Source organism: Grus americana, chromosome 1 (genome assembly GCF_028858705.1).
Source record: "Grus americana isolate bGruAme1 chromosome 1, bGruAme1.mat, whole genome shotgun sequence".
Lineage (NCBI taxonomy): Eukaryota > Metazoa > Chordata > Aves > Gruiformes > Gruidae > Grus > Grus americana.
In genome coordinates this window covers 187,180,023-187,302,305 of record NC_072852.1, presented here as the reverse complement: position 1 = coordinate 187,302,305, position 122,283 = coordinate 187,180,023, and the positions used below count along the sequence as shown (strand labels likewise).

Below are 122,283 nucleotides of genomic sequence, written 5' to 3'. Positions count from 1 at the left end.
ACTCACAACATGTGCAGCTAAATATTGATTTAAAACAATGCAGACTGAATATCTGTTTGCAAATTGGCTATGAGATTTAAAACACTCTCCTTTAAAAATAACCCCATTTTTTTTTTCTTCCATACACATAGAGGGTGATGATGGTCCCTTTTTTTCTGCCAAGGGTGTTTCACAGATGGTGATAGTCACAAGAAAAAAAACCAGGCTTCTCTAAGAACTTCTCCCTTGGTTGGCTCCTTGGGAGAGTCAGAGGCAGGTGCTGGCCGTCTCCTGATGCTCAGTCCCACCTGCAATCAGGCATGTTTCCTCCATACCCAATAACAGCAGTGAAATCCCACTGCAGCAGGTGGCATGTTGAAGGAGGGGGCTCTACTGTGAGTGTGACACATGAGAAGCATGGGAAATTGTCTTTTCCTGTTTTCACTTCTGCCCGTGTGTGGCTGTGTCCGGGCTGCTCCTGAATGCCTTTTTGAGAAACATCTGGTGGGATGGGTCAGTTTGTATCTGCAGAGATTGAGGTTGGTTTTTTTTCCTATGGAAAACCAAGGAAAGGGGGAAGGGAGCCAAGAACAGTTCTTCAGTGTTTCAAAAGGCATCTTGCTGTAGCTAGCTTTGGATAGGGAAAAGCTCTGATGCTAATCTCTCCCACCTGCTGTTCTCCTGGGAATTATTCTAACCAATGCATGAAGTAAAACGAATTGCAATTTTCCTGAGATGAATGCTATGGAGGTAATGCCTTCTGAGTTGCAGATGCACCTCGCCTCCTTACCTGGGCTTTCATAGCAGGTCACCACTCAGAGAGGAGCTAGGGCCTCTTCAACAGGCTGCCCATGATCACACAAACTGAGGTCCAAAGAAGTCGTCTCAGTCCTTGTAAAAGTACGCTGGGGCATACCTTCACAGCTCTCCCACCTCTGAATTCGGGGGGCCAGAGGGGCATGCTGGTTTGCAGCGCTTCACTGGAACACACAGGCTTCAGAGTGGCTTGCTTTTTCCCTGCGATGTTAAATATTCAGGACCAGCAACTGCTGCCCTTTCCCTAAATGATAGCAATAAATAAATCATTGGCATTTTTGTGGACTGAAAGTGGCTTCTCCAGCTCCTCCGGCAAATATTCTGCTGCTGAATTAAAACAAAGTAAAAGCAATAAAATACCAATAAAAACAGTTCTTCTAGCTTAAACTTCCTGAGCTCTTTGTATGCTGTGGTAGAAACCTAATGTAATGCTGCTTTTGTTGCCTGATCACAACCAGTTCTAGGGGAAGGGATATTCCTCGGGTGTTCACTTCTTCCAGACTATTTACCTCTTGCTAGCTGGCACTTTGTGTTCTTGAAATATCTACTGAAATGAAGAATGCATTTTTGGCATTTGTGGCCATGGACCTCGCCAAAGGACCAATGTATTTCTGGCAGGATGCATGTGACAGCAGCAGTTCTCTGTGATGGACATCTCCATCCCTTGCCAGAATCCTGGTTTTCTGGTTTTGATGGGGCACAAGGCACAGTGGAAATGTGACCTCCCTGACACAGACCTCCTCACATCCCGTGTGTCCTTCCCCCAGAGCCTTCTCATGATCACACCAAAAGTTCAGCATTTCCATTTCCTTCCCAGTCGTCCCCCTCATCTGGTGGTCAACCTTCTCAACCCTCTCTCAAGCTCTCAACCTGGGCTTCCCCCTCCAGCTTGCAGAGCCCATGGTGCTTCTTGCCTCCTCCCGCTTTTGCCTCTCCGGTGCCTTTACTTAAATTCTTCTCGCTGCTCTTTGCAGTCAACCAAGAAACCTCCGTGCTCAGCTCTCTCCACAGCTGCAAAGCCCCAGCTCTGGCAGGAATTTCAGAAATCCAGATAGGTTGAAGTACTGATGAAAATCTGCCCAGTAAGACTCCCATTACAGAAAAGGAGGACACATTTTGGGGAGAAAGGAGACATGGATGCCTAAATCCAGCCTTCGTAAGCATCTCAACATAAAACTCAAATGTTTAAGGCTATATTTAAGAACTTTCTTCCATGGAAGACATTCTGTCATAATTCAAAGCCTATAAGCAACCCTTCACTCCCATAAAGCAAAGGTGAAGTAAATATTCTGCATGGTGGGACATAAATCCTAAAATGCTGGCAAGTAGGATCAACCATGAAATTCAGCTTACACGCACTCTTTCAGTGCCCACAATATGGCACTTTTTATAGTGCTCCACTCATGGTTGAAAGGCAGCTGTAGCTTGGCTTCCCAAATCTGGGCTGAAATTGGGACTTCTAGAATACATTTCATACTCTAATATTTTTCATCTTTATAATTTATTACACCCAGTAACTCCAAATTCCTTCAAAAATGTGAATAACACAGTCTTACATCTCTTTGAAGTAAGGAAGTACCCTTCACCAGGTGCAGGAGAAAATGAGGTCTTGCACAATTGTTATGCAGGCGTTGCAAAATTCTGTTTTCCTACCTACCTGAGAGAAGTATTCCCTTTTTATTTTGTTTTATTTTTTTACATAGACAAAATAGTTTGGTTTGGTTTTTTTTTAGAGTTTTTACGTATCTGTGTGGATGGATCTTCTTGTGCCTAGATTAGGTAATTGCGGCAATAATTTCATCAGGCTGAGCCAGATGGATTGCTACCAGACCCACTAGAAAACCTACTTTGGTTCTTCTGCACTATCCGTCAGACACAGTGTGAATGTTAATGTCAGATCTGCAGTAAAACAGCATTAGTGCTTTCAGCTCAATCCCATTATGAATTAAGCTCACATCATATATCCATGACTCCTTATAAATCAGCTGAAGCATCCCAAGTCTCATCATCTTGAAGATGACAAAGGATCTTGCTGTGCAAGTGCCAGCCAGAGGGATTGCTGAGAAGTAGGGCAGTAGTCCTCTTCCCACTGGACTCCGATATCACATCCTCTGTTTCATACCATCCTCTATGAATACTGGCCAGTACGTTACTGAAGAAAGGAGGGATGGTAAATTCTGGACAATGAAAGGGTTATAACAAAATGAATGGTTTGCAATAAATTACTGGATACTGCTGAATGGCTCTCTCTTTTGGGCATCAGAGGAATGTAACTTGATTGACAGTATTGTAGTATAGGTGATTTATCTGCTTTTCTAGCCCATAACACACTTGAAAAGGAGTTTGACCTGGGAAGAGTCCACCAGAACAGACTCAGAGATGCACTTCTGCTCCAGCTGGATCAGGAACACCCTCTCACGTGGAGGAGCTGCAGCTTCTGAACTCTTCAGACACAAGCATAAGTTTTTAATCCTTTTTTTTTTTTTTTTTAAATCCACTTAACTCTGCATGCTCACACCGGCTGGGCAAAGAGCAGAAAACAAAGATCGTACTCAGCCACACATATCATCACTAGAACTGTTCACACAAAAAGATGGTTTATCTTCTGCAGAGATGACCCTGCAGAGAACGAGTGGATTTCAGAGCAGGGTAGCACAAGGCAGAGCCTGCAGGCTCCAGAGGTGTACATATATAACTGAGGGAAGAGCTCAACCTCCAGACAAAAATATTACTCAATGGAAACCACTCAGAGTGAGGTCACAGCGGGAGCTGCCAGGAAAATGATCAAACCTCTGGAGAGTAGCAAACCAGCAGGGACCTGAGGCTCTGTGGAGAGACGTGTCTCCTCACATTAGTACCTTCCACCTGGCAAAAGAGTCTCTCCTCTGCTGGGAGTCCTATCTTGAGAGCAGTGTGGATGAGAGGATTGGCCCTTGGCACTGTGGCTCTGCATGCAGATGGCCCCAGTGCTGCGTAGTGAGTGCAGACACCCAACCCCTCTCCTGCCCCACAGCTCCTCTGGTTTCAGTGAGTACCCAGCTACCTGCAGCTGCTAGTGGTTCCTCCAAGCCCTGGCACCTGACAGTTTTCCTGTCTTTCACTTGTATGACTCTCACCAAGGTTGGAGAGTATTTGCTGAAAACAGCCCAAAAAATCTTTGGCAGACCATCAGATTAAACCTATACCTCACATCCTTGGTTAGGACTATGATCACTCATTCTTTCTCTCTCCACAAAGACAATAGACTAATGCATAGCTTTTTTGTACCCCTTTGGCCTCTGCCCCTCCACAACATGGGTGTAAAGGTTTAGCAGGTAGTGATCATCTTCAAGAGAAGGATGAGGACTAATATTCATTGTAAAGATGGCTGTCCTCACAGTGCTTTCACAAAGGGATGCCAGGCTCCAAAAAAGAGCCTAACAAACCTTAGTGGGAGGCAAATGGGAAACACCAATTGCAAAGCCTGCTGTCCTTCAACTAGAATGAGCTTTATATCTTCCAGGTACTGAAAATCCTCCTGAGACATTGCCTATCTGAATACATCACTTAATCTTGTAGAAAGCCCCAGGACTGAGGGGTTCTTGCTGTTAGAAATTGCATCAAGTAACCTTATTGAAGATAAATGGCTTTGAACTTTCATGGCAACAGTGATGAACTGCCTCAACATCCATGCAGTGCAGGCTGAAAAATGAGAGCTTTTAGACAAAGAAATAAACATTCAAATGCAAACGTGAGATTCATGGCAGAGTTTTCAGGTGATCCTAAAAGCGCTTTCCTTATTGCCACAGACTGGATGTCTGCATAGCAAGAGTTACTTCACTGCCAGTCAGGTCCTATTGGCTTGAGTACAACAGAAACTCAAGATCATAGAATGGTTTGGGCTGGAAGGGACCTCAAAGATCATCCAGTTCCAACCCCCCTGCCATAGGCAGGGACACCCTCCACTACACCAGGTTGCCCAAAGCCTCATCCAACCTGGCCTTGAACACTTCCAGGGAGGGGGCATCCACAACCTCTCTGGGCAGCCTGTTCCAGTGCCTCACCACCCTCACAGTGAAGAATTTCTTTCTAACATCTGATCTAAATCAACCCTCCTTCAGCTTAAACCCATTACCCCTTGTCCTGTCACTACACTCCCTCATAAACAGTCCCTCACCAGTTTTCCTGTAGGCCCCTTCAGGTACTGGAAGGCCGCAATTAGATCTCCCCAGAGCCTTCTCTTCTCCAGGCTGAACAATCCCAGCTCTCTCAGCCTGTCCTCACAGGAGAGGTGCTCCAGCCCTCTGATCAGCTTCGTGGCCCTCCTCTGGACTCGCTCCAACAGCTCCATGTCTCTCCTGTACTGTGGCCCCCAGAGCTGGATGCAGTACTCCAGGTGGGGTCTCACAAGAGCAGAGTAGAGGGAGAGAATCACCTCCCTCGACCTGCTGGTCACACCTCTTTTGATGCAGCCCAGGACACAGTTGGCTTTCTGGGCTGCAAGCGCACACTGCCGGCTCATGTTGAGCTTCTCATCAATCAATACCCCCAAGTCCTTCTCCTCAGGGCTGATGTTCTTCCTTTCTCTGCTAAGGGAAACCACTTTAAAAAGTAAAGCAAACACTATCATGTATGAAATAAGTCTGGAAAGGATCTTTCTTTTCAGACCAGACTGCCTGGCCAGCAGACAGGGGAAAGCACTACATCTCCTGCCTCTTCAGAGTGAGTGCAGAGTTGCAAGCATGACCTATGTAGACACTTTCTTCATGTTACAATCCCTATGTCAACTATTGAAGATAACAGCTGTCAGGCAGCTTGCTTGAAGCCTTTGATGACTTTAAGACTATTCTCTAAAACCTACTAATATTGACTTTTAGGCCAAGGTGGTTTTAGGGCACAAGACAGCGAGACTCCACTGAGGCTCTGCTATGCTCACCGGTGTGTGTGCATGGGAGGAATGAAAGCAATCCCAATGTCTTTGCCTCTGCCTTTCACAGCAGGAGCACTAGATAGACCTGCAGGGAGCAGTCTGAGTCTCTCCTAACAAACTGTGGCAATGGCTGGACCACAGAACTGGATGCCACCAGTTCTAGAGATGTTCAGTCCAACAGCAGCCAAAATCAATGGGAGTCCCTCCCTTAGATTTGAGAATTAAAACAGGATCTTGCACAGAAACATCAGGCCCTTTCATATCTCCATCAGATGGCTCCTATTTCAGCATACGAGTTCCTCTCTGGCTTCTGACAATGACAGTAGGCTATAAAAAATGGCTAGGTGTTACCGCACCTTCCACAGTAGGGTCCTGATCCACAGAAAGGTCTCTGGGAACTACAGTAATATGAATGAATAATAGTATAATATACTAACATAAAATAATAATGCAGTGAGGCCTTTTAGGGCTGATAACATCTTTTAAAGTAGCAGCTGATACTGAAAGGAATCATTACTCAAAATGGGCTTCAGGTGATGCTTGTGTTTTTGCCTTATTGAGATGTGGAAGATATCCAGAAGAGTGACAGTCTCAGGGCTACCCTGATTACACAAAGAAATGCTGAACTGAAAAAAAAAAAAAATAGCTAGGAGAGTCCTGAGTGAAGCAGAAATATATTGCTGTTGCCTCTGGGCAGCAGTTTCTTGTGACTTGTGTCCTCGGATAAGGATTTCCAGTTAGGCAGAGAGGGTTGAACTTTGGCACATCACAGCCCCTGCTCTGTCACTTCCAGAGCTTTTGGAAAGAAATACTTAACCAAGACTGTGAAAAAAAAGAGTATAAATATCCACTGAATGGTGTGACCAGTGTGAGATCTGCCAAGGAGATTTATCCAGCCTCCTCCGGGTAAGGTCCACACTGTTCCTCCGCTGGATTGGCAGAAGACAGGGACAGCCCCAGGTCTGAGGAGGACTGGCTGCATTCCTGACAGCCTCTAAATTGTTGTTGCTGTTGTACAGCGATTGTGTGCGATAATCTCCACCGGTTTTCAATGCAGGAGTTAAACCTGGGCCCTCCAGCAGTTTACATCTGTACCGACGGATGTTGACAGCCAGGCTGTGGGTTATGGCAAACTCACCCAGCCCTATAGCCTGTTATTCAGGACTGGCATATGTTGACTGGTGGTTATGTATACACTGAGAAGTCACGTTGAAAAAAACCTTTCTGCATGAGATGTGTCAGTGTATTGAGGGTGAGCACTTTATCATACTGTCTGTGCTGGATCGCATCTCCCCCATGCCTCCTGATTGCTCTTCTTCTCTCAGCTGGAAACCTGGGTGAACCAGAGCTGAGACACCAGCCATGCAGGTTTCCAGGCCACTGAGGCCAGCACAGAAGCACCACAGGGGTGTCCATCCTGGAGAGCCCATCACTGTACAATGAGAGAAACTCCAAACGGCAAAGACCCAAATGCTGAGAAGTCTTTGAATATAAGCCTTAACTGGAGAGATCCTCCCATCCAGAGAGAAACAGGATTTCTTTCTGCAAAATGCACTAGTCTTCATTTAAGTGCAACCTAAGTGAAAGCGCTACCATGACTCATAAAATTTCCCATTCAGACTCGATGGCTATCATCAGGTCAAATGGGCAACACTTTGAGCTCTCAGTTCCTCAGTGACTGACCTGACTGCTTTTCTGCTTAGGTACAGTGTAGTTCTTCTCCAGACTTGATGATGCTCCTCAGGTGCAGGCTTGCTGCAGAAACCCCATCTGCACCATTCAGCCACTAGATCAGAATAATCCTTTCCAGCCCTAGATCTGTAAAGCAGTTACGTTCATACTGCATTGCTGTGAGGTCCATGATCTAACTGCAGATGAGCCAGCACAAGCGTCAGAAGCCATCCTGCCATAATAGTCCCACCACGTTACCAGGTTAAGTCACTTGCTCAGCCCATGTTGGGTCAGCTGCGCATCCTGGAGCTAAATTAACCCTGCAGATTGCAGCCATCTAGAAGGCTGATATACTGTCTAACATGACAAACCCCATTTTCCTCTCCTGATTGCCTCGAGCAGACACAACAGCCAGTTCTAGAGACAGGTCTGAACCATCACAGCTAAGTTAGGAGCTACACTGCAGGTGAAAGTTGACAGTGGGACAAAATGGCACCAAAATCTAATTCAGATACAAGGAGTGGTGGAGTTCAGCAGCAGCAGAAAACAAGAAGAAATGGGGATGCTGATAAGGAGGATTACAGCAAAGTGCCCAAATGCAAATGTAACAGGAAAAAGACACTCCTAGGCTACAGGTCAAGAGGTTTTTCTGGAGAAACCTTTAGTTTTGGTGGTAATGTCCCAACAGAAAGCTGAAACAGCTTGGCTTTCAAACTAGTTGGGCTGGGCAGCAGCCAAGAACAGCATTTATTCATTACATGTAAACTGAGCAAATTGCCCAGGGAAGGGAGTCAATAAACATGGAGCCTCACGGCACCACTTTCACAGAGTGACCTTTCAAAGTATAATTGCATGTTAAAAGACTCGATGGCAGTCGTCTCTGATCAGAGAAGCACTAACTGAACTGTCTTGGGGACTTATTTGTTGTCAAGCTGGAGTGTGTTGGAAAAGGGCTGTGTAGTTAGAGGCTGCTTTTGGCAGCTCCCACACAAGGCTGTGATTAAAAGAGGTCCTCCTGACTCCTCAGTCACACAAATGTTTGGTCTCAGGTCCTCTAGGGAAAGGCAGAAATAACAGTGGTGATGCTGGGAAGAATTTTCACTGAAATTCCTATAACTTACTGCTCTCTTCTCATCCAGTGGTGACGACTGCATTCAGATTGCTTAATCTGGGGGAGATTTTGATTGTGGTCATGGTGACACATGATCCTGAGAATGGTCCTCAGTCCCTCAGACCACAGCCTTCAGGCTGCAGCTCCAGCTCAAACACTGTCATGGGGTATGGGGTCACCAACCCCAAGGCAGCAGAGCTGGCTGTCCCCTCATCAAGCCACTCCAGAGCAATCTCCTTCCCTGGCAAGCAGCCTTGCCTCCAGCCCAAACACCCTACAAAACTATCCTGATTCCTCCACAGGTAGTAATCCCATCCCTTTGCAGTGCTTAAAAGTCCTCACTTTAATTCTTTTAAAGAGAAAACTGCCTAGCTGAAAAAATGAACCCAAACCACCTCTATGTTATGTCAACATAATTGCACAAGACTTCATATTCCCAAAGGGTTAGGGGATCCTGGCTATCTCTTCAGCCTTGTGTTAGATGCCACATGTCATAACACAGTGTCATTTCCCAGGATAGACACATTTAACCCTAAGGCAAACTAGCATGAGCATTGCAAAGCACGCAGCAGGCAGAAAATCAGCAAGAAACTGTGAGACAGGCTTCCTGTTTCAGTTAGTGAGAAAGAAGCATCAAGGAGTGCAGTAAAGAGTGCTTGGAGCTGGGCTGGCAAGGTGGGCATCCCTGAAGCTCAGCAGAGGACTATGGAGAAGAAGAGGGGTTTCTGGAACGTGACTACTCCATGATTTAATTACAGCTCAGGTCCCTTAATTCAAATGCTTAGCTTAACCTCCAAAATGCTGAGGTGTGTCCATCAGTGAGCATCAATGACAATACCTTCAAAAGCCCATTTTTTCCTTTTAAAATTCAAGCAGTATCACCCTGCTAATGCCTCTAGAAAATTAATCCTCTGAGAAACTGGAACTATTCCTTTTTTGGATGAGCAGTACATGGCTGTGCCACTTGAGCCCCTTATGAAGGCAAAGCTCCTAAAGCAGCTGCTTCATTTAAGGACCAATGCATAGCAATTTTTTCCTAGGACTTCAGTCAGGAGATCTGTGCATATACTTAAGCATTTCAATGGACAGGGAAGGACTAAGCACAGACTCAAAGATAAGCCTGGATAACCTGTCTGAATCCAGGAGAGGGATGCCAGGTTGGAACTTAAGAAAGTGGCATAGGAATAGGTAAGAAATTACTGTACAAATCCTAGGCAGTGCTTTCTTCCATACATTTTTTCATATATACTTGTATTTGTTAGCATTCATATTCCACTGTCCCCCCCAGTATTTAACATCAACTTATATATTACATTGTATGAAGTGCTCTGCTTTAACATGCAATGATGCCTCAGAGAGAATTTCTTAATCTGAGCCAATGTATATAATTTTCTAGAAATCCTTATGATGATGTATTACATGAAAGAGCAGCAATAAACCCTTCTATTGATATCTGTAAAACATTTCACAATGTCTGCCATGAGAAACGCCATTAAATCCTATTTGGCATTCTCATCTTGTATCACCTGCTTGTGTTGAAGGGCTACTTTTATGAAGAGGGTAGTGCATCATGAGAGGGTAGAAATGAAATATTAGGAAGAAAAGAACAATTACTAAAGTGCACTGCCTGCAAAAGCTTGTCTTACAATTCATTATTGCCTACCTTTAATCTTCTCCAGTCACAACCAGTTCAAAAAGAAAAGTGTCACTATCACCAAAGGCAAAACACAGGTCCCAGTACTCCCAGTTTGGGCTGTCCCCAGTTACTCTTGTGAGCTGGATTCAGCAACACCTGCATTTGGTGGTGGGACCTTGAAAATCCACGAGGGAATCAGCGCTTTCGGTCCTGTCTCTACCTCAGAGCCTGTGGGGAAACAAAGAAAGGGGTTCTTGGTGTTTTCTAATCCTTCTGTCATTTGACTAAATGGAAACAACATGAGGCTGCTCTTTGTTGCTTGCGGGCTTTGGGGGTTGTTTTTTATTTGGTTGATTTTTTTCTTCAGGACAATTAACAGGGAATAGATTTTAGCACTACCCCATAAATTGTCAAGGACCTTCACAGATTAATCCTTTAATTTCAGGTTGGTTATTTGCACAATCAGAATTGGGCAGGATGTCTAACCCTATTGCCTGTCAATTCCTTTTAACATCAATCTTTTTCTTTGCTTTCTTATTGCCAAAACCTGTTTCAGGTGCTCATGAAGCTTGATAGAAATTGCCTTGAAAAGAGCTGAGTGATCAAAACTGACCAGATGTACAACATGAATATTCATGGTTTATTGGAGCAACCTCCACCCTCTTCTCAGAGCAGGGTACCTCCAGCTGACCTGTTGTCTCTCATACAAATTACTGCCTCATTACCACTCATACGTCTGGAACCTAGCTGCAAGAGACATCGAGCTTGTGTTAAATAATTCAGCAAAACAGTGAAAGAAAACTGTATCTGATCGAGTGGAGGCACCTGAAATTCCCTGCCATATGTGCAAATAAAAGTGGACTTGAAGGGACTATAAGAACCAACTTCTCCCCTTAGGCATGAAGCATGGATGTTGTCCCCCCTGATTTTAGGCATCTGGAAGATAAGTGCCTGGGTCTGCTCAGGTCACCCGTAGTTTCCCTTGTAGAGGGTGGAGGTAGGGCACTTTGAGGATGTAAACCATTGCAGCTGCTTAGGCACCTACTTTGGGAGGAAAGGAATAAAGTCATTACATTGATCACATCAACTGCTGCTCTTTGTTAGGGACTCAAATCCCCAGGAAAACCAGAGTGAAACCTACTGCAGGATAGAAGTGAAGGGTGCCCTGTGCTTGCACTCCAGCCATATGCTAAAATTCCCTGGGGAGTTCATTCATTTACCAGCTGGCAATTACAAAAGGTTAAAAGGTTACCAAAGAAGCATCCTGGGCTGTGGGTTAACATCGGTCTCCAGCAGCAAATGGATAATTTAATTTCCATTGTCCTCTCTTTCTCTGGCCTGCCAACACAATCCTAGACTCTGTTTCAACAAGGTCTAAAGAGGAGGACTCCACCTCTTTCAGGATTAACAAGTTTCTTCATAGCAGACAAAAAAAAAAGAGCTGGTGACAGACGAGAGAGATCTGGCAGGTGATTTTCCTCCACTTCCCCATGAATGGTGGTTGCAGAGCAGTCGCTAGTTTGCAGAGAAGGCAGTTGTGCCTTCAAACCCGAGGCAGGAAGGGTCAGAGTGCTTTTTGTGGACCAAAGTGATGTTTAGGAGGAAGGGAGTGTGGTACTTCCTTTAATACAGCTAAATTTCATGTGCAGCAAGAACAGGGGCTAAAAATAGCCTGGGATGCTAATGAGGGCCTGGTGCACACCGTCTATATGATGATATGATGATTCTTTTTGAAAATGCAATAATTTAAGGTGCTGTTTCATTTTGTTTCTTTCTGCTGCTGCAAAGTATTCAGAAACACCAGGCTGTTTGGGTCTTCAATTTTTTCTCCTTAATCTTAGGAAAATGAAATGTTAATGGAGAAAGGGGAAAACGACTAGAAGTAAGAGCTGCTTTATTTTTCCTGAGGCTGCTTGCATGTGATCAGCAAACAAAGTGGGTCAGAGAGGGCTTTCATAACATTTCAGGTGGATTTCCACACAGCCCAAGATGGGGGATCAGGATATTTCTTACACAAAAGTACTTTGATTTTCCCCAATTTGTAGGGGCTGGGTGCTGAAGCATCCACACTTTTTTTTATTCCAGCCCAAGGCTTAGACAAGTGGCTTGTGCAAGAGATGGACTAAGAGCTCCAGCTGGACCTTTCCGCATGCCTGGGACACTTCTGCAGCCTTGCAGACCTTTCCCAGGCTCTACACTGTCCCCCGGGAGCGCATGCATGATGTCGCCCGTCCTCTGCTGCAGGCACTGCTGGGAGCTCCCTGTCCTTGGCTTGGTCACCTCTCCTCCTGAAACCCAGCTGGTAGCTCCAGGTTAGCCCAGGACACTTGCTTTCGTGGGACATCCGATTCCCCATCTGCCCAATACAGCTGACGTGGACTTCTCACCACCCTGGGAGAGAGATGGGGTAGAGGGAAGGGCTTGCTCCTATCTGTGAGCAGCAGAACCAAAATCTAGGCTTGAATACAGCTGCTGGTGGTGAGGCTGAGCTGCCCCAGCTCTGGCGCGCCCAGGCAAAATTGCCCAGTGGTTCAGGGATGATGAGGACATTGCATGGTGCAGGGCTGCGTAAACCACATCTCTAAATGAAACTAGGCTGAAAATCAGAGCGGGAAGCTCAAATTGTTTATGAAACACATCTTTTTTTTTCCTGTCAGAGACAGCCAACTGCCTGCCTGTTAACAGCCTACATCGGTGGACCATAAAGCATGCAGCAGATCAGGAGCTGCTTTCTGGCACACGCACGCTTGTCTCCTATAAATACTACTCCAGGAGGGAACAAAACAGGTATTGTCTCTTAATGCTCCCATTAAACAGAACCACACAGATGGTAATTAATGCATCATGACATGACTAAATTGTAAGAAGAAATTGCTGCAACAAGAAGTCACCACAAGAACAGCAGGATTCAGATTAGCGCTCATTTCGAGATCGACTCCTCCTTCTTTGCTCGAAGAGCTAGGGACCAGATATTCCACATTATGAAAGATTTATTTGTCTGCTTTCTTGAGTTTCGGGTCATAATGGAGCTTTGTTATCTTTAATAGAGTCATGTACTCCTTCCCTAGTGCTTTGTCAAATAGTATACTTACAAGGCAATAAAAGGAAAAAAGAAAACACAAAGAAAAGAACCACCCCCTGTTTGATAAGTCCCGGGTAGGTGAATGTATGTGCGCAGTTGTGTGCGCGTGTGTATAGAAGACGGGTTGTTTATTGCACCGTTCAGAACAGAATGAAATAATTTATGTACCATCTACATGCAAATGTATCTTTCATTTAGGTAATAAACTGCACCCTTGTATAATTTCCCCAAACAATGGAGCCGCGAGGACACTGCTACTAATCTTCAAAAATCAACTGTGCCTTTTCAAAAGGGATTTTGTCTTTCTATGAATTGATCAAACTTGACAAGTAATTTCAACCTAATGTTCACGGCTATCCTCCTCTCTCCTCACCATCTGTAGGTGAGAAATCCTATTTTCTGGAAGTGACAGGGTAATGCAGGAGGCTGCAGACATCTGTAAAAAGAAGAAGTAGTTTTCCCAGAGCTACAGGCAAAACGAGGGTGGATTCAGGAAGGATCTGAGTAGGGTTTATTTTTGCACAAATGATAAATTCTTCATGCCTGCAACCGTCCACATGGAGTCACGTTTTTTAAGCTGCTAAGTTTAATGAGGGCAACTAAGAGATTAAAACATCTCCGTGTTTAAAATACTATGTTAAAAATACTCCAGTGGAATAGCCCTGCTCTTGTTAACAAATATAATAAAGACTCTCAGAATAAATTCATTCTGCAAACTTATTGCATCAATGAAAACTGCGTTATAGCCAAAGAGACTGAATGTAAACTCAATTTCCTTCCAGATTTATTTATAAAAACATCAGCTTTGACTGAAAGCTGATCAGTCCTACATCAAGCAGTACCGGAGAAATTGGAAAAAGGTCACTTATCACCCTGCCAGGATCACTGACATGACTAAGATTAATCCAAAACAATTTGCAGAGCTACAAGAGTGTCTTGTACAAATTTTGCTTTTTCTCCCAGGAAGTACAATGCCACCTTCTTAGGGCACTTTTCAGCCATATCAGGACACTTCAGGGAATACAGAGAAGCTCCCATGCAGCAGTGGACGGAGATTCTGGTATCCCTGGGCTGAGAGTATCCAACCCCAAACATAAGCACATATGTGTGCAATCCATATAAATACACCAACACTGAGGGAGAATTTTTTTTTTTTTTTTTACTTAGAAAACCTTTTATGCATGTGCTTTCCCCCTTTCTGGATCACTGCTGCTCCTGAGAAATCATTCAGGGCTATTTTCCCTAGCAAGTAGGAGGTCCTTATGTGGGACACCAGGTGCCCTCACACCCACCCCAAGGCAAAAGGGTGTTTTTTCCCCCTAGATAACAGGACCCAGGAGTGTCCTCAGCTGCTGGATCCTGCTGCACATCTGCATGCGTCCTGCCTCCAAGAGCCCCAAGCCAGGCTCTTTCCCACACACACACACACACACGCTGCTTCCTTCTGGGGCTGCCGATTGTCATCTTTGGGACAGACCTGCTAAACATAAGCTGAAGTACTCATTTCACCTGCCTGTGCAAGGCACGAGGGACGGCTGAAGGGTGGCAAGTCACTTTGGTGTCACGAGAATTTTTGAAGTTCTGAAGTCTGCTTTAATTTTCCTATTAGAAGAAATCCCATAGCTTCTGATGGTTTTCACAGAAGGGGATTATGTCAAAACAGATTGAAAAGGTCCTCAGGAAGATTGAAAAGGTCAGGGTTTTCAGGCCTTTCTGTATTTCTCCCCCTTTGTTTCCTTCCCTCAAGGATATAACCAGACAGTCCACCTCAAACTTCACTAAAGCATAATGTGAAAACATGGTCAAAATCAATATATGACTACAAAATATCTTCTTTGGGGGGGGGGGAAGGAAAAAAAGAAGCTAGAAAAAAAAACCCGTTTTTAATTACAAAAACATAAGAGACATAAAAGACTTCTCTCTGCAACTCTCCTAAGCACATTTTCTTCCCAGACACCCCAGCTGAAATAAAAATTAAGTTTCTTTCTGTTGTCAGGTAAGTGGGCACTGTGTTAGCTCCTCAACCAAGAAGATTATCTTCATTCCAAGGTCTGGTCATTGCTGGTTAATGCAGATCATGGGGTTTTCTGATTGCACAAGCAAGAGCTGATCCCCTAGATTTGCCCTGTGAGAGCATCCACAACTCGCAATGGAAGCCTGGACATGCAAGGACAGAGACAAGATTTTTTTTGGTCACAGAACTCACCAGAATGGGATTTCTGGGCCAGAAAAATGCCAGGTTTGTTTGTTTCTACTTCAAGAAGTGGAATGGGATTTCATTTCCATTCCATGTAAATAAATAGTGGTTTGCCAAAATATATCAGCCTCTACTAACAAAATTACTCTTGTAGGAAAAAAAAATTAAACAAATCCTCTATAATAATTAATCAATTTCTGGAATCATCCAGTCCTGAAGAATGATGGTTTTTTCCCCTTTTAAACCTTGGGGCTTTCTGAGGTGGTGAGCTTAAACCCGTGCTGAGGTCCGAGAGGCAGACTCCACTGATGAGAGCTCTTCTCTCCTCCCCTCCCCTCCCCTCCCCTCCCCTCCCCTCCCCTCCCCTCCCCTCCCCTCTCTCCTCTCCTCTCCTCTCCTCTCCTCTCCTCTCCTCTCCTCTCCTCTCTCCTCTCTCCTCTCCTCTCTCCTCTCTCCTCTCTCCTCTCTCCTCTCTCCTCTCTCCTCTCTCCTCTCTCCTCTCTCCTCTCTTTTCAGCTGTTGCTCTGGGCCATCTATCAAGCATCACTTGGGTCAGGCAGGACTGGACCTGCTGCTCCCACCACCAGTATAAAAAATTTCATTAAGTTCTCCAGATCCTTTGGGTCATTGAGGGGAGCAGGCTGAGAACCCGATGCCAATGAAACCTTCATTTTGCTCTGAAAAGAGAGGCAGCAGCCTAAGTTACTGCCAATTTCCATAAAGCCGTAAAAGTCCAGCAGTATCAGTAAGATAGGATTCAGTCTGTGGCTCCTCATTATTCAGAGGGAAGGGAGGATATGGAGACACCAGAGTAATCTGGAGCAGACAATGAAAGTTGTCAAGGCTCCTCTGATTAAAATTGCAAATCCTACAACCCTAACCCTAATCCTCCCCTGTGGAAAGGGGAGATTAGCCTGGGTCCCGAAAAAAAGATAACTCCATCTTTTCCTTAAGTTACGTGTTAAAATTCAATCTCCTCCCTGGAGACAGCATGCATGGATATTGCTTTTTCTCTCCCCCTAATTAGAAAAAGTATGAGAAAGTAAACACTGCTGATTGCACAGTAACTGGCACAGCGGAGCGGGCTGCCTCTGTGCTCACTGATTGCTTTATTAGCACGCTCAGCTCACCTACACGGCTGGGGAGGCTGAGCGAAGGGGGCCTTTTCCAGCCCTTGGGGGTTATACGGTGTTTTGCAAGATGCTGAAGCAATCCATCAACTTCTCCCCCCATTTACACCGGTGTGAACCTGCAGCACGCGGGCGCGCTGCCGGGGAGAGCGCTGGCATGCCGGGGCACCGCGGCCCATCTGCCTCCTCCGTTCTCGTGTGGTCCTCTGGTCATTAGGAGCAATTTTTTTTAATGGGATTATTTTCTGCATGATCTGTGCACACCAGGGGTGATCCAATTCTCTCTGAGGCTGCTGATCCAGCCAAATCTTCATGTCCCTAAAAGCTGCCTTTATTGTCAGCAGGACGGGCCGTGAAGGCTGCTTTCTCGGTAGCACGCCCGAGGGGTGCATTTATGCGTTTTGAACTAAGAGGCCCACACCTTGGAGCCAGGGCCTGTGATAGCTGACGTCCTCCAGGGATGAGGACAGAGGCAGTCCGATAACACAGGCAGCAGCCAGTGGGAGAAGCGTTCAGAAGATGCTCGATGCGGTACATGGTGAAACACTGTCCCCTCTGGCATCCTCCCGACGTCCTGCACTCCAGCAAGCCCCCAGTGCATTTCTTCCTGGCTGACACCCCAGCGAGAGCAGAGGCAGGTGTGCAAGGCTTCCTTGCACAACCAACAGGGAAGGACCAAAGAGAGCAGAGGGGCTTTTTCCAGCTCCCACCAGTGCCAACAGTTCCTTGTCCCAGAGAGGGACGTCCTTGACCAATTTCCCTCCCTCAACTTTTCAAGCCACTGTGCTCACCAGTGCCTCCATATCGGGCTGCTGGTTTTCAGCAGGAAAAAAACCATTTTGGAGGATGGATGGATGAAGTGCAGCTGCCACAGGGCAGGGGGACCCATTACAGAAACCCATGCCACCAAAGGGCTCAGCAAGCCCTACTGAGGGGCAACAGGACGAGCCTCTGCCTGTGAAACAACCCTTCTCAGACCCCAGAGAAGATGATAAAGCAGCAACCTGCATTAATGTGACACTTTTCTTTTGTCAGCCGGGCTCTGACTGTGCTCGGATGGAGACAGTAATAACTCGGTGTCGTTTTGTTTCCAAACCAAACACAGATGAGACCTTTGAGATCAACTGGAAACCCTGCTGATTTCTTTAAAACACATCCATGGGAGGAATGCAAAGTATTAATTGTAATATTTATTTAGCATGGCATAACTATGTTTTGAGAGGGGAGGGTGGTGTTCATTAGCAGCATAAATGTACCAACTTGTGTTTTCAAGCTATTAATATGGTGGCTACTGTTAATGGAAATATAATAGAATGAGATGCTTTTAAAAGTATGGGTTTTAGCACAGTCAGGAAAAAATACATTAATGAAATTTTAATGAGAAAATCAGCTTGCAGTAATTTTGCAAGTAATGATTATTTCCTTGATTTGACTAGCCTGAATAGCTTTGTCTTTGCTGGGATGTGCTTGCAAGGTGTGCGCGTGAGGACTGTGAACAATACATTACAGGCCACAGCTATGACTGTCCTGGAAAAGAAACATGGTTTTACTGTCTGCCTGGATGAGAGGTTAAAGCCTGACCACCTCCTTTCTGCTGAAGAGCAGGAAAGGCTCTCGGACATGCTTTGGCCACTGGCTGCTAGTCACTCATCATCTCACTTCTCAGCCCTCTCGATCTATCCTTGGAGTCACCTACCCTCCTCCTTCAGAGCTGGAGCTGAGGCTCTTGACTTAGTGCACCTTGTCCTCCAGAAGCACGTGCACCTAATTAGGCACTCAGTATAAAGCCACTAATACACTGGATTTTATTGCTGCGCATGCATATATACTCATGCACACCTTTTAGAGGTTTCCTCTTTGCTAGGAAGTGACCGATGCGCTCACCTACCTCTGTGACATGCTGACATGGGGGAACCACCACAAGTTTCCAGCAGCGAAGCTGATCTGGAGGGGTAGGATGGTGCTAATTGTGCTAGAAGGGCCAGGATTTGTCTCACCTAGTTTGGGGTGCCAACAGAGCAGTCATCTCCTCCTGAATGCCCCACTCTCAGCTCCCTTTACTGTCTGTGGGCAGAAATGGGTGCATTTAGCACTGACCCATCCGACTACTTTTGGACCTCTGTGCTAGGAGAGATCTTGCACCTTGAAGGTGCCTATTTGCCTTCTCTAGGGATAATTTTGACCATATCTGAGCTTGAGATCTCCACTGCGAATTTGCCATTTGAATCCAGACAGACATGGTCGTTCCTCCCAAGATCCTCCTAAAGTGAAGCCAGTGTATATACCTACACCCATCATCTTCTCTGATGGTATCAGAAATGCCATGGGGCCCAAGGAGAGAGCAGGAGAGATGCTGTTTCAGGGACAGATCAGGATGATTTCTGTACTGCAGTTCCAACTCAGGTAGCTTGAGCCTGCCTTATCACGTCCTGGTGGTAGAGAGGACACTTTGGCAGGAAATCTTCTCCCTTGTCAGACAGAGACAGCATCACTGCGATTGTCTGCTTGGATCGCATCTTCCTAACCCTACATGTTTGAGAAGCTGTATCGGAGTAATATAGTTAAATCTGTATGCATCTTAAAGGACACAGCCCCAAAAGAGGCATTTCTTGTTGTTCCTGGAGTCTGAGGTCTAGAATAATCTCTCACCGTCTCCCAGTCCTGCAGCTGTTATAAAGAGATCATTTCTGCCGCACTCTGTTAGGCAAATAGTCTCTGGTCCTCCATGAAGGGCTGGATCATGGCGGTAAGCCAGTGGAGAAATCCTCTGAGACAAAGACTTTCTCCTGGCTTAAAGCTCCTGGTGCCAGCCACTGCTGGTGCAAAATTAATAAATTTTGGGGCCAGGAAGGAACTAGTTGTCTAGTTTGAGCTCCTTGGCAGTATTAAGGGCCATTTGATTTCACTCAGTATTCTCGCACTGAGCTCAAAACCCCTTGCTGACCTATGGCCTGAATTTTAGGAGGACATCCAATTGCTTTCCTTGGTTGCCAGTGAGAAAACAATATGTGAGGGTATCCAAGAAGAGTGTTGCTTCTGGTGCCCTCTTTTTTAGTACAGGTCATGCTTTGCAGCAAAAGTAAACTTAAGCCCTGTCAGACTGAAATGATTTGTTAATTTTGTGTTCAGTGCTCTGTCCCCACTGTTACTGCTCGTTCAGAGGAATGATGTGTGGGACCCCAGCATGGGCTGTATGCTTTGGCAGGCCAAAGTCCAGGAAATATGCTATTACATGAGATGATGATGATGATGATGATGATGATTATTTCATTCAGGATTTTAAAAGGTTAAAGTGAAAACTGGAAGCCAAACCTTCATGACTGAACTGCAGTGACTGTAATACAGAGAGGTAGCTCTGACCACTTTGAAACTATAATACCCCTGAAATCAAGTGGACACCTCTAACGTTTGGCAGTCACTGGAGCAACTCTCCATTGTTTTCTTTTCCCTGGTAGATTTATTCTGTCACTTACTCTGTTGTTGTTGTTGTTGTTGTTTTATTTCCAGCATACTATGAAATTTAAAATTAAAGTTCTACTCTGAGGGGAAAGGAGTGCAGGAGATGTTATAATTTATCTGAGCTGCTAAAGCAGAAGGGAAAAACTCAGCAAAGGTATTGTTTGTCACCTGCCCTTTAAACTAGAGTATATTGCTCTGAAGGGTGTACCATATTGCAAGGAACCTTTAGTGCCATTTGCAGTATTGCTTCAAGCTTGGTTGCTCGCAACTTAATTTCTCCAACGGTTTCTACCTAAAAGCAAATTACGCATTAGGAAATAACACTGCAAACATGGATCACGCAGCCACACTTTTCAGCGTCAGCAGCAGCATCAGTCCCAGAAGCATACGGAAATTGTGGGGCTGTGCAGAGCTCCCGCCTGCCAGTGCACACAGAGCCAAAAGAGATGAAGCAATGTGTGTCGCTGACTCACGACCGTTTTCTTGCTACCTCTCCTGCGAGTTTTATTTTAGTGAGATATAATCCCACAGGGTTTCATTTTAGTCATTGTCACAGACAACACAAAAATAGATTAGTGGCTTTTTTTTTTTTTACTTTTTTCTTTCATTTCACCAGCTGCATTTTCTGTGGACTGAACTTGTTTGCTTTAGGTCATAATTCAGCAGAAGACTTAAGCATGCATTTAATACTGAATGGGTTATTAGTCAAACAATTTGTAAACATTTTCAGGATGGAAAAATGTGTCTGTGCTAAAGCTATCTCTTCCTATAGCGAAGGGAAACAAACGGTAGTGTGGAACCTCTTCGATTTTTTGCTGTCGTTAGCTTTCCTTTATGCAGAAAGCTGGACTTTACAGCAGCAAATCTTGTAGCACGAGGTATCAGAGACCTCTCACCCAGATTCATATATAGTAAAAAACGTAGATGTTTACATCTAAGCCAATTACTGTGTCTTCCTTTATAGACAAGGAAATAAGCACTTGTGGGGGTGCTGTGACAGGTCCCCCATGTGGGCGGTGGTGAGAGGAGACCCCCTGCTCCCACACTGGAGACCTTCACAGTGGCCGTGATGGGTCCCCACAGCCTTCCTCAAGGGTAAGCCTACTTTTTCCTTTAAACTTGAAAACCCCACATTTTCAGCTTTGAGCTCATTGATTTCTTTCTTCAGTGAAAACATGAAGCCAGTTTCTGGTAATGGTGGCATTTCTTCCTTCGTAATCCATTTCAAAGAGACAGGTAGTGCTACCAAGCTGTTCAGTTCATGGGATTTATTCGTGTTTTCAGCACACTCTGAAGCTTCAAAATGCCATGTGAGTATTATTGGGACTGTGTTTCCAAGAATGTCCATCACCAGCCTTATTGCTGCATAATTGAGCATATTGCTATCCTTGGTAAATATCCACAAAGCTTGTTTTGTGAGAGGGCATTATTTGTTCATTTCTGGACACCGTTAAAGGATCTGGAAAATAATTATAATTAATTATTAATTGATATTAATGATATTATTATTATTTGGTTATATAGTATTATGATATTATTGTATGATTATAAATCATATTATTAATGAATTCCAAATATATATGTATGTGTGAATGTGTGTGTGTGTGTGTGCACCTATGCATGTGTATATATGGCTTATATGTATTTTTATAGGCTAACTTGGAATTGTATTGGAAACAGGTGATCCAGAAAAGGAATTAACCAGGCATGAACTGTGTCTCCTCACCTTCATTTTACCTTTGGTATGTATATTTGCACAAGCTCCTTTTTTTCCACTGTCGCTGCCTGTGTTAGTGACGCCTCAGCCTGTTGCAACACAGATGTGGGATGACGAAGTCGCGATACTGAGGAAGCAAGAGGGTTCTCATCTCCCCAGGTGACCAGGACATCTCCAACCATAGTGTTTCCTGGGGTATTTACTGGGTGCACATGCTGGTTAGCTCAGCAGCAGGAGAGCCGGAGGCCAGGCAGAAAGCAAGCCGTAGCTGTAGATGAATAAGTGCTGCAGATGCAGCAGTGGTGTTGCAGCCCAAGTCCCAGGACTCATTTCTCCAAGGTTGGGCGCAGCAGGAGGTTAAGTCATTTTCTGCAGACCAAGAAGCAGTTGCCAAGGAGCCTGGCCCACTTACAGGGCATGTCAAGGCCTAAGGTAAGATGGGCAGGTCTTCAGACTGTTTTGCATGTGTTTAAATCCCTTTCCTGGAGACTCTGTGCCTGGGGATATCTTTTATTAAACCACTGTAAAAAAAATTACCAGGCAGCTGCCTTTTGGTCTCTGTCTTCACCCCATCTCTCCCAGAGCAAGGGGGTGATTTCTGCCCTTCTGTCATAGCCACCAGGCTGGGAGCAAGTCCTGGGGGTGGCCCACAGCTCCCTCCCTGTCCCTCTCCCTTCCTTTGCCTCCTTTATTTAAAACTGTGTGTTTGCAAAGAAGCAGAGCAGCACAGAGCTGTTACTGGGTGCTGTTATGGTGGGAGGCTCGGGGGTCTCAGAGGAGGGAGTGGGTGAGGTAAAGGATTGAGGACTGATGGTTGACACCCCAGGAGGGTCCAAGCCCTGGGAAAGGGGCTTGTCATCAGGTCCTTCACCTAAATCCCCCCTCCCTCACACACCCTGCAAACTGCTTCTTGCAGGGCCAGAACTAATATGCCTTTTGCCTGCAGGAGGAAAGACTCCTTGCAATCCGTACAGGATCTCAGTACACCAACTTTTCTAAAGCGACATCTCCCATTTAATGGGCAACTCAGCCTTCCCTGTGTACTTGCATCTCTCCCCTTTACTCCAGCAAATAACTGGAGGTGGCATCAGTTTTATCTGAGCTTGCTTTTCAATCCCAGGTGGAAAGAATCCATGCAAATTGCAAGGCTGACCTTCTGAAAATAAAGCCCTGAATTACTCCTCTCTTGTTTTTAACTTCCGATTTACCATACAGTGGGAAGATAAATTAGATAGGTTAATTAGGAAGCCCTGGAATTTGGTTCATCATTGTGCTATGCAATCATGGACGCATCTCGCCTTTAGGACCCTGAATATGCTGACATGCAGTCTTTTCTGCATGCCAGCTTCACAGCATCTCCATCACAATAAAGGAGAGGGAGGGGGAAATGGTTGGAGTAGCCAAGCAAATCAGGAAAAACAACCAGCTAAATTGAGTGCTTTCTAATCTAATGCATTTAAGTCATATTCAATAAAGCTTGCCAACAATCCCTGGCCTCTCTGCTGCAAAGATCACAGAGGCATCTGATTAGAATAACGTGTGTCTTCTAAAAATCTTCTTTTAGAAAGATTTTCATTCTGGATAGACAATACATAATGAATCGGAAATGTCCCTTTGTGAGTGGGGGGTGAAGGGGGCATTCACCAAGCCCACCCAGCCCCGGGAGTCCTACCGCTCTCTGCCTGCCACAAGATAGAAAATCTATCGGCTATGGAAAGGTTTTTCTTCCCTGCCAAAAGTAAATAAGTGGAACAGAAATAGCTCTGATCAGTTCTGCATTCAAGTCATTTCCTGAAATCAGTTTTGGGCTTGAAATCCAAGCCTAGTTTTAGATACTAGCAAAAGCAGTCACACATCCAAGGGTTCCCAGGAACCTCATCCCTTGATTTCAACATGTGTGTTATATGTTTTACAGTAACTTGTCCCAGGTAAGGCTCCCAGGTAAGGAGAGATTAGAAATATAGTGAGGAAATGGATAACCATGGTGTCACTTCATTGACAGAGGATCAGAGCAAATCTGTGAGATGGGATGTCAAGAGGAGAAACACAAGTATTTTTTTGAAGACTAATTTAAGTTTTGCATCTGAATCTTGTGAAAACCAGACCAGATGAAACCTTGATTGTATGTTGTAAAAGAGAACAGATCGTGCAACACATGCTGTGTTTGTAGCTGTTTATTTACCTGTAGAAGAACAACTCCATGGACTGTGGGCATCCACACTCTACCTGTGTTTATTCCCAGGAGGACTTTGAGCTTTTTGCTTACAGAATAGCTGGTGTCCATGCCAGAAAACAGTACTTTCTTGGGCAGTCTTGGTCAACCTAATGCCCCAGCTCTGGAGATGTTCTCTAGCAGGTTCACTCAGTGCCTTGCTGCTTCCCCACCCCCATCTTGGCAGAGCACATCAGCCTGAGCAATGTCATGAGTGAGATGTCCAACCTTCTTGGCAGAGTTTTTGTTTGTGTGTTCTATTTCACACGTGGTGTTAGAGCCAAGAAACTCCCCCAAGGTCTCTCAGACTGCACCTGACATCAGCCACTGAGCAAAGCTTTGCTTGCAGCAATGCATCTTCCCCTGTTACAGTCCAGCTTCCCCAGACTGCTGATATCTCTGCAGCCTGGGAGGATTAGAGGATATGCGATGAAGAAGACGTTTCTGCCTAAGACATGCCTATAGGTGTGGTGGCAGAAGAACTATCTCACATGAAGTAGAAGGGGAGGGATGTGTGGATATTCAAGAAGGGACCCACTCTGGCCTTCCTAGCCTCACTCAGCAATGGGTAGGGTGGCAATGCACAATAAAGCAAAGCTCAGGGCCCCTTCCATGTCCTCCTCAGAGGTCACTCTTGCCTCATCAGAGCAAGCACCCTGGTGGGGTGGATAACCTCCTTTTCCTAATCTGACTGCACCTGTGACAGCTGGGAACATGGGAGGTGATCAAAGCTGTATGATCCTCTACCCCTTGCCCTACACCGGAAAATCCAGTTGAAGATGAAAGCCTAAGACAGCTGAGAAGGCGCAGAGAAGATGTACAATCAAAATAGACTTGCTGTATACCAATGCATCAGGAGAGCCTGTAATATCAGCCATATTCTTCAGTTGCATCTGCAGTCCCCACGACCTCACACTTCCTTTGGAAAATTGGACAGGAATGAGGACACGGCTTGTGATATCCGATACCTGGAGAACCACTGAGCTGACTTGGATTTGCAAACACTTTTAAACTGAGCAGTAAACTGTCCTTGAAACTTGTGCCAGACACTGCTTTTATTTGCTCTGGTCAAAAGATTCCGATGCAGCATTAATGCACATTGGTTTCACCGGGAATTAGACTGTCAGCTTTAGTGTGGCATATGGTATTTTGTTGTATCAACAATTAGGTATTTACAGGCATGCAATTTTATGCCTAAGGCTAGCTTCCACCAAGCAGTAAGGGTTTGCACATATGGTGCAGATTTCCTATAAACAAGGAGCTTAGGTAGAACAGCAGAGCATTGGAAGGTTGCATTCAAGTCTGACAGTACCTTGAAGAATTGTAATTTCTCCATTGCTTGTTCCATCTTAGAGGCATACAGCAAGGCACTACCTCTAACCATTCCCTACAGTGTGTCCCACAGAAAATAAATTTTCCATTCTCTTTATGTAATTAAATTACCACTGTTACAATTCCTCCTTCAGGATGGCAAAGAATATATAAGGAATCTGTTTCTGATCTTCAGCTGAGAGAGACACACTGTTTAAACTTCCAGTGTAAGTGAAATCTGCTCCAATCCCCTACCTGCTTCTTTGTCGAGTGCTCTTTTGCAGTGCCCATGAAATCTCTGATTATTTAAAATAGTTAAAAATAGCTGTGGGTGAAGAGCACTTGAACCTTTTCGTACTCTTTGAAGATTAATTTAGAAAACCTGACAGAGTTCATCATTCTGTTACTGATCAGTATAATCTTTTACATCGTTGGTGGTGGAGTACCAGCTAGAACAAGGGGAGATGACTACTCACAAGTAAGTTGTTGAAATAAAAAGACATTAAACAAAAGACTTGGACATCGTTTAGTAATGACCTTCATCAGCTGAAATGTTTTTGCATTTTAAGTGAATTAATGAGCAATAATTATTAATGATCTCAGAGACAGTGATCAGAGAAAGCATTCTGCATGATTCAGAAAATACAACTGCAAATGGAAACAGTCTGTCTCAAACAGTTAGACAAGGTCCCTTTTGTTATAATAAATGTTATCACCTTCCTTGCTGCTTAAAATGTGCTTCACACTTTATACTTTGATATCCTCATACCACCACCCCATCACTATTTATGGTACAGTCGCATCTGCCATAGGAAAGGAGGTTTTGAAAATGTTTTACCTGACTTTTAACAGATGGATGTTAATGGGATATTTATTTACAGAATAAAATTAAATCAAAGCTGAATCTTAATGCACAATTTACATAATCAGCTTTGTTCTGAGCTGGTGAGCTGTTTTTCCCAGCACTTGGGACCCTTCAGTCACAGCTGCATCAAAGAAACAGCCACTGAGAATGGAGATTAAACAATTTCCTAAAGCTAGAAGTCTTGATGAGAATCTATTATTCCATATTAGAATCCCATAATTTCTCCAGACACTGCCATAAGATCAAAGATGTATGTTAGAGATTTGGCATAGCCCACAATCAGAAGTAACATGTTCGGTTTTCATTTAGAAAACATTTCTGTCAATTATATTTTCCTGAAAAATTGAAAGTTCTGCAATTTTACCTTTTGCACCCAAAATAACAAGAAAACCTGTTAAGCCAGAGGCACAGAAAGGCTGAAGAGCTAAAATGGATATATTTACAATGATTTTGGTGAGATTTGGTTATGTTATTTGTGCAGTCTAACTACGATCCTCCACCCTGCTGATGCTCTTCTCAGCCGGAGTTTTGCCACGGACTTCAAGGAGCGCAGGACCGAACTGGCAGATGCTGAAAACCTGCTCGGTGGCTAAATCCCTAACTCCAGGCCGGGTGAACAGCTGTGAGCCGACAGGATCTAGCTGGGGAGCTGATCTCGGGTTCAGGAACCAAGCTTTTGCTTTTGGCCTACAAGGAGAGCAAGACAAGTGACCTCTGCCAAGTCACTCACCGGTCCCTCTCCTTACCTCCCTTTCCTTTGGTATCCTTCAGGGTGCTGCCTGGGCAAATGCATTAAGGGATGTGACCATCGCTGAGGTCTGGGCTCTTCCCACCTAACTTTGGCCACTCCAGACTCTCTGCAGCCAGCAGGGAAAGACCTGCATCCCTGGAGAGGGTCTTTCCAACAAGCTTGCCTTTCTCCATCAGTTGCAGAAGCCACCTCAGGTGGCCATGGGTCTCAATTACTGCTTTCATTTAAATGCCTCCACCTAGGTGGGATAAATACCACTTTGGAAAATGTAGTAGCGTTTTAAAGCTGTCTGCTTTAAAACCAGCCAACCACCTCTGTAGGAAACAATTTCTTCATGCACCTTATCTGAAAAGTTGCTCCTCCCCTTCTTTGCACCTCATTGCATGACTATTGTGAGTAGCCTGCACTCAAATTTGAATGTCAGAAAAAGATGACTAGTCCTGTTTCAGCACAAAGGTTGAGTGAACAACTTCCACCATATCCTGCATGTAAAAGTACACTTATGGCTAATTCTGTGCTGAACTGGGACTGACGCTGGGAAGACCAGGCTGGGCTGCTGAGAACCCCAACAAACAGCCTGCACCACCATGGAGAGCAAGGATTCTGGCCAGTGCCACAGCTTCTGAAGCACATCCCTGACTTCATGAAATCACAGTCAAAACTCTGGGAAAATTGTCTTCAGCAGTTAACAGGACAAAGCCAGGGTTCAAGGAAGCTCAAAACACTTTGAAAAAATTCCTAAATTGCAATTTATGGAGGGGAGGATGTGGCGGGGCTGCTAAGACAAGCACAAAAGGCCGGGGTGGGTGTTATATGAAGACAGTACAAACCCAGCTGTATTAGATGGCCTAATAAGAAATGAGAACAGGAAAGTCAGCATTTGCACAGAGCCCAGCTACAGGCAATAATCCAATTTAGAGGGAAGCAAGAGGCTGATGATGACCTTGCCAAAAACCCAGCTTTCCAAAAATAGTACTGACAAATGAGTAGTGCAAAAATAAGGAGCTAATCAGCAACAATAAGAAAGAGAGAGACAGAAAGTTTGTCTCTCTGCAAAAGGTAAATTACGCACCATAAGAATGACATCCATCCATTTCAAACCAGAATAACTATCAGTTTCCAGGGACTTGTAAATCAGTGAACAGGATAGGAAAAAAAAATTAAGCTTACCCCGTTTTTTCCCAAACCTACCTAAATATTATGATAATTAACAAGTTATTCCTGTAAATACCTGCTGCTGCATTTTCCCTCCATTTGTACTTTAAATAGGCTGCAAAAGCTGTGAGGCCAGCCCTCCTCACCAGCACCGACTCTGTATGGAGACCTGTAGGATATTGTGATGGCCCACACTTGAAGTGGTTAATGGCCACTCACTGGGGGCATGGAGCAAAGCAGAGAATGGGCAGTGCTCTGGACTGTCCCCGTGCAGTACTGTGGTGCTCTGCAGGCATCTCAGTCAAATCTCACCATCTGTGCGCTCACCATTGAGTAACAGATCGAGTAATACTCATGTAGATTGTCTGCCTTTCTCCCATCACCCAGGAGCAATCCTCCACTGTTGTCACCAACTCTGTCTGGTTTGTAATTAAATAAGCGTAGACTGGAGATTTGGTACCTTCTGGGATTTTGAGAGTTTGTTTATCACACAAGATTAAGTGCCGGGCAGTCATTATGGGCATTGCCATCTCAGCAAATAACAGACCTGAGAAACCTTTAAGGCATGACTCAGTTCAACTTCTCTATAAGACTTGCCAAAAAACATACATCAGGTATAGACTTTTTATAACTAGGAAGATTGAAGATCCAAAGCAGCGACCAAAGCATGAAGGGCTCACAAAGCCTGATTCCCCCAGGAACATTGTTAGCATTTGGGAGAAGTAGCATGTTCCCCTGAGGATCCTACATGTATTCCTGATAGTTAAGCTCTGCCCAGACTAACTCAATTTTATTCACAAAGTAATGATTTCCCCACACAATGGAGAGATCTGAGTCAGCTGCTTAATGAAAGAATCTCATACAAAGCAAAGCAAAGCAAAGCAAAGGGACTGGAACTGGCAGCACGTGCTCCTGAACTTGGGCCACTTCACTACCTGGTGAAGCACCTCCACCGTTTGGGACTGCCAAGGTCCTTGCTCAGAGAGCAGGATATGTCCCCTCTAACTCGGAGAGCTCCAAACTGAATATCTAAGTTGGAGCTAATTGCCCCTGAAGTAATTATAGAGGCAACAGAGAGAAGTAGGTGACTCCAGCTGGTGACAGCCCATCCTAAAACATTTGTCTAAGAGAGGTCAGATAAGTCACAGACTGAAGGTGCCCATTTCTTCCTACAGGCTAGAAAGCAAGCCCAGAGTGTCTAGCTGAGATCTGGATGTCCTTTCCTGGACACCTGACGTTAGGCGAGATCATAGAATCACAGAATGGTTTGGGTTGGAAGGGACCTCAAAGATCATCTAGTTCTAACCCCCCTGCTACAGGCAGGGACACCCTCCACTAGAAGAGATGACTCCTCCCAAGTGCCTGGTGGAAAGCTGCGCATCCATGTGTCTTTCCTGCCTGTGTACAGGGACATGGCAGGAGTCAGTGACCTGACCACTGACAAAGGAGCAGCTTATTTCTTCTAACAGGACACAAATCACTTTGTTAAGGTACAAACACACGACCAAAGCTCATCACTACTGCTGCTCCCCTCCAGAGCTCAGCATTAGGGTGTCCATAGACCTTCTCCTGCCTCTTAACAAATCCTACATCAAAACACAGTGAGGGTTACAGCTAGGAGAAAAGGAGTGTGTCTGAAGGCACAGAAGCATGAACATGTTTCCCTGCATGGGGCTGAGGTATTTATCTATATATAGCAGTAATCCTGTCGTTGAGCAGGAGCAACTTGCTGTCTGCGCATCCTTCTATCAATGGCCATTGCTCCAGGCCCTCTTCTTCTCACCTGGTCCTTACACATGCAGCCCTCCCTCCTCCTGTACCACTGAGAGCCAGCCCTTTACCTTCAAACATGAGAGGAGATTTGCCTTGGCATCTTGAAGCCCTAACAGCAGAAGAAAATGCCTCTTACTTTAAGCCTCTGAAGTAAACAGTCATCACTGGTATTTGGCCTGGTGGTGTCTGAGTGAAACACAAGGTGAAAGATAATTCATCCTTTAGGTAATTTGGTGTCACATCATCTAGAGACCTATAAACTAGAGTGACAAGATGTTTCTTGGGTCCTGTTGCAAGAGGTAAACCTCACCATAACCTTCCCTTTGCTTTACAATAATGCTCCTACAATTGTCTGCAGAAGTCTCCTTGCGCCTGTCTTGTTAGATTACCTAAAGACTCCCGTATTCTGCCTGAAAGATTGCGACAAATTGCACTGCACCAGGGATGTCTGAGACAGAGAGAAAAATGCATTTCCAGGCACTCTGGCCACACAATTGAGACCAGATACGTTTTTTAAACGTGAGCATGTCAACAGGCTCTCCGTCTCTTGTGTCAGCAGGTCACTTGAGACTGGCACGTCCATTCATAATGTGAGCAGATACACATCCAAGTACCAGCATAAGCTGTGGAACAGCCACCAAAATGCTGCTTTTGGCAATCTATTTGCTTGCTAAAAACCTGCCTTATCTGACCATTTGAGAAATTAAGAGGGACCTCACTGTTTTGTTCAGGAGATGGGGCCCTGCTGCCTGCTCCGTTCACTCCTGTGGCCCCACCATGACGTCTGGGAGGAGGGATCCTCCTTTATTCATCAGCACTTTGTAGCAGAGGGCTGTGAGTATGTCCTTGGACTATGAGTTGGAACTCACTTTTTTCATGGTTGTCTTCTTGTCTGTCCCTCTCAGGCTATGATTGCATGCAACACTTCAGCAGCGGTGCATAAACAGGCAGTTCTCCCCAGAAGTAGTGTCCCCCACAGCCTGAGCACCCACATGAGTGTGACACTTCTTTTCTTTCTCTCCCCCTCCATCACAGGTGAGGCCATACCCCTGACCTCCCTGCATTTTCTCTGGGGCCGTATCCCTGAGGCAGGGCCCAAATTTTTGAGCCATGAGTCAATGGGACATTTCTCCTGAAAGCAGTTGAACGGTGAACTGCAGGTGTCTCATCAGCTGCTCTGTATGCAAGACAGTATGGTGGCTGCTAAGCTATGCAAGACACAAAAGCAAAGCGGAAGAAAGCACATGGCGAGGGGACTGCTGAGTTGATATCAGTTATCAACAGTTTAAAACAAAGGAGGGAAATCATCAGACATTCAAACAAAAAAGTTAGGCAAGGACAAGGTGTAAAAATCCTAAGAGAAGCAGCAGCAGGACCAAGGTGCAGAGGAGGTCAACCCTTCCCCACTGGCCTGCAAAGGTCTGGCCAACGGGGACGTACTGGGTGATGGAGCAGGGCTGGTGAGGGTATCAGCGCTTAGCCTCGCAGCATGCTTACCCCAGCCCACTCCCTGGCATGTGACAGTAAGTTATTGCAGTACGTGTGGTCCTGCTTTCAAGTCTCCAAGTCCAGTGGAAGATTTCAGAAAGACAGCTCAGACTCACAAACCTGTCCAGGGGCTTCTGCTGCACAGGGGCAGGGCATTCCCTAGCCCTGTGACACCACTAGAAATATCAATGCTCCTCCAGGCTAGAGAGCTGTTAGCTCCATAACTGTACGTGATTCTTTGCAGACAAAGACTCTTAATTCCTGGTCACAAAGAAGAGCTGGTCCAAAAAAACCACCAAAGTCTACGGGAATTTTCTTTTAGCAGTGAGCTATCAATAAGGCACTAAGCAGTCTTTCCTTTACACACTGCATCCTAAAAGTGTCATTTACCAAATAATAATCTCACTTGAAATCAGTAGGATTATTCAAGCGTACCAAAACAAGGCAATGTGAGAAGAATTAAGCCTAATTAAGGTACAAAACAATGAAGGTAATTTACAAATAACCAAGGCGGAAGGGGACGTGCTGTTTTGGTGGGCAATGTTTGCTTTATGGTTCTGTTATACTCTGACGCAAGAGATGGATTGTCTTCCAAAGAAGAGCTTTAAACAAGGGAGACAACAATTTAAGCGGGAATGTGGAACTGGGAAAAGGAAACAGAAGAAAGTATATACATGGCACATATAGTGTGTTTTCCTGTGTCCCATGGTGTTTCATGGGCCTGTCTCGTCTGGGAGGCTTCATCTTCCACTGCTTACCCTATATGAGAGAGGCAAGGCTGGTGCATGACAGAAGACACAGTTCAGCCATTGAACGTCGCCAGCCATAGGAAAGAAAGGGACCACTGGGGATCCAAATTCAGCTCACTGTTGGGATCCTCACTTTCAGGAAGTTCCCATCCCTCTGAAAAGTATGGCCATCACAAGGTACCTCAAATTAAGTGTGAAAAGCATGAATTATCTTTTGAAGATCTAGGCCTTATTATCAGAAATTTTGAAAATAAATGGTGCAAAACATGTTTTCCTAACAGCAAATTCATGACAGTCACCAACGCTGTATAATCATAAGATGAAATACATCTAAGTAATGTAAGAAAGTTTCAGAATAATACAATGTTCCCCGGATGTCTTCAGGCTCTGCTGGGATTTTATTAGGTTCCCTGAAACAAGGAGAGAAGCTTTCCAGGAATTTGAACTATCAGGTCTTCTCATCAAGCTTCACATCTCTCCAAGCTGATGCTCAGTTGCCAGATTATGTCCTGCTTCTTCATACATTGGGGAAGTGATGGCAATGAGCTCCTTTTCCAACATTTCCATTTGAGCTGTAATGTCTGACACAGTGTTTTTCACAGCATTCAGCTGCAGCTTCAATTTATGATAATCTTCTTGGAAGGACCTGTTCACATCATAGAGAATGTGACAGCCCTGTTTCTCCCCAAGGACATGGTTCACTTTCAGGAAGATGTGGAGTAGTTCGTATAAGTCCTGGAGAGCCCGGATGATTTCATACTCACCCTGTGTGCTTGGGGAAGACTTGATCTTATTCTGGGTTGGAGTGGTGCTCTTCTTCTCAGCTTCATGTTCCTGCTGGGGGGCTGGGCCAGGGTTACCTTCTTCCACAGCTGTGACGGCATCAGTGTCCTCCTGAAGATCTGAGCTGGCATCTTTGCTCTCTTCATGGACTGTGATCGCTTTTTGGTCTTTGCAGATGATGGGGACTGTTTTATTCTCCTGCTGGAAATCTTCTAGGACTCTATTCTTTCCCTGGACCGCCTGGAGAGCTTTGTTGCCTGGACTGATCTGAAAGCCCATGTTCCTCTCTTGGAAGAATGGGAACGGCTTCTTTTCTTTCTGGAGGCTTTGCTGAACGGCATCAGTGTAAATAACCTGGACAGCTTTGTTCTGTGACTGGAGACATTGCAGAGCTTTGTTTTCTTCCCAGAGCATCCTGTTCTCAATCCGGAGGACTTGGTTATCCTCCCAGAGTGCTCTGTTCTCCTCCCAAATGCTCCACTCATTCTGTGCCTTCTTGCTAAAGAGTTTCCGGTGGGCAGCAAAGGGTGGCTGGCAGTAGATCTCATTCACCCATTTATCATCAATAAAGACAAACATCTCATCCCTCAGTTTCATCCGTGGGGCGATATACTCTACCTCAGGCTCTGTACGCTGCATGCTCTGGTTTGTCAGATCAAAAGCAGACATGGTCTTTCTTTAGGAAATTGACGAGGACTGTGCAAAAAGACTTTTTCCGGGACTTCTGCAAGAGGCCACTGTCCACTGGCAAGGAGTAGGTGACACAGCAGGGCTGGAGAAGCTTGGTCAAGACTGAAAGAACAGGGAACACAAATGCAGAGTTACTGCCAAAATTCAAGGTCCATTGGATGACAGAAACAAGCAGATAAGTCGGTTTCCACAGCTGACCATGTTGCTCCTTTGACTTTGGAAGGTAAGGAATACACCAGAAACATAGTTTATAGGAGCTGAGAAAATTGGCATTGGTAGATAAAGCAGCTCTATGGCAGCACCACAAACTTTAGTATAAAACCTGGACTCTCCTTCTCTCTCTCTACCTCATTTTTACAGACATATAAGGGGGTAAGATGCGAGAGTATCTTACACCTCAGAATAGCCCATTCCCAACTGAGTGACAGACAAATGAATTAAAAATTGTTATAAGGCTGAAACCAACTTTTCAAAAGAAAACCTTTTTAAAGGATGACAGTGAAAAACTGGCCTCAAGAGCAGCTTTTTCTTGTTGATGCTCAGTAGCCTGTGTTAACAGGACACCACAAAAATGTGATGACAGTTGTGCTTTTTAATCTTAAAACCCACAGAACTGTGAACAGGAAGAGCAGCGAATGATACAATACGCACAAATAATTAAAAATCCAAACCGCAGCCCCAGAACATTGGGACCAGGAGAGCTCTGTTGCTCTTTGCACGTTTTTCTGACAAGTTCCCGTTACCATGGTCCAAAAACTGTCACAACCCATAGGTAATTCTCCTTCTTTCCTTCTCATTTCTCCCCAGTCACTCTTTTCTTTATATCCTTTGATAGCTCCATTATTTTTCTTGCTTTCTAACCTTGTAACAGTGATTGCTCATCTCTTTCCTACTGTCTGTCTGCCTCTTTTTCACATCACCAGAAAACCCATCTCTTTAAAATCCATACTGCTGGGCTGTACCTCCAATGCTTCTCATTTCAGTCACAGAAACCTCAGACTTATCTGCTCAACACTCTTCCCTCCTTCCCTCTGCCCAAAATGTTGCTGCTTAAATCACCTTCTAGTCATAAGTAAACCTGGGCAAACGAAAGATTTCAGTCTTTTTACATGAACAAAAGAAAGAAGACCTAAAAAAAAAGTGGTTTATGTCAAGAAAATCTTATTTTCTGCAGTTTTTACCAAAATTAAATTTGTGTGACCTTCAAGATGAAGTAATTTGAACTGAGGTTGAACTATCTCATAACCAAATCGCTGGAATTCTTAGGGTTTCTGCACAGTGTTTCTAACAGCACAAATGTGCCTTTTTCTAGTTAAAAAAAAAAAAAGACAAAAAAAGGAAAAAAAGGAAAACAAAAAAAAAAAGAAGTTGGCTGTCAAATTTCACCCGGGTCTACCCCTTTGCCCCTCTGCAGTCCCCCAGCTGCCCTCCTGTCCCTTGTGAACACCAGTCCTGTCTTTCCATCAGTGAGAAGAGCTTTACCTTCACTAATTTTGCCCCCGTGTCTCTGCCCCGAGGGTTAGGCATGGGGTGACAACCATGCACAAGCTCTTCATACCCTCCAGCTCTGCCATCACATTGTGCACCCCCTGTCCTGTTTTCTCCCTCTCTTTTCCAAAACCTGCTGCTCCCCTCTTTCCCTGCTGTCTCCACTACACAGCACTGCATCTCCGGGCTCCTCCAGGTTACTTCTGAGAGCCAGCATCCATAGATGCTTCCTTTGCCTCCTTCCCAAGCTTCTTCAGAAGCTCAGAGAATTATTGGCCACATTCAAAATCCCTTAATGCAGAAAAGGGCAATTGCAATATAGGTCCATCTGGTTTATCTCACATCAGACTCGTGTTTTAATAACATCGTTCCTCTGCTAAAAGAGATTTCCCTCAAAACTCCCATTTTTGGAGTTTTTTGTTTCCACTTATGCCATGTTCAGAGCCATATATTGCTCCCTCCCTTATACCTTCTCCCTCGCAGCCTTTCCAACCCATCTCATTCCCTTAGGGTGCCCCAGACCCAGTGTTTCCACCGTCAGCCCCAGGATGGGAAGGTAAACCAGCCACAGGGGGAAGTTGTGGACCTCTAAATATCCAGATGAGAAGCAGAAAACATCCAGCATCATAAGCCTAGACCCACCTGCCACTGCGTATCCTGGGCAGGCAGCTAGAGTTGTTAAAGTCACTTATATTTAAAGTGTTTATACGGCATGTTTTCAGGACAAACAGAAACATATAATATATACAGCATTGAAGGACATTATCTTGGGGACAATTAAACTTGACAGCATCTCTGTCAGCTCTTTTGCACTGCAGGGGAGACACTGACCCAAGCTTCAGAGAGGCACTTCAACTTCCCCCACCTCCCTTATCATTTCCCCCCCATCTCTGATGTAAATAATCCCAGGAAACGCTAGGCAGCTGGGCTGGGTAATTCAACAACACGACATTACACCCCGGCATGTGCTCACCTGCTTGCTGGGGCTGGTGGTCTTCCCTCTCCCTGCACCCCAGCCAAGCAGCTCAGTCTGAGGTCCTGCTGCTGCCGGGGTGTCCGGGGGCAGTGGGGATGGCAACGGAGGACAGAGGGGACCTACTGTGATGCGAGCGCTGGTGGGGACCTTGCCCCAGAACCAGCACCTGCCCCCCCCCACCCTGGGGGCTGGGAGCTCCTGCACACTTCCTCACAAAACCTGCTTCTGCACTCCTTCCCCGCTGGCCTCCAAGGATTGTCTTTGGGTTTTCCCAGCGTTGCACTTTTGGGTTATTTCTCATGGAAATGACCTTTCTGGCAGCTCAGCTCTCATGCCCTTTCCTGATCCCAGACTTCCTGATCTGCCTTTGATGCTCACAACTGAGAGCAGTTTGGGTGGATTCTTTCTCCATCACACCCTCTTAAAACAAATTTTGTTTTTATTCCGAATCTTCAAAATGGTATTTGTTGCTGAACTGATATTGATGCATTCAAAAACTACTTTCTTGTATATACTATGAGATCTGAAGTTACTTTCCAAGGACAACGTGAGTTTGGAGTTTTTCTTGGACTATAAGATTAAGAGCATACTATCACTGAACGCTATTAAGAAGAACACAGAATATGCAGGGCATTCATGCATTGCAAGTTTAGATATTATTTGTAGCAGCTATTCCCACTTCCATGTCTTTACATTTCTCATGATCTCATTCTCTTTCTTATTTGCTACATCTTTCAGATGTGGATTTTTTTTTTTTTCTAATCAGAGTTCTTGAATAATAAATACAGCAGTTAATTTCTTTTCCAGTGAAAATTACCAGCTTGACATCAGCCTCAAGGTGACTGTTATTGCTTTAGGAAGTTGGAGGTAGAGTTCAGCTTTGGTGTTAAGCAAAGATGATAAATTCAGGTGTAAAATTCTCATCTGTAATTTCTCCTTTGCTTATATTTAATCTCAGGCAACAAAAAAAAATCACAGGTTACTATGGCAACTCCCCAGGGAGCATTCTCCTCTATTGAAGCTCCAGGATCCTGCAAAGGAAAGCAGAAAAATGTCCTCAAAAGAGAAAAAAAAATATTTTACCATGGGGTGCTTGTGCTTGGCCTTCCATCAGATGTGAATTTAAGGGTGCTACCCAGGTGCTGCAGTTTTCAGGAGAGGTGACTGAAATGGCCCATCTGAACTTCTGAAGAACTGAGGCTGTGGACCACTGAAACAGACCTTTGATGGACATTTTAACACCTAAAAGCTGACTGAAAACTGTGTTAATAGAAACAAGTGCAGCACAGGACTGATCAGCAGACAAAGCCTGCTTAATCCAGAACCATTGAGAACTAAGATAGCAATGTACCTTCACCTTTTCTTATGCAATATTTTCCTTAAAGTCAGATGAAGTTCTTTTGGCAAGTCATTTATGTGCTGAAAATTATGTCTTCAAATACTAATACATTTGGATCAAATTTAGTGAATAACATCAGATGTGTATACGCATACATGGAGACGTACATCACAATTGGAAATGCTGCAACAGCTCACTGCAGATTTTTTACAGCAGCTGCACTGATTTCTGAGCTGGACTCTCAAAAGGACTGAGATGTCATTCACAAGATTACAAAGGCAGAAATAATGCTGAGTGTGTTCCCCTCCCTGCCAAGACAGAAGTAACCCCTGCTCTGTTAGAAGGGTTTGAACTAACTTCCCAGCTGATTGCTTTGTCCATAGCTTCAGACCACTCAATTTCTCCAGGTGAAGCTGTTTTGCTATACAAAGAATTAAGTATTAATTGGAACCAAAGCCATACCCCACATCCTACCTGCACACCTTACACCAGGCTGTTCAGCTGACCTTGCTGTCCTTTTTCTTGGAAATTATCTGGTTCTGGAAAGGATCCAGTGGGAGAGAGTGGAAGATCCCACACATATATAAAATATTGTCCAGTTTGGAAACTCAGCTCCATGCTGGGTTGCAAGAGGACACCATCCAGTGTTGGTTTGGAAATGGTGGGGGAGAGCAAAGTTTGAACTGCTGCCATGAAGATCTTACAGAAAGGACCCTGGAGACCCCATCCCATCCTTCTTCCCATTAGGAATGGTGGCATGTACCTACAGTAAATCTGAACCCTTTTCTTCCTTTGCTTTTAGGCTTAGAAGACCCATTAAAGTATCTGCAATCAGAACAATCTGGGGTTTTAGTAAAAGCATAACGTTTCTTTGAACTTGGAGCATCTTCTGTCTTTTTTTATAAGTGTGTTATACTCCTGCATCTTTATTTGATAAAACCAAAGGCATCCACTGCCACTTTCTACCACCTCAATTACATTTGTGTTTCTGAAATGCCAGTCCTTGTTCGTGTCAGCACAGGCCAGTCTCACCATGCACTCATCCACTGTTCTCCAGGGCATTAAGCCTGGATGCAAATCCCACTGAGTCACCAAAACAATTCTTGCATATTTAAGTGATTTTGAATCATCTCCTGACCTGAATAACTGGATAGGGAATAAAAATGATGTTTTCTCAGTTTTTGAGGCAGTGAAGTGTCTGGAAGGGCAGGTGGTGATATCTCAGCATTGTGTTCTGCCCAGGAAGAGATGAGTGCACTTGGTCAGCAGTGTAAAAATCAGTAATGAAAACCTCTAGAGCAGGGGATTTTTCAGATAGACAAATGGCTTGAGGGACACACCTATGTCACCGTCTATTTGGACTAATTATCCTTCCAGGGACAGCATCACAGTGCTGCTGCCAGTGTGCCTTGGTGTAACCCTTAGGTTACATTAATGGTGTAACCCCCATTTTGCAATGCTGTGCAAAACACCAAACTCTGCATACTCATGTCAACAGCGACCAGGATGATTGAGTCAGTTGAGAGCTGAAACAAGAGGTGGGCTACGAAGATGATTAGGGGATTGGAGCATCTCTTGTATGAGGAAAGGCTGAGAGAGCTGGGTCTGTTTAGCCATGAGACAACCGAGAGTGGATCTCATCAACACTTATAAATATCTAAAGGGTGGATGTCTAGAAGAAGGGGCCAGACTCTTCTCAATGGTGCCCAGTGACAGAACAAGGGGCAATGGGCACAAACTGGAACACACGAAGTTCCATCTCAACATAAGGAAAAACTTCTTCACTTTGAGGGCGACCAAGCACTGACACAGGCTGCCCAGAGAGGTTGTGGAGTCTCCTTCTCTGGAGATATTCAGAACCTGCCTGGACATGATCCTGTGCAACCTACCCTAGGTGATCCTGCTTTAGCAGGGGGGTTGGACTAGATGATCTCTAGAGGTCCCTTCCAACCCCTACCAATCTGTCAATCTGTGAATCTGTAAATACCTACTTTTATACCTTGCCTCTGGTCCTAATTTCAGTTTAGACATTGGGCAAGTCATCTGTTCCAATAGCCCCATTTCCTTGGGTTCTCAGTGAGTTTGGGATACTGACTTTCTGATGCAAGCTGACAAGAGAAATTAATTCTTACTTGTAAAGTGCTTTGAACATGAAGAACACTACAGTAAAGAAGCCCTATGCACTGCTCTTGTTTATCGCCATGATTGTAATACACACATTGTTTACAAGCTGAAGCAAAACATTTTACTTTTGCTAGTAAGTGACATCTTACAGAGATGCCAGGCTTTGTGTTTTTCCATCTCAGATCTCATTCCCACCTTACTTTCATTCTACTTCAGCTATGAATATTTTAAAAAACATATCAAAACCATGTGCAGTCTCTTGGTCAACTCTAAGCCATTGCCTGTCAATGCTATTCCTTTGTGCTGCGTCTCTCTGATATATTGCTTGTGAGCCTTGCCAACAAAATACTCACAGCCCAATTACTGTATCACTCTCCTACTTCTGTGTGACCAAACTTTACAGCACACTCTGTGTTGTTGAAAAAGCCCATTAATAGTTTATTGTTGAGTAAGTACTAGCAGCAATAATCATAGGTGCACTTGGTTTTGTTGAGAGGGCAGAGGCAAACTCATCAAGCATGATGGAGGGGCAAAGCTGACATTGCACCCAAAGGAGCTCTATGGCCTTCCTCTCCACTGGGACAAATCAGATGGGTATGGTCATCTCAATGTGCCATGTGTGACCGTGGGGTATCCTGTGTGGACTCCAGGGGCCGTGCCAAACCTGCTGGCCCTGATCTCTGATACCCACAAATCCCAAATAGCAATAGTCACCAGATCTGAGCTCTTGGTGGCTCATCAGTGAAGTGATGCTCCAGCCCTCATTACTGCACTGATTAGGTCTCTGCTGACTGCAGGAGAGCTTAAACCCTTTACTGTCCTGTAGGCACATGTAGACATCTCAAAGTAGGTGTCTACAGTTTGGAGGTGAATCCTCTCTGGCCCGCAGCGTTGATGGACACGATGTGCCACCTCCTAAAGATATAGCTGTCTCTCCCTGCACTGACTGCAGTGGTTAACCTCCTCAGGTGGTTAGAGTGGAGCATCACACCTTAGCAGAGTGCTCCAGCTCAGCTTGGCTCAAGGAAGGGTGCTGCCAAGCCAACGACTGCTGCTTGGCCTGGGACACCTAAATGGGGTCAACTTGGCAGAACTGAAAGACTCCTGTTAAAAATAAGCACCCTCTTCCCAGAGGTTACAAAAAGCCATGTGCAAAATCCCTGTCCCTCACGGGCATGAAGCAAGAGACTGCAAGAGGTGTGGGGAGGGGAGGAACACTAAGGAATGTCCCGTTTCATGTGCAAGGGCAGGAGCTGACAGTCTCGACAACCAGAGCAGACCACGTGAACACAGATTCAAGCTGAGATGTCCTGTGAATGGGCGTGAGGTTTGGGAGTCAAGGGTGTTTCATCTCATTTTGAAGGCAGCAGTTCCTCCACATGACAAGAAGTCTCGCTGGGTGAGAGGAAAAGTCAGCAGCTCCATTCCTGATTGACAGGGAGAAAATTGAGGGTTCAGGCTTATTAAACAATCTTTAAAAGTGATTTATGGGGTCCTGTACATTTTAATCTAACAAAAAAAAAATCATCTAATTAGTTAAGTGTGTAATCCTGTATATTAATTGTCTATTAGCCATGTCTTAATTGTAATGGAATGCTTATCAAATAACATGTGATAGCCACGTAGCACCAATTTAAGTCATTATCAGACTAGCTCCCACTTTAACAAAGATGTTTAACTGAAATCTAACCATTTCATTTTATTTTAAAAGCTGTAAAGAAGATGACATTAAGATCTTAAAAAATTAGTATCCCATTAGGATTTACTAGATGGTATACTATAAACAATGCTACATGAAGAATTATGAAAACAATGTAAAAAATCCATTCGAATGCTAACCCAGATGATTAAATGACAGAGCATGGTGGAAACCCACCAGGGAAGACGGACATCTCTCATTTAGAAATACTGCCAAGCTAAGGTATTTCCTATCTCTTTCCTGTTTGACTTTCCAGCCTTAATGTTCAATTGACATGTGTTTGTGCATGTGCATTTTTAAAGAGATGAACAAAGAAAATTTGGTTATATTCAACTGCATTGATCTCTACACATCACCAGCAGGACTAGTAACATCGCCACAATTTGAATTAAACAGGATGCATTTGCAATAGCAATAACAAGAAGTAATTATTTTGTACACAAAGCCATGCTATAGGAAGACATGCTTGCCACAAGGAGATAGCTGTACTGTCAATGGGTTTCACAGGTATGTGCTGACCTCCAAGGAACATGGAGACCCCAAAACACTGGGTTTGCATCTGTGTGATGGATGGGGTTTCCTAGTAGGTCTTCACCACAGCCCGGTTCCATCAGCTACTCTGCACCTCTTCTTTGTCTTCACCAGTCACTGCTGCTCCTGGCTTCTTTCTCCTATTCCTATAGCTCACGAAACAGTGTTGTATCCTAGAGATGCCATTTCCAAAAAGGATGAGTATGTAGGTTCCCACTCTACTTCCTATGATTTCAGTCTTTTCCCTCCCTGCCTTGTTAATCAACTTCCATTCTTAACTCCACGTACCACCCCTTGCTGTCTCATACTTTTGGCCTGTCTCCCTAAAATTACATACACCAATACCCATGTTTCATCCTTCAAGAAATTATGAAATAGCTTACTTGGAAGTCGCACCAATGAGCAGACACTGCTGTGTACAACTCTCTCAGCCTTTACAGACAGGCAAAATTTGTTCTCCCATTTTGTTATCATTAGATCTGTGGAGGCAGACTTCTAACAGGGCACGGGACTCATCTGGTAATCCATTAAAAATCAGGTTTGGCTTTCAGAACCACTCTCTGCCTGGTGGGTTTCTCTAATAGTAGCTTTGTCACCTGAGTTTTGTGAAGAGCTCCACATCCAGCTCCATGGACTGTCCTTCCACAACATTTTTGCCTGCTGCGGTTGCACCTAGGCTTTGACTGGAGCTCATGGGCTTGTGCGAAACAAGTACGCTATTAAAAATATAAATAGCTTGAAGGGTGTCTGAAGCCTATTGCTGGACAGCGTAGGTTTGCCAAACTTGATACGCAAAAAGCACAGAAAAAAAAGGTAATATAGGTTCATAACAAAATTTCAAATGTGGAGCAGTGCTGAAATGACACCATTTCAAGCTCTGTGGAGCCACTGGTTTACCTTTTTTAGCATGTATCATGCTCTGATGGGCCATGGCATGCTTTGTTTAGAGGAACACAATTTTATACCTGTTCATCGCGGGGTTTAAATTGCTGCCAGAGTACTTCTTTAATGGTGTGCCAGAAGCAGAGAGGTTTCAGTGATAAAGGAAGAGAATAAACAGTTAGATCCTGGGTACTATTGTTAAGCACACCTAGGAACAGTTAAATGGCAATTGTAGAAATATTATGAAACCCCTAGGAATGATTTTATGCCAGGGAAATAGCCCTTTTACCTCAACTTTTAATCTGCAAAGTCTGTCCCAGGGTGACTGGAGGTTACAAATGTTACCTGGTCTTATAAAACTACCTGCAAACATCTATGCAAATTTGGGGTCACTCTCTGTCCAAGTGCTCTGTGGTGGCACTTGGAAAATAACTGGAACCAGAACACACATCCACTAAGATAAATGCAATGAGAAATAAATAGGTTAAACTGTCTTCATATGTGTCCAGAGGATATCATTAACATTAATGTAGTCATAAAGCAGCACCTGCTGGCTCAATGCAGCAAATCTTTGCCTACTACCAATTAACTCTTCAAAAAATAATAGAGAACAGTTTTCGCCCTTCTTGCCCCAAGCACAATAACTTGTTTCCTGCTAAGCATTATTAATTATAATGTCCCTACTGCTTTGCCTCGCTCAAATGAACAGTCCCATCAGTGGCATAAGCTTCGTCGTAAGGTGTATCTCAGCAGGAGCAAGTACGGAGTTATTGGGCTTTAAAAAACATGACACTACTTTTTATTACTATGTTGTTCCTTACTTGGTGTAGCACTTTCACTCTTAACCATCCAGAAGGAACAAAAGCAGACATCTCAGCTAGATGAAGGGACAAATTCCCTGAAGATGTTCACATTACCGTAATGTCAATGATTCAATGAGCAAAGTCCGAGAAAAAGGCTAAGGTGGAGCGAGGCATGTGATGGGATGGGAAGAGACACTCCTCAAAGAGACCTGTAACCTTGTCCTGCATTGCTAAATGTGAACTGCAGTCACATTGCTACCACAACTCATGGGAAGGGTATTGGAGGTGATCCTTCTTCTGGGGCCAAGCGTAAGACTCTGTGACCATGCAGCTGCACATTAGCTGTGTGCTACTAGCTTGCACGTGTCCTTGGTTCCCCTTCAGGGTGTGTTGGGTTTGCGTGGCAAGGTTTTGGTAGCGGGGGGGCTACAGGGGTGGCTTCTGTGAGAAGCTGCTAGAAGCTCCCCCTGTGTCTGATAGAGCCAATGCCAGCCGGCTCTAAGACGGGCCCACCCCTGGCCAAGGCCAAACCAGTCAGCGCCTCTGTGATAACATATTTAAGAAGAAGAAAAACACTTAGAGAGAGCTTTTGCAGCCGGAGAGAGGAGTGAGAAGATGTAAGAAACTCTGCAGACACCAAGGTCAGTGAAGAAGGAGGGGGAGGAGGAGCTCCAGGCGCCGGAGCAGAGATCCCCCTGCAGCCCGTGGTGAAGACCATGGTGAAGCAGGCTGTCCCCCTGCAGCCCATGGAGGAAGGATGAGGGGGTGTAGAGATTCCACCTGCAGCCCGTGGAGGACCCCACGCCGGAGCAGGTGGAGGCACCTGAAGGAGGCTGCGGCCCGTGGGAAGCCCACACTGGAGCAAGTTCCAGGCCGGACCGGTGGACCCGTGAAGAGGGGAGCCCACGCCAGGGCAGGTTTGCTGGCAGGACTTGTGACCCCGTGGGGGACCCCACGCTGGAGCAGTTTGCTCCTGAAGGTCTGCACCCCGTGAGAGGGACTCCATGCTGGAGCAGGGGAACAATGAGAGGAGTCCTCCCCCTGAGGATGAAGAAGCGGCAGAAACACCATGTGATGAACTGACTGTAACCCCCACTCCCCGTCCCCCTGTGCCGCTGAGGGGGGAAGGTTGAAGCTGGGAGTGAAGTCGAGCCCGGGAAGATGGGAGGGGTGGGGGGAGGTGTTTTAAGAGTTGATTTTATTTTCTCATTCCTCTACTCTGTTTTGCCTAGTAATAAATTAGATGAATTCCCTCTCTAAGTTCGGTCTGTTTTGCTCGTGACGATAATTAGTGAGTGATCTCTCCCTGTCCTTATCTCGACCTACAAGCATTTCGTTATGCCTTTTCTCCCCTGTTTGGTGAATGAGGGGAGTGAGAGAGCGGCTCTGGTGGGCACCTGGCCCCCAGCCAGGCTCAACCCACCACACAGGGGAACTTATTACACCAGTGCACTCAAGCGATGGCAATCACACCTCGTGCAAGGTTTCTGATATGGTGGCCCTGGGGTGCAGAACATCTTAACGTGTACTGTCCAACGGGCTCACTTACGTATACACAAGCTTTGGGTCTCTGATTTACAGTGTAAGGGATACTGTCTCTTCTGCAAGATGTCTCCTACAGCATAAGTCATGTAATGTGACTGAGCTGCCAGCCATCTCAGCCTCCCTCAGGTATCACTCCTGGTCTGAGCAGTGCTGCCTGTGCAAGAAGCAAAGCTAAGCCTCTTCTGCTTGGGGAAAAGACAGCTCATCTCTTTCCAACTGTGAGCAGGGATGAGGTGGGAGAAATACGTGATGCCCATTAAAATATTTTGCACGGTATCTAACCTGAGCACTGTGGTAGAAACCATAAGCCACCTGGACTTTCTGTACAAGATAAATGTATAGTATGTGGCAGTCAGCCCATTAAATGAAACACTGTTTTGCATAATACAAACACTGAGGTTACACATTGTGCTGATGTTACTCTTCCTATCTTACCAAAGTCGCTTTCTGCATAGACAGAGTATCAGGAATATGATTTACTGTTTATACTTGTCAGTGCATTGCGGGTTATCACGGACCAAGTACCATGGTGCTCACTGATGAATGGACAAATACCAAGGACACTGGTTCCTGCACTTACAATAAAAAGACAATAATGGGTCAATAGTTGCTGTCTAAAGCCAATCTGTCATTAGTTTGCAGCTTGTGGAAAGCTGCACAACTGCTCCTCTAAACGCATGCCTGCTTGCATGTTTATTCAAAAGTTTGAACTGCACAGAAAAGAATAGTTGCTCTGGCTGCAGAATCTCTGCAAACCCTTTTTTTTATGAGAGAGCAAAGTCTTTCCTGAACCACAAAATGCTTAATATTATTTGCTGCTGTGATTGTCACATCTTCCGTATCTAACAAGGTACCTAGAGACTGTCCTCCTATTTCTAGCAAAGATTTCTACCTGACATTAATAAGAAGACAGTGGCCCAACACTGCCTTTTTGAGGCAGAAAGGGGCACTCTAGTGACCTGGGAAGCCTCATCTGAAATGACTGAACCAAAGCCTGTCATAAGCTTACAGACAGGGTACTTGTCATCAGCCCATATCTCCCTCACCTTCCACCCCAATGCTGATTAATTTCTACAAGTCTCATCCCAAGAACCGATGAATGACAGAAAAAAGATATTTCTGTGGCTTGTGGGCCATTTTTTTGCAGTGCATTTTTATCTGCTTTGCCTGATTGATCAAAGATACCATTATCTGCTGTACTCTACAGTCTCATTGACTAGGTTCAGCCTTGCTAACCTCAAGCCTTCAACAATCATAAAACTTGCTAAAAATAATGACAGTTTTAAAAATAAAAAAGTAGGGTTCTTTTAATTTGACATCTGGATTCTGGATCTTTATGGAGGTCAAATTTCCTTTACACCCATGGGACACAGAAAGTTACTTTCTTTCTGATGACAGCGGATGCTTTTACAAATAATGAGACATCTGCCTAATTATTTGTCTTTGCTTTGTCATATTTACTTTTACTCTGTGACTTTCTTGCCAGAATGTATTTCCTTGTCATATAGGGAGTAAAAGACCACACTATGAGCATCTACCTCATGCAACTCTGCCTCAGAAGAGAAAAGCAGACAGACAACTAGACAGCTAGCTACCTCCAGCTCCTCTGGCCAGCGTGATTACTAGCAGCCCTTACGGTCCTATCAGTTCTGTTACCTGCCGCTATCTCCATTTCTTTCCCTTTGCACCAGCTCCACCCCACCAAACACTGAACCTATAGACAGCATCTCCAACCATTTCCATTTACACCTACGCATAACCCTCACGTCTTCTCTTTTGAGGAAGCCCCAAGCAGTACTGTTGAGAGGCAAAAAATTTGCATGCAATAAACATGCCTGAGCAAATGAGACCAGAAATTGCTTGCCCCGTTGTTGAAACACATCGTATCTGATGCACAACAGCCACCAAAGCACAGACACACCTGGGTGACGGCTAGGGCTGAGCTGCAGATCTCCTGGGAGGCCTGCTAAAGAAACTGCCTCTGAGATTTAGGTGAATGGTAATATCAAGTAAAACTCTACCCTTCTGTGGAATACCTGTGTTCTTAGGGGGAAAAAATACATAGCACTGCAAGTACAGACACTCACAGAAATCTGAAGCAGCATTTCCTCCAAATTATGCACATAAAACACCAGTACCTGAGAAGTAACATCACACAAGTTGGGCGTTTTTTCCAAACGACAGAATCACTGAAAAATTGCCTAAGTAAAAAAAGGCAGACGTGGATAACAAGAGTTGAACTACAATCTGGTCTGACCGTGGAGTTTATTAAAAAGATACTTGTTTTAAATGCCTTGTCTTGTCACTTGCATATACATATAAAATAAATGATAGAGATAGCGGTTCTTCATTACACTGACATCTTTTTGTAGTGTGCCTGAGAAACCGCAGGTACAAGTTCACGCACATGTCACTGCGCAAAGTGCTTGTGGTATTCGTTTTCATGGGGAAAAATAAGCACTTGCAGGATCATATATTTTATGTCGTAACTTCAGTTAATGCCCACATCAATCAGATTGTCAAAGCTGTTTACAGCCAATGCTTAAATATTTCCAGCTTTTGACATGTTATGTCAAGGAGAACCAGAATCCTTGAAACATAATGTTGTCTCTCTCTCTCTCTAGTTACTGCTTTCTTCTCATCTTTGATTTCCCTGGTAAACTCTGTATCATTTGCAGCTGCTTCAGAATCCCACAACGGCCAGCTCATTAGCAATGTCAAGATCACATTGTTGCTCTTTTGGGAGACTGCCCTGGGTTTCCCACAAAAATTACAAGGACTAAGATTTCCAATATTTAGGTGGGTTCAGCTGCCACATCCTTCTAACCTTAGCTGCTCTGTTACTCCTTCGCACATTACATTAAAGTCTAATTCCTTTCATCCAGTTCCAAGAATGTACCATTCTTCTTTCTTCTTCTTTTTCTTCAGTTTTTTTCCTTTTGCATTTGATACTTCTATGTCTGGCAAGTTGTAATTTGCTGATTATGAGCTGTGTCTTCTGGGGTTTGGACAAAGTTTAGAACTAGCCTAAGATATGAGAGTCACAAAAGAGGGTGTGAGAAGGAAGAAGGGTTGGAGGATCTATATTTTTTCTTGTGAAAATAGAAAAGTCTGGAATTAGAAATGACCCTTTCCTCTATATTTTTGCCCAGATTAAAATCGTGGAGTAATCCACAGTTTTATCTCTGTGCATATCATGTCCCACATAACAGGGATTCTGGAGTCGGGTATTTCAGACCATAAAGACACAGCACTCATTAACTGAATGGTAACAGCACACAAAATTTCTAGAAACATCCGCTGAGAAGAGACAAGCCCAGATGTGCTTTATACCATCACCAAATGAGATTAACTCAGTCTGATGGACTGTCCTTAAGAGACAGGCGCTGGACTAACAATGAGCCTGTGAGAAATGAATAGGTGCAATTTGTTCAAAGGACCGAATATCTCACAGAAAGGCAGAGGGAAGGGAGAAAAATGCAGGAAGGGATGAGAGGGGTCAAAAGCAGACCAAAACTTGTGCAGGAAAGCGCTGCATAAAAAAACCAAACCAGTACTACCCTGAGAGCTTGGTCATAAAGTTTAATGGCTTGTTATCTTTACGAAGCCTTCAGCAACATGGAAAGAAATGCCTGTTTCCCCTCATTTCACATCTTTACTGTTGGACGCTTTCTTTTCTCTCCCCCCCCCCCCCCTCCCTGTTTTAGTCTAAACAATATATCTGATTTGAATGCAACTATAAAGCAGGCTGTGAGCAGGGACAGAGGTGTGAGTCGACAGGAAACAGCCCCGCTCCTGTCCCTTCCCAAGGTCGTTCCCCCTCAGCCACACATGAGGACAACGAGCCTGCGATGTCATGATCAGCCATGAGCATGCACCAAGGGTAGCAAAGGGACAACGTGTCCCAGAAACTTGCTGGGATGAGCCTGGGTGCAGCAGGATCTCAAGCCTTTGAGGTGTTGTCAAATATTGTCTTCCTTCAAGACATCTATTAAACACTGGATTATAGAATGCCCTGATAGGTTTGCATGAAGGGCATTGTGAGCCTGACTGACAGACTGATGGGATAAAGACATCAGGAAAACATTCAAAGTTTAGTTTCAGCAAAAGTCAAGAAAAAGAACTGCAAAGCCTTCCAAATCTTGTTTCAAATAGGCTTTCCCATGGATTTAATGGGGGGAAAAATTTGCAAATTCCAATAGACACCATTTTAAGTCACATTAGTGATTTTAGATGCTTCATCATTCTCTACACTATATGAACTGCAGACTTTTTATTTCCCAGACTCTACTAATAACAAGCCCTATAATTAGGTATCTGTCCTTTGCAATCAGCACTACAGCTTTCTGTTCATAGGAGAAAAATTGTAGGGCGGGAGAACCACTCAAGAGCATAGGAAAGAGCTGTCACCGGCGTAGTGCGACTGGTTAATGGTTTCGAAAACGTTATTAGGAGAGAATAGTTCCTTAATTTCAGTATGTAGCATGCTAATAAAACCACTCTTGTTCATTTGTCTCTCTGATTGAACTCAAGTTTTGGGTTCAAACTCATTCTCTCAGCCTGCAGTAGTTAAGTAACACATTTCTTCTGATTTCTTCCTCTCCCATACCCATGAGTCGTCTGCTGGAATGACTGGCCACAGACTGTTCTTGCTCATTAGTGCTGGTCAAGATTTGCTTTTGGAGTTTGATACAGCAAGGTGATGTGGAAAGACATTCTGGAGAGATGCCGCCTGGGTTTTACCCTCCAGTTTTGCCCTGGTTTAGGAGTGAGAATCAGACCGATACTTATGCAGTTTGCCTGGTTTTGATCTTTGATTTGCAATGGAGAGCCCAGTTCTTGGCAGGCAAGAACCGGGTGGTTATTTGACTATATTGGAAAGCTTTGAGGAGCAGCAGCAGGAGCCTTCAGTGTAAAATCTTGGCCCATTGAAGTCACAAGGACATCAAGTGAGTCACTGATTTTACATCCAAAGATAGATGCATTTTGCAAGTCTTAGTACAGCCATTAGAAGCAAAGGAGCAAAAATTAATCTAATTATGTAGCCCCCAATAAGGCAAAAGTCCGCTTTTCACTGCAATTACACTGTTGAGCCCACAACTCCACGAGCCATCCTGGTGGAGTTCCTCTGGACCCACTTTTATGTCTAGAGAAATAAAACTCTCCACCAAGTTGCCTTTGACTACATTTTTTAAATGAATTTCATGCCAGTCCAGCATCACTCCAGCAAAACTGCCTCTGGAGTAAGGAATGACAACTCTCAGAGATAATCTTCTGCCCAGCACTTACCCAATAGTCTCTTCATCTCTGAGGTTTCCAAAGCCAGGAGGGTTATTTTCAGGGCCACACGTATTGAAATTAATGCTAAATCAAAAGGACTGCCTGCCGCGGGGCTTGATTGGATTTGGACAAAGAATGTCGCTCTCTGAAGTCAACCCACGTGTAGATCATTTTTTTTCACCACCTAATCATGATTGTGAGAACGTAAATCATGCGAATTACAATGAGCAGGGTTGATGAATGTGCACCACAGGAACTCCAGCTTCAATCCCCTTCGAGGTCATCACTGGAGAAAGTCTTTTCCTAGGGCTGGGTTTCTACTGCCTGACACATCTACTCCTTAGCCATGCTCTTTTGGGGGAGATGGGAAAGATACCACTTTGCTTCTGTTTTGTCTATAATCTGTCTCTCCTTTTAACTGGAAAATGAAGCCTGCTAAGTGTCTTTGCTATAAAGGCTTCCTGTAATTTTTTTTGTTCACTTACAACCGTGCTCTTAATAATTGGATGTAAAGCAAAAATCCTCAGGAGCACAAGAGTGAAGTCTGCAAGTGCATGGGAATTCAGTCCTCTCAATATTTATGTTTAGCATTAAATACTTCATGTAAAAATAATGACTTTGACTCCCGAGGCCTTCCCTCTCTTATCTCAAAAACTGTTCATACACATGCTCCAGGATCTCTATGCAAATATAAAAAGGGGATTAAGTTGTATGTGTAGTAAATCCTGCTTTTACATTAAATAGGTAAGAACTAACAGAGGGCCTTTGGATTAAAAACAGGTCCCTGTTTGCTGAGCAGACTAAAACGTTCTTTCCTCTGGCTGCCCTGCCCTGCAGGAATTGACTTTTTACTAGTGAGAAATTCAAGTCAATTATAAAATCTATAGTATGTTAGAGGTATGTACTGTGCAATACATGATTTTGATTTAAATTACTGTATATTAGGGAATGCCCCCTGCCTCCACAAAACCACTCATCATTTTGCAATGGGAAGCTGACCCCCAGCCCCTGTCGGACACCACCATTGTATGAGAAACTTCCATATCTGGGTGCCCTTAGGGAATTTCTGGGGACACAGGTAAAAATCTGAATCATGGCTGTCCAGGAGAGGGGAAGAGCCCCTGAACCCAGACACCATGTCTTTGACCATCATCTGGTGCTTTTTCTCCACCCTTTGCAGACGGAGCCAGGAGGAAGAAAGCTCCTCCAGCCCCACCAGCCCTCCAGCCACCAACTTATCAATTCTAACTTCTCGGACCACATGCAAAGGTCAAACTCACTGACATTTTGGTTCGATTTTTACTGCTGGTCCTGCAAAAGAGGAAAACCAAGCTGTGGCATCAAGCTGAAGGGCACATCAAGCAGAGGGGTCTGCAGGCAGCCCGGCTGAGTGGCCACTGACCTTGTCACATTTTGTTTTGTTTCACCTATTGTCATTTGTTCCCTTTAAAAAAAACAAACAAACAAGCAAAAAAAAAACCCAAACAAACCCAAAACCAAAAACCACCACTGAGCACAAGGCAAATTCCTCCCCGTGTGTTTTGTAAGGTCATCCCCCGGGCTCACCGCAAGCATGGTCGCCGGCATGGAAAATATCCCGCAGAGTCTGGCGGAGGAGTTCAAAGGAACTGGCTGCAAAGCATAAAACACAGCTGGAGACAGCACAACTTCCTGGGCCACAACTTCCTCATGACACCGGTACATCTCACAGCTGGACTTTAGCAAGCAATCCCTTTAAAACTGGCTTTTCTTTCAAGAAATTTCTGAATTAAATGAAGAAGCAGTTTTTGCCTGAGTCATTGGACTTTGCAGCTTCCCCAGAAACCCAAACACTTTCAGCTCAGACACTCAGATGCCAGAATAAGAAACAACCTTATTTCATCTCTGGATTGGGGGAAAAAGGGCATATAAAAGACCTAAATCCACCAAGCTGGAGAGCCCTTTTTGAGGACAACAGTGGTTACTAATTCACTTCGCGCCCCAGCACCAGCAGCTAGATGGGGTGAGGATGTCGGTGTGCTGGGGACCATGGGGGCAGCTCATGCCGGGGGGGGAGCTCAGGATGCAGCACATGGTGACAAAACACCATCGACAGAGGCCTCAGGTGGAAACTGTCCACCGTGATTGAGATGGATGGGTCCAAGTGCGAGATGCCCAGTCTCCCCTTGTGGAGAAACACACAAGGGCAATTCACCTGCCTCCTCTCAGGGCTTGCCTGGAGCAGGATGCTTCAGGTGCTGGTGGTACCCATCCTTCCCTGTGACGAGCTCGCAGGTTGGCATCCCGCTTCCAGCAAGCTGGGCAGTCCTGACCTCTCCAGATACAGTCTCACACATCCTCCACCATGGCAAGTCCCTGTCCCCACCATCCCCCAAGCCCTGCACCAGGTTCCTGCAGCCCTGCCAAAATTTCCAGGGAGGGCTGCAAGCTGGCAGGAGCCCCCATCTCCCTGTCCAGCCCGTTGCTATGGCCCTGGGAACCATGACACCAGCAGCTGAACAGAACGGGGTACAATGGGTCAAGGGAACAACAAGGAGAAGAGGTCCACCAGCCCTCAGGACCACTGAAGACCAAGAGGGTGTCCTGAGCACCTCTCTGCCAGCAGGTCTCTACCTGCCCCTCACGGGACCAGGGAGGGGTGGTTTCCTCTCCTGCTCTCCTGGACAGAAGTAAGCCATGTCCAGGGATGCCTGTCCGGGGTTGGTTTTTTTTTGGGAGGGAGCTTTTTTGGAGCCCTGTTGTGGCTGTCAGATGCTGCTTTACCATTTCCTCTGTGTTTCCTTGTTGCTCCCATTTTTGTTGCTCTCCTCCCCTGTTTTCCCTTTTGCCCAGCAGATGAAAACCAAATCCCTGCCTGAAAAACCCTTGCACTGTTCGGAGGGAGGAGGAGGAAGCTGCAGGGCTGTCCCCTTCCTCACAGCAGGCAAGGGTGGAAACACAAGGGTGGGTGATGGGATACGGAGAGCTACAGAGTTGACACCCCCCCCCTCTTCTGCTCCCCAAACCTCCCTGAAATGTAGGAGCAACAGTTGGCCAGACCATACTATAATATACCTCAATTAAAAAAACAAAACAAAACAAAACAAAAAAAAACCAACAAAACTGTCTTTCTCCAAAATCTGCTGAGCTGGTCCTGGTGAGAGCTGGAGTCAGTGCCCCCTGTGCCCCCACCCCAGGGCGCCGGCACAGACCCTGGGGCTGGCAGACCCTACAAATGGCAAACGGGGACAGCGCAACCTTGCAGGCAGCTTCTTGCCATGGTGCCTATGGATAGCGTGCAGGCGGGCGGTTTTTTAGGGCATTTGGTAGGACCGTGCTTCAGCAGGGTCAATGCTGACAGTGTTCATTCTTGGCTTCTTTCTCATTCTGTTTTCCCTTCATAAACAATGTTCACATTCGTTTATCTCTATTTTTTTCAGATTATGCTATCATAAATTTCTACTTCAGAACCTGTAGTTTTAATAGACATCTTTGTGAATATATGTATTTTTTCCTGAGACTTACCATAACATTTTTATTTCTGGATGCATACTTTAGAGAGTGTAGCATAAAAAGGAGGCTCAGTTGAATAGCAGACGTATAGTTTATTCCTTCAGGGGAAAGAGGAAACATCAGAGAGCTCTTCAGCTCTTTCTCAGTGCAACTGCCTGTGAGTCTGTGATTTATTCTGCTCTAAACCTACAGTAACGGTAGTTAGTATTGCTGCAAATTTACACCACGGGCATTTCACTGGGTGTGTCGTGACTACAACCTTTAGCTCTGTGTTTAGGGGCTAATGGATTAGTTATGCATTATTGACCACCTGTAAGAAATGCTGTTCCGATCTCTACTAAAATATTTGGCTTCTGCGCAGGGCAGGGTGAAAGGCAGCGGTGCTGGGCTTGCTCCCGCACTGCTGGGTGTGAAGCAGGAGGCACTCTCCAGCCCAGAGACCTCTGCGTGGATGAGAGGATCAGGTCCTGCGTGCCGAAACGAGCACAAAATCTTTCTACCTGCAGTTTGCTGCAGTGTTAGAAATCAAAACTGCAGCCGGCAGTAACTTCGGCTCTGTGTTACCCAGAGCCAAACGCAGTAAATCTTTGGCATCGTTGTTGGACGAGTCCTTTGCACTTCCAAAGCAGGGCAGAGCCGGAACCACTGGAAGTGTTAATCGGGGACTTCTGTGTTTTCAGACAATCTAACTTCAGTTTACTTCTTGTCTCTCGCGACACAAATCCCAGAACACACACTAATAACCGTGATTTACAGCTTGAGGCTCTTTGTTTTACTGTGTCAAGTAACTGCTGTCCTGTTGAATGTTCTGAAGAACACAGAGTGTGTGTCCTGTCCGGTCCATGGCCCAGACAATGGGATCTGCTAAAATCAGGTTTATTTTAAAATCCCAGCAAGAGAGGTTGATAGTCTTCATTCTGCATGCCCCTCCTAATCAGGATTGCTGCTAGTGCTAATGCCTATGTATTACAAATGCAAGGAAAGAGAAGTTACTTTTCTAATTTACCAGAATAAATGGATTTAACTCTTAATTCGCAGGTGTTAGTGGCTGCAAGCAGAGGCAGCTGGTTCTGATCCATACACCTGCAGAAATACCACAGTCTTTATAACCTTGAAGCTGAGTGAATTCACTGGGGCCTGGATCACCGCATATTTGCCATATCCTTCTATATTTAGAACAGAATGTTAATGGCTGCTGCAGGTTACAGAGAGGTAGGCAGCCCCTCGCTTGGAGCCAATGTCGCCGCTATGGTGAGATCCAGGCTTTTGGATGCAGTCCTTCAAACTGAAAGACACTGCTGAGATGAGTATTACTGGCTCTGCTGGCGCTTATGGGACTGGTAGGATGTAATAGGCATAAAGGCTGCACAACAGGAGACCACTCAAGAGTCTTCTGTGTGATTTATGGCGGCCAATTGCTTTCTAAATGTCTTTGAAAGTGCAAAGTGCAGAAACGGAGTTATTTTAGGAGATTGTTTTCTCTACAAGAGTAGTGGTTATAACTTGGAATTTGGAGATCCAGTCTGGACACAGCTGCGATGGTAGAAATAGGGGAAACATCCTGCTTGGTTTTAATGGGCTTGTTCTGCAATTAAAGCCCATTAATGCTTTTATATATATGTGTGTGTGTGTATTTATATAAAAATACATATTATACATATATATACACACACATAGATATTAGGAAAGCAGTCAACTACTCTCCCTGGATCTGTAAATAGATACATGAATACATATGTATATGTATATATACACACATACAACTGCTTCTTTGGCATTTAAGGAAGCATGGACTCCCATGAGCCCAACCTGCCCTCAGTGGGTTGTATTTAGTCATAGCTCTGTGCATCACAGCACCCACGGTGCCAGCAGACCGCTCCAACAAAATGGGGTGACCACAGCGATGGGAGTGCTTCACTGGGGGACTCAGTCCCTCCTGGGCTGTGGGTCTGAAAGCTCCTGAGAGCAGATATTGCATTGTAAAGTCCTGCCGCAAAGTCACATCTAAACAAAGCAGAGGCACTGTCAGATGCCTTTCATTGCAGCGGACTATAGAGCAGGAGAATATAAATCCCACCGGATCAAGCAGGCATTGCTTAGAGGTAAAGATTCCCTCTACAAGCACAAATATCTTGAAGATAGCAAAGGAACGCAGAGGCTGATTAAACTCATATTTACATAGTATCCTCTCCAGACCCACTGCGGTGTGGAAATTCCCCTGCAATGTCTGTGTATGAAAGTCTCTCTAGCCTTGTGTACATAGCACTCTTCTACCTTTTGGGATATGTGCAGGGCGCTTACTACTGGAATTAATTTAGTTGACATTTAGCAGTACGGCGCGGAATTTAATCCTCATTTGATGGCATTGCACTCTCTGCCTTCTGCCACTGCCTGGGGAGTTACAGCCGTGCAAATAATAACATTTCTCCTGGGATGATCCCACGGGGAAGGCATCATCTTCGCCTGTGTGTTTGCAGCACTCAGCAGAGCTGTTGGGGATGCTGGGTCACACCAGCCGCTCTCAGCAAAAGAGCTTGACAATGTTTTCCTGGCCATCCTTGCACCCAGCGGGGCACCCCAACCCAAGGGCCACGGTCATAGAAATGTGAATTCAACTTGATTTTTAATGGGGGATGATGGGACAGGTCAGAGTAAGGAAAACAAGTTTTTGATGGCAAAGCTGACAGCTGTGATGGGAATACTCACATGAGGCTGGGCAGCTCGGTTTGCCAGCCCCACCGAGCTCAGGGATGGAGATGGCAGGATGTCTTGCTGTGACTTCCCATGGACACGTCCAGCCCGGCCGTGGCTGACAGCTGAGGAGTGGGGGCTGCAAGATGGGGCGTGACAGCAAGAGCCAAAGAAATATGGGGGTAACGGCACCAGGGAGGCAAATTGTGTTATTAACACAAATCAGTCATCGCTGTGCCTTTGTCTCCCGATGAATCAGAGGAAATTGCCGCCCAAGCCCTTCGCCTTCCAGCTACTTCAGCTGTGTTTTGTTTCTCTAAGATTCAAATACTCTGACTAGATTTCAGCATATTATTATGAGAACAGAAGAGCTATAGAGAAAGTGAAGCTTCACAGAGGAAATAGCCAATAAATGTTGCTTTGAATTCACTTGCTTTTTATGGTGAGCTCTGATGTCAAAGATGGCTTCGGAGAAGATGCGTCGCTGTGCTGCAGATGTTTTTGTGAATACTTAGTGGACAATCTCCTGTGACATTGTAATGGGCAGCTTACCATTATCTATTAGATTTTTAAGCCTGTCATTTTGATGTGACTGATTTTTCTATTTAATACCGATCCCTCACAACTATGAGCTTACAAAAGCAAGAGCACTCTTCTTTGTGTGGTGATCCTATCTGGCCAGATTAGCAAAATGTTTATTTGCAAAAAAGATTGGGCTTTGTAATGAAAATATGTATCAGGTCAAGTGAAAAATATGATGGTTTGATATCAAAATCCCAGAATGGTTCGTGATGAAGAGGGGGAGGCAAACTTCCAAAGCAGAAATCTTTAATTTTGGCACTTTCAAAATGTGGCCCTCTAATTTGCTATGGGCTTTTTGTTTCAAACACTTCTTTTGATGAAAGCAAGCATGCAAACAAAAAAACCCCCTTATTTAGAATTCAATAAAACACTTCATTTGATCCTCTTCAGTTTCCTGGAAAAGTTCAACATGAACATTCACATATTGCATCTCTTCAAATTGTGGGGAAACTGCTGATCCATGAGTTGCACAGCTTTGATGTGCCAAGTGCCAAGAAAGGGTCCTCTAAAAGCTACCATAATTCATATAACTCAGTAGGATCGTCCTGATGAGCGTGAAAGCTCAGCCTGGTAGGTCTGGTACAAGCACAGAGCCAGAAGTTATCTGTCCTGAAGGCTTTACCCTCCTGATGTACGATTCCCATAGGATCAGCTGTATGGTTTTGTGTGGAGTGGCACAGGGAGACCGGGAAAGTCCATTTGAAATGACTCCACCGCTGGAAGAAAAGTTCTCCACACTTGCTGTATAAGCTGATTTTTCTCTTTTGTTTTAGAGGGAAGTCAGGATAGGAAGGGTGACCAGACAACATAGGCAAGCTGTATATTAAGGATGAGATCCTACTTCTAGGCACTGCTGCTGCTGCTTCTGTGTGGAGCCAGGCAGGTGAGCTAAGCCTACATGTTCATGGCTCACACTCTTCCGCTGGGTTTGAAAAGTGCTAGTTTCAGTGGTGCTTTTATTAATTCAAATTCCCTGTTTTCAAGGTTGCAAGGGAAAAAAATTTAAAAGTCTTAGTAAGACTGCACTATGAAATGTCCTTCAAAACATCTGTGAAAGAGGAAGAGTCCAAGGGTGGCAACCAGTTTTAAGTGGTGATGTTGTGCCAGGACTTAGCTAGGTGAAAGGCGGCTCCTGGATGGAGGTGAAGAGAAGCACCATGCACAGACACGGGGCCAGGACAGCCCCTGCTGTGCAGACATTATGAAAATGGCACCGGCTTGCCCCAGAGCAGTCTCTGAGCGTGCCCAGACCCATGCATTGCAATCCAAGGCAAATGGCAATTACAGGGCATGAGAGTGGAGAGGCAAATGTGACATCGGGTTGGAGGAAGTGGCAATCAAAATGGTCAAGTAAGACTTGACTTCCAAACCCTGGGTGGAGGGACATGATTATTACCCTCTGCTTGGCACTGGTGAGACACATCTGTGTCCAGTTTGGGGCTCCCCACTAGGAGACATATGGATGTACTGGAGCAAAGGGTCGCCAAGACATGTAGGGACTGGAGCCTGTATGCATAAGAGGATGCTGAAAGAGCTGGGACTGTTCAGCCTGGAGGAGAAAAGGCTCAGGTACATCTCATTGCTACCTATGGCTGCCAGACAAGAGGGCGAGGAGAAGACAGCCACACTCCTCTCAGAGCTGCACAGCGGTGGGATAAGGGGTGACAGACACTGGAGTATGGGAAATCCCGATTAAATATTAGCAAAAATATTTTCAGCATGAGAGTGGTTAAATACTGGAGTCAGAAAGGCTGTAGGATCTCAGTCTTTGGAGACAGTTAAAATTTGACTGAGCAAGAGCCCAAGGGCTCTGGTCTAGTTGACTTGCTTTGAGGAGGGGCCTGGATCAGGCGATCTCCAGAGGCACCTTCGAGCCTGGCTTGTTCTACAGGTCTATGACCATGAAAACTTGACACAGGAAGTAAAAGGACAGCAGTACAATGATCAGGAGAGTTAATGACATCAGAGTTGTTTTAGAGATGCAGCAAAGGAATCTTAACATTAATATGTTACAATAAAAATGACATGAAATTGTCATGAAAGGCAGAAATGATAGACTTTTCCAAAGCTAGTTCTCTAAGGAGATGAAAATCAAGTGATGTAATTAGATTACATGATAATGAGATACTTTCTGTCCCAGCAATGAAGGATGCAGTGTTAGACAGCCACTGGTAAAGCTAGATGCTTTAAAATCAGATCTAGACAGCTAGCCCAGACCAAACAGTAGTAAAAGAGAAACCTTTGGGGTTTCTCTGGATCATTGGTATTGGTTTTCACAAGTCTTGAATCAGAAGGAAAGTTCCAGAGAACTGAAATCCTGGGAGAAAGATAAAAGAGGAGAATTAAAGATAGTCCTTAATGTGAATCAACAGGGAGTTAGGGAATATGGCTTTTGCCAGACCAGCTCAGTGATTTCTTTTAATGAGATGTATAAGTTTAATTGACAAAGGGAAAAGTATTGATACCCTATACACGTGCTTCTCTGTAATATTTGTGTTCATTCTGTCAGGCACTTGTATTAAGAAACTAAACTAGGTCAGCCTTGTGGATTAAAACACACAAACCACCGTGTCTCAGGCCTATGGTCTTTAGTACGCAAGAAATCGTAACAGATGACCATTGCCAGAGTACCACAGAAAGAGTGCTGGCTGGGATCTCATCTGGTCAGCATCTTCACCATGGACGGTGCTGCGCTGCTCCTGCTTGGCCTTTGCCTACTCTGTTCTCAGAAATTGTCCCACCTAGGAAGCTCAGCCTAAAGGTGAGGAGCACGCCCCACTGAGCAGTCAGTCCCCTGCACACCCACAGTGCTCACATGTGTGGGTGCCCATGGGCTCCCACAGCTGGCAGACTGCTCTACCCACATGGATGGAGAAGGCTGCGTAGCCTGGAGGCGATCCACGCGTGCCCCAAAGCTGGCACCCAGGGCACTGGAAGGTTTGGGGCTTCCTGCATCAGTAAAAACACCTGGAAACAGCTGTCTCTGCAGTCAGTCAGAACAGAGGAGCATCCTGCCTGATGGGAACTGGCAGGGAGGGGCGGGCAGGGGAAAAGGAGGTTGTGAAGCACTAGTTCTGCCAAATTAACCTTATTATTTTTCCCTCCTTTCTCTTTTGACATTAAACAGATTGAGTGGATGAAGGGAAGATGCAGACACAATTAACCAGATATTGCAAACAGGAGGGCGAGTTGCTTTTTATGGCTAGTTTATGTTTCAGACACACAACTATATAGAATAATGCAATAACAAAAATCATGCAGTATTTACCCTGGGTTTATTCACTGCAAGTCCTTTGAGAGCTGCTTTTGTTTGTCTTTATTTAATTGGCATGGTCGGATGGCTACCAGCAGGTCCAATTAAACAGATTTAATAGATTCCACTGTACATTTTTATTTTTTTCTCCACCAGTGTGTAGCATAAAATGTCCAGAATAATTTGTCTGAGTACTAGTAATGAATATAAAGTGCATTCTGTTCCAGCCTGCATACAGTAAGTTTCAACTGTACAGCATTTTACAGCCAAAGCAAACTGGGTTAATAATGAAATCACTGGTGCAATCTTTAGAACAGCCTTAGTGGGGACTAGGGTATCATTGCATATTACGATGCAAGGTATTTGGTTACTCAACTTTGGGCATATCTGACCATAGATAGGCATTATGCAGTCTTTTTTAGCCATCTTAAACTTTAGCATTTAAGTGTTAGGTGGAACCTATTATAAGAAAATCCCACCAATGGGACTTGGGCATGCCCTTAATATCAGGTATTTGTTTAAGTGCTTTGTTGAATTGGAGCCTAGTAGATCCTCTTGAAAAGAAAGTGATTTTCAATCTAATAAGGTTATCTTAGTGTGAACATTTTAACTACATCAATCAATATGCCCGTCAGGAGTAAATGACTAATGGGATTTCTCTTTTCTTTCTTTCTTTGTTACCAGAATGATGAATTGACTTTGCCTGTTGCTGAAGATTCTCATCTCCTTAATGCATTGCAGATATGTTTAATGGACGCAAGCCATCAGGGTCTGGCAGTAACTGGTCCCAACCAAAAATATTTCCTCCTGGGACTGGGTCATCAGATTCCAGCTCTGCTCTCACAATGGAAAATGTGAAAAGGCTGGAAAAGGAGTACACGACTTCTGAAGAAGCCTTCAATAAGCAGAGAATACAAGATTATATTAAGCAGACTAATCTTGCTCTCTTCAACAACAAGACGACCAGGAAAACCAGCACAGAGGTTGTCTGGGAGGCAGAGTCTGAGGGACCCTCCTCGTCCTTTCCCGCAAACAGAAGTGAAAATAGCAAAGAAGTTTGCTGGAAGACCTCTGAAAAAATGTCAAGGAAAGATAAGCTATTAAGAGGTATTTTTCAGCTATCTGTTAGAGGGAAGGAGATAGAATAAGATACCTGTCCTTCATCTTTTCTACGTTTCTGTTTGCATATGGCAAATATGAGTGCTGCACATGGGCACCTAAAATGGTGATGGATTTTGAGGAGCAACATGTGCCTGCCCTTCCCTGCTTGCCAGCGAGGGCTGTGGTTGTGTGGATCACATGGCTGGTTTCTACCATGTTTTGGGCAAAAGTATTGAGCTGTGAGAGCACGGTAAGGAGCACCAGCACCCAGACCTGAATTCCAACCATGGAGTTTGTCAGAGAGCTCATCACAAATGCAAGGTGTTAGTCTAAGTGCCCCAGCTGGAAAAAATTGGATTTTACCTGTAATTTAAACAGAAGCAGAGTGAAGCCAGGACAGAGTGTAAACAGAAAACCCACCTATCCACTTTAGGCAGCATTTCTGACTTTCCAAGGTGTTCAGAATCCAAACACTGTGATTCAGTTTTGTCTGGAGCAGAGATGCTCTGTTGCATGTAAATGTCAGCAAATTAATATTAGACAATTATCTCTCTTATTAGATATTTCAAGCTATGTTTATCTTTTTTTATATATATATATACACACACACACTCTACTTTTAATTATATTTTACAACTCATTAAGTAATCCAGCCAATGTTCAGAGGCAGATAGCAGGGACAAAAATGTAGTTAATCCACAGAAAGGAAAACCCTCTAAATTACGGGGTGGGGGAACAAACAACATTTTAAGGATGACAAGAACTTGTACCATTTCAGTTCTGGCTGCCTGTGGTGACACAGCCCATCTCCTCTGCTTGCAAGCCAGGATGTGCCTTGTGGCTGCATGCAGGACAGGGTCCCAGCTGTCCCCTGCGAGTGGGTGAGGAAGGGACAAGTGGCCCCATCAAAAGCCCCAAAAGGGGACCACACCGCAGCTGTGGGGAACAGCAACTGGTTCCCTACATAGGGACAGTCTGGCTTCCTGCAAGAGAGACTGGATCCCGAACTGGGGTCCAAGTGGGACAACTTGGCCTTATCCTAAGTATAAATCAGGTTTTTAGAGGAAAGGTTGGACTTCTTCCATATTCTTTGAACACACTATGAGCATGCATTCCACCTGCTATAGGACAGCCCCTAGCACAGCCTGCCTTGGCACAGCCAGGAGTGCACAGCCGGCATGAAAGAGCCAGGCTAATCCTTGAAGTAAAGGGTTACCTATTTCCTAGAGAATTCATGGATTGATCCTCCTTGGGGGTTGGCCAACAGAAGTGTTTTGTGCTCACTTTTGCATTTTTCTTAATGCAAATTTGCCGGCTCCCAAGAATGAGAAAAATTGACTGTTTGCACACGTAAGGTTTATTTTTGAAGAGCTTTCCATGTGGAAATCAAGTATTCTTAGCAGACAGACACGTGCGCTGCATCCTTGAGGACAAATCTGCCCCAGCAAGAGGCTGAGGATCTGAAACAGCCACAAGTGACTGGAAGCAAATGCATGTAGAAACCTCGCTCAGTGCTCTCCCAGGCAATTGCTTGTTGGATTTCCACATCACAATTTAAAATTCAGATGAAATATGAAGTTTCTTTGAGCCTGTTTCAGTAGAAGGCTAGTATTTAGACACAAGTAAATTTACCAAGGAAAATCAAATATGAGAATGCCTCATTAGGGACCTAGAGTGAACAGTTAATATCTCTTCAAGAATTTGTACAGTACAGTGATTTTTTGGCCTTTTTCAATCTCCTTTCATTGTTTTTTGTCTTTCATAAGAGTGGGTTATGTAATCTGAGCAGTAACCTTCATTTCGGTGCTTTTTCTGGCTCCCTGTCACAGTCATACCTCTCTTTTTTTCCATGTCTCTTATTCTCCTACATTTTCTTTTTTTCACCATCTCCTCTGGCACCCTATTGCCCTCCCCAAATGCCTCCATGTCCATGCTCTTTCCCTAGACCTCTGCATGCCCACAGGTGCCTCTCCTCTCTCCCATCACCTTCTGCATATGCATGCCCTAAATCTGTCCCTCTGTTCTCTCTGATTTTTTGGAAATAACACCACTTGGGATGCTGGCACTGAGCAGGGTTGCGTAAGCACTGGTTCATCTGATAGAACATTTGAGCTGAGCAGAGATGTACAATTAACCTGGTACATGGGGGGTACACCAGACCCCAGGTGCACACAAAGGAAAATGTGCAGCCTGTGGCCACTGAATTAATGCAAACCTGGAGGAGAAAGGTGCTGCTCTGACAGCAAACCACCCCAGAGCACTTAATCTACCTGTACAAGGTGTCTGGGACAAAATTCCCAGTTCCCTCCCTATTCTTGTAGCATCATGACCTTCTCCCAGATGTGCAGCCCAGGTCTCCTTCGCCCCATTGCCCCTGTGCAGCCGCAATGGCACGAGCAGGGACGGTGAAACATGTGTGGGAATATGCCCTCCCAAAGAGTTGGTACAATAAGGAGACCCGAGCTGCTTACAGGTGAAACCTGAATGGAAAGGCAAAGTAAATTAGCTTGCAACTCTTGTCTCTTCCTCTGCAAAACCTGCCCTCCGTCTCCAGCAACTTTTTTTTACGGCTCATTTTTGGGAACTTTTTCTTTGCTCTCCCGCAATTTATTATACCATTAAAACCGATGGGGAAAAATGTTCCTCGTTAAGGTGGGAAGGTTTTATCTGAAATACAAAATAATGAAATGGCAAGAAATCTCAAGGCAAGGAAAAAACCCTGCTGTTCTACACAAAAAGAGGGGTTTTTTTTTCTAAAGAAAGCTTTTTCTCTCCCTTCCAGCACCAGCGACAGATTCCCCGTCAACTCGGCTCACTGGCTCTAAGCCAAAGGAATCCAAGTAAGGAGAGTAATTGGTAACATTTTTCTATATAATTCAGTCATGTTAGGCTGTATTTATGCCACACACGGGCGAGCAGCAGCAACACCTAACAACTGGAGATTTACTGGGATGTCTGAGACATCCACAGCCTGGCAGCTGCCGCTGTGCCCCTGCTATTAATAAACTGGAAGTTATGTCCGTCCGAGTGATTGTCTTTGGGCCCCTCAACATTTGCTGTATTAAAAGGGATGCTGCCAGCCTCTGCAGAGGTGTTTTCATTTAATTTTTGTTGTTGTTAGACAGATAAATCCAATGCAGCATCTCTTGAAGCGGCTGCGATGTGTGATTTTTATTTTGCAGGCTGCTCTTCCAGCTGGGGAGGAAAGGGAGGTCTGATTTCCCAGCCACAGTAAATCAGCATAAAACCACCCTTCATACCACTGATGCTGCTGCAGCAACGTGGATTTACATCGGCCGGGGACGTAGCTCACTCTTTTCGGCTGCCCTATATAAACGTTAGACATATCTAATCTTCCTTGCAGACAGAGAGAAGGGGAGAGAAGAGAAATTGAATAGAGACACTTGTTCAAGAGACAAAATAAAGACCAAATTCTTCTGCAGTGTACTTTAAATGGCACTCAGTTCATTGATAACATTCCTTATATGAATATCTGAAGGATGTTTTGGCTTTTTTCCTTAAAGAAGTTACCGCATGTGCTTGGCACCAAGGGAAACGGGGATAAGCAGCTGCTTAAGGGAAGGCTGTTGTATCACTACATGAACATGTAGCAAGGTGGTTTTTTTTCTTTATAGGGTTATAAATTCATAACTTGCAGCGTGAAAGAGCAGGCTCTATTTCTTCCCCAAATTATGAAAATGTTATGGTCTGAGGTAAAACCTCTGTCACAATATCAAGGGAAATCAGTCTCATGGTCTCCAGGCTAACAGAAAGTGACTACACAAATGCAAGAAGAGCGAGATTTCCAACCCATCCGAGAGGTTTGTGCCTTCCCACGAGGTGCGGAGCTGCTGCTGCAGCGGGAGCTGGAGGGGGCCCAGCAGCTCCTCGCAGGGCTGGCCTGAGCTGTCCCTAAGGGACCGGCCGTGATTTGGGGTGGATGCAGCCAGCTGCCCACGCATCGCTGGGGCTGCAGCCAGACCCCCTCATGAGCAGGCAGGTTGCTCGGTCTGAGCACATGCCACATCCCCAAGCAAACACCAACTTGACCAGTGGAGCAGCCCGAGTCGCCCACCAACCACCTGGTCCCAGGAACAGGGGTTCCTGTGACGTTTGGGTTCAATACCTGTCCCCGTTAACCTGCACATGACCCTTTACTGGGCTCTGCTTCTCATGTGTAAGGCGGAGATGGTGATGTTTCGCTACCTCAGCAGAGCTGGGAGAGCAAAGATGCGATGGAGGCACCAGAGCATCACTGCTCCCACTATTCCTCAAAAGTTTTCATCCACAGATGCATTAATTTGTGTGTTCTGTGCCCAGAATCCTTTACAATTTGTAGGTAACTAATAAAAAAGCAGTGATCTGTAAAGGCCTTGTTGAATTACTAATGCAGATAAATAAACAAAGAAAAAATCAAAAGCCTTTCACTCCTTCCCTTGAATCAGATCAAGTCAGGTCCTGACCACAGTTTGTTCAGCATCTTTTTGTTTTCATTTTTTTTTATTTGCCAAGGCCACAGGCATTTTTAAATTAGTATATCACTGGGACAATCACAAAATTCTCCCTGCATTACACAGGTAGAAGTGGCTGGACACCTTGATAGCTCCGTGTTGTAGGCTCAGAATGATTTCATACCCTGACAGATAACTTCAGGTGGGAGACTGAGAGGGGTTATGGAAAGCTTCAGTTGCTGCTGGACCTGCTGTGGTAAAGGAGGGGTGCCCCAGCTCACGTGGGGTGCCCGGCGAAGCAGGGATCATATAATGCCATTTGCAGAACTGTGTAAGCTGAGATAAGCAGGAGAGAGATTTTAGGACTGATACAACCTTGTTTCATCCAGTGAACCAGAGGCAAGGAAAGAAGTAAGTCCGTAGAGGACTCTGTGCACAGCTGCTACCAATACTCCTCACCCATTTTGGGGTGCTGGCAGTCACCCCTCTCCGCTCTGCTGCCCTTAGCGTTGTGAGTGTGCCTCTCCCTGCTGGGAAAGCTTGTCTGCTCCTAAACCCCACATCCCTCTTCCCTGCTGGCCATGAACAGCCTACGAGCATCCCACCTGGTGTCACCTCTTTGCAGACAGCGTGTAGACGACTATCCTGCCTCCTGCTGCAGCATGGAGGATGAGATGACCCAGACAGAGTGGAGCTATTCAGATGAGTCCCTGGCTGCCAGAGAGGATGGTAAGTTCATTTAAAGCAGTCCTGTCCAACATCCCAAGTACTCAGAATTGTAGGTTTCTTTTTAAAAGTGGCTTTTTGGCATCAGTTTACTAAAAAAATAGTCACAAGGTAGGCTTTGTTCAGCAGAGTTTTTGATTCAGTTGAAGCACTTTGACAAGGATAGAAGCCTCTCGTTACCAATAGCCTGAGTTCTGTTCCTCTCCTGTTAAGTAACATACCCTCCTGGTAAGCCAGGACAACGCTGAGCACCTCGCCTGATAGCCCAGCAGCTGAGGAGCACCATCAAGAGCACTCTGAGCCCATACAACTCCAGCCCACTCTGTCAGAGAGCAGGGATGAGCTGATTTTGCAGTAAGCTGCCCCTTGAAGTCGGACTTGCTCTCCACCACCACCCTAAGCTATGATGCTGGAGCTGAGGGATGACACCTGCTGAGGTGGGAGGATGCCCAGAGGTGCTCAGCATCTCCAGCCCACACTGTGTCAGCATGGGTTATCTCAATCAACGGAGATGGCCGCGACCCAGAATGGAGGAATATTCTAGTTTTCAGCTGCTTGATTTTAATAGGTCTCCTCAGGCTGATGGATCCCTCTCTTTTTGGCCAAAAAGGGGGAGTAAAGTGTTTCGATGGTGTCATTGCAGTCTACTAGCAATGTGCAAAAGCTGTTCCTCTCCTCCCTGCCTCCTGCAGTCCTGAGGTTGTCCCTCCTTGTTGCCACCCTCAAGACAGGCCTCTGCAAGGTCACTTTTCAAGGCAAGCATCTCCCTTTAGGCTAACGCAACTCCTCCATCTCCAGCCATCCAGGTTTGGAAGGACATCTGAGGTCCTTTTGAACCATTCACAAATGTGATTCAAATCAACCACATTGATTTCTAGGGGCGCATTAGACACCTAAATGATTTAGGGGATCCTGGCCTAAGGGTTTCTCTGTGAGAGAAGCACAATGTTGTCACTAGGCTGTCTCAGCCCACGAGGGTTTATGAAATGCTTAGCTAGCAAAACAAAAAGCATTAACTTCTTGGCTACAGCTTTCTGCCAAAAGATAGGCAGGTCGTGCTTCAATGCAGATGTCTCGGGGAAAAAATGTGCAGTGCATTAGAGAGCTGTGACTCATAGAATAATTATCCTCGTTTCTCATAGTTTATTAATAATTTAAACCCAATCTTGGTGTTATTGATCTATCATTGAATCGGAGATTTATTTCAGATCTGTAGTCACTGAAGCAGTAAATTTAATCCCCCTTCCCCTCCCACCCTTCCATCCACTAAACTCACTTTATAACTAAAACATGATGTTTAGGTTGTTTCAGTAATAGGAGAGGAGAAGAGCTCAGAGCCTGTGGGTGGTGGGAGCAGCCCTAAGCCCACAGAAGGCAAAGGTGAGCAGCATTAAGGTTCTGGTTTTAATACACCTTTTCTGACCAAACTGTCCTCTGCACAGGGTCTCAGGGATGCCACAAGGACCAAATGCTATTTGTACGCGACAACCAGATCCTAAAACAGTTTTGCCTGTTTTCATCTGAGTTTGCTTGCCCATTCCCACAGTTAACCATCAGTTTTGCACACACCCCAGTTGTGGATCCCAGCCCTGCTCTTTGCCCTCTGGAAACACAGATATGAGCTCACCGAGGTAAAAGCGCCTGCAACACATAGGCTGTTGCAAGGCACACAAGCTCTTGGGCCCAATCCTAATCTTACTTAAACTGGCGAAAACCTGAAGCAGCTGCCTGTATGTCCCAGGAGTACCATGAGTGTAAAATCAATTTAAGTGCATGGAGGATCAAGCCTAGAAAACTATAACGTGAAGATGCCTACAGCAGTTCTCACTTGGCTGTACCATGTGTCTGGTGCATTCACTAATATAAGCAGCCTTTTAAAGGAAGCCAGGAATAGAAAACAGCATGCTTTACGGCTGTAAAGTGCCCAGAAGAGTGATTTTTGTAGGCAAATGAAATACATTTTTATTAGACCAATTGTAGTATACAGTTGGGGTGGAAAATGTGTTCTTGGCTGTACCAACTCTTTCTCAGGTCTGAAAGAAAGCAGCAAATGTGCCCAAATGCTCGTCTGTTCTTTTCCATCTATATTAATGGATAAAATTAAAGATATTACCATCCCCTGCCAACCCATCCTCGCTGCTGCCCTTAGACCCTGCAGCTGGAACCACAGCAAGCGGGCTCCTGTAGCAATGAAAATGTGCAACAGGGCCAAGCTGTCACAGCTTTGCTCTAAAAAGCAAGCAAGACTCAGTGTAGCCAGGCAGAGAGGACGTGCTGGTGAGGTAAAGCACTGCGTGCACCCACAAGTGTGTGCTCTTAGTGCATCTGATGTTTCTTGCCCAAGTGGGAGACATCCCTAGAGATGGACAGCAGGAAAACAAAACGCAACAAATTCAGTGTAGTCTATAACTATGTTTTCCAGAGGTATCATTCTTAATTAAATGATCGTGGAGCTGAGCTTTCCTTGGTTTGGGTTTGGGGGATTTTTGGTGTTTGGTTTAGGTTAGCTAAACCTGGAATAAGAACAGGGAAATGCTGCAATGTCATCAATTCTGCGGGACAGGGGATGGTGCCAGCAGTCACACATCGGGGTGCAGGTGCTGGGTGTTGTGGATCTGTTGGGAGGGGAGCAAAGCCAGGAAAATCTGTGGCTGGAAACGCTGCTGGGCGGCTGGTCCCTATGACACTGGGTCCTTCCTGTCCTGATGGAACCATTGTCATTGGCAGGTCACAGCTCTTGCAAAGCCCAGGCTTGCTGGCATTAAATCTTTCTCTTAAGCGATGCCTGAGAGACTTGTCTGGCAAGATTTCACCTGAAGGTGTCAATTTCTAGAAATTGGGGCGTTTCTGCAGTTACAAAGCAGTGACCTCCCTTCCTCCCTCTCCTTGGTGAAAACAGGGGGAGTGAGCGATCCAGGCACAGGTACCCATCACCAGTGCAAGTGTGTTTTGAGTACCCACCTGTGATGGGAGCAAACTTGGTGCCTCTCTGAATACATAACCCTTCCTCCCACAGTTTAGTCCTGCACCACGTGATTAGAAGGGTATTTTCAGTACTGAGCAGCCAAGTAGAGAAACTGAGCATCACTTCAGGGCGCAGCTCACCCAGAATATGTTATTTAATGTGTTTAGGTCCCATTGCACCCTGGTGAGGTGTGGAAATGTCTTTTCTTGCCCTTTTAGGAATGGGTAACTAGAGAGCTGTGTTCCCATCTCTTCCCCCTTGAGCTAGGTGCCTACTCCTCCAAATCGCTTGCTGTGCGAGGTGCCTTGCTGTTGACAATATTAGGCTCCTAATTCAGTTACTTCACTTGTGGGGATGACCTTGGGCCCTGGTTCAGCTCACACAGGTCTCCTGACCCACAGGACACCCTCCTCAAAATGCTGAGGTAAGGTATTTGCAGAGGCAGGTCATGCCTAGCTGGCCCACCACCCCCCTCCACCCAGGCATGGACACACGGTCCCCACCCCGTCTGGCACTTCTCGGAGGCTGCAATGGTGCAGAAGCAGTTTCAGTGCTGTGTCCTCATGCTGGGTGCAATTCTGCTCTTCTTCAGCCGTGGAGGTCCTCTCCAGGGACACCAAGGTGTATCCCGAGGCCAGAGAGAAAGAGGGGCCAGTTGAAGCCGAGGAAGAGGCAGCAGCGGAGGATGGAGAGGAGAATAACCAAGCAGGACTGTGTGATAAAGGTATGGTGTGATATTTGGAATAATCACAGCCACTGTGAGATGAATCTGAGCTTTCTAGGTGTCCATCTGCCATCCTTTGAAAATCCCAGGCTAAACTAAAACCCATTTTGTTCATAATAATGACCAAAGCATTTGAAGTCCTCCTTTTGCCGCTGTGGATCAGAGATTAGCACTGTTTGGTGGCCATGGAGGACAAGTCAACCTGCCTAGTCATCCAGGGCCATAACAAAAATGAAGAGGGACATACGAATGGGAGCATTTTTGTCTGAATACTAGAATTAACCTCTAGGAAAGGGCCAAGTGGATGCCTGGGAGTACCAGCCTTAAACTGAAGGGTCACAGCCCTCTTCCTCCCATGGTCTTCCCCTTCAATTTCAATGGGTTTCGATTCTGCCACATCTCAGCTGGGTGGGAGATAGGGTATCAGAGACCACAGGAGGCAAGAAAAATGTATGGTTTGGAGAAAAAACAGTTGGGAAAGGGGATGAAAGAAGGAAAACTGGGAATCTGAGAGAGAGGGCAAGAAATATGAGATTAGAGAAGGAAAAAATATCAATAGCTGTGAGGATATGAATGAAAAACTAAGGAGGACAGACCCCAGGGAGGAGAGGAAAACAAGAATAGGGATTAGGAGAGAGGCAGAGTGGGGGAGACGGTGGAAAAACCAAGAGTGAGACATTGAAATGGTAGGTGGATATAAATCAGAAGTAAAACTCAGAGGAGAAGAAATTTAGCAAAATTGCAAAATGAAAACTGCAAAGCAAAGAGCAGCTGCTTCCAGAGGGCAGGGGACATAGGCTCAGCAAGGCAATGCTCCTGGTTGTCCATTGAAAGTTTGGTGACAAAGTAGTGCAGATTAGGTAACTCCTTGTTTCTTCATCTGTCTGGGTATCTGCAGTCCTCAGAGGAATGAGGCTGTGAAAGAAAGACCTGGGACTGTAAAGCACTTCCTTTCTTGTTTGGGATAAAAAGTGCTCATTCTGGGGAGAAAAGGGGAAAGGGCAGAAAGAAGAGATTCTTGCTTTTCTTTTCTTTTTTTTTTTTTTTTAGTTTTCACAACAAGCTTTGACACACATTTGTTAGGTAGAGAGTGGTTGCCTGGAGCAGGGACATGCTCTGAGGTGAGGTCTGCTCCAGTATTTTCCAGAACAGATACCAGGCAAAAGGAGGGGCACAACTGCAGAGTCCTGCCTGTGCTGCCTCTCTTTGCCCACTCCAAACCTCTCGGTCTCTCACCTCTGGGGTACAGCAGCTTGAAATCTGCAGGAGGAGAATTCCTGGAAACCCAGCTCTATGCCTTCGCCCACCCTGCAGCTCGTCCCTCCATCCCTATTTTTGCTTGTCAGGCATTTGTATAAATAGGATTAACATCTGCAGTTACACTTAGCTAGGTTGCAAATTACACAGGCTATCAAGCCTTGTGCTTCAGGGCATACACTGATTACCATCGGAGGAACAAAAATGAGTTTTTCCAATAACAGAATATTACATGATTGACTGGGGACATTACGGGGCAGAGTGGATTAGCCTTTGCCATCAGTACCAGTTATATGTCATTACTGCATCAAAGCACCAGACGTGGGTGAGCCACTTCTATTCGGGCAGTGTTGGAGGTAGCCGGGTCCGGAGGAGGAGTAGGGTTGGTTGTTAAAACCAGCCCTGATTTCTGAAGCTGCTTATGAAGTGTGCCTCCAGCAAGTTATGTTCCCTGCTTCTGCTTGCCCACCTCCCGGGCCACATGCCTTCAGCTGGTCTGAGGAGCCTGCCCTCCTCTCCTTTGTCCCCTGGCGTTTTCCGATGCCGGTGGGATCAAGGGGGATCAGAGGATTTGGGACACACTGTAACAGGAGGCTAGAAGGTATGTGACTGAAAGGTCTGCTGACCCCATTCCTACCATGCTTCCAGGGGCTTGCGGGAGGAGTTGAGGTCCCCGTTAGCTCTCTATTATGTATGAACAGCTTTGCCAACCCTCAGCTTTCAAGCCATCTCATTTCCTTCATCTTGGCAGCAAATGATTGTCTAATTTGAATGGAAGAGCTAGAATTGACAGAAAATCTAAAATAAGAAACATAATTAGCAGCAAAACTTTTAATTCCCCTTTCTAAGCCATTTCTAAATGTGTTAGTGCTTATTTATTGAACCTGGCTTGACATTTAGACAGTTCCTTTTAATGCTAATAGGGTTGATTACCAGGTTGAATCCTACTGCTTTGAGGAAATGGCTGCTCAGTATTCAGAGCTGCCAAGTTCCCCCTGCACAGAAATACTTGCCTTTCTTCACAAGAAATATGTATTATTCAGCGCAAATATATTAAAATAAGGCCATCGCAGGAGTGAGGAGCCTGCGCCAGCGATGCTGCACCAACAGCCCATGCACAAGGCGTGCGGCTAAAAAGTCCCTCCAGCGCCGGTGGGACGGGGCCAGCCAACGTGTGGTTCCCCGGGCTGGGGTTTGCCCCAGCTCATCGGCTTGGCTGCAGTGCCAAGGGGCACCCGGGGGTGGCAGGACCCCCAACTGATGATGGGTGGGGAGCCCCAAGGAGGAGAACGAGAAAGAGTGGGTGAAAGGGGCAGAAGCAACAGGAGAGGAAGAGGAAGCCAACTGGTTTGCCCAGGTTGCAACCAAGAGCTGGGGTTTCCTGCTCTTGCCCCCTTGCAGTTCAGCGTATATCATTACTCCTTCAGACCTGCTGCAAAACAGCACAGGTATCAATAAGGATAGAATTTGGCCTGACATTTACTTTAAATTAAGCTTTATAGGTAAAAAAGGTAGGTTTTCAGAAAATAAGCCTCACTTCCACATTACTGAGCATGGAATGTCAACGTGAGGCTGCTTGGGCGATGCAGCAGCCTCCAGAAATAGGGCAGGCTCGCAAACGCTGGGAGTGACAAGCCAGCCTGGCTTGACAAGCTTTGCCAGTGGCTAGCCAAGCACAAGGAGATTACCCTGATCTGGGGAACAGAGATACTTGAGCTCAGGAATTTTCCCCCAGGGTGTGATTACCTTGTAATAGCCACTATTCCTCATTCTCATTTCCAGCTGGAAAGGAGGTGCAAAGCGAGGCTCCTAGTTTGTGTCCGTCAGCTGGTAAACAGCCAAGGCACGGCTTTTAAGGCAACCTTGGAAAAGTGCACAGGGACACAAATGTCCTTGTCATTAAGGTGGTGAGTTTTCAGCCAGAAGAGGCATTTAATTATTGTGTCAGTGGAACGTCCAAGAGTTTGTTTTTAATTTACTGGGGGAAAACTTGAGTGAATCACTCAGATTTGGACCAACCATTTGAGCCACTGCTGCACATTTTCTTTTTTTTTTTTTTTTTTTGCTCTCCCATCATTCATAACCATGCATTCTCTTTCAATGATACCTTGGAATGATAAAACCCAAGATGATCCAGGCCAGGCTGCCATAAAACATCCTTGTTCTGAGACACAGCCCCCACCAGGTTACATTTCCACCGCACGGTGAGATGCACATTAGAGATCTGCATGAAGCACAAGGTGCATCCCTTGGTTATCAGCTGTGTTTCAGAATGACTTGGCCTCCAGCTGTGGACCAGCAGAGACGACTTGTCCATGCAGGAGAAGGTGGACTGAACAGGCTTCCTCAGGTCCCAAACCTGGTGATGGGAGGAGATGGTGCGAGCCAGGTTTCTGCAGCGTGTGCCTTTTGCTTTATGTCAGTGTGCTGTCAGGTATAGCCAGCACTCAGGTGGCTTAGTGCTTTCCCTCGGTCTCTAAGGTCTGCTTCAGGGCTCCCACCGACAGCCACAGAGGTCACGGCTTTGTCTTCCACAGTAGGGGTATCCCACGAGAAGGGGTCTGTGCTCTGAAGTGGCTGGCCTACAGAGGCTTTCACTTTGGGACCTAAAGGAAAAGGGGATGCACCTGCTTGCGGGTCTTGGTGGAAGAGTTTTTAGGCTGAAAATCACTGCTGTGTGTTCAGGCTGGAAAGCCACCAAGCAGCTGTGTCTCTGTGATGCAGGGGGCTGTGTTGGAAATGGTGACGGGCAGCAACACCAGACACCTCGGGCTACATTTAAGGTGCTTTGCCCTAGTGGGAGACACAGCCTGGTGTGAAATGCAGGACATAGGGATGACTGCAAAGGGTCAGCTCCCAAAATACACCTGGCCCAGCAGCCTGCCCTGGACGAGAACCAGCAGATGCTCAGGAAGCAATACAAAAACAGAGCAAACATTTGTTTATACTTCCCAGAATACTCACCATTCCCCTAGTAGTCTGTGACTCAGGAACCTCCTGAACTGTAGACACCGTCTCTGCATTTAATATCCCTTGATGGCTTCCTCTTCCATCGATTAATTTACACCCTATTGAACCAACGCAAACTTTAAACATCCACTGTACACTATGGCAAGGAGTGCCGCAGCTAAAAGATCTCTTTTGTTTATTTTGAACTTGTCACTTGATAGCTTTCTTTGATGATCGCTCTCTTCCTTTGAAGAGCACTGAATAATGTGAACAGCTGTTCCCCAGTCACGCCACTCTTCCCATCACAAAACTTGGTCATATTTCTTCTTCAGTCATTTTTTCTTCCAAGATAAAAAGTCTTAATCTATTCAGTCATTCCCTGAATGGAGGCCCTTTTATGCCTTTGATCATCTTCAATTGCCTTCCTCTGTAACTTTTCTATTTCTTCTGTATCATATTTGAAATTGGCGAATCAGGACGGCACAATAGTATTCAAGAGATGGGGGCCCGCAGATTTATACAGCAGCATAATGATTTCCTCTGTTTTGCTCTCTCCTCCTTTCCTAATAATTCCTAGCTTTCTGTTTGTTTTTTGATTGTTACTGAGTGTTGACCTGACATTTGCATAGAGCTATCTATTATAACCTGAAGATTTCTCTCCCAAGTGGAAATAGCCAGCTCAGAGCCCATTATTTTGTATGTAAAGCCAGGATTGTCTTTTCCCATGCGCATCACTTTACATTTATCTACATCGGATTTCATCTGTGATTTTATTACCCTTTTATTCAGTGCCAGGAGGGTCTTTCTGCAACTCTTCACAGTCAGCCCTTTGCCTCAAACACCCTGAATATCATCTGCAAACTTCTCCTCTCCCTGCTTACTGCTATTTTGAGATTATTTATGAATATTTCAAAAGCATGGGACCATGCTTAGGCTAATTTAGCAGCTTTCTCTCAAATTTGAAGTGCCAGGTCCCAAGGAGAGGGAAGAAATGTAGTTTCCCAAGCTCTTGGGATGTCACTGGAGATCAGTCGGTGCTTCTGGGGATGGATGACACTGTGCCTAACCAACGCATCTCCCTCTCCCCTTGCACAAGTAGATGGTGGGGGTAATGCCGCTTGCTGGGATGTGTGTCTGCCCCCTCCAACAGACCGGACAGGACCAGCAGGAGGTCCTGTGGTGGCCATTTCTCCTGCTGAAGCTGGGCCCCGGCACAAAGAGGCATGCAGAAGTCCTGGGGTCCCAGGAGAGGAGATGGAGGGAAAGCAATGGATGGCAAAGCCTTTCTCTGAGAAAACCTCTGCAAGCAAAGTTGTGAGATGTCACTTTGAATAAATAGGAGCTAACTGGCAACTCTTCCTTGCAAAAAAGCCGTGCAGCAGCCTGTCGAGCCTGCCCAAGCGAGTCCAAGGCCAGAGTCAGATGAGGAGCCACTGTCCATGGGAGGAGAGCATGAGGATGATGGGACGGCAGCTGCCCTCTGCCCAGGCGAGGTGAGACCCAGCCAGTCAGTGAGCAAGAGAAACCAGAAATTACCAGTGACAAGCACTTTTTCAGTGGTGTTTTTTTCACTGCACCTTGCAGCAGTGCCCAGCGGCGGAGCAGTGCTGGGGGGCAACAACAAGGGGCACTTCTTTCTGCTGGGTCGTCGTCGTTTGGGGGAAGAGGCTGGAGAGTTGCCCCTGCAATTTGTAGGCTGAGCAACACCCCAGCACCAATTGTGAGCACAAAATTAATCCAAATAGGGAAAAAACAGGTGAGAAGGTGAACAGCTTCAGTGGAGGGTTCCTCATCCCTGTCCAGTGGTGCACCTCAGAGCCACAGGGTCACACAGTGTTTTCTTCTCCTTCCTGACCCCGGTAATTTCTTCTTGCTTCGCTTAGAGCCAGGCAGTACAGATTTACCAGCTTGCTGGCGATATGCCTTCCAGAAAAGGCTCACAGCTCCCAGGAAACTGCTCTGCAGAGGCAGTTTGACACTCCTGCAGCTGCGAGGGGAGAAAGGAAGATTGTGTCTCTTCTCTGATAATGGAGCAAAAATTGCTCCAAAGGCCAGAGGCTCTCCCCTTTAAGAGACTTAAGCTGGACTGTCAAAAAACCAGGACCCATTTGTTGACACAAGAAAAGAGCAGGCATCAGTGACTCGGGCACAAAGTGTCTCTTGAGCTGTGGGAAGATCTGTGTCTCCTGGCAAAGAAATTGTGCATGTGCTTGAAAAAATCCCACTGGTTTCACAGATCCACAAAGCAAAACAGGAATTCGAGAGCAGACAGTGGCAGACCCCCTGATATTGCAGCCTTCAACCCCCTCCTCGTCTGAGTGGGGAAGGCGCTCGGCCACCTTAGACATGGAGGCAGAAGTCTCTATTTCCATCTGTTCTCACCACCAGAAAGGCAGATGCGGGATTTTGACAGAGCACAACTTTTGCATAAGCAGCAGTGGCAGCAGCCTACGTAGCTGGGTCAGCACGAACCCGCGCTGCAAGCAAATAAAACCAGAGTATGCTGCAAAAAGGTACGGGTGCCATTTATTGGTCCTGGTGGCACCAGGGTTTGTGCTGTTGGCCAGCCCACCCAGCCCCTGGACCGCAGGTGGCTGGTGGAAGAAGAAAACCCACCTAGAAAGCAACCTGGGGCAAGATGGGGTGGCTTTAGGTGACATGACTGCTGACGGTCATGGGATGGCTACTATAAGCACTAAAGAGAGGAAAAAGTCTTTTAAAGCTAAACCAGATTTCAGCCACTTTTGAGCAATTATCAGGAAGGAAGAGAGCTAATCATGAATGTTTCGGTCACAAATGTATTTTGTGCGCAGGTTTTTTTCCTTTCCAAAATGCAAACATTCTCATTTCCCTTGAAGTTTCTCCATATCAAGATTGCCTTAAAAATTGACTGTGTCTTGTTTTCTAATGTAGTTTCTCAGAGTTTTGTTTTTAAAGAAGAGGCAGGAGCTGCTTTTTAAAACTTGTTTTAAAAGTTTTAAATTTTTAAGCCTTTTAAGAAAGCTTAAAGCCTTTTTTGCTCTTTTTTTTCACTTTTTCAGTGCTTCACAGGATGTTAAAAGGTGGCCAAATTAACAAGTTCATATTTTCACATGAAAAGCAACTGTAATTTTCCACTGAGCTCTTATAAAGGAAGCGTAAACATGCTAACTGCATTTATTTGGGAATACAGATAATTAAACACAACCTGAGTTTCCTGATATTATATATATATATACATACTGAAAAGGAGTTCTGGTGTTACAGTGAATGCAGTGGGTTTGGTTGCCTTTATGGGAACAGCCTAGACTTAAGCCAAATTTATTTTTTTGAAAAATGAGTTGTCCCAAATTTGGCTGGGATAGAGTTAATTTTCTTCCTAGCAGCTGGCATAATGTTGTGGTTTAGATTGAGGGTGAGAATAATGTTGATAACCCACTGATGTTTGTAGTTGTTGCTGAACAGTCAAGGACTTTTCAGCTGCTTGTACTGCCCTGCCAACGAGGAAGCTGGGGGTGCACAAGAAGCTGGGAGGGGACACAGCCAGGGCAGCTGACCCAAACTGGCCAAAGGGATATTCCCTACTATATGACGTCATGGTCAGTATATGACTTGGGGGTTGGCCAGGAAACAGCACGGCTCAGGAACTAGCTGAGTATCAGCTTCGAGTGGTGAGCAATTGTGCTGTGCATGACTTACTGTTTTTTCATTATTATTGTTGTTGTTGTTATTTTCTGTCCTATTAAACTGTCTTTTCTCAACCCATGAGTTTTACCTTTTTTTCCTTGAAAAACTGAGTGGGGGAGACTAAGCAGACAGCTGTGTGGTTGTTTTAGCTGCCAGCCGGGTTAAACCACAACATTCATGAAGCTGATGCTGAATTTCCTTTGTCCTCTGAGGAGACCACTTGGATGGAAAAGTCTGAAAAGTGCACCTTCTGCAGCGCTCCTGAAAAGCCAGTCCCAACAGTGGTGGATCTGAAGGAACAACACCAAGAAAATATGAGTCTGCCCGTACTGCGTGAGCATGCCTGTAACGTAAGTTTCTTCCTGGTAAAAGGGAGAGAGACCGCCCCATGGCAGCGGCAGAGAGGAAGGGGAGAGGGACATGAGTAGAGGAGCTGGAGGGTGAGGAGGTCCCTGGTCTGCCCAGGTGCCCTATGCCAGCCTCACTGCTCCTGACGGGTGCTGTACCCCACAGCTATTTTGCTGCAGGAGATATAAGGAAGTGTTTGTTGCTGTCATCCAAGAGCTGATGAGCAAAGATAAAGCAGAGGAAAAGCTGGTCATCATTTCTCATTCCGACCCTTCCCAAGCTGAGCTGAGGAGCAGCATCAAGGAGAAACTGCTGAAGCAGTAAGGGACCAAGGGAGAGTTGCCCACGACCCTGGTGGGAGGAGGGAAGTCCCATCACCAGGTCCCTTCACTCTGGTCCCAGGGAGTTTCTCTGATGGGAACCTGCTTGTGGTGTTGTGGCACTGCTGCCCATGTGCACCAAAAAGCAGTGAGGCATCCTCATGTCAGTCCTACGATGGTACCACTGGTAGGAAAGATCCATTACCTGCCCTGGGCAAGACATGCTGAGCAGGCAACAGTACTGAATGGGGCTATTAGATGTTGGACCAGGATGGTTCAGTGCTGCTGAGGCAATATTTGCCTGTGGGTCCTCATGCAGCTCATCTTCGCTGTAGCACCCTTAGAAAGCCGCTGGGTGGCTTGATGAGGAGCAGCTAGAGCTGAGGGTTCAGCAGCCATCAGCTGCGCCATCTCAACAATTTTGGCATCAAAGGTTTCACATTTGCAGATTAGGAAGCTCTCTAGAAAGGAGGATGAGGCCATATGCTTTCCCAGATGGCAAAAGGTTTTTCCCAAGTCAAACCCCAGGTAACTGTTCTCTCCCAAGAGACCCTGAAGGCATCTGACCCCATTTGGGGCCTCTATCCCATTGCACAGCCCCGGCACACCTTCCCTCCACAGCCAGTAGCCTGAGTGGACATGGATGTGACTTCCCAACCTCCTCCCAGGCTGATCAGCAGCAGAAGGGTCTAACTCCTGTTTTGCTCCCCTGGGGACAAACCTTTCCCAGGACACACTGCAGGTGGTCATGGCTGGGGCACACTGGCCTCGCCAAGGTGTGCAGAGATGGGACTGCATCACTTGAGTTATCCATGCTTTATTGCTGTTTCCCTTTTTCTCCCACTGCTTTGGTCCTTTGGGGTCTGCCTTGTAAGTGCCATCATATCTTCATGAGAGCAACAGCCCATGATGAAGTTTCTCTCAGGTACAGAGGGGCAGTACAAGGTTTGAGTGCCACTCAGGTCTCCAGGTAGGACCTGGTTTGAGACTTTTGGGTAGAGTCTGCCTTCTGACTCTGCAGGGGCCAGCAGCATACATGGCATGAAGCACTTGGTCCCACCAGCCACAAGCTGAGTTTTGCCCTGAGAGACCAGAGTGACAGTCAGGGGTATGACATGCAGGTGGAGTTGGGGGGGGGGAGTGTGGTGTGGCACCCAGCCACACGTGTGATGAGCTGTGTGAGCGGGGTGTCCCGAGGGCTGGGACTCACCTCACCTCTGCAAGCCCATACCCAAGCCCTCCCCTGTCACCTGCAGCTCCCCTTGACCAAAGAGCAGGGAAACGGGCATTTCTACTGCACCATTCATCAGGCCTGCAATGAGATGGATCTCCCATATCTCTTCTCTGGCTATAAAAGCCGTCTGTGGTGACAATCTCATATGCGGACGTTTGCGTTGCTTTAGGTGAATCCTGGTATAACATCCCATGATACTTTTTTCCCCTTAGATTATCTGGGTAGTGTCATTAGCCAACAATTTGATCTTATTTTTACCTTCCCTATTTTTTGATCTTAGGTTGGATGAAGGAGGCTTTGAGAACTACAGGGAAATATTTCAGCAGTATCTGAGATTTGTTGCCCGTAAGTAGCTTTGCTAGTGAGTTGCTGTGATTGCTGGGCTTGACCTGGAGCCAGAAGCACGCGGTAGCTTCAGCGCGCCTAGAGAAGAAGCAGAGACTGCAGCTCTTTGTGTAGTAAAAGATGCCATACTCCTAATTATGAGTGGCCAGGAACCTATGTAGTTTCTCAAAACACAGGTCTGCATATTTCCCTGCCTACAAGGCCTGTCATCTCCAGGCCATACATCCTCTGGTTGAGAGGAGTAGGAGATGGTAAGGAAGAGACTTGCTAGTTCATGTCTAATCCATCCTTTGCTATAGGTAGTTATCACTTGCTCACAGGCTGGATGTTTCATTGTTTAAGTAAAGGAGATCCCTTACATCTCTTAGGAAAGTCATCCTGCAGCGTCACAGAGCCCACCCCATCCTAGTTAGGTTAGATTTTTCCCTTTCCACTTATTTCTCCTCCAACAAGGCAAAACACACAAAAACTCCTCAGTTCCTCCCTTCATCCGTCCTCCTTTCCAAATAATCCATGACATGAGGCTTGGAGAAACAGAGCTGCATCACCTTCTCCTCAACAACAACAACCTTCTCAAATTTTTTCAGGGACTAGAATCTTTTTCAGACTCTCAAAAAATAATGAATACGCTGTCGGACTGAAAACTACCCCTTTCAAAAAGCACCGACTGACATCAGCACCTCTAGAAGACCTGCTGGAGCCAGACAGTGAGTTTGTTGCAGTGCACTTAAAGGTGGGTGTAGTCTGTTAGATCTCTTCTTGTTGCTTTTAAGGTAGGGACTGTAGAGACCTGTAAAGTGTTGGGTCTGCTCGTGCCCCATAAGAGTCCTGTGGTTCCAGTCAAATATATTTAGATATTTCCTATGAGATATGGAGAAGATCCTGATTCAGTAAAACGTTAAAATTATTATCAGTGGGTGTACAAAGTTGATGGGACATGCCAACTTGTGGCTGTTTGAAGATGGACTTAATCAGGTGTTGATGGCTGAGATGGAAAACCAAGTGGTGTCCCTGTGGTTTTACTGGGGTGGTGCCCAAGTATAAAGGGTTTCACTTATGGAGCATCCTATACAGCTTGAAGGCTGAACACCACCAGTAAGTGATGTCCACACCAATTGAAGCCTTAGACCCTAGTCTACTTACTTCCATACCGTTCATCCCTCTTACCCTCCAAATCAGGCTGCCTTATGCAGAATGCCTAACAGGGTCAGATCCAGGCTCCTCAGCCAGGAATCACTTGGGGGGGTGCTCCCAGTCCCAGACCAAGCCCTAGTCCAGAAATTTGACAGCACAGGCAAAAGCTTTACAGGGTCCAGGAAGCCTTGAATTCATCTGTAGAGATGTCACCGCTGTGTCCAGCAAGGAATGTGGTGTCCCAGGTTTTCCCCTCCACCCCAGCTGCCAGGAGCAGCAGATCCCCAGGGTCTGCTGTCCCAGCCCAGTCACCCTGGGAGGGCAAGAGGAGACTGGGGGCCTGTCCCATCAGCAAGGGACGGGATGGGACCCCCTGCCAGCTCAGCCCCCCGCAGCACGGCTCTTGTCTTTTCTCCCCTGCCTTTCCTCCCCCCAAACCAGACAGCATTGCAGTTTCCGCAGGAGTGCAAGAAAATTACCTGTGATTTATCACACAATCAGTGATTTTGTTGTCTTTTTTATTTTCAGCATAGAAGCACATTATACTGCTCTCCCCTCCTGAAATATAGGGGTAGCAAATCCTCCTGCCTAGGACTGTCTGTCTTTTTAGCCTCATAAAAAGCCTGAAAAATGAAAGCAGGAACAAAATCGTCTGTTTGTTGCTTTTTTTGTTCCCCTCCATCTCTTACAACCAGAAGTAATTCTTAGAGATTCTGCAGAGCCAAAATGTGCATCTTCAGGTTATAAATTAGTGCCGCGGTTATGGCTAGAGCCAGCCACTTCGCATGTACGAAATGCCTCCACCCGCAAGCTGCTGCGGACGAGTCCCTCTGGTCCCCGTGACAGCCAAAACCCAAGCGCAGCCCCTTTCTTCACGTGAGAATTAGCTGCTGCTTTTAACGATGATGTTAAATGGGAATAGCAAGGTCTTCCCGCTTCCCCCCTCTCCAAGCTGCTCTCTGTCCTTCCCAGAGAAGCCGGCGGTAATGCTCCTTATTCCTATTAGAAAGCACTAAACCCAGCTCCCTTGTAATGCTGGGAGCTAAGCCCTTAGCAAAGAAATGTTTCTATTTCACTTGTCAGTACGTTGCAGGATAAATGACTTGTGTGTCTGATGGAAAGAAGCCTCTTGGCAAATTATATCATCAGAGAGCAGCTAATAAAATAAGAAGAGCTGAGCTTTGTATGTAACATGCAAAAACACAGAATCCAGGATGAGTTTTTCTCAGTTATTTAAAAGGATTTAATTAAAAAGTAAGCAAATAAACAAAAAAAAAACCCCAACCAAAGCTAGGTGGAAAGTGCAGAGCGTGGCGGTGTGGCTTGCTGGCGCTCTGGGATTGGTACCAGTGTGGGGAGAGGGAGGCAGAGCATCCCTGTCCCCCTGTCTGGGCAGGCAGCCCCGCAGTGCTCCCCCCAAGCTCCTGCCTGCCTCTCACCTCCTCGGTTCTGCTCCTGCAGCACTGCCGTTCTGAGCCTGTAAGACGAAGTTATCCTGATGGACGGACATTTTCTCTCTTGTTCCCAGATGGAAGTGGCCAGGTTTAGTATCCAGCAGCAATGGCACTTGGGCTGGGGGGCAGCCGTAGGAATGTCCTGCCTCGGGGTGGGTCACCGCGACCCTCCTCCCTTGATGTAACCTGCCTCCTGGGCTGCTACGCAACTTGTGCCAAACTTACAAGGAAACAAGGTCTACAGAGCTGGTTGCTTTGGGGTTGGCTGTCTGAAGGGTGGGGGAGGCTTGGGTCACTTCCCCCAGACACTGTCCCACGATGGTTTTCTTGCAAAGCATGCTTTCTGTGGGCTTTCTATGGGCTCATCTTTCCTTAACTACTTCTCAGCTACCCGTCGGGACACGTGGCCATTCTCATCATGTTTTCCAAGGAAGCCTTGTTCACCTATTGCGTCCTGGAGGACAGCAGGTACCCAGGAATCAGGGCTGCCTTCAGGACCCATGGCCACGGGGTCTGCATCCACCCTGATGGCCAACTCTGGTAAGTGCAAGCCAGAGGTGACACTGGGTCTCAGCTCAGCCCCAACCTGCCCTGGTGGCACCCCAGGGCTTTAAGGCATGCTGAAAATATCTTCATTTTTTTGTTCCAGTTTTATTTTTTTCTATGTGAAAGTGCATGAAAAAGAGGGAGGGCTGCGCTGCAGCCCACCAGAGCGGTGGCTTCTCACGTTGTGCACCAACTCAATTACCAGTGACATCTGTCCAGAGACACCGGCATGAGGATTGAATTTGGCCAAGGTTGGCCACACAGCCATGGAGGTGGCTTGGCCCCATTATAGTGCGGGGACGAAGGCACATCTTAGCAGCTTCTTGTGGAGCCCCAGGTGGCCACGCTGGAAGAATGTGAGCTTATTATCTGTACGTGTGGGCAAACCTCAATAGCTGGAGTCGGTTAGCTTGAGGTCAACATTGCTTTTGGTTTGTTTCTCATAACCAGTGAGTGTACCTCACTGAAGAATGACTTAGGTGACCAATTTCTTGCAGTCTAAGCTGTAATATGAGGTAACTGATGGCTTTCAGTAAAAACTTCGAGCCATCAAACACTAATTTTTGACACCCCACTTCCAGTCTCCAAAGTTTCCCTTCAGGAAGCTAGGAACTGGGGGAATCAGTAAATCCCATCTCAATTTTACAAGTCCTCCCTGCGTTGAGACTAATTAATGGACATCTTAAATGTCTAACGCGCTATTACAAATCATTTTAAATAGCTTTTGCAATAATGCTTCCATCAGACTCCTGCAGTCCTACCATTCGCCTGCAGACACGCTGGTCTTTCATCCATCACGCAGCGGCCAGGATTTTACAGCCCAGCACCGAAGCATCCCTGGCAGCACTAAACCATCACTGACCCCACCGTGGGGCTCTCCTGGCCCCACTGGACCACGTGCTCCCCATCAGCATTAGCCACATGCCGGCTGCTGGCTTGCCACCGAGCTGGGGCAGGCTGCTACAACCCTCCCAGCTTCTCCCAGCAGCTGTAAATTAAGAGCAATTCTAAGTGACCACGCCAATATTTATAAAAAGAATAGAATAGCTTTGATGAGAGGAAAACAGAAAACCAACAGCCTGTGGGTAGGCTGTCTGTCCCGCATATGGACTGGATCAGGCTTGTCTGCGGCTGGCGCTGTAGCACATTGCAGCTGCAAACTTAGATTTTTTTTTTCCTTTTTTTTTTTTTTTTTATTTTTCCTGCTTTTACTGAGCTGCAGCACAAGGTAATGATGGGGGATGCTGAGCTGCCCTCGCAGCCTAGTGAGAATCAACTTCTTCACACCTAAGCAGGAAAAACTCAACATTAACACACACCATTAATGATAAAACTCCCCAAATGCTAAGGCTGGGGGGATGCTCCAGCACCCAGAGCCACCTATCCGGGCTGCCACGGCATGGGGAGTATCGATCCGTGTCTGTATGCTGGAAATATGGGCTGTTCTCCCCTCCACATTGCGTTTCTCTCTCCTTTGTAATTTAGCAAGGACATTTCCCTCACCCACATGGAGGACCTGTTTTAGCATAAGGGTTGCCAGAGCAAAAGAAATTACCATGTCCAGGGACTTCCAGAAGATGTAGATATGGAATAGGAAAAGGGGGACTCATACAGAGCCTGTGCTCTGTATGACTCGCTCTCCCAGGGGCCAGCCAATTTCTGTGGCATGCTTTTACTGTAGGACAAAGACCATTACCAAAAACCAGTCCCTGACCCAATCCATCAGCTCCCAGCAGTGACTTGTGGACAGCAAAAAGAAGTTTGGTCCAACTGCAGACAAGAAATGGCATTTTGGGTGGGGAAGTTGTTGGCTCTGGATTCATCCAGCTTCGTGTTTGTCCCCAGGGCCACCCTGGACCCCTGCACTGGGATCTGCTTGGACCAGACAGGGGCCTGCCAGAAGCGCTGGAAGTGGCATGACTTCAGCCACCACGTTCACAGCCCTCCTTTCCAGTCCATCACCATGAAACTGAACAACTACATCACCATTAAAATCCTGGCTCAAGATCAAATTGATTTATTGTTCACCAGCAGCAGCGATAGCATCCGTTTCAACGTGGGGTCCCAGCTCAAGGTGAGCACTTGCTGTGGTAAGTCCTGGCCAGCTCCTGCCTACCAGCTGCTTGCAGAGCAGCATCAGGGAAACCGTCCGAAGGAGATAAGCTTGGGGCTGCTGCACAGGACTGGTCACAAATTTTCAGGTGGAAAAATCACTGCTTCATTCAAAAGCAAATTTCCTGCCTGTGTGAATCTTAATGAAATTCCCTTTCAGGAAAGCATTTAGATAAGATTGAAATGCTGTCACTGAAGGGTAAGAACAGCATGTCTCACAAATTCATTTTGAAACACTATTTCTTTTCAAAACATTTATATTAAATGTCAATACAAACACAAAGCTCCTGATTTTATCTAAACAGCATTTCACTTAACATGAAACAAGTATCTGGGGAGAGGAGTGCCAAAATCCTTTGGTATTTCTTGTCACTCAGGTTTCCCATCTCCGACCCTTCCCTGGAGGTGGAAATGATGTTCTAGCCAGGGCTCAGCCCTGTTCAGTGCCCGTGTGACTGCCCCAGCCTACTGGTGGGCATCCCTGTCCTCCACTGGATGCAAACACAACTAATCAGCTCTGACACACAGGTGACACATCACCAGGAGCTCACGCTTGGTTGGGGGCTGTGGCCTCAGGGTGAAGGATTTGTCTTCCCTGGTGCTAGCACAAACCAAATGTTGACAGCCCTCAGCAATAGTCTATACATGGCCACAGGTGTGTTGCTAATGGAAACAAACATCTAGGGGAACCTATTCAGAAAGGTGGCAACAACCCAAGGTCAGTATGTGAAACCATAAAGCACTAGCACCTGCTCTTCCATCCCTAAAATTCAGACTTCTCAGAACTCATTGCTACGTTAAAGTACGGAAGTCAGTCATCTTCCTTGTCCCACAACTTCTGGGCAGCGCGCTACCACCAAAGGAGGCTAGAGCCATGAGTTCAGCTCCTTAGTTCCCCTGTACGTGCACTGGAAGAGGATCACCTCCAAGGGGGAAGCCATAGGGTTAGTGTGCTCCACAAGCATGGAGGGAAAGGGCAGCCTGGACACAGTACACAGGTAAGCATGAAAGTCTGGGTTACAAAGAATGCTTTCCTGCTCAGCCACCCTTCAGGGGGTTCAGCATTAACACTCTTCACCTTGCATGGGCTCTCTTTGCAGTGGAAAGACCCAGACACAAGTCACCTACTTAAGCGGCCAGAAAGCGAAGAGGAACTCTTCCTTCAGTCTAAAAAGATTCAGCTCAGGAGCCTGCTGTCCAAAATACAGACAGTGTTGCAATACTTTTGGCAACCCCTCTCTCAGTGATATCACTCCTTGTCTTTCATCATCTCCTATCCATGTGAAATACTGAAATGAAGATATTAAGACTCGCAGCAAGCAGTTACATCAGCATTTCAGATCAACTTTTCCTTCATCAAGGTGATAACAGTCACTTTGTGATGAAAATAAAGCTCCTTTTTTCAAGCTCACACTGCCTATCTTCCTGTACATCAAGTTCCTGTAACACCAAGCCCTTCTTCTGAAAGCTCTTGACGGATCATCGTAGGATCAGTGGGGTTGTACACCGAATGAACAGTACTTTGAAGGAGGAGATGCCTTCCTTCCTGCAGCTGATGAACTGGACTGTGGGAGCTTGTCATACCAAGCGTGACTGGCTGAGAGCCAAAGCCCATTCATCAGACACCTGTGCTGGTGGAGAAAGGATGAGGAACAGCAGCTTGGGTATGGGGACCAGGGACCATCTGAGAGAGAGGGGAGATGAGGAGCCTCTTGGGTGTCAGGGCTCGAGTTGGTGGTAGATGGTTAAGTCCTATGGCTTAGCGGCATGGCTGGCCACCACTTGAAAGGGGCCAACTGATTGTTTCTTTTTGCTCTATTCAGAGGTCTTTTTATCACAGATCTGATTTGTTCCACAGTTTTGGCTTGGTTTTAGGGTTCGATGAGAATAAAAACTCATGAGGGTAAGAGAAAGCAGCATTTGCGGATACAGGGCTGGATCTACCTGCAGTCACCATGAGTTGCTTCAGCAGCACAAACTTTTTCCCCCCTTTTCCTACCCACATCACTTTGTCAACATCAAACACACGGAGTTTGAGAAAGGACTATTGGTTTTGCTTGAGAAACACCTGGCACAGCACAAGCTATGCTGCAGGCATCGCTGTTGTACAAAAAGAAGCATGAATGCCTGGCCAGCTGCTTTGACAGTTATGAGAGATACAATCCAAGGGGCCAAACCTCTTTAGGAGGCTCCAGGTGCCTAGGAAGCAACGGTCACGCATCGCTGCCCCATAAAAGTCAGATTGAAGCTGAATTCCACAAGAAAAGGAAAACCACTGCCAGGTTAGTTCGTTCAAATGACATTGTCAAAGCCAGAGGGTGAAGGGAAGCTTCACGCTGACATTCCAGGGGACACACCACAAGCCTCTGGCTGATGTGTTTCTACAATACCAAGGGCCAGAAGAACAGTATGTGGTAATGAGAAACTATGAGTAGATGAGTCTGAGTAACCAGGCACTAAGAACAGCTATCAAATACAGTAATACCTGTGATTTTCCCAAGTTTTCTCTCAGTAAAAGCCAACTAGTTAAAATATGTTCTTGTACTACAGCTGTGGTTTCTTCCCCCTAACAAAATTGCAAGCAAAGAGACCGCTTAGTCACACAAGATCGTTTGTCAGTAAAGAAAATACAAATTTACTTTTATTATAACCATAAAGAGGCATTACTTTAACAATTAGCTGTACATTCAGCACTCAGGTATACATCTGTGCCAAATAAAGGCAATTCTCTTACTGCTAAAAAAGAACACTTCTCAACAATGCACCGCCTGTGATTACAGGATGTTTATTGTCTCTGTATTACAGTTATCTTGACAGACAAGCCTCAGGATACAGAATAAAGCTTTACTCTTGGACCAAAATAGGAGGCAACATTTTTATTTAAAAAAATTAAAAACAGCAAGTTTCTAGTCAGATAATATAAAGCATCTTAAATTAATCTTTTGAAAGTATTTACACTATTTGTAAACGTAAATATCTGAAACTGTACATGTTTAAACAAATGTTCGTTTAGCAAACAGGCTGTATAAACTGATTGCTCTTCTAATCTTTCAACCAGCTGCCCTAGAGCTGTCTGAGTACTCTAAGAGAGAAAAAGATCCCAAGCACAAGAGTAACTATTGCAATGGTTTACCCTTCATGTCTTTTCTGTACAACGTCTGTATTAAGTCAGTCACAACTCTATACAGCGACCACACAGTCCTTCTGTAAAACTTTATAAAAAACAAATATACATATATTACAATGCACTGGACATTATTTTACAGCCTGTATTTTTACACAAGTAAAAAGAAAGGGCAAGTTTTCTTCCTTGTTAGTTCCTTTAGTTAATTTTTAAGGAGTCACGTAAGGTCCTATGAGTACCACTTATGTACCTCTGCACCACTGCTGCACCACTTCTCATGGTAGCTTTAAATCCTACCATCTTAGTCTTCAGCCATGTCATTTATAACAGGAAAGTTATTAAATCAAAACACCACCAATGTGCATGGGAATTTCTACATATTTAAAACTACAGAACAGGTTTTATAAATAAGTTAAAAATCTGCCATGTAAGTCACCACATTTTTCTTTTGCAGTGCTGCACAATAAAGACTTATGCACTGAGACACCCTAAAGCTGCTTGTAGTGTTTCACTCAATTCATGACCGAGTGTTTTAGTGTTCAGCTTTCTTAAATAATGACCAATTTATGCATACTGAACACCGTGCACTGTTTACCAGTTACCAAGTACTTATCCCCCATTTACAATGCTGATTTGACAGGCTTGCACATTCCATTTTTGGCATCCACACACACCCTTACTAGCACTTACTCCAGCGCGCAAAGGCTGTACAAGTTCCAGTCCCAGTCCCCATTTTAAACAATGTAATACCACCATTTGCTCTTGGGCGAGGTCAAAAAACCAACTCTAACCTAAGACTATGTACCTGAGAATCTCAATGCTAAGCTTTGAAGTAAAGCATCTGAAAACATGCAATTCCCTCAGAAAGAACAGAAATTATATTGCACAGTTTTCCATTGCAAATCCCAAGGAAATGAGATTCTTTACATGGAGGAAGGTGAGAGCATGAAACTTCAGGTCAGACCTCACCGCTCCCAATCACGACACTCTAAGAAAAACAGCACATCCAGTGTTTCGAGAAATGCTTCACATGTGGGAAACAAAGTTTTCCCAACTAAGAATCTCTGAATTATGTTCAAGCACATGGTGGATTACCAGGATTTTCGGGGAAGTTAAAAAAAAATCAGAGCCTGCCTGCTTAAGTCAAATCGTCATACCAATGTGCTTATCTCAAGCCTTGCAAATACCTATCGCCGCTACCATTTGATTCCCTGCGCTTTATTTCCAGCGTGTCTTTGAAAGTGCGGCTTTTCACTGCGTACATGCTTATTAAAGGAAAGCAAGAAAGGTTTTTACATAAAAAACCCCAGGATTTCAACTTTGAAAACATCTGGATAAGGCAGTAACTGAGCTTCTGTAAGAGTGATCAGCAAAGGGGTTTTTGTTTTGTTTCCCCCCGCCCCAACTTCTCCAGCCAACGAAGAGGAAGACCTTTAACAGATCAATAAAACTGTGTTGTTTGTTTGTTTGTTTCTAAAACAGAGTTAAGCAGCCTGGATAGTTTTGATGCAGACTGGACTGCACAGTGGGATCCTTCATCTACTTCAAGCAAATGTCTTTGCATTCCCTTCACTGTCTGGCATTCAGCTGAAGCTTATTTCAAGCAGCCTCACTGTTGGGCTACTTGGACATCGATAAAAGCAAGTTGACCTGGAAGACAAAAGGAAAGCCTACATTAGAGCAGCTAAGTTTCAGAACTGATGTCTTATACTTCACCCTTTAAACAAGACTCTTAGAAAGCACATTGTCTTAGATGAATCAGAAGACAGCTACAAAACTACTGGCCAAAATTTCCAGTCAAATATCTGCTCAGAGGCTTTTTAAAATGCAATTGTTGACTATGCTGACTAGTCATTTCAGCAGTCACAACCTACTGTGTCAGATTTTCTAAGATGACTTCATGCATTGTCAAGGAATTCCAAAAAACAGCATACTAGCAAAAAATGTTAACATTCATCTTAGTTATCTGAAACACATTTGGGATCCTTCACAATACTTGTTTCCCAGATTACCGTATGGTTTCCCATACACTTCAGTTCGTAGGAGAAGTGATCCTAAGGATTAACAGATAAACAATTAGAGAAAGCCATCTCCTCTAGGCCAACCCCACCTCCTTCCAGTACATCACTCCCACTCCATGCTCCAGGAGAGTTATCACACATCCCTGCGGCCACATTCACCACAGGCAATGTGCTCTAATCCATAAACTAGATTATCTGTTTAAATATTGGCATCCTGGAATAATCATGATTCTATCTACATTCCCTGGACCGCTAAGGTCAAAGCAAGATTTTTAAAAACCTATTTGGTTTCTGTCAGAGCATCCTAATACAGATTCTTAACCCCAATCATCTCTGAGACTAAAGACCTTATTACGTAGGGTTACATTTCCATGAACATCTGCACGTTTTCCCAATGCAATTTACTTCAAATGAACCCCTGTAATTCTTTGTCATGCTTCTTAAATGTAAAAGTTGCTTCTTTTTGTATTTGTCAAAAGCAAGACTGCCTTCACGTGCACAAGCTTTTTTAAAGCATATTCACTAGCTTTGATCTCTCTGAAAAGACAATGCCCAGAAATGGCAAGACTCTGCTATGATGTTGTACAACTCTATCCCCAACAACATCAATCACCACCCTCAGTTTAAAAACTCTATTGGATATTCATTAAAAAAACCAAACAAAAATCCCTTCCAGCTGAGAGCCTAGAGTTCAGATAAAACCCTGAGTTTCATCATATGGGATTATGGGGGATAATAAATAAATAGGGATTCTGAACACTGAAAATACTAAAAAGAAAAATTAATGTTTAAAAAAGCCAGTCACATGAAAGAGCAATTGATAAAACAGGGAGCTTCAATATATACCTGTTCCATTGAAGGACAAGCTATGATCTGAAGATCTTCATCACTAAATTCTTCCTTTAACAAAGCATGGAGTTTCTGGAACATTTGCTGAATATTATTCTTTTGAAGGAAAGAAGAAAAAAACCTTAATATTAAAATCCACAACACTCATCTCAAACATGAACCAGAATAAGCACAATGTACATGGAATAGCTACTGAAGTGACCAGGTAGGGAGAAGCAGTCGAGCTTTAAGAGCTTTTCTTCTAAAGCCCCAAAACAGCCACAAGGAATCCATGTTGGCTGACAGATAAAAACTTCAGCTTTAGATGTGCTAAGCTGAAACACTGAGTCCTACAGACTTAACCTGGAAACTTAAAACTCAAGCTTGGTTCTTCCTTCCTGGTTTACAGTGGGTCTCCCATTGAATCTGCCTCCAGTGCTTCTGCCCATGTGTAATGGACCAAGCTGTACTGGTTTTGGCTAGGACAGAGTTAATTTTCTTAATAGTAGCTCGTACGGTGCCGAGTGGAAGATCTACAGAATGAACAGAACCAGTTGCTTCCCTGTAAGCCTGTTATGTAGGCTGAGTACAATGGAGAGCAGAACAGCTTTTTTTTTTTTCCTGAGCTAAACATATCATTAGATTATTTACTTTATTATTTCATGTGTCTTTTCCACAGGCTTCTCGGATCAGGGACACCACAGTGACTGTCATAGTCTGTTCACTATTACATGTGCATGGTATCTGTCACATGTTCTCTGGATGGACTGATAGCCTAGAGTAACTCTACAGATATACACATACATGTATGTATGTGTGTCTGTATATAGACGCTTATAAATATATGCATACATACATTTATATAGATATAGTATACATAACCATAGACACACAGAAATATAAGGTCGACGATCCCACAAAATATGTTTAAAAGTCTCCAACTAAATGAAGGCCCAACACCTAGAGGAAAACATGCTGAAGTACATCGAGCAATACTCACCCTAACTGGCTTAAACAAAATCAATTCTGTATCTTTATTGGACAAGTATAATGACATGCTTCGTAACGTTGATGGCAGCTTTGTTTTTATTGTCTTATAAGTAGAAGAGACCAGATCATTGATCTTTGCTGAAAGTAAAAGAAAATATGCTTAATAGGCTAAAACGGTGTTCTGCTAGTTGAAATCTACACTCCAGAATATCACCTGCTCTTTACTGGGGCTGATCATAATCACAGGGTTGAGTGACAAGGAAAGAAGGGGTGACTGGGCTGTGCGGCATCAACTTGTCATACAACCACAACATGCCAGGCAAGGCTTTTCTTTTGGGACCTACTCAAGACCTCAGCCCCTCTTTCCCTGCAGAAAATGCATCCAACCCCTTTCTGCAAATGACCGCATCCTCCTGAGGTTCCTGAAGTCACAGCCTTCCAACCCAACAAAGTTCTACACACACTTCCCACTAGAAAACTTGCCTGGAAAAGAAACTCCTGGGGAATAAACAGTGCTAGTAAAGAGAACAGCACACCACAAATTCTCCTTACTGACCACAGGCCCTGTCTTTAAGAAGAAAGGCTGCGCAGCCATCTGGATTTTGAATCAACCAGACAGGAATCCTCCCTCAGACAAGGCCTTCTTTCTTTATTGCTAGGTATTTTAATGGTTTTACAAGCTCTTTGCTTAAAGGGCAGGAGAAAAATCCGTTCATAGCTTTAAATTACTGAAGTTAAAATGCTATGTTAATTTTTTTCCCCTCAATTTCTACTGTATCTAAATTTTCTACCTACTCCTGCTTCCGAAACAAATGACTCCAAGAAGCAGCAGAAGCTCTGCTTAGACCTGCCTCTACACACATAATTATCTCCAAACAAACATTAAAAATACTCCTGAAGAAGCAGGAGATGTTAAGTAGAAGCTCGAGTTAGCCCTTGAGAGTGTCTGACCCATGGAGCAGCACTGAATTATGAATGAACGTGGCTAGCTTTGCATTTTAAGAACATGATGCAACAGAAGGTTCCAATGTATGCATTGGAATAATCAGATTTCTCAGTGTCACCCAGAAGCACAACTTTGTAAGGTGAAGAGCAAAACAACCCAGGAACATCTGAACTACTCCAAATGTTCCTACGAAGCATTCACATTTGAATCCTTAAGAAAGAGGAAACAAAGCTGGATTCCATTTTCACATAGTGACAGGGAAACTGAAAAGGAAGTAGGTACCAAATGTGCAGACAATAAAAGCGTCAATGCAGACTCATTTTTTCCTACAAAAGCAAAACCTTTATCTTAATGTAATCAAATAATTCCTTAAGCACATTCCATATGCAGTTGCAGAAATGCTGTTTTCATGCAAGAACAGTCACAGCTCGAGAAATACTCAAGCCATTCATCTACTGCACCAATTAAATGTATATTCTGGAGTCTGTCAGCTTTTGATTTAGAGGTATCTTAACACATTTAAACTGTCACACAGGTAAAAACGGAAGCCAGGATTTTCAAGAAAAAGGTAGACAGTTCTTAGGTACTTAGACTTTTTCCAAATAAATCAGCCCCGCAGTCCAAATTAATCTGGCCAGCTTTTCACATTGCTATGTTTTAGAAGTCAGGCACAGAGACAAGTGACGTTCTGAAATACTCAAGCCCCATGTAATGCAGTTTATATTGCTCTACCAAAAATGGTGAATGGAAGGGGTCATTTTTCTCCATTTGATGAGAAGTTTACAGAAATTTCAAAGTAGTAAATGATCATGGCTTTATTAGCCTACGAGCACCTCAGAGGTAACATGAATAAAACAAAGCAAATACCTGGTTGTGCCCATGGTTGCTGTGAAAGGCTGTATTTGGGACCTCCTTGAGTGGCCATTGTTTTTAAAGCAGCTACCTAAAAACAAGCACAAATGCCAAAATTATGTTTCTTTCAGTTGAATTCACAACGAAGTGACCAAGTAACAATTGCACAAGTCTCTTAGATACTGCAGTGTATGGAATCTCCCCTGCTCTCTCTCTTCTATGCACTGACTTAACAACACAGGGGAAGCAGCCTGACAGAAATGCAGTTCAAGATTACAGTCATGATCACTTCTTGAAAGTAAAATTCAAAATGGGATTAAATTTACAAAGACAGGCACCTAAGAATACAAAGAAATCTCAAAAGAGATATATACTCAAGCAGGTTAGTCAAACTCCCCAAATTCCCCATGAACCGTTGTGATCATTTGGACAATCTATCAATCTCATGGAGTACCCATCTATATTTCCGGCACACCACTGGCCCCTCACCCCAGCACAACAGGCATCAGTAAACGTAATACTGTAGTCTCCTAAATTCTCAAAAGCCAGCAGCTGGGATATTTGTGATGTCCATGCAATGCTGTAGCCCCAATTTCTGAGATGTCATGCTGTAAAACAACTTATTCTCAGTACACAAGGATCCACATCACACTTTTCCACGAGTAATAGATCCTGCTGTGTGGTTTTCTCAAGATGCCTAGAAATCCTGAGCTCTAGAGCGGGTTCTAGAAAAAAGTGTATTGTAGCAAGACATCTTTTATGTGCCCATTCCTTGGGATTCCTAATCGTTCCGACCAACTTTTATCAGGAATTTGTCACAAACAGGATGTGAGATTCAAGTCCTGCTCAGCCAGCACCTCACTGGTGTGAAATATACTGAGAACAGAAACTTTTAACACACTTCACAGCCATACTCTAAGACCTCCCTCAAGAACATGCAGGACCCAAGATTGTTTCTGAAGGCTTAAAAATTCAGCCAAGGTAGGAGTTTTCCTGCAAACAGAAAAGCTCCTGCCAACCTTCACAAACCTGTTTCAACTCAGTGAAACATTAAAGCTTCTTGATTGAAGAGCATAAGGGTTGCTTTTAAAAACAAACTATGTCATGTTCCTTTAATCCATCTCAAAAACACCTGGAAAATTGTTGTTGGAACTTAAAGGGAAGAACTACCTTATAACGGGAAATGCCATCACCTTCAGCTGATCAGGCAGCACTAGCAACTTCTCCTATACCCAATTTAAATACCAATTCCCTTGTCCTACCAGTATTTCAGTTAGGTTAACGAACATACAACACGTTTGTACCTTTGTCATGAACTCTTCCAGCTGTTCTATAAACTGTTTGGTTTGCTGCTGAATAAACTGCTCACAAGCCGACTTTAGATGACGATCTACATCTTTCTTAGAGTCAATATAATGTTCTCTGATTTCTGGAGTACCCTTGAACAGAAGACAACAAAGCTCTCCTTTTTATTTGCCAGAGATCACCACCCTCTTAAAAGACCAAATTTTTCTTAATGCAATAAGAATCCATATTACCTCCAGTAAGAACTGTATCAAGGCGTTGTTGCTGTTTAATCTAAAGAATCTTGAAACTGTCTTAGGGTTCAGGATTTTAAATGCTGCATCTGTGAATCAGAAAGTCACTCGCGCTGTAAGTCAATGGGATTCAGCTCCAGGAATTAAAAACTTTAATAACTCATTTACTCAGAAAAACGGCCTAGCATGATTAGGAACACAACGTTAACAATTCCACTCCCACTAGGTGGGGATGCACAAGTACAGAAGCACACAGAGCTCAATCCACTATTTTTTAGTTGCATTTATGGTAAACCTGAATCTAACAGTTGCACAGTTTAAACAGATAAATACATTACATCAACCTAACAAACAACTGATACCAGCTGCAGTGCTGTCAGCACACAAATTGTGTGAGCTCTTTTCCTTTTGTAACTATATCTACAAATGAAAGACTTTTTACATAAGCTATGTAATTAAGCAGTTAAAGAACAATATGCAGAATTTGGCTCACACTGCCTGTGAAAACCAAGTACAGTTGCATGAAATAAGTTAGAACTGTCACTCATTTCCTCTGTGCTGAATTATTTTAGTTAGGACTAAAGAACAAAACATCAAGGTTGATATACACTCATGTTTATGGTCTCTGCAGAAGTTCCAAGAAGTTCTAATGTCTGCAATTTACACATGATACTGGAATTATTCCTGTAGTGTTAAGGGGATGTTGTCAACCTGAAATCTAGTCAGAAAGGGGAAAAAGAAAATTACCAACATGGTTTCTGTACTGCTTGTTGTCCCAATGTCATTCATTTATCATCCTACACATCAATCTGCCTTTTTTTTTTTTCCCCATTTCAAAAGTTATTCTGTGCCCCTCTTGCTGCATGTAACAATGGGAGGGAAACAAGACGTAGGAGTTAAAGAAGTGTTCTCAAAGGCATTAAACAAAGAAGGAATACCAGGTACGTAGGCACATAGGCTTCGTATGGAACTAAGGATCTGCACTCTGATGCAGTTAAAAGAGACTGCAGAGAAAGTTTTATTTTGTTCGCTGAATTATTTTCCAGAAATTTCACTGAATCCAAAAAGAGCACAAGTTCTTGATTGATTAGACGCCTATGAGCTAGCCAGTGTGAAAGTCACTTCTCCCCACTGTGTATTTCAGTTACAAGAACCTTAGCACTACGCTATTTTAAAAAAATTGGGCGGAAGCATGACTTTTACATTAAGCAGTGTCCCTTTGTCTATAAATCCCAAATTAAATCTTAAATCTATGTGCAGACAGCTTGGCTAGAACACAGTAAAACTCCTATTAGCCATGTTATTTTTCTTCTACCATTCATCCCAAATATAAAAGCCCTACTGGCCTATGCTAAACTACATTAAGAATTAAGCAGAATGTACATCTTTTCAACACCCTCACCACCACCCAATATAAATAAAGTGTTTTCCATTACTTACCACTACCATCTGCAAAGCACTAGCTGGCACAAAAATTTATTCAGTTAAATGAAGATGAAGAACAAAGTTTTGTGTCAGCCAGGACAAGACACCAAAAGGATGTATTTGCCCTTTAACCTCCAGTCAACTAGAAACTACTCAACAGGTAGGAGGTTTCATTGATGTTCAAATGCAACAGGTGAAATGGTTAGTCTAAGAATTGCTTGCTTCAGAGTTAAAACAGCAGCATATTAGATGGCAGGAAAGAAAAGTTATTTCTTCAGCTTTTTCTTCTGGAATGGAAGAAGAGAAACTCGACACGCTTCCAAGTATTTTTCCCATTATCTTTATAACCTTGACAAGTGCATGACTGTTCATTTCTGTATCGAGAGGGTTTTCTTCTGCATTTTACAAAGGAACCATAGTACAATTTTAAAAATCACGACCGTGGCCACTACTCTCTATTTTCCCTTTGTACAACAGACATGGTTGCTACATAAAACTGTTCAACAATACCGCTTATTGAACTTGCAATATAAAAAATCCTTTCCTAAAATAAAACCTCACAGAAAGGTGTAGGACATCTTAATTTGTTCCGTGCAAGTCAACTATAGATTTTTAAATTCACCTGCTAAACAGCAGTAACAAAAGATATTTCTTTAAAGGGTCAGAGAAGGAGAAAATCATCTCTGTGCAACAGAAGTGTAGATTACTTAGCTGTTCTTAAAAAGGACTGGATAAATAAGTTAGGTCAGCAGCAAAAAGCAAAAGCATTTCATATAAAAGTAAAGAATGTGTTAGATACATCTTGAACCGCCCTTGAGAGAATGGTTTTGGTTGTTTTTTCAGAGAAGATAAGAATAAAGCAAGAGATTAGAACAAGAGTACAGGTCATTGCAAATGAACATAAAATAAACCCAGAACTTTTGCTGGCACATTAAGGGAGGACAATCCCATCCCATTCTGTAGCCAGCAACTGTTTAGTACCTCTAGTTTTCTTAAGGTCCAGGGAAATTTCCTTAATGGTGAAATCAGTGTGGAAAGGAGCAATTTGTTCACGAAGAATCAAGAGGTGTTTTATTAAGAAAAGCTGTCCATCAACCTGGGTCTACAGCACAACAAGAGAAAGAACATGCATTACGTGTATAAAAACAAACAAACAAAGAGCAAAGTTTCAACACCTCCACTTTAATTTTGTTATAGGAAGTAACTAATAAATAGTAATAATCTTACTAACAAGCTTTTTCCATTAGTCTGTAGTGCCATTAACTACACCCTGGGATCAACAAATCCCACTTCTGTACTGTTCCTAACACATTGCTCTGCAGCAGATTTTATTCACATTTCTTAGAAGAATTAGATTACACAGCTCTACCGAACGTCCACATTCGGTACAGGTATCCATTATTTGAAAGAGACAAACTTATTCTTCATAAGAGCCAGGAATTATTTTATGTAATTCATATAATTTATAATTGAAAAACATGAGGTTCTAAAATTTTTTTAATCATTATGATGATTAAAAAAAGCCAATCAGACAGATAATCAAGGTTATTACAGAAACATTAACTGTGCTATTGTGCAAAGGTCTTACGAGGCATTTTTTTCATGTCATTAAACACAAGGCTTAGTTAATTTCTAAACAGTACAGCAAAGATACAAGAATAAAACAAGGCCAAGTTCACACCACTGAGACGATCAGTTTTGCACTGCTTGTTATTTTAGCTATGTGCTTTATACTGCATGCTGCTTTTAATCTTTGAAGTTCATGGCTCATTGAGGTAAATGGAAGAGGTCTCAAGAATTCAAATTTGCTTTTGCAAGCTGGAAATTTCCTTAATATATACTGTTAAATAAAACAGTAAAGAAGAAATTAGATTTAAATCTGGAGTTTTAACAAATAGAGATGTTTACTAAAAATAAGTGCTGGAAGAGTTTCTTGAGTTTGGTTTAGTTTCTTTTTAAATTATTCTTACATGCATGATTTCACCAGATTAATTTAAAATTAATGTGCATCAAGAACAAAGTGGTACAGATCCTAGTCCTGGGCTAACCTATCTACAGCTCACTGCAGGATCAGTTTCGTTCTCTGCAATACTTTAAGTCAATGCTGACTCAACATACAGTGCTGGAATGGATAATTAACTGCAGAACTCTGAAACAATTACACATGAAATAGTTATCTGCTCAAGCTAGAAGGAAATGCAGCTTGAATTTCTTTTTAAAAGATACTACGTTTAAGACATATTTTTCAAAGGACACTCAAAAGAAATACTTCAAAACAGTTCTTCATTTCCCATAGCAGCTAAAACTTTACTAAATATTGACTGCTCATACATATCCAACAATTTCAGCCTACTGAGACTTTCCTTCTATCTTTTTTTTTTAAATTCACTTCCTGGCTGTTAGGAATCAGCAAATTGCTACAGCATTTGTATTAAAGGAACTGTGACAGGAAAAAAAAAGTTTCCTCCAACTACTTAAAGTAACACTTAAAGTTAAAATGACTTGATGAAACTGTATTCAGTTCTGAGCAACACATCAGATCAAACCTTTTGATTATAGACAGTTCTGAGAAGAGAATACTTAGCAAATCTCCCCAGTGCATTCAATACTTAGAAAGATTTTTGAAAATTCAAACAATGGAGGCAGAGAAAGACAGATAAGAGTAACAGGCAATGAAAACAAATATAGGGAGCAGAGACTTCTCGCAGAATTTTTCTTTAGGTATCATTTGATTGAATTCACATGAGTTAGAGCAGCCTGTAAACACGATTGCTATGGTTGGTATTGCACCTTTTCAGATATGCTAGCATGTGAATCATTACCTTTGCTTTACAATACATTAACTGTGACTAAAAGCTAGCAAATCCATCAGGTCTCTGGGGACAGAGCAACATGCTTTCACTGAGATTTCAACAGAATTCTGAACAACTGCTTCATGGCTTTAGATATATATGGGGGAAGAAAAAAAAAAAGAAATCATACCCAAAGCACAGATTCTGACCTTGTTTTTGCTGATAGAATCAGCAGCTCCCAGCAGTGAGTGGATGCAGGCAGATAAGGCCTCTTGCGATAATCCCTGAAACACTGCCCTCTGCAGGGAAGAGGAAATGAAACAAAGGAAAAAAAAAAGGCAAAATTTAAGCAGGATTTAAGAGCTGTGGCTTGTGAAGGATGTGCTTCCGAGCACATAAAACTCTAGGTCAGTTAGGTACAAACATAGCATCTAAGTGCAGTAAGACAGGATGAAGTGTTCCTATATAAGAGCTTGCTACAACACTTAGACTGGACGCTCAAGCACACCCTGTTCACCCGCTGGCTCTGAATCTGCACCCGGGTAGCGACACGGTCAGTGACACCTAATGCATTCACAGCTACTGAGATAAACAATGCTTACTGGGTAACCTGAGTGGACACTTCATGTGTCAGGGTAACTATCTGTGCATGCAATTTATACTTGCAATAGATGTGAGATCATTTGTGTGAGCTTAACCTCAAAGTCAAATTACCTCGTGTTCGCGCCAGGTCAGTAAACAAACACGACAGCTGCCATGGCCCAGGTGACGCAGAGTAAGTAACTCATTAAGCTGCAGCAACTAGATCATACAGCCGTGCTAGCCGTAGGAACACCGCTCGCCTCCACCAGCACTCCTACATGACAGCCCTGCCTGCCCCAAGACTTGCCAGTACCACTTAATTCATTTCTTCTATCTACAGGGCGCAGGCAAGGCATGCCAGTTCTGCTAGAGTATCTCGGTGAAAAAAATAAATAAATCGCCGTGCAGATAACACTATAAATGAGCCTCGCAAACACCACAAAAATGACCTCTTCTCCAAAGGCCTAGCTGAAAACAAGGGCAAATACTCATTTATCTTTAATGAGACTGATCTATTAAGCAATAAAGTACTAATATTTTCCAACTTCTTTTTAAGCAATTAGCATCTTTGTAGCAGTTTCACATAACATATGAACAATATTTTTACATGCATTAAAAGTATCTAATAAAGATACAACACATACGGAAAAGCAAAACCACTTACATTATGTTTCTCAGAGACTTACTATCCTTTTATGCTATTAAGTGACAGACAAAAAAATCAGATTCTAAAGGGCAAGTCTCAAAATACTTGTGAAGTAAACACTGCTTTTGCTTCCATTAGACGTGAAGATTCCTACTGCCTTAAACTTTGGAAATGTCTCCTCCATTTTGGAAGGTGAAAAGATGTGCTACAAGAAAATGTTGAGAACATTTCCAAAATGTAGGAGTAGTAGAGTCATCATTTTTAAGACCAGAAACATCACCTTGTCTGATGTCCTGCAAAGCACATCGCAAGACACGCATTCAACCAGTAAATTCAGCAATAAGATCATTCTCTATAATCAACCCAGACCTTTCTATTCTTTCTTGTTCTATTATTCACTCCTCAACTTTGGTGCAGTTAAGTATCTCGAGCTTCAGACACTGCAGTAATTCTGTAACAGCAGAAGCAATAAATGTACAAATCAGTGCCGTGTTTCTAATTCTACAAATACAAAATTGTCTTGGAGATGATGACCTAAATTTGTCAGTTCTCTTGTTTTACATAAAGATAGCAGCGAAAAGATATAACATGGCAAAAAGAGATAACAGAGGCCAGTAATTGCCCACTCCTAATATACATTAAAATATTTAGACATGGTGCTACATACTTCCTAACTTCACTTTAAAAATATTTGATAAAGAAATTTTTGCATACGTCTATACATCTGTACAGTTTGGAGAGACACACTAGCGTCCTTCTGACAGTAGGATACCACATTCCATGCAGATCTGCTGGTGAAATCGTGGTCTGGTGCCTGGGATTAAGGGATTCTGCCGAACCTGTTTAAAAGTAAAATACATTGCAAACTTGGCCATCTGTCCTTTCAACTGAAGGAGATTGCAGTATCAATTGCACTTTATACTGACTCCACAGTAATAAGACATTTTATTGCAGCCAAACAGGTGAGGGTTGGGTTGTTTTATTTCCTTCTGAGCAGGTCAGTACTAATTTCTGATGTGCATAGAGCACATGGCTGTGAAAAACATGAATTAGCTTTCAGGGATGGCCCAGCTTGACCCTTCTTAATGAGTTAGTTTTACAGGCATGTCTCCCATGACACCCACACACACACTTAGCTCAACACCTGAAAATATCAAACAATTACTGAGGGAGAAAAAAGCACAGGAGAAAAAAGAAAAAAAAATTGTTAGTGATCAGGGAAGTATAGGAGACGCTCAGGGAAAAAAATTCCATCAATTTTACTTCACGCTTTCGTTTCTGCCGGGGATAATCCTACAATGGATTACACAGTTGCAGAAAGCACAGGGTTTAAACAGCGTTGGTGGATAAGGGAAGGGCAACTGACATCATCTACCTGGACTTGTGCAAGGCATTTGACACTGTCCTGCATGACATCCTTGTGTCTAAATTGGAGAGACATGGATTCGATGGACCACTCGGTGGATATAAGGAATTGGCTGGATGGTCGCACTCAAAGAGTTGCGGTCAACGGCTCAACATCCAAGTGGAGATCAGTGACGAGTGGCGTCCCTCAGGGGTCAGTACTGAGACCGGCACTGTTTAACATCTTTGTTGGCAACATGGACAATGGAATCGAGTGCACCCTCAGCAAGTTTGCCGACGACACCAAACTGTGTGGTGTGGCTGACACGCTGGAGGGAAGGGATGCCATCCAGAGGGACCTTGACAGGCTGGAGAGGTGGGCCCGTGTGAACCACATGAAGTTCAACAAGGCCAAGTGCAAGGTCCTGCACCTGGGTCGGCGCAATCCCAAGCACGACTATAGGCTGGGCGAGGAATGGATTGAAAGCAGCCCTGAGAAGGACTTGGGGGTATTGATTGATGAGAAGCTCAATGTGAGCCGGCAGTGTGCACTTGCAGCCCAGAAAGCCAACCGTGTCCTGGGCTGCATCAAAAGCAGTGTGACCAGCAGGTCGAGGGAGGTGATCCTGCCCCTCTACTCCGCTCTTGTGAGACCCCACCTGCAGTACTGCATCCAGCTCTGGGGGCCCCAGTACAGGAGAGACATGGAGCTCTTGGAGCAAGTCCAGAGGAGGGCCACGAAGATGATCAGAGGGCTGGAGCACCTCTCCCATGAGGACAGGCTGAGAGAGTTGGGATTGTTCAGCCTGGAGAAAAGAAGGCTCTGGGGAGATCTAATTGCAGCCTTCCAGTACCTGAAGGGGCCTACAGGAAAGCTGAAGAGGGACTGTTTATGAGGGAGTGTAGTGACAGGACAAGGGGTAATGGGTTTAAGCTGAAGGAGGGTCGATTTAGGTTAGATGTTAGAAAGAAATTCTTTACTGTGAGGGTGGTGAGGCACTGGAACAGGCTGCCCAGAGAGGTTGTGGATGCCCCCTCCCTGGAAGTGTTCAAGGCCAGGTTGGATGGGGCTTTGGGCAACCTGGTCTAGTGGAGGGTGTCCCTGCCCGCAGCAGGGGGGTTGGAACTAGATGATCTTTAAGGTCCCTTCCAGCCCAAATCATTCTATGATTCTATGATTCTATCATGTTAATAACTGCAAAAATTTTGTCATGAGGGGGTTGTAAACATGAAAGAGTGCTCCTCTTGGGTAACCTTTGTAATAATTCTGTATGCTCAAAATGGATTTTCACAAGACCTGACAAACAGAAGTCTTGTCTTATTTTCATTTTGTTCTTAAATCCTGGAATCAGAACTCTGATTCCAATTAGCGACCACTCAAAAAAGTAAAATTTTTAAAGTTTTACCTAATGATGGAATAAGCACTTGTGAAGTGTTTACATGATCGGTGAGGGAATCGTCCAAAATAATTCAGCAGTATCTTTCTACCTTTTGCAACAATAAATTTATTGTCAGAGTAATTAGAAGGCCTGTAACACCTTAGCTGCCAGTTTGAGGTTCCTAGGCTACCTGTTAGTCACTTCAGCTACTCCTGCAGGCACTGAAATGGGAGAGGCGCACCTTTGAAGGGCAAGTATTCCCAATTATCTCAGACACTTATCTTCAAGTTACACAGTATAGATTCCTTCCATCTCCTGAATGTAGGTGGGATTTACTAGACTTGTGAACGCTGCACACCTGGCTTGAAGCAAGATGAACTCCACTCTCAATGCGATTTGTGGAGTCCAGCTAGAAACGGCCAGAAAGACCTTGGCACAGCTTGCAAGCCAAAAGCAAGAAACTACCAGGTAATCAGAAGGAATATGAGAAACAACTGACAAAGAGATGAAAAAGGTGCTGCTGGGAAAAATAACACTGTATCATTCTGAACAATGATAAAATAAAGGGGAAAATTCTTCATGGATTTTAGACAAAAATTTAAAGGGTTATAACACTCAAATGACTGGCATCAGAAGAGCCATATTTCATGGAATTTGCTTGCAGTTCACTGTAATTTACAGGCACATAGGTCACATATTTAAAAAGTCAAGGACTATATTCTGTATTATTGTAAACAGCTAAAATGACTAACTGGTTTCAGTAAGTGGAAACACATTCAAAGGAAAAGTTGCCTTCCCAGGTAAAGGCACACACAAAGACACTCCTAGATGCTCAAAGCATTAATTTAAGAGGCATGCCTGACACACCAAACCACCCTTCTCAGCACAGCTAAGAAACAGAAGCATCCTTAAGTATACATCTTGACGGCAGGGCAGCTACTTTGCAGTAAAGAATACAGAAGCTCAGTTTTATACAAAGTATAATGGATGCTGTCAGCTACAAAAGTAGCTGCTTCACAGAATGGATTGTACTGGAAGCACAATGAAATGCCACCAAAAGAACAAGATTGAGTTGTTTCTCATTCCGAAAAAAAGTTATTAAGAACCCTGAGACAAAGCTAATCTCTCAAAATTTCTTATGAATTTCTCTAGGAAAAAAACCCTTTAAGATACAAGCAAGTTTCTCACTGATGGTTCGAGTTAATGCTCACTCTCTGTGAGTTTTATGCATTAATTTGATAACATGAAATATATTCCGTACCAGATTTAACTAAGCTGCAGGACTCAGGATCTTCTAGCCGGACATCTGAAAATGAAGCTTCAGACGGCAGCTTCTTCTGTTCCTCTTTTAAACTCTGTGCAATTTGCTGCAGAGGAAGATACACCACAAAATATTTTTTTTCCTTAATTTAAGCAGTATCACACTGCTTTGATTACAACAGAGAAAAGCATACTAAATTGCAAAAGGAGTCAGCTACGCTCAGCTCCCCAGTGTTTCCAAGACATTAAAAGAAAAAGACATATTTCCAAAACAGCAGCAGAAGCATTTCAATGTCAATTTAAGATTCACAAGTATTACACAGATCTGTGTAAAACACTGTTCTTTCAATTTTGCTTGTTTTTACTGATCTCTAAATAATAACCAGTGAAGCCACTTAGAAAGAGAAGCTCAAAATAGGGGAACCCAATTCAACACTTACTTGGATTTCACATGGATCATTTCTGTGATGGCTTTATTCCTATAAATGATACGTACAGATGGCCCCAAAGTACTCTCTAGTTTATTCCCTGCAGGAGTTCAACAAAAAGCTTTCCCCTAACATAACTCAACACTTCTACACTTCAGCCTTTATCACTACTTGGTCTGCTTCAAAACAATGAGAGCCAGCAAGAATGGGCAAAGAACTGCATTACTATTTGAGAACAGCACAAGAAATATTTCTGCCCTGTGCTTTTAACATTTTAATAATCCATTTACTCAGACAGAAGATCACTCTAAATAGCAAGGTTTTGAGGTTTAAAAGCAATCAAGTAGCAAAATGAATCTCAAACCAGGCAAAAACGGGAGTCTTACGAGGACATACGAAGAACAGTGTAATTTCTGGATTTAGAATGAACTGTGAAACTCACTTTCTTCTTCCTAACTAAATGGCTAAAGGACCCTAGTTAGAAAACAAGGCCTTGCGTAGACTAAGTATCTGCATTGCTTGCCTACAGAAGTTATAGCTAACATTAAAAAGTTGTCACAATCAGTATTTTTATCCAGTTCTATTCACACAGTTTTAGCAAAAAAACAATGAAACCAACCTGCACTCCTAACAGTTATACTGGTAAAACTTTTGATCACTAATTGTTCTGAACGGAGGGATCTCATTTAGCTACATTTTGTGTGGTGGGTTTCCCAATTACTATTGTTGCTTTTTCTTCAAAAGCTTATTAGTCCTTAAACTTTCAGTATCAAGGGCAAGTATTCTACAAACTCACTAGCTTCAGGATTTGTAAATGCTTTCCTAAAAACCTGTGAATGCCCCTTATAATCACCAAAGCATAAACTGTAACATAATAGCTTTAGATATGTATAAAGACAAGATTATAGCAACATGAGTTCAGTACTAACAAGTTTCTCACACTGTCTGTTTACAGGCAAGAACTGAACGCAACAAGGTACAGTTATACAATGTTAATTTCTTCCAACCCACAGTAATTTTTATATATATATATATATATAGCTATAAAGCTTCTGTGTTTTGTGTAAGTAATGCTCTGATTCTGAAGTCAAACAACAGCTGCTCTATCAACTGGTCAGCTGCAAATAAGTTCTACGATTTTCTAAGTACCACCAGCTATTATGGTAGATGGAAAGCAGCACAGAGCAATAAAATCTGGATCTTGCCAGTCCATGTCGGCATCACCATTCTTAGTCAACTCAATCCTCTGACAGCTTGGGCCTCTCTCATTATCAACTGAATGGCAACAGTTATTTGGGCAGGGATCTTTCTTATGCTTAATCCCTTCCATGCAATGCTACCTTTCAGTTGCATATCAAATGCAGTTTGCTCTAGTAAAAAACTAATTTAAAGTTTTTCATTGGCCACTTATTTCTGTGAGTAGTTTCATTCTGAAATCTTCCATCAATATAGTATTAACCTTTTAAAAGGAAGTAGAATTAGTTTGATTCCCTTCAACAGAAGCATTGACTCAAAGGGCTTGAAATGACTACAAAAATGGCTAATAGTGGTAAGAACCTGAAAAAGGCTACTGGAAACCGTTACTGACATGTTAAATTATCTAAAGGTATAAGCAAGTCTCCCCTCACACTGTCTGAGCATAGTGTACACACACACATACCAAACACTAGTTGATCAGTAATTCTGAAAACAAACTTGCAGCTAACTGTACCTGTCTGAAGCTTCTCTTCAACTCCAGCTCAACTAGAAAATACACTGGGTAATACCTACTAATTATGAAAGCAAATAAAAATTTACTATTATGAGAGAAAATTTAGAAGCTTCAAGTTTAGATAAAACTGTCAACTATGAGAACTATCGCCAGTTTTACTGAGTTTGATATAAAGAGTTCTCTGACATCTAGTTTAGGGTCATAATTTAATCAGCATGTGCCAATTTAATAGTGCCAGTAATACTAAATACACCTAAGAACTCCATCTGCAAAGGACTATACTGCACAATTGTATATACACTGCATATAAAAAGAAAACCAATCAAGTACAATAAAAAAGCTGATGCTATACCTCCATCATTTCCAACTTGTCAGGATATGCAAGATCACCAGGAGCAGGCTTATAGCCTGTGATATCAGTCTGAATGTAAATATGCGTCCTATAGACAAGACGCTCTTGTACATCTTCTAACATCTGCTTGACACCAGCTGCAAATGCACCCAGTTGTTCAGCTGACAAAGGTAAAAAAAAGGCACAAATTTGTTAATTTAATTGCAAAACAAGCTTATAGACACAAAAGTTTGAAGTATCACATATAGAACCGTCACAAAATTGGCTTGCTGCAGATGAAGTCAGACTATTTTTGGAACAGCAGAATGAGACAAATTTGTGACAAACAAGGAATTACTGAACTCCATATTGCAGTCGCTTCACCTCCCCAAATTTTCATTAGATTGTGAAAAAACGATCTCACACTGATAACATCAGGCACCATCTTTAGAATTAAGCATTCTAATTATTTGAGGCAAGTGGCATTTCTGCCTGGACACCAAACCAAGGTGGTTTAGACCTATCATAGCCAGTGCCTGCAGTGTGACTGTCAGGAATTGACAAGATAACTCATCTACCGACCTACCAGAACAGATAATACAATGCAGTTCATGTCCAACTTAAGAACTACTGTATCAACCTGAGTTTAAGCAGTAGAAAGTCACTTCTTAAGATTAGCTGAAAGATTATGTCACCATTTTTCTTCCTCATTCCCAACAACGTTACAATTCTACTTCCAGGAAAATGAGCAATTTCTCATGATATTGGCACAAAGAGCTACACTGTGTTATGTACCAGCTACCAAGTATCATTTCTCTTTATTGCTTGGTGCAAAGGTAAGACTGTGAAATGATTCCATTACACGTTGGTCATACTAAGGAAATGAGATACCAGATTTTTTTTTCTGATTATCAGCTCACTTCTCCAAGACTATAAGCTCTGAACACTTCCAAAACTCCAAAATCTCTACCAGCTACATAACTCCTCTGCTGAAGTTACAATTTCTAGTCTGGGAAACACTTCATCAAGGACAATGAAAAAATCAGATTTGCTTTCCTTTGTTTTATCATCATGTATGCAGAAAGCTCTACACAGATGATGCATTAGCAGGGCCAAGGAAAGCAACTAATTCAATTCGAAAAGTTCATTTAAATCAAACCTTGTGCACCTACACACACTGGGTGGATGCTTGCTTGCATTTATACAATCTAGAGAAAACAGGACTCTCTAACACCAGTATATTAATTTAAATGAAGATATCCACAAACCCATAAATATGGACCTATTATAAATGAGAAAAATCTAATTTATTTAAAATAACCTTACCTCATCTTTGATATATTTAACATCCATTAGAAAAAAAAAATCTAAGAATTTTTTTGCCTATGCAATTTCAGAATTTTATCAGTTAAGATAACATTTAAAAACAATCAGGTTCCATCTATGAGTTACCATTGTTCTGTACGTGATCTTCAAGCATCTCATTTTTGAGAATCCCGCAGAGTTCAGAAAGTGTCTCCAAGTGAATGACATGGATGATCATTGGCCTCAGGACATCATACAATGAAAGACACAACTTCTCCAAGAGTTCACTAGGAAAAAAACATAAACCAAAGCAAAACACTTTCAGGATCCCGCAATACCAAAATAAAATTTTATCACAAACACAGATTATTTTACAGCAAAGAGTTTTTAAAGGCAGGTGCAAAAACAATGCAATACGTATCACAGAAGACTTAAGAAAGGACTGTTTAAAACATGAACCCCTGATGTAGAGATGTAGGATACCAACTGCTTAAAATGGTGGTACACTTTTGAATTAATTTAAAAATAAATAATTTTTAAAAATACCCAAAAAAACCAACCAACAACTCAACCTGTCACAAAGAGAAGATTCTGCAAACTGGTTTACCTGGTTTCTGCATAAAGAAATGCTCCTGCTGAGCTCAGAATCATACCCCCTTTTCTCCCGTGAGGAAAGGCTCATCTGATTCCAAGTACTCAATAGTTTATTAGAACCAGGAGCACATGAAGAGGGACACAGGAAGAGAAGCTTGGTAACCTTTTCTGTAACAACTTCCAACATTACAGGGCATACTTGCCAATCTAACTGAAGTTATGATACCAATGCAACATGAAACACCAGAAATCCTACTTTGATTTATTATTTTTTTCCTGTTCAAAGTGATGAATATCTTGGTTTACACCCCAGTAGCATTCATTCTAGACATTTTTGTCATTCTCAGTGCTCCCTTCACTAATCACAGATTAGCTAATAATGCTGTTGCCAGCAGCTGAAAATTCAAGTAAATCCCCAGTTAGACTTGGAAATATAAACACTAAGAATATTTAAGTATTACTGTGTGGTACAGTTGTTGAGTTTATTGCACTGTATTTATTTTTTTTTCTAACTCATGAAGAATGTCTGACAGTAGGACAAGTACTCTTCAGTTCCTTTCAGAGTGTGGACAAAAAATGAAAACATTCATAAAAGAATGCTGACAGAAGAACCATTTTGAATGTCTCTCTTCTTTTGTATTCTATAGCTTTATAAGTAACTCGATAAAACAGTAACTCTCCATGTTAAAAGTAGAAACAAAGGAAAAAGTGTCAACAGCCTTATTATTAAATACAACACTCAACCTCAGATCTCCACTCTTGGCTAGATTTTTGGTAAACTCTTATCTGTACATAGACAACTAGCTATTATGTCTTCAGAGCACCTCAGCACTTCAGAAAAAAATGAGGCTATTTATTATGCAGCTAAAAAAAACCTAACAAAGTAGTTACTATTTGAAACATTTTCCTCAAAATATTTTATTTAGATGTAGGCAAAAAAGGGAAGCAAGTTCTTATGAAAGGAGGTAACTACCATCAAGATTCAAAAATAATCAGAAGTCTGTTCTCATTCTCAGTGTGAAGAGCAATAGTGACAAAATTTCTGCCTGAGCAACATTTTACACCGATTTCAATTAGGGATGTTTACTTCAGGATTTGCACTGAGATAGCTAAAAATTGGTTCCTTAGGGAATTTAGTTAGGTCACCTCCAATCTTGAGCATGTCCCACACAAGACCTCAGTTTCTCAGAAAAGAGAAAGACAGGGCAGCTCACTAAATCCTTGATGAAAAATGGCTGGAGTTCATCAGCTGAATTTTACACTTCTGCAACTGACTGTACAAACCATTGGCATAGAGGAAGTACAAAAACAGCTGAGAGCTGCAGCGCTGTAAACTTCTACCGCTATTTTCAAAGCAACTGTGTGTCTTTATCTCTTTCAGTCCACCTACAGAGCATTTACATTACTCAGATTATTTACAGAAAATGTAAACCATCAGCTTCGCTTGAAGAAAAAAAACCAAAAGAACATAAAATTCTGACGCCAACAGTGATTAAGTTATTTGCTGGTTCTTACCAAACCACTTCAATACAACCCTATTTGCCATACAACATTGTCTGCTGTATCACTGCATAGTAAAGACAACATGCAGTAAACCAAAACCAGCATGTACCACCTACTCCAGTTTTGGTGTTGGTTTTGTGAAGAACTCATTGTAAAGCTGGTGTTCATCCTGGCATACATGGACCATAAAGGCACAACCGCTTCGTACCTGTATTCACAGAAATACAAATACTTGATTATTAAATTATTTTCTTTGCATCTGTACCACAGGAGGTATTACAGATATTATTATTATATGTCATTACATTATATATTGTATTATTATTACTACTACAGCTATGATTCAATAGAAGCTTTGTGAAATTCAAAATTATTGAGATCAACTATAAAACTAAGGCCTGAAAAGACGTTACTAGCCAAATAAGAGCTCATTGTGCAACTTCGGTCCCTTTTTGTTTCTGATGAAATTTAAGTAACCACATTTTATGCTTTTGCAAATACCCCTTTGCAAGGTTTGCAGCAGAGCAGAGCTTTTACAGAATAATCTTCCACAAAACAGGCACTACTTGAAAGTATTAGTAAAATTGTAATGATTCAAAACCATGAAAGTGATAATTCTGCATGTAAATGATTGAATTAAGTAACTACATATTACTTGGGGAAGGGAGAGGATTAAAACATAACAAAAACCCCATAACACATGATTGTCACCTACCAGAGCACAGTGATCTCTGTTGTTCTGACTGGTTAATTCTGTAACAGTGCTAGCAATACTCGGACCAAGCAAAAGCTCCCTCTGGTCGAGGTAACATTGATGGATTTCATTGAGAACTTGTTGATACCTAGCCAAGAAATTAAAACAGTAAGTGCACCCTGAAGCTGATTTTCTGGTAAACATAAAATTCATTCTAATACCCTCTTTTAGGTCTACATAATATCGATTTTTAAAACTTTCTTTTAAACTAATAATATGTTAAACAATACTTAAAAGTAAAGATTTTCAAAACTTACAGTTGTTGAAAATAAATTCTGTAGACATACTCACTCTGGCATTTTTTCAGCTCTTTGTTCTACTTGTTCAATAAGAGTCTACTCAATAAAAAGAAAAAATATTATCAGTAAATGATTTTTTCTAATAATTGGAAAATAGTTTGCAGTATTTTTCCATGGAAATAATATGCAATCTTTGGACATTCACACTTGCACAAAACGCAATCTTTGCATTCACACCACTAATAAATTCAAACCCCATTTTCATAGCTTCCTTTTTAACAGTAAGTTACCAGCCTACTTACTCTGACTTTGGGAGCAGCTGCTCTGAATTTTACATAAAACAGTGTGAAGGCATTGTCAGAATTTGGCACAGCTGAAGGATCCTGAAAGAAGAGATGAGTAATTGGTTAAAAAGGAAGATACTATATTTGGCTTCTAGTATTTAATGGCTGAGATAATTAGGCTCTAAAACAGGGTAGTGGCTCTTTATGCTTCTAGTGCCAGTGGAACAGCTCTTTGCCACTTTCCACCTAGAAAGGCATCCTTGTTTCAGAGCTCAGATAAAGCCAGATGGAAGAACAAAACCAAAACCAGAAAGTTTCAATCAACAGTCTCTAGAGCAAAAGCAACATTTTCAGTAACTACGGCACGTTCCACCAGAGAAAGCAATTTTCTCTGGACCTGCCACAGTAGTACTGATTGTTACTCCTTAATCTGTAGCATTATAATGGAACAAAATTTCCCTTTTTTCTGCCCATCCCAGGGCAGAGAAGCTAAGTTTCAGCTCGCATTCAAGCTTCAACTGCAATGTCAAGTTTTGAGGCAGTTCCCCCTGTGGCTCCTCAGTTTAGCTGGGCAGACAGCTTGAAATTAGACAAATTCTAGCACTAACGAAGCAGAGCAAAGACCCAATTTAGCCACCAGGCTTTCTTCCCCTTATCCCTACTGATGACAGAGAGAACTGGATAGCCTTCCCTTGAAACATGGTGGAGGCAGGAAAACTCTTCCACCGTCCCCACCTCCTGCTTTCATCCCTGTGAGCAATCTGATCATCCTTCTACAAAAACAGATCAAAGTCTCCAAACATTCAGACGTGAGGAGTAACAAAGAACACCTAGATATCTCATCAGTCCCTTTCCAGTCCCGACAAAACCTCTTGTTGTGTTGCAATAGGAAATCTCAACACGTGATCACAACTGAAGATCACCAGTCCAGTACTGCTCTTCTGGCAGAAGCAGACATTAGAAGTTTCAGAGAAATATGCAAAACATTCATGAAAACGCCATGTACATGGGAAGGAGGATGTCATGTGACTTCTAAGGTCTCCTTCCTGACTTAGAACTGCTAAGCAGCAATTCAAATCCAGAAATGAGGTTTCACTTCTTTCTGCAAGACATGCTTATCAGAGATGTTAAATTCTGCTTGAATTTAGCCCAGTCATGGCAATCCATTGGCATCAAACCCAGCTATGATACTAATATAAAAAGTAATTTTGTACCAAATACGAAAAATGTTCAAAACCACTTAACCAAGATCTTCAATCCAGGAGTATCCTTTAGCAAGTTTCCATGAACATGTCTGAAAATCCCTTTATGTCTGAAAGATGCTAGAATTGAGAACTGACAATTTCACTGGTTATCCCTTGTGACACCAAGCTGGACTGTAACAGGATTGAGCACAAGGCATACAACTATTAATTGGAGAAAGAAATAGAGTAGAAAGAGACAATCCCCTCTCCTTTCTCCTCTACCAAAATACTGCAGCACAAGACTATTAACATTTTAATGAGACCAAAAAATCTCCCTGCTTAACTTTATGCCTAAACCCCACTGGAGTGAGTGGTAGTAAAGCATCTAACTCTTCCTGTAACTCTCTAACATCGCTGTCAACATTTTAAAACTAACCAAAAGATACTGCCAAAACCAGTAGGAACATGCCACAGTTTCTCTCTGCAGCTACACAAAGAAATACTTAGATGATCAAGAGCAGCCAAAAATACTTACTGGAATATAATACTGAGTCATGTCATGAACTCAGTTTTGTTGTGCTTTAACGGTTTTCATCCTGCAACACCCAGCTCCTGCATTCATTCTTCAAGTATTCCCTGCAACCTCTCTCTCTGTCTCTAACAATCCACCTCGAAAACAGACACCCCCCCCAGTAACTGTATTTCTGTTGTGCACCCTCCCCATTTGGCAACACGGATAGCAGCGCGGGCTGTGGTCGATTCAGAGCTACAGTGAGCACACTGGTTCAGGAAAGCGTGTGCCTGGCCAGCCGGTTGCTGCCTAACTCAGTCTTTTATCCATCCCTCGCCTTCACTGAGGTTACTGTTCATCTACCTCACCTCCTTCAATTTCCAGGATTTTTAAATTATTACCATTTTTAAATCTTTTGGATCACTAAGTCTCTGTGACATTCGTCTGAAACTTGGTCAATCTGCACAAACACCGTGGTATAGGACTGACCTATTTTCACACAAAATACACCTCCCACCCTCCAAAAAAAAAAAAAAAAAAAGAGAAGAAAACTCTATAGTGTTATAATAGACAGTACAGCTCGAGTTACCACTTACTGATTCACCTTACCCTTTTCATTAACTGGCTTGTGAGGTTCTGTAATGTATTCACAGTGTATGTCTTGATAAGGTGCATAGCTTTAGAAAGGCATTGTTTAAACTTAATCAAATATACTGGGTAGTCTTTAAAATTTGGCTGAAAAATAAAAAAATGCATTTTAAATATGAACAATAAGAGTAAACAAATTATCGAAAACTTAAATTACTCTTTTTACTAGCTAGAAATACTGGTTTGTACAAACTAAAAGCAGTGTTTTATAAAAATTAAGCAGCATATTAAGTATATTCAGTAGAAAATTCTGAAGTTTATAAACCACCATCTTTGCTTTTTTACTGTATTTGGCAAAGAGAACATTTTATAGGGAAAACACCACCATAAAAACAGAATGCATACATCGTTTTTAAAATATTAAGATTTAACTAAAACCAATACAGAATTACTTACATGCGATGAAATATATGCAATACAATCATCAAGCTTAGCCAGCATGGGAATGAATCCTTCACTATTCACAGACAGCGTAGGGGAATTCAATTTCTTTGGAAAACAAGACAAACAATCATTGTAAGGAACCCAAGTAACTTTGCATTGGTGACAAAGTTCAAAAGATCGTTACTCTTTCATTTTCTAAGACTATTAACAGTAAAATAATACTTACTGTGTTGATGTTTTCCAGCTCATTAAAATAAGAAAGTTTCTGCTGGATGTTTTCAGCCAGGTCAACAAGTTCTGACTATTAAAAAACAATAAATAAGAGAAAATCAGCAACCTAGCAAGTAGGTTTTATATAGAGAGAGAGAAAAAAAATTATTCAGCCTCTCTTTCAGCTCTCAGCACTCACCAGTGTTAACTAGTTCTGGATAACTTGCAACTAAGGAAGTACAACAAAAGATGCAGAATCCAGCAGTGCTCGCTTGCTCTCTCTTACCAGAGAAAGACACGTTAGTCTCAATAGTGTATTTAAAAATATAGATTCTACAGGTTTGTCAGCATTCCACAGACAGTACTGCATACAAACAGCAATGCTGTCATCAGTATTACAGAGAACTGTAGAAATCCTGTATTTCAGGATTAGAGCCTTTGAAAGTTCTCCCTTATCCTGTCATGCTAAAAAGACATGTTCATTATGTCACGTTGGAGCAGTTCATGAGGAGAAAAAAAGAACTTGGGAAATAAGCTCATAACTTTAAAAAAAAAAAATCTTTCTTCTTGCAATAACCAGCTCAAAATACTTCTGTAAGTCATATGAATTATTAATCTCAATAAAGTTTGTACTTGTCAGGCATCAGTTACAAAAGCTCCGCTCAGGTAGCTATCCCTTCTTGATTAAAGTGTGTATCAACACATACTGAACGTTTTACTGCGCAGAGCCTGACACCCTAACTGCAGGCAAAGCACACCAAAACCAAGGTCCAAAGCAAATGGAGGGATTGTCACCACAGCTCACAAGTCTTCCCAGCCTGAGAAAAAGAAACTTTCGCTTACGGTATCTTACAAGTTTCCAGTAATCCTCCTGTAAAAGATTACCTGCTCTTTCAAAAGTTGTTCACAGGCCTCATGCAGCGTTCCTGTCTTCGTGGACACAAAAAGATACTGTTTTTGCAGTGACTCCAGGTGCTGAAGGGCACTATTCACATCATTCAAGATAGCATCACACTGCTCCTGAAAGCCAGACAAGTAATCCCTCATCTGTCTAGAAAAAAAAAAAAAAAAAAGAATCGACAGATAATAGAAGTAAAATTTCACTTTCTGTATTTGCGAATGCAGCTGCCTGCAGGGACACTGCTACAACCTTTCCTTCTCTAGGAATACAAGACCACTTGCATCAAGCAAGAGTGCACAATAAGCAGATGTTTTGTGACCCGCAGAAATAACAGAGCTATAGGGTTTAGAACAGCCACTACAGAAACTCCATTTCCCCAACAATCCTTACAGTAAGCCTACCCAGAAAGCAGCAGCATGCACCACAGCTAGTCTAGAGTATGCAAAGACTTTATAAATGGACAGTGCAAACGTAGTGACTACTGGCAGCTACTGCTAGCAGCCAAATTCTACCTGCCTTGCTTCCAACAGGAGTGTTAATTTGGGTCTCCTCTTCTATACAATTTTCAGTTTCCATTTAGAAACTAGTTTTAGTCTCCTAAAGTAGCTGAAATCCAGAGGATTCAAAATTTACTGTGAGGATTGAAAGAGGCTTAAATTAAATAGATCCAGTGTCTAATGTCACCAAGTTCGTCTAAGGCTCAAGGCAGATATAAACTCTAAATGATCACTAAATATATGTCAAGCATTCAGCTTGACTAAAACATCGTTTAAAATTAATTGTTCCTGGATGTCAGCTAAAATGTCTGAGCTCTACTACTCTACCACTTAGAAAGCAACAAGTAAAATCACAACTCTCTGTAGTCATGTGCAACCTTTTAGTGTACAACAGGCAAAGAACTTATTTTCCTCCTGCTCCTCTGGCCTCCTGCAAACAATTACATATTGGCCATCCTAGAAACCATTCTGCATCCATGGCATGCTTAAGTATCTGTGCTATTATGAACATGTCAACTGACAAAGTGCAAGTGTGCTATTCTTTTTCGGTTATTAATGATCTGATCATGGGCTTAGCACATGTCTAAACCTCTGCTTTTAAGAATAGACACACCCTCAAATGTCAGAGGAAGAGACAGACCAAAGAAAAGCAGAGAAAAACAGAAGATGGGAATACAGCAGTATCTCTTTGTGGCCAAAGGCAAGTTTGTAAAGCTTCGAAACACAGGCCAATATCTGTAAAAGCCATCAGCAGATTTGGCTAAGCCATTCAGCTGTACTGCAGACTCTTGAGAAGAAACTGTGAAAGTCAGTAGGAAGGGGCTCTTCTGAGCCTGACAGAAAGGTTAGTTAGACAAAAATAGATGAGAATGCCAAGTCTCAAAACCAGAGTTGAGCAAAGCGTCAAGGTATGCAGGGAATGCAGATACAAAGTCACAGCCATAGTCACTGACAAACCGAATGGTGATAACAGAAACAACTCACAGCCACATCTGCTTACAGTCTCAGACGATGCCATTTCAATAGCAGCAGCAGTTGAAAAGGCACATGAAAGCTCTTAGACTACCTTTATCTACAGCCCTCTCTATAAGCGAAAACTAATTTCAATCTGTCTTAATCTACCATGCAGTTCAGGATGAAATCTGTGTCCCTTTTAACTGCTCATGCCACAAGTGTCTTCGGGATGGGAGTGGGGAATACTGCCTTGGAAAGCTTCAGCTGTTCCAACATATTCCTCCATTCCCTTCCAGCTGAATCCAAATGCATGCTAACATTCTATGGACAAGATGAAGTACTTCAAGGTTTAAAGTGCTTACAGTGAAAGGAACTGAGGAAAAACACGTACCTATACTTGGAACCTTCATCTTGATCCATCTGTGTTTGTACCTGAGCAAACCAGGAGAAGAACTAGAAGAGATTTTATGGTGTGAACAACACAGGTATCACATGTAATCAATTAAAAAAAAAACCAACCACAAAATCAGATCTGTCAAATGAAGATGAGCTTTTTTTAAAAAAGCAGAGATGTTTTAGAACTTAATTATTAATTATTAATCAATGAAACTAACTATAACTCCTCACTGTAGGTCCCTTCCAACTGAAATATTCTGTTCTATTCCTCTACTAAATTAAAATGGGAAAGACTGAATTTCATCTGTTTTTATTTGCACAAGAACAAGGCTGTCAAATTAGGAAGGGCAGGAGGGTGCATGACATTCTTCTATATTATGAGCAACACCACCTTACTCTCACATAAGACTCCACTCAAAATGGGAAAAGTATCTGTCACTTAAGAGCTACGACTTCAAGGATTTTTCTCCCCCAAGTTTCTTCATGCATCTTGAAAATGGCCCAAAAACTTCTACAAACCCACCAAAAGCTAGGCAAGAGACACAGAAACTCATAGCATTCTCTGAAGAATATTACTGCAGCTTGGAGGTTATTCAGCATCACTTACTTGCTGTGCTGTTTCAATTCTTTCATCCTCCATCCCCAGTAAGGCAAATCCCTTCAAGAGAACATCCTCTGTGGATTCTGGCACCGCAGCTGTCAGCGTAACAGTTAGTGACTGGGATGTTAGGCTGCACAAATCTTCAATTGGAAGCTGCTCACAAAACCCCACAAAACTTTAGTTAGGCAACTTACTAAGAATTAGTATATTCAGCTCAACTACACCACCACAATCCAAAGCATCAACTTGAGAAAATTACAGGTATTTACCTTTGAAGAAACAAATGCAATGGACATTTTATCCATCAATATAACACACCAACAACTACCACATCTACATATTCAGAAACACCTAACTTTTTTTTTTAAAGTCAGAAAATATTATACAGCATTTTATGTAAGTACACATTTGTGTAAGAATGGAAACTGAATGTACATGTACCTGACATACTGATAAGCTATACTTTAATTTCCAATTTAACTGGTTCTATACACAGACAAATACACTAGAAAAGTTATCTGAGAACATGAGAATTCAGAACACATGCAGAAGCAGAAATAAATGCCACTATTGCCTACACTACATGGAAACACCACTGCACAGGAATTGTCAGATTTTTTCACCAGATATTCATCAAAAAGTCAAGATTTAACACTGCCAGAATTTATTCAGGAAATAGCACTTCATATTCTTTCAAATGCTTTTTAATGAAGAAGTCAAGTTAAAAAGAAAGACTTCTTTAGAAGACAAGGAATAGCTCTGCTGAATGGGAATTATCAGCCACAATGTTTTGGGTTTTTTTTAAGCAAGAAAAATATGGAAAGAAGTAACTTGAGAGAAATTATATTTAAGTATGATTGGAGACTATTAATTAGCTTATATGGAAGAAAGGAACTCAAGAAAACAAATACCGTTCTATAGTCTTCACTAGCCTAATATGCTTTTTAATTCACTTCACAGGTACAGTATGTTTCCTATGGCTGAGAACATCAGTCACATAAAACCAAAAAATACTATTTAAAAACAAATTGGTATCCCTCTAGGAAATTACTCACTCAGTAAAACATTCATTGCCTGGTAATATTAGTCTGGCAAAGAACGAACTGTGGGGATTTCAGATATCTGAGAAAACACAGATTGACCTTTTTTGTTCAAATCCCACATATCTCTGCCCCCCGCCCTTCAAAACAGGCAGGACTGTAGCTGGGGAGACAGGGTTCCTCTCATGACTGCTACTGAGGAAAAGACGAGTTGATCAGAGCCTGCTTTTTCAGAATGGCCGAGGCGCCGCTGTCCCAATCCACTTCAGCAGGCGCCCAGACCAGCTGAAGTCCTCAATGTGTTGGCATCCCCCTTGTCCTGATTGGCAAATACGGTACTCGCCTTGTTGCAAAGCTGGTTTAGATCCTTAAGAATATCCTCGGATAGCAGCACATCCTTCTACAATCATTTTGGATGCCCGCCAATATTTACTTTACATACAGTTGCATACAGCTTACACAAAAAAGAAACCAGGAAGCATGAAATTAAACAGGTGCATTTCAGAAAGGAATTGTTTTACCCCCTCTCCTTTGTTATTTTGACTTTTCAGATGCTTGCTGAGAGGCAACTTTGTTGATTTTATGGCACTATATCTTGCACTACGATCCTGTTCAAATAAAAAACCTCTCACGAAAAGTACAGTTAAGGAATGCAAACATTTTGTTCCCCTTCCCTTTGTAGACAAGGAAGCATTCATAAATAATCATCTTGTCAGACTGCGATATTTTATCTGGCTGGGAGACCACGTATTCCATGTTAACGACAAATTATTAGGCTCTTTACCACTATTCCTGGCTTTATACAGCTCACTGAATCATGTGCCAGTTGTACCAGGAAATAACATTGGTGCCAGCAGCTATGAATTGATCAGGATCAAATTAATCATAGAATCACAGAATGGTTTGGGCTGGAAGGGACCTCAAAGATCATCCAGTTCCAACCCCCCTGCCATGGGCAGGGACACCCTCCACTACACCAGGCTGCCCAAAGCCCCATCCAACCTGGCCTTGAACACTTCCAGGGAGGGGGCAGCCACAACCTCTCTGGGCAACCTGTGCCAGTGCCTCACCACTCTCACAGTAAAGAATTTCTTCCTAATATCTAATCTAAAACCACCCTCCTTCAGTTTAAAGCCATTACCCCTTGTCCTATCACTCCATGCCCTTGTCAACAGTCCCTCTCCAGCTTTCCTGTAGGCCCCTTCAGGTACTGGAAGGCTGCTGCAAGGTCTCCCTGGAGCAGGGGAGGATCTGAAAAACGTGTAACTCCACGACTAAAACTCTCAATTTTAAGAGAACAAACTCTGATGAACTGAGGGAAGCAGTAAGGACAGGCAGCGAAAGCCGCGTGGATTTTAAGAGGAAAGCTGCAAGCCAGGGCGGGCAGGCAGCACGGCGGCGTGCGGCTCCTCGGCAAGGCTGAGGGAAGAGCGAGCTCTCCCGAGGGAGGCGAAACGGGGCGACGGGCTGGGGAAGCGGCTGTGGGCGCAGCGGGGGGAGGGCTCAGGGCCCCGCCAGCCCCGCCAGAACCGAAGACGCTGCTGAACCGCGTAAAAATCGAGGGAGAGCGGCAGCTCCGCAGGCCCCAGCCGGTCGGGCCGGGCCACCACCCCCGACCGCCTGGCGACGTGGCACCGCGGCGCCTCCTGCCCTCCCTCCCTCCCTCCGGCCCGGGCAGCGCTGCCGCCTCACCTCGGGCGGCACCGGCAGGTTCTCAGCCGCCGCCTTCAGCTCCAGCACTGAGTCCGTCTGGCGGTCGCTGAGCGGCGCGGCGGGCTGCGGACGGCGGTCCCACAGGCTCAGGCGGTCCCGCACCTCCCTGCCCGCCGGCTCCGCAGGTGGCGGCTCCGCCATGCTGGCGGGGTCAGCGGCGGCTGGGCCAGGCCGGACCGGGCCAGGCCGAGAAGGGGAGCGGGGCGGAACGGAACGGAACGCTTGGGAGCGTGGCGGCGCTTCCGGGGGAGGCACAGCGCACTCCGCTCCACGTCGCGCGGCAGCAGTGTCATTGGTGGAGAGGAGAAGTGCGTCAAGCGAGGGGCGGAAGGGGGAGAGCGAACGAGCGGCGGCTGGTGGGGATGGCGCCCCCTGCCGGCGGGGAGGAGCGCAGGCAGCTCCGGCGCCACCGGGCCCGGTCCCAGCCGTGCGCTGCGCGTGCCCAGGGTGCCCCCGCGGGACACCGACACGCAGGGTGGGGAGAGGCTGCGGCTGGCACCTGCTTCGCCCCCGCCATCCCCCGGAACCTTCTTTCCTGATGGGGGGAGGGAAGCGCCGGGCGACCCTGGTGGTGGCTCCTCACTCCGGGCAGCAGGTCTCTGTCCCAAACTCAACCACACCAGAACAGCTGGGTTAGTAAAAGCCTTGCTTTTGCAGCAGTGCTTTTGGTCTAGTTCAGTCCGACAACTGAAGTCCTCATGAAATGGATAAGTGAGGCACAGGAGCAGCCGATGATGTCAAACCCTCACCTGCCACCGAGAGGTGACCACAGCTGCATTTGCCACCCTGCCTGAGAACCTGCTGCAGGACTTAGTCTTCACTTTGAAAATACCCTTCATTAGCTTTTGTAAACTTAAATCTTTTATT

At 44.0% G+C, this 122,283-nt stretch overlaps 3 protein-coding genes across 4 annotated transcripts; 1 reads left to right on the top strand and 2 right to left on the bottom strand.

Moving 5' to 3' along the window:
• Nucleotides 1-32,479: 32,479 nt before the first annotated feature.
• On the bottom strand, nt 32,480-33,463 carry CBY2 (chibby family member 2). Its single transcript, XM_054810714.1, has one exon. It carries the CDS (start codon nt 33,461-33,463, stop codon nt 32,480-32,482), a length of 984 nt encoding a protein of 327 aa, XP_054666689.1.
• Nucleotides 33,464-60,912: 27,449 nt separating this feature from the next.
• On the top strand, nt 60,913-86,748 carry ERICH6B (glutamate rich 6B). Its single transcript, XM_054813132.1, is given in 14 exon segments — nt 60,913-61,276; nt 64,053-64,110; nt 66,347-66,468; nt 67,765-67,827; nt 70,005-70,136; nt 75,714-75,835; nt 78,221-78,334; nt 78,522-78,676; nt 80,191-80,255; nt 80,843-80,988; nt 82,851-82,936; nt 83,231-83,383; nt 85,235-85,463; nt 86,602-86,748. Coding segments are annotated over 14 exon segments (1,956 nt in total).
• Nucleotides 86,749-88,112: 1,364 nt separating this feature from the next.
• On the bottom strand, nt 88,113-121,663 carry COG3 (component of oligomeric golgi complex 3). Of its 2 annotated transcripts, XM_054831610.1 has the most exons (23): nt 121,396-121,663; nt 118,670-118,816; nt 118,058-118,119; nt 116,200-116,365; nt 115,331-115,405; nt 115,117-115,209; nt 114,682-114,807; nt 112,396-112,476; nt 112,146-112,189; nt 111,816-111,942; nt 111,217-111,308; nt 109,151-109,290; nt 107,720-107,880; nt 105,230-105,335; nt 101,960-102,084; nt 100,227-100,316; nt 98,207-98,327; nt 95,801-95,889; nt 95,567-95,701; nt 94,278-94,353; nt 92,475-92,602; nt 91,493-91,591; nt 88,113-90,275 (listed from the first exon to the last, which is right to left on the bottom strand). In XM_054831610.1, the coding sequence occupies exons 1-23, from the start codon at nt 121,555-121,557 to the stop codon at nt 90,246-90,248; spliced, it is 2,475 nt and encodes an 824-aa protein (XP_054687585.1). In that variant the 5' UTR covers nt 121,558-121,663; the 3' UTR covers nt 88,113-90,245. The 2 variants fall into 2 exon arrangements, 1 of the variants encoding a protein (XP_054687585.1); XR_008577866.1 differs by lacking the exons at nt 88,113-90,275; nt 91,493-91,591; nt 92,475-92,602 and having other exon boundaries at nt 95,567-95,727.
• Between the last annotated feature and the right edge of the window lie 620 nt (nt 121,664-122,283).

What these genes read in the sequence shown, in the direction of transcription:
- CBY2 (XM_054810714.1), bottom strand. Translation starts at nt 33,463, where the DNA reads ATGTCTGCTTTTGATCTGACAAACCAGAGCATGCAGCGTACAGAGCCT.
- COG3 (XM_054831610.1), bottom strand. Translation starts at nt 121,557, where the DNA reads ATGGCGGAGCCGCCACCTGCGGAGCCGGCGGGCAGGGAGGTGCGGGAC. An exon ending in ACAAGTTGGAAATGATGGAG is followed by an intron (nt 105,336 to 107,719) that starts GTATAGCATCAG and finishes CTTCCTCTGCAG; the next exon opens with CAAATTGCACAGAGTTTAAA. An exon ending in GCAACCATGGGCACAACCAG is followed by an intron (nt 92,603 to 94,277) that starts GTATTTGCTTTG and finishes TTTTACTTTCAG; the next exon opens with CAAAGATCAATGATCTGGTC.